Raw genomic sequence first — 140018 nt, 5'->3', positions numbered from 1 at the left:
ATAGGAATTGGCTGGGGAATATCTGGTAGAGGATCAAGGGTAGCCGTTTAAAGAATGGTCAGTTGATGAATGAAATGATTAATAAGAGCATTTATTGAGCTTGTATAGCATTCCAGGCACTATGGCTAAAGACTGCACATGGTTTGTCTCTCTGAATCCTCACAGCTTGTGAAGTACAGACAGGATCCAGTTCCTGTTTTGCAGATGAAGTAACTGAGGTTCAGAGAGGTTAGTGACTTGCACAAGATCACCCCACAAGGAAGTGACAGGGCCAAACTGGAGCCTGTCTCTGACTCTGGAACTCTGTCTTAACAGCTCTGCTATCTGATTTTGAGCTAGCTCAAGAGAATACAGAAAAGAAATGTGACCAAACCCAGATTGCTTCTCTAATCTACCCAGACATTTTGTGTTCACCATTTGCAACGGCAAAGCTCTGATTCTAGCAACCTGAAATTGGTGTTGGCTTCCCACTTACATCGAAAAAACCCAGTTCTGTTAAACACACTTTTTCTGGAAACATGATACCCTTTTTCTGTAGAGACCTCTTCTCCTTTTTACTTTCCTCTGTGCCGGGTGCATGAGTAATTTCCTAAAATTGGCTCCTTTCTCAGAAAGTCTCTCTCAAAACTGGGCAGAAAGACAGTTGTTGATTACTTTTCTTAGAGCTGATAGGTTTGATTCTCTTCTCTAAGTTTGATTTCCCCTTGGTGTAGCATAGTGGCTGAAAAGCACGCGGTCTAAAGCCGCAGACCTAAGTGAATCCTGCCCTACTTGCATCCCGGGGCAAGTACCTTAACTTTTTCGAGCCTGTTTGCACGCTTGTAAAATAAGGGTAACAGCCATACTCTATACTGCAGAGCAGTGTCAGTACTTAACCGTTGGATATTATTCTTATTTGTTCCAGTGAATGATTATGATTTTATAGAAATTAATGTTTATTTTATCCCCTGCAGCTATTGAAATATCTGAAGAAACTCTCCACCTTGCCTATTACAGTAGACATTCTTGCGGTAAGAACGGTGTAATTTTAGACGTTATATAGCTATATCCCCTCCCCTTCCCGACCAGAGAGGTTGTACAGTAAGAGCTTGGGCTTTAGAAGTGAAAGAAACCAGACACAAGGCCACATATTGTATGGTTTTATTTATATGAAATGTCCAGAATAGGCAAATCCATAGATAGAATGTTAGATTAGTGATTGCCGGGGGTGAGGGGAATTGGGAGGAACAGGTTTCTTTTTAGGGTGATGAAAATGTTCTGGAATTAGTGGTGATGGTTGTGTAGTATTGTGAGTATTCTGGAAACCACTGAACTGTACACTTTAAAATGGTTAAAATAGTGAATTTTATCTCAGTTTTTTTTTTCTAAAAATTAAAAGAACATTGACATCTAGTCCTGGATTCAAATCCAAGTTTGTGACTTTAGGCTGTTCCTTCTTCGTAAAATGGGGCAGGTCCTAACCTCACAGAGTTATCATATGATAAGTTTAATTCAGACACTGTACGCAGTGCTCTTAGCTCAGTGCCTAACACCTGCCATGATCACTCTTGTTATTATTGCTAAAGTTCTAGAAGTGTTTTAATTTAGTGTTTTCCTCTTCTGAATCTGGTGCACTTTGCTACTGTGTATCATAAGAGGTTTGGGGCACAGACACAAAGTAAGTTTGTACTGAGACTTGCAAGGTATGTTTTTGGAAGGAAGTATTGGTTTGTTGAAAAGTAGGAGGTCTTATTTCTTTAGAAAATTGTGAGCCTAGTTCTACAACCCTCTAACAATTCCTTTGTCAATTTTGTAGGAGACCGGGGTTGGGAAAACGGTAAATAGCTTGCGAAAACACGAGCATGTCGGAAGCTTTGCCAAGGACCTAGTGGCCCAGTGGAAGAAGCTGGTTCCTGTGGAACGGTAAGAAAAGTTCCTCAGTTCTGCCTCAATTATAAGAAATAATCCATGATCATTATAGAATACTAGAAAACATTTAAAAATAGAAATAAGAATTAAAATTTCTTAATTCAACCATCCAAAGATAAGCATTATTGACGTTTTGGAATGTTTCTTTCTAACCTGTTCTTAAAAGGCATTTTTACATAGTTGTGAATAAACTGATGTAAATTACAGCTCTTTTTTAATGTAACAAGTTAAATATTTCCCTGTGTTGAAAAGCTTTTTAAGTATTTTCACTTCCCGAGATGTTTGATCTTCTTTGTGTCCTGTAGTTAAACTCGTCATTTTCCACTTATTGAATATTTGGGCTTTCCCAGTTTTAAACCTTAGCTGAGTATCTTTGAGCAGAACCCATTTACCTTCTCCCCAAGACCTTGTTTCTAACTCTAAACTCTTCATCTCTTTCGGGAGTTCAGGTCCTGTGATGTTGTCCTCTGAACAAGGATTACCCTGAGATTTATATCTGCTTCATCTGCTTTTTCTTTTATTTTAGAAACACTGAGCCTGATGAACAGGACTTTGAGAAGAGCAATTCTCGAAAGCGCCCCAAGGATGCCCTTAAGGAGGGGGAGGGGGAGGGGGACTACCCAGGAAGCTGGAGAGCCTCCGGTAGCCAGTCGTGTAGTCCTGATAACAGGCAGAAAAAACACAGAAAACTCTCGGAGCTTGAGCGGCCTCACAAAGTATCTCACAGTCATGAGAGGAGAGACGAGAGAAAGAGGTACCACAGAGCTTCTCCAGTTTACTCTTCAGACCACGAATCTTCGGACTACGGCCATGTTCAGTCCCCACTGTCATCCGCCAGCCCTCATCAGATGTCTGTGGACCATTACAGATCCCTGGAGGAGGACCACGAGCCCTTTGTTTCACACCAGAAGCCTGGCAAAGGCCACAGTAATGCCTTTCAGGACAGACTGGGGGTCAGTCAAGAACGACACCTGGGTGAAGCCCAAGGGAAAGAGGTCGTGAGTCAGAGCAAGGAGCACAGATCTTCCCATAAAGAAAAACGTCCGGTGAATTCCAAAGGAGATGAGAAGTCATCTTTGAGCAGAGAAAAATCACACAAGGCCATCTCCAAAGAGGAAAACCGGCGGAGGCCACCCTCAGGGGACAGTACAAAGGAGAAAGCGCCCTCTAGTGGTGTCAAGAAAGAGAAGGAAAAAGAGGGCAGCACCAAGAAGCTTTTACCCCCCTTGGAGGTGGCATCAGACAACCACCTTAAAAAGCCAAAATACAGAGACCCAGAGAAAACCAAATCAGACAAAAACAAGCAGAGTCTAGAAAGCTTAGACATAGGCAAGGGGGCAGGAGACCTGTTGCCCAAGGCAAAAGAGAAGGTTTCTAACAACCTAAAGGCTCAAGAAGGAAAAGTAAAACCTTCTCATTTAGATAGAAAGTCAGTGGGCTCCTTCCTTAAAGCTGAGGAGGCAGATATGGATGATGAATTCGAGCAGCCCACCATGTCTTTTGAGTCATACCTCAGCTATGACCAGCCCCGGAAGAAAAAGAAAAAGATAGTGAAAACTTCAACCACGACTCCTGGAGAAAAAGGATTTAAAAAAAATGATTCAAAAAGCACTAGTAAAAACTTGGACTCAGTTCAGAAATTACCTAAGGTGAACGAAAACAAGTCAGAGAAGCTTCAGCCAGCTGGATCCCATTCAGCCAAGCTGAAAAAGGTAACCCCTGTGGCCCCTTCCCAGCCAGAGCACCTGGGCCGGCAGAGCTCCCGGGACGACCCCACCACTGTTTGTCTGGGCTGGCTTTCCCGTGGCCTGTTGAATTTCAGTTTGAAGTAATTTCCTCCCGGCCTGTCTGGCCACCAGGGTCAGTAGAACCCAAGAAAAGTATTTTCTGAGGCATCCCATTGTGCTGGGCCCATCTCTCCGTATCTCCTGACTTAGGTGGTGTCAGGCACAGCTGCCGCCCCTCCTGCAGGCTGGATATGCCTGTGAAGTTATCTGCCACGTCAACACTGCTGGGCGTCGACTGTGGGAAAGAGCTGTGCTTGTAGAAAGAGGCTCTCCAGTCACTGGTCTCTTCTCTACAGGTCCCCAGCGATGTGCTGCCAGTGTTACCAGACCTTCCATTACCTGTGATACAGGCCAATTACCGCCCACTTCCTTCCCTTGAATTGATATCTGCCTTCCAACCAAAGCGAAAAGGTAATTTTCTTTTGTCTTTTTTTAATGGAGAAAATGGTTTTAAAAATTCATTCATGGTCTGTCATCAGATTTTGGTGTATTTCCTAAGAGCACAGGTTCTGGAGTTGGATGGCTTGGGTTTGAATCCCAGCTCTGGCTTTTACTACAAGTTACATGAACTTGGGTACAACTTAATTTCCTTGGACTTCAGTTTCATATTCTGTGAATGGGAGTAATAATGGTATCTGCCTATGAGGTGGATTGAAAGTGATAATGCTGGTAAAGCTCTGAGCTCTGGGTTTTTACACATAGTGTTTGCTAAATCTTAGCTGCTGCTATTACCAGCAGCCTTTTACTCTGTACATTCCATAGGGGCTTAAAAAAAAGGCTAGGGACTTCCCTGGTGGTGCAGTGGTTAAGAATTCTCCTGCCAATGCAGGGGTCACAGGTTCGATCCCTGGTCCGGGAAGATCCCACATGCCGCGGAGCAACTAAGCCCGTGTGCCACAACTACTGAAACCCATGTGCCTAGAGCCCATGCTCCGCAACACGAGAAGCCACTGCAATGAGAAGCCTGCGCACCACAACGAAGAGTAGCCCCTGCTTGCTGCAACTAGAGAAAGCCCCCGCGCAGCAACAAAGGCCCAAACGCAGCCAAAAAATAAATAAATAAAGGCTAGTTTTAATAGCAAAAGAATTAGATGCTACATAGGTGTCCCTTAGCAAGAGACTAACAGATGGATCATGGTTCATCCACACAGTGGCATCCTATGCAGCCGTTGAAGAAAAGAAGTAGAAAATCTGTGCACTGATGTGGTTTCTAAAGTGTAAATGACAGAATGGTGATGGTATGTTATTGATTGGTTGAAAAGGAATAAAATAAATATTAGTTTATTTTTGCATAGACTCTCTGGAAGGACACAAGAAACTGGTAGCATTGGTTGTCTTTGAGAAAGGAAACTGGGAGTCCGGGGAATGGGGTGGAAGGAGAGTTTTCACTGTATTTCTCAGTGCCTTTTATAACTTACACTCCTGTTTTTCTTGCCCTACAGCACTTTCCTCATCCCAGGAAGAGGAAGAAGCTGGATTCACCGGACGAAGAATGAATTCCAAGATGCAGGTCTATTCTGGCTCCAAGTGTGCCTATCTCCCCAAAATGATGACCTTGCACGAGCAGTGCATCCGGGTGCTTAAAAACAACATTGACTGTAAGTCACATGCTTCTCTCTTGCTCTTCAGCACGCTGTTGTGGCCCTGGGACACCGGGTGACTTGGCCGCTACTCAGTGCTTTTCCCCTTTGATTCTCTGCAGCAATCTTTGAAGTGGGAGGCGTCCCATATTCTCTCCTTGAACCTGTTTTGGAGAGGTGTACACCTGATCAGTTATATCGCATAGAGGAGTACAATCACGTGAGTATCCTGTTTGGATGGGAAGAGGGCAGTGTGCTGGCTTGCATCTCCAGAAGTAGCTTTGTCTCTGAATCTGCCACGATGATGGTCAGGTGGTGGTCGGATCACTGTTCTGGGTTTGTCTGTGGGCCTTTAAACAGGCAGGTTTTTAGCACCTGCTCCTGGCATCTTAAGTAGGCCTCTTGGGCTAGAATCAAGATGGGATTGAAAGGTGGGAGAGGGGGACCATTTCCCACACCTCCCTTGAGCTTGCCTAGTTACAGAGGTCAAGGGAGAATTCTAGCAGCACAACGCTTGGGATCCAGGGCAGGGACAGAGCTATGTGTTGACACTCAGGTGTCTGGTGAATATAAGATTGGCTGGGTGTCTCCTAGAGACAACCAGATCTATCCCCAAATCCTCCTGATGCTGGAGATGCTCATCTGATTGCATTAGCTGTCTCTAATTCAAAGGATCTATGACATATCCTTCTTAAGTGGCCCCTGGCCATTGCAGTTCAGCGTAGTGATGGGGAAATGCCTGGATTTGACTTCATCGCAGTTCCTACCCTGCACTGATTTTCTAAAGGAAAAGACTGATCTTAAACTAATTTTTGTGTTGCCTTCTCTCCTAGCCCCACAACCCCCAAAAGCAGCTAGTATAGTGCCTCACACTTAACATTTTTTTTTTTTTTTTTGCGGTACGCGGGCCTCTCACTGTTGTGGCCTCTTCCGTTGCGGAGCACAGGCTCCGGACACGCAGGCTCAGCGGCCATGGCTCACGGGCCCAGCCGCTCCGCGGCATGTGGGATCTTCCCAGACCGGAGCACGAACCCGTGTCCCCTGCATCGGCAGGCAGGCTCCCAACCACTGCGCCACCAGGGAAGCCCACAATTAACATTTTTAAATTCAGTGATTTGGGTTTCTTTCCTAGAACTGTGGTATTTTAATATACTACCACTACTAAGAGGACCAAAATATCATTAGGAAGCTGGTCCCCCTGGGTGATTAAGGATGGAAAAGAGATGTGTAAGAGTACTTGCATGTAAATGATGTCCTGGTTCTGATTTTAGGTATTAATTGAAGAAACGGATCAATTATGGAAAGTTCATTGTCACCGAGACTTTAAGGATGAAAGGCCAGAGGAGTATGAGTCGTGGCGGGAGATGTACCTGCGGCTTCAGGATGCGCGAGAGCAGCGGCTGCGAGTCCTCACAAAGAACATCCGATCTGCGCATGCCAATAAGCCCAAAGGTAAGGGGGCAGCGTGGGTCTGGCAGAATAATGAGCCCTGTGCTCTGGTCAACAGCAGGGCCGTGGTGGGCTGAGCTACGGTATCGCCTCTGGCCCCCAGATCTCTCCTGCATTTGCAGAAGAGGGCAAAGGGTGAGGTGTTTCTTCTGCCACTATGCATGCTACCCTACAGAGGGGTTTCCAGGGTTGATAATCCCCTACCTTTAGCATCTTAGCTCAAGAAGGCAGGTATTAATCTCCATTTCTCCGCAGGCCGACAAGCAAAAATGGCCTTTGTCAACTCTGTGGCCAAGCCACCTCGTGATGTTCGGAGGAGGCAGGAGAAGTTTGGAACAGGAGGTGCAGCTGTGCCTGAGAAAATCAGGTAAGATCTCTGTCCCCTGTGGTTTCTGCCTGCTCAGGGAGAGAGAGCCCAAGAGCTTATCTTTCAGCCCTGAGAGGCAGCCCAGGGGCAAGAGCGATTCATTTTGGGGGTGAAAGCGTGGCAGTGCAGAGTGGGTTCTGCAGGCTGACCTTGACCATCTGGGCACTTGACCTCCCTGAACCTCAGTGTCCTTGACTGCACTGTGGGCGGGATAATGATTCCTGCCCTTAGGTGGGGTCGGAGGTGGGGTGGTGGTCAACACTAAATGGAGAACAGGGCCTGGCTTCTGGGACACATCCCCTAAGGCTTTCCCTTGCCCCATTTAAACAAAAAACATATTACTGTGATGACTAAATTATCTCCACGTTAGCATTGTCAAAATACAGATTTACACCTAAACAGTGAAAAGTTAGTTGAGATTATCATTCATCCCGAAGGCCTACCACAGTCACTTCCGAGCCATCACCAGAATCTAGGGTACTAGGTCCACTGGTCAAAGCCACAGAACTGAGTCCTCAGACCAGCCAGCTTCAGGCTGTTGGTGCCGGGGGGCAGATTTCTCCTGCTCTTGACTAGCAGCTTTGCTCTGTGTCACAGGATCAAGCCAGCGCCGTACCTCTCAGGAAGCAGCCGCTTGGGCAGTGGCGGCAGCAACAGCTTTAACGCCAGCCCCGAGGAGCCGGCCTACGACGGCCCGAGTACCAGCAGTGCGCACTCGGCACCCGTGGTCAGCAGCACTGTTTCCTGTGATCCTAGGAAACCGACTGTGAAGAGTAGGTAACTTGGAGCTCCTGCTCAGATATTTTAAAACTAGTATTTGAACCCCTCTAATGTCATTACTGCTGCATCACACTTTGTGTGTTAGATGTAGCGTATGTGATGCCTTGCACACAGCTGGTCTAAATGTCAGGGCCTCCTTCCCCTGCTTTGTTCGTAGCGCATATTTCACGTGTCATTTAAATTATCGTAGTGAATATTCATTTTGGTACTCTGCTTGCTTTTTATTTTTTTCAACCTAAACGTAAACCTGTTTCTCCAGGCAATAACATGGAGTTTCCAACTGTTATTATTAACAGCTAAATAATTTTATTGAAGTTTTATAACCTTATAACCCCACCTTCCAAGTATTTTTTTATATCTAGTTGGGTCTCTTTCGTATTTTACTAACTTTACTACTGTAGACTATCCCCAGTATTCTACAGCGGTGTCCTAACTTAAGAAAAGGATTATTCTGTATTTACTTCAGGGCCCACAGGGTGGGAGTCCTGACTTGCACTTTGGCTCGGTTCAGGTTAACCAGGCTAGAGGGCAGGCTAGTCGTTCTTAGGTGGTGTGTGCATTTAGCTCATCTCAGACCTGTTGCTACACTGGACAGACAGGTACGGGAGGGGGTGCTTTTGGCTGGTTTGGATATTGGTGAGGCAGAGTTAAATTATGGCTCAGAACGGCCTTTAGAGTCTGGCAAGGCTTGAACTCCAGTTCTGCCACTTACCGTACAGGGTCCGGCCTGAATCTTGGTGAAGTTGTGAGGATTAGAGGGGGTGATTATCAGGGGCCTGGCAGGTGCTGGCGAAGTGTTACCTTTGGGCTGCTGCTTTTCTATGGGGTTGGCAGATAACTGCTACTTGTATCCATTTGTCTGGCTGTGTAGAGCCAAGAGTAACAAGGCTCTGTTTGATTGTAAACCACTGGTGTCCACACTGCCATGGATCTGAAACAACTGCCTTATTTCTCTTTTCACAGAAATTGCCCCAATGATGGCCAAGACGATTAAAGCTTTCAAGAACAGATTCTCCCGACGATAAACTGAGGACTTAGCTTGGAAATGACTTAGCTTGGAAATGAAATTTGCGGGGAGGAATACGAGGACAGGGTGGGGGGGTTGGGGAATGGAACTTCCAGAGAAGACCAGGATCTTTCGCTTCGTGGAGGCTTTTGGTCTCCGAGTCCTGCACAGTCAGCAGGCGTCGTGCCTGTGCCTGTGTCCGCAGCTGCCGCCTCCCTGCCTGGCGAGCACTTCCGAGTTCTGAAGATGTGAAGCCTCACGCTCACTGAGGATTTTAAGGTCAATTGTACCTTTGTTGTTAATTACCTTCTTTGTAAACTATAAGACATAGTTTTAATTAATAAATATTGCCCCCAGATTGTATTTATATTACCCCCAGGTTTTTTTTTGTTTTTTGGGTTGTTTTTTTTTTTTTTTTTCCGGTCCTCTACCACACACTTACTTAGCCTTTTATTTTTAGGGTTCTTTGTTAGACAAAAGCCTATTGAAAGCCTTTCCCCTGTCCCAGTTCATCTCTCCTGAGCAGACTTTGGCCCATAGAGAGGACTGGGTGTCCCCAGAGCCTGTGTGGCACGTGCTGCACGTAGAAAGAGGAATGGGTCCTGGGCTGCCTGTCCTGGAGGGGGAGCCCCGGCGTGGTGACAGGAAGTGTTCAGGTCGGACACCCCCCACCTCTGAGACCCTCAATTGCTTTGAGGTCCTGTGCAGGTGCATCTCTTTCCTACTCATTCAGGGAATTATTTATTAAGGGAAGTTCTAGAGTCTTTCCCCCCATCCTTTTTGCCAGGTCCCACTGTTTTTGAGGCTCACTAGAGGGCACAGAACTCCAGTATTTTTACAATGTCCAGTTTCTAATTCAAAACTTTAGGGTTTTTTTCCTCCCCTGTTTTTCCTTCTCCCCACTGGCATGGGGCAACACCCAACCACATGGCAGGGCTTTCTGTAGGCCCCTGAATACAACTTTAGAGTTTTAAAATCCAGCACTGTAATCTCCTAGTCCCTGTGAATTGCTACTAGAAGTGAATGGTTTTAAAAGGTAATGCTGTGTTGGAAATTGGTTTTGTTTTTGCCTTTCTTTAAAAGGTAAGATCATGTGATTGAAAGAGCACAACAATTTGCTATGTTTTGTAGAGGACTTAGCAGCTTGAAACTCTCTACTTTTTAAATCTTTAAACCAGAACTTGGAGGTAAGGGCCAGTTTAAGGAAAGGGTCTGAGCTGTAGCATCAGGATGGGGGAGCCACAAGGGCATCCACCAGTCTTGGGAAGGGAGCATCTCACTTTCGAGTTGACATAGGGGGAAAAATCAGAACTAGGAGGACAGTGTCAGTGTCCTTCTTGGCCGTTAAAGGACACTAATCTAGTAGGAACCCACTTGGTTGTGACCCAGGTAGAAGTAGATACTATAAATTTGAGAAGCCCATCCTTAAGAAACCTGAGAAGCAGATTGAGGGCGTGGTTAGTGTGATAGCCCATGGAGCTTGGCAGTTACCAGTCCCTTTGACAGGCTCACTCAAAGCCCAGAATATGGAGCCCACTGTTTTTAACCATCCTGGAGACCTCAGTTAGGCTAACTCTGAAGATTGCAGAGCAATGCAGCAAGAAGTCTGTGCAGCAGAAGCATTGTTCAGTGTGCGTTGCTGTGCAGGGTACCTGAGGGACACAAGTATTGCTGTGTTTTAATTTGCTGTATTTTTGAATTGGGTAAAGCATTCTTTCTCTTGATTGTTTGTATTACCATTCCACCAGTCCCCCAGCCTGCTCCCCAAATGTGATATTAGAAAGCCTCTTATCTAAAACCAAATGAGCGTCTGGGTCAGGTGCCAGACACCTGTTGCCTAGAATAGCTTCCTCTAGGTGTCCACGCCTTGAATTTGTCTCTTACCTGTGTGTTCAAGTCTTTACCATTGAAACCAGTTTTTCATATTTGATACAGTTGTGTATGATTTAATTTCCTTTATTAGGAGTCTTTGGGCAGGGAGGGAAGAAAAGACACATCCCAACATCACTATCCATCTTTGGATCACCCCTGTTTGCATAGAGCCAGATCTTTCCCTCTCCCCCTCCAAGATTGTCTGCATCAGGGATGTGACTTGGTGAGAAGAGGGAAGAGGAAAAACTGAGTTTCTAAGCTACCGCCTCTCCTGGGTTATTGAAATGCCTGCAGAGCAGACACAGGATGATGTTGAACCTTTGGCCTCATTTGTGAAAACTTGTGCAATTTTTTTTTCTGTGCTACACTACATACAAATCACCGAATTGCAAATTAACTTAACCTTTGTGATCCTTGGTGTAACGAGCAGTTTCTTTGGGGCTTTTCCTTTCTTTCCGGGAAGTGGGAGGGAAAGGGGCAAGGTATTATCTTGCTCTTCATTTGTATTTTGGTCCCAAAATGTAAATACAATTTTCTATGTTACTTTTTTGTGGTAACTACCAAGATGAATATTTTAATTAGATAAGTTATATGAAAAGGAAGGAAAATTCCATGTCTAAATTAAAAAAAAACAAAAACACCATATACTGTTGTCTTTCTTCCTTTCTCCCTTATTGTGTCAGAGAATGGAAGTCGGTCACAATGTCTGGTTTCTGGGCTGTGAGGCAGAGATCTTAATCCCTGGGCTGGGCCATAAAGGATGCTGGATTTCTGTCTGTACTGTAGCACCGCAGGTCTGGGAAAAGGGGACTCAAAGGGAGAGAACCCTATGAGCAAAGCAAGGAAACTCAGATGAAAATGAGCACTTGGTGGGGACCATGCACTGTCCCTTACTGCACTTGGAACCCTGGGACTGACCTGTTACCCCGTTTTACAGTTAGAAGCTGAGGCTCTGAGGGGTGAAATGACAGCCAAAGCCATATAGCTAGTAAGTGGCAAAGGAAAGGATTTCAAACCCAGATTCTCTGACTGCAAAGTGTGTGCCACTCTACTTTTCAGTCACTTCCAGCGGGTGTGGAGGACCCAGATAGGTCTCCTCAGTCTTACATTGGCTTCCTAATGAGAGCACAGTGAGCACACAGGCAGAAAGGTCGTGGCAGCAAGGGCTTAATAAGAACCTGCTGTGTTGGCCCTGGCTGAGCTGCCAGAGTTGCAGCATTCGTGGGTGGAGCCAAGGGCTTGGTTTCAGCCCCTACATCCATCAAGAGCCTTGGTTCTCACATCAAACCTCAACATCGCATGGCAACACGGTTTTATGATGATCCCTTCTCTCCTAAAGAGGGTATTCTTGGTGTATGGTCTGGACTTACTTTTCCCAATTCTTTACTGGATCTAATTCTCACTGTTCCAAATTACTATGCATTGAAGTTAATGATGGAATGTGGTATCCGATGGATGATTCTACCCGGTGTCTGTAAGTTAGCCCTGTGTCCCTTATTCATTAATTCAACATTTGCTGAGCCAGGACCTGTATTAGACCCTGGGATATAGAGTAACATGCCGTCAAGTCTGACGCTCATGGTCAGGTAAGAGTAACTGAGCTCACTGGTTATATACCCACCATGTTCCAGGAACCATGGTCTCATATACATACATTATCTCGATTATCACAACGGCACTACTATAAGGTAGGTTGTCACGGCCCCCATTTAAAAACTGAGAAAGCTGAAGCACAGGGAAATTAAGAACTTGCCCAAGGTCACACAGTGGTGACCAGTGGTGCCGTGTGCTTTTGGTCTGACTCCCAAGCACATGTTCTCAGTCACATTTCCCATCTCACACGCAAACACATACCCAGTGTTAGGCTTCTGGAACAAAGCCAACCTCCAATGCAGAAAGATGCCCAGGCCAAGACCCTAATCATTTCTAGGAATGACTTCTCTGTGCTTCATGTAACTGATGTCCAGAAGTATCCTCTACCTGGCTCATCACCTTAACAGATGCCCCTCTCACAGGGTTTCTCCACTGAGGTTCCACATCCACTTGAGTGTCTCCCTGGTGATTTGGCTAACCTGATTATTTGGTGAAATAGGCAGTTTGTCCTCACAGGCCCCCATACTTCTGTGATGCCTACTGTCAACTCTTTTCAGAAACTTCTGAGGAAAGTTCAAGCCATCAAAGTTTTATATACCTATACCCATGTTTCGCAAGCAGAGAATCTCGGCTTGGGGCCCCAGAATGTGCATTAAAAAAAAAAAGAAGAATCCAAGCAATTCTTCTTATAACGCACATTAAAGTTTGAGAACTGCTCCAGAGAACTTTCCACAAGTAGTGTAAAAGCTTTTCACAGCTGGCCTGTGTGTCAGGGCTGGGAAGCTTGCATATTCAGTCACACAGCAAATACTGTGCTGTCCCCACTTTGTGTCACTGCATAAGACAGACATGGCCCCTGCCTTCATGGGGCTTTCATCTAGTAGGGGAGACAGTAATCAAGTAACTACACAAATCATTGTTTTCTTTTGGTTTTTTTGGCCACACCACGTGGCTTGTGGGATCCCAGTTACCCAACTAAGAATCGAACCTGGCCTCTCAGCAGTGAAAGCGTGGAGTTCCAACCACTGGACTGCCAGGGAATTCCCAGAATCACTGTTTACAGATTTCTGGCCCCACTGCAGAAATCTGAATTGGTCAGAGGTAGGATGTGGAAGTAGGTACTTTTCTTATAGGCCTCCCCCAATGAGTTTGATGAGCAGCCTGGTTTGGGAATGCCTCGTGCACTGGGAAAACAGCGCATGAGCTTTGGGATGAGACAGATTCAGGTTCAAATCCTGGCTCCACCACTGTTCAGCTTTGTGACACCTCTCTGAGCCTTAGTTTCCTCATCTATGAAATGGGAATAATGACACCTCACAGGAATTCTTGTAAGGATTCAATGAGAGAAGTGGAGCTCAATGAATTTTACTGTCCTTCCTTCATTCCCTCTAAATGTGGAATGAAAGGCAAAGTTTTGTTTTCTCTTGACAGGAATTAAAGCTTTAGGATCACAAGATAAGGACTATTCTGAGGTCAATGAGTCCTTCCTAATAATTGAAATCTTAGCCCCCGCTGCCCCAGATAGGATTAATTCAGCTTTTCTGTTTTTGGACTCCTATTTCAGGTCCCTTAAACCATAGCCCCTAACAACCACCAAAAAGGCAGACACTACCTAATTTCTTGTTATCTCAGGGGTCGCAAATACCAGGAGTTTGGTGTAGGACAGTGGGAAGTGGTGGGAACAGAAGGAAAAAGGGCTATTTACACAGCTCCACCTGATTGCTTCCAGGCAGAAGGCAGGGCCCAGTGTGGCCACATCATCGAGTTTTAAAGAAAAGACAGAAATCTAGACGTCTGTGTAAAATTTCCCAGTATTTAAAACCCAGAAAATCTATATAAAGTGGATAATTTTCCAGAAAAATACAACTTACCAAAATTGACCCGTATAGAAATGACAAATTTAAACAGACTAATTACCATAGAAAAAAATAGAGAAAGTAGTTGTAGAGTTTGCCCTATAAAAAAGCTCCAGGCCTAAGATTTCATAGGAGAATTCTTTCAACCTTAAAGATTAGATAATACCAATGCCACTTGAACTATTCCAAAGCAAAGAAAGAGAAGAGGTTAAGGAACCCTGGACTTGGTTATGGTGTAGCAACAATTCCCAAATCTCAGTGGCTCAACACAACCAAGATTTGTTTCTCACACTACATGTCCATTGAGGGTCTGTTGGAGCTCTGCTTTATGTCATCCTCACGCAGAGACCCAGGCTGAGGGAGGCCTTCTAAGATTTTCAAGGCAAGTTAAGAGTACTGCACTGGGGCTTCCCTGGTGGCACAGTGGTTGAGAGTCCGCCTGCCGATGCAGGGGACACGGGTTCGTGCTCCGGTCCGGGAAGATCCCACAGGCCGCAGAGCGGCTGGGCCCGTGCGCCATGGCCGCTGAGCCTGCGCGTCTGGAGCCTGTGCTCCGCGACGGGAGAGGCCACAGCGGTGAGAGGCCTGCGTACCGCAAAAAGAAAAAAAAAAAAAAGAATACTGCACTGGACCCTAAGCTATGTCCAGAGGTGACATCCATCATTTCCATCATACTTCATTGGCTGCACCTAAATTCAAGGGGACAGGGAAGTACAATCCATCCATGCACCTTGATGCAGAGAACTGGAAATATTTGCTAACTCCAAAGGCAATCACAGTAGCCTGGACTCTCAGGTACTCCACAAGGCCACCCAGCTTTGAATTCCACACTTCCAGGCTTCAGCAGGTCACTTAACCTCTCTGTGTCTCAGTGTTTTCCTCCCCAAATGAGGAAAATACACCAACCTTGTGGAGCTATCATATGATGATTTAATGAGTTAAACATGTAAAGTGCTTAAAATCGTGCCTGGAACATAAGAGCTCAAGACATGTCAGCCAGGACGTCAGTGATGAATTAGGTGAAGTACCCAACATGGAATGGGCATTTAGTAAAGGGTTTTTTTAAATTTCATTTATTTATTTATTTTATTTTGGCTGTGCTGGGTCTTCTTTTCTGTGCGTGGGCTTTATCTAGTTGTGGCGAGCGGGGGCCACTCTTCATCGCGGTGTGCGGGCCTCTCACTGTCGCGGCCTCTCCCATTGCGGAGCACAAGCTCCAGACGCGCAGGCTCAGTAGTTGTAGCTCACGAGCCCAGCTGCTCCGCGGCATGTGGGATCCTCCCAGACCAGGGCTCGAACCCGTGTCCCCTGCATAGGCAGGCAGACCCCCAACCACTGCGCCACCAGGGAAGCCCAGTAAAGGGTTTTTGTTATAACTGAAGCTCTGGGGAAAATGATTTGTCCAATGTAACCTACCTGGTATGTGTAGCATAACATGGTGGTTAACAGCCTGAGCTCTGGGGTCTCAGCTTTGCACCAGAGTAAGTACTTAATAAATGTTAATTAATATTTGGAGGTGGTTCAATATGGTTAGCCTCAGCACAGCCTCTGGAGGCCCACTGCCTGGCTTCAAATCCTGGTTCCACTACTAACCAGCTGTGTGTCCATGGGCAAGTTACTTAGCTTCTCTGTGCCCCAGTTTTCTCACCTATAAAATGAAAATAATAGGACACCTATAATTACGAAGATTAGAAAACAATATAAGTAAAGCTCTTGGGACAGTGTGTGGCACATTATTAGTGCCATATGGTTATTAGCTATTATTAGTACAATACTCTCGGTTTGCCACAAGGAAGCATTCGAAAGTGACAGAAAAATAGTTCATTTCTCCCAGCTTAACTGAGACAGGAGAGGAGGGAAGGTGGATACAAATTCAGCAGTCCTTTTGCTACAGAAATGTTTGCAGATGAACCTGGGAGTAGGAGAAAGAAAAAATCGGAAGCTTTTCCTACCTGCCCCAGGGTAGTCTTAGAAGTCGGTGAGAATTCCCATTTGTCCTCAGACATCCCTGCAACATAGGAGTGCAAGAGAAGAGACAGACACAGTAAGGAGAGGCAAAAGGCATTATCCGCAAATCAGAGCCAGGCTACCTTGCAAGAGCTGGTTTCTTCCAAATCCAACCCCCTTAGCAATTGCAATTTCCCACTGAACCAGACGGGGGTGCTGAGCTGACACTAAGTAATGGACACTATCTACCCTTTTCCAACCCACCAGATGTTGTTCCAAACCTTTCTCATACATTATTCATATCGCCCTCATAATAAAACCCTACAGAGTAGGTACTCTTATTATTCCCATTTTATATATGACAAGTCTGAGGCTTAGAGAGGCTAAGCAACTTGCCCAGCAGGCCATACTCAGTATTTGCGGGATTGAGGCAAGAGTACAAATGGTGGTGTACTTAAAAAGTTATAAATGGAGCTAACGAACAGTTAAATAAAATACAGCCTAGGCAATTCCCTGGTTGCCCAGTGGTTAGGACTATGTGCTTTCACTGCTGTGGGCCCGGGTTTGATCCCTGGTGGGGGAACTAAGATCCTGTAAGCCGCACAGCCTGGCCAAAAACAAACAAACAAGAAATACAGCTAGAATATTCTGCTACCTGGACAAAAGAACCTTCGCAGTGACCTGGAGGCCACCTTCAGATTTCTGAGCCTTTGGAGCTCTGCACTAGAAGGTGGTGGAATGGGAGAGAACAGGGCCCGAGCCCCACCTCTCTTCTCTTACCCCTAAAATGTTTCCCTGCAAGGGGCCTTGTGCACAGGCGTGCAGGTGTCTTAACCTGTACGCTCACGTTCTGTTCTAGAGTCTCTAAATTGAAAAGGTCCGTCAGGTATCCAGCACAATGAGTGACAGAAGAGCCCCAGCACTGCATTTCAGAACACTAGGGACCAAAAGAAGATCTTAAAAGCTTCCAGAAATGGAATGAGGGAAACCCACACAAAGAATCAGGAATCAGAATGGCATTGTGTTTCTCAAAGCTAGAAGACAACAGAGCAATAGCTTCAAAATTCTGAAGGATTCTATCCTCATCCAAATTACCAATTAAATACAAGAGAAATTTAAAGACATTTTCAGTGGTCACTTAATATGTACGGCAGTGTGGTAGCCACCTACAAGGGGGCCTCTAATGAGTTCTACCTCTTGGTATTCACACCCTTATGTTGTTCCCTCTCACACTGAATATGGCTGACCTATGGAACCGTGCAATATTTTAGAATCAACAATATGTGATTTCTACGGCTAGGCCATAAAAGACATTGTGGTTTCTACTTTGCTCTCTCTTTGATCACTTGCTCTGGTGAAAGCCAGCCACCATGTCACTAGGACACTCAAGAAGTCCTACGGAGCGGTCTATATGGTGAGGCCTCGTGCCAACAGCCTGCACCAACTTGCCAGCCATACGAGAGCACCATCTTGGAACTGGATTGTCCAGCTCCATCAAGCTTTCAGAAGACTTGAGGTTCGTGAGAGAGCCAAGACAGAACCCTCCAGCCCTCCAGCAAAGCCGCTCCTAAATTCTTGACTTGCAGAAATTGTGAGATGAATGCTGTTGTTTTAAGCGGTTAAATTTGGGAGTAGTTTGTTACACAACAAAAGGTAACCAGTATGGGTCTATTGCGGGGGGAAGAGCAGGGAGCCACAGTATTTTGTAGTTCTCCCAATTGAAAGGTGAAGTCTATCTCTCCACCCTTGAATTTGGATTTGGCCAATGAAACTCGTTTTGGCTGACGGGACATTCACAAAAATGATAGAGGTTGATGGTTAACAGGTGCTTGTGCAATTGGGTCTTCCCTCCTGTGCTCCTGGAACTCAGCAACTGCAACAATGTGTCTGAGTTCTGGTAGTCTGCAGGAGACTTGTGGCCATCACCTCAGCTGACGGTCCATATCAACAAGACTTGTGAGTGAGGCTATTCCAAACTAATCAGCCCACCCAACTTGCCCAGAAAAGAACTGACCAGGTGATTTACAGAAGCATGAGAAATACTAAATGCTGTTGTTGAAAGATTTTAAGTTTGGGGGTGATTTGTTACATGGTATAAGCTAATCGATACAACGTATTTACTTCATGTATACCTTTTTGTTTCAGGAAAACAAACTAGGCTCAAAACCTAGTAATTTCCCAAACTTATCTGATCTTGGGCAAGTTAATTCACCTCTTTCAGCCTCAATTTTCCTCACCTTCAAATTGGGGATAATATTGGGTAACACTCCCTATCTCTCAAAGATCATGTGACAAATAACTGAGATGAACTACATGTACTACGTAATGTGCTTAGCACCATGTCTGGCACACACTGCTCCATAAACCACTAAAGGATGACAATGATGCAAATGATAGGAAAGAAGCCAAAAGTGAGTAGAAGTCCTGGGTTAGTCCTGCAGTGGGATACAGTCTTCCCAAAGAAAGGCTACTGAGTGTATCATTCTATCAAACAAATATTCGCTAAGCGTTTAGCACTTGCCAGTCCCCTTCCCTGAAACTGTAATGTGAAGGCAGGAATAAGTCATAACATTGAGCTAGCTGAACCAGAACCAAGCTTGCCTTCTTCACAAAGAATTGAACTAGGACATCAAAATATTTCTGAATGGAACTTGAGCAGATGTTTATTTTCGTTTGCAGCCCCCAGTCTGGTCTGGATACTTCAGAGCCAGAGTGAAGGGTAGGGGCTATCCAAAGTACCTCTTAACTCTCTCAACTTCCTATCTCTCCCCGTCTCCACCAAGAAGTAAGAACACATTCTACCCCGAAACCAGAATCATTTCAACTCTAAATAGTGGCTTTCCACTCTTGATCTCAACCCAAAAGATGAAAAACATTTTAAATTGCACCTGAGTATACAAGAAGCTGAAACAAAAGTTCCATAAGTGGAGACTAAAATGTGTAATACATTCTGAATTTTCTATTTTATTCTATTTAATTTTTTAATGCCGGTCACAATCCTCTAAATGGATTTTAAGACATATCAATGGGTCACAACCAGCTGTTTGAAAGAACTGCTCTGAAACATCACATGGGGAGGGGACTTAAAGGTCATCTAGTCCAATCCTTTTATTTTACAGAGGGTAAACTGAGACTCAGAGAGGTTAAATCACTTGCCCAAGGCCACAAAGCTAGTAAGTGGCAGTACTTGGATTTCAACCAAGATCTGACTCAACTATTGAATTCTTACCATGTGTCAGCCACTATGCTGAGTTCTTGAAGAGCATTATTTCATTTAATACCCACTGTGATCCTATGAAACAGATATTACCATTCCCACTTTACAGACGAGGAACAAAAAGTCTCAGGATGGGGAACATGACTTATTCAGGGTGTCACACAGTCAATAACAGACCCAGGACTTGTCTCCAGATTCAGCTGTCCATAAATCCTGTGGTCTCGACCACTAAGCCCACTCTGAAGAAAGTGGTTATGAAAGTGGGTTTGTGAGCTCTAAGCGCCTAAGCGTGCACATGGGCGGCAGTGATAACGTTGTGCTCCCTACTCTTCGGGGCCTTATCACTGCGCCACCAGCTCCCAAAGAACGTTGGTGGTGGGCTACCCTGGTGGCGCAGTGGTTGAGAGTCCGCCTGCCGATACAGGGGACATGGGTTCGTGCCCCGGTCCGGGAGGATCCCACATGCCGCGGAGTGGCTGCGCCCGTGAGCCATGGCCGCTGAGCCTGCGCGTCCGGAGCCTGTGCTCCGCAACGGGAGAGGCCACAACAGTGAGAGGCCCGTGTACCGCAAAAAAAAAAAAAAAAAAAAAGTTGGTGGTAAACGAAAAGAGAACAGACTTTAGCCTAAGGAAGAGGAGGATTCGAAACCCAGCCCCACCATTTACTCGGAACACCAGTTTAACCTCTGCTTTTCAGTTTCCCCATCTGTGAAGCTGGGACTACAACAGCACCCGTCTCCAGGACTGAAAGAGCCAATCTTAATTTCCCGGCCCCCGGAAGCGCCTTAGCAAACATAGACCCTCTCCGAGCCCCGCCCTCTTCTCCCCACGCGCTTGCGCCGCACAGGGGCGCCTTTTACGACGCGGCGGTCGCGGCGCGCTTGGCGGCCGGAGCGAAACGAGCGAGCCGCGGGTGGCGGCGGCAGGGCACGGGGACGCGCGGGTGGCGGCGTCGCCATGTCGCATGGCCACAGTCACGGCGGGGGCGGCTGTCGCTGCGCCGCCGAACGTGAGGAGCCTCCCGAACAGCGCGGCCTGGCCTACGGCCTGTACCTGCGCATCGACCTGGAGCGGCTGCAGTGTCTCAACGAGAGCCGCGAGGGCAGCGGCCGCGGCGTCTTCAAGCCGTGGGAGGAGCGGACCGACCGCTCCAAGGTGGGCCTTCCGGGGCCTGGGTGGGCGGGCGGGGACCCGCGCGGGGCCTCAGGCCGCCCGTCTGCTCTGTCAGTCTCATTTCTGAAGTTAAAAATAACCACGGCCGGATTGCTAAGCGTTTTCCCGTGCCCGTCTCCTGCCACCCTTTTGAGAGGCGAACAGGGTCGAATCTCCCCATTTTGTAGGTAGAGGAGCCGAGGCCCAGAGACGGGAAAGGGCGCTTTGCTTTACACGGCCAACGTTCAGTTCCAGGGCTGCGGGGGGTAGTGAGGGAGGATGACCCATCAGGGCGTTTTCCCTACCGTTTGACCACTGGTCCTAGTGGCTGCCTGATTACTTATCACCTGATGAAGACCGAAGACCAGCCTAGGGAGATGAAGCACGTTATCCTGTCTAGAGTATTTACCATTGTGGGGCGTAGAGCCATTTGAAAGCTGTGGACCGCATAGGCCCAGATCTCTGCACACAATTTCCGGAGGCTAGTTGGTGCAGGAGGTTAATAAGTGCTGGAAGACTGAGGGCGGTTGACTGTCTGCATTGCACTCCAGCTGTAAAGCAGGGTGGAAGATGCCTGAAATCGTAGGCGCTCAGCAAATATTTGTTGCTTTCTCCTCTCTCCTCCTTCTCTCCTCCAGTTTGTTGAAAGTGATGCAGATGAAGAGCTTCTGTTTAATATTCCGTAAGTATTTCTTTGGTGCTTGCCTCAGGCTAAAGAGGCTGTACCCATTTGCCTTACCAGGATTCGTTCCATGGTTGTGTCAAGAGCACACCTCTGTTTCTGGAAATGGGGTAAATTACTGAGGTGGGTGTGAGTAGCTTTCTTGGTGCAAAAAAGATGTATTTGTTAAAAGATAACTGAGAAGTCAAGGTAAATTTTTTAGAACCGAAGAATGCCAGAGGCAGACATGATCTTAGAAATTATCTAGCACAAGTCTGACACATGAGCAAACTGAAGCCCAGTAAGGGGAAGGGCCTTGCCCAGGGTCACACAGCTCAGCAGAGATTGAACCCCAGGTTGACAACCCTCTTTTTTTGCATTCTGGCAGATTTACAGGCAATGTCAAGCTCAAAGGTATCATTATAATGGGAGAAGATGATGACTCACACCCCTCTGAGATGAGACTGTAAGTGGCGAGGGTCTAGGCCCTCAAGAAGCTCCTATCCCTTTTTCTCTTTTCTCTGGTAGCACTTTATTCCAGAATAGTCTAATTTTTTCTTTTTACTGGGTTAAATATCCCCTCCCCCTCTTAAAAAAAAGTCTTATGTTTGTTCTGCATTGAAATACACTTATCTGTCTCTTCCTGAATTAACGACATTTTTAGATTAAGTATCTTTAGCGCCAACAGCTTGTCTCTCTTCAAAGTATTTGCTGTGGCACCATTGGCATCCTGTAAATGCCAATTGTTGATGACTTTGCAGTTTTCTTAATAACCCAGCTGCAGATCTCAAATGATCTTCAAGGAGTCTACTTTGGGGTTAGCTTCAACATCTTCCCTTGCTGTTTCAGACAATTACAATCTTTCTGTGTGTTTTGTTGAGATGGAAGCAGTCCATCTGAGTTTACATGGCCTTTAGTTAGCAAAGTTCTATATACCTCTCGTAACATGGAATCTGTTCATACTAGAGCTAGTACTCCTTTTCTGACAAGTTGCCTTATTCCAGCGTAGCCTTTCTAGAGGAGGGGACACTGCTTTCTGAGGGCTGCAGAAGCAAATATCAGAAGAACTTTACATAAAAAGTTCTTCTGAAAAATTGATCAATTTAAATGAGAGATTTAAGAAATGGACACTATTTTTGAATGTTAGAAACATGAATTTGAAAGCAAATCCACATATTTAATCATTGTAAGAAAACAAAGTACGTTTGAGGTGATGCTTTCTGGGACTCGTTTACTTGTGAGATGGATTGACTGGACAAGACTAGACATCCATGTTGTGTTGTAGTTAAGAGGGGGCTCTGGGGTAAATACTCGGGTTCAAATAATGGCTGTACCGCTTGCTAGCTGCATGACTTGGGCGTTACTTCTCTGTATCCCAATGTTTCCATATGTAAAATGGCAGTAATAGTCTGAACCTCTTAAGATTGTGGAGAGAAATGAGCTATAACATGTAAAGAGCTTAGAATAAATCTGGAACGTAGTATGTGCCCCGTTTTGTTTTGTTTGTTGGTTGGTTTTGGGTAGGGGGGTTGGCTGCGCTGCACAGCTTGTGGGATCTTAGTTCCCCGAACAGGGATTGAACCTGGGCCCTCAACAGTGAAAGAGCAGAGTCCTAACCACTGGACCGCCAGGGAATTCCATAGTATGTGCCTGGTTTTGGAAAGGCAGGTGCAAATGCTTATAGAGCCCTCAGTTCTAAGCACTTTGCACTTTATCAAATCTAAGATGTCATTGATGATAAAATGCACCATTATTTTATGTACCGTTGATAAAGAAAAAAGCAGTATCTGTTCAGCTATGACATGTCACTAATACATTCAGAAAAGTTAACTTGAGACCTTAAATCAGTGAAATTTGAACACAAACTAGGTGTTAGATGATATTAAAGAATTACTGCTAATTGTTGTTCATTGTAAAATGGTATCATATTTTTTTTTTACGAAGTCCTTACTTTGTAGAGATATATACGGACATATTTATGAGTGAAATGATACGTTTGAGATTGCTTCAGAATATCAAGCACAAACAAAATGGGGGTGATAGGCAAAATTGGCATGATCCTGAATATTGAAGCTCAGTAATAAGTATATGGAGATTCATTATATTTTTCTCTTTACTCTTATGTATGTTTGAAATTTTCCATAGTAAAATTTTTTAACAAGTGTGTCTCTTAGAATTGATCAATTTAATATCCACATCAGCTGTATGGGATATGTACTATCACTATCCCCATTTTACACATGATGAAATAAGAGACAGATGAAATCACTTGCCCAAAATTACACAGCTGGTCAGTGACAGAACCAGGCTTTAAACCTAGGAAGTCTGGCTCCAGAGACACTGCTTTTAACCACAGTGCTACACTGCCTCTCATAATGCTGCTTATAAGTGTTCACTACTATTATTATTCTGTGCATCATTCTTAGAAACACGTTGAAGCAAACATTTGCTTTCCTATGTTACCTGCATTTTGCTGCAGCTAATATCTAGGCCCCTCCCATGTGGGTGTGTTAATAAGACACTAGAGATTGGGGGTGTGTGTGGCCCAGTCCTTTAGAATTTGTGAGTTACAGAGGAGACTGCTGTTTCTTAGATATGTCTTTGAAAATTTGTTTCTTCACTAGCAGTTTTACTTAACTTTCCAAAGCCCATTGTGAGTTGGCGGCCTTTTGTGCTTTCTTCAAAATGGAAATCCCCAAGTTGTATTTTTTTAAGACTTGTAAGATGACTCTGTATATAGGGTAATTTTGAACACAGAAAAATGCTTGCGTGTTGGGTTACCTGATCTTATCTCTTAACTGTGTTTAAGATGTTTCTGCCAAAGTATTTTTCCCCATGAGTAAAGCTGTTTTATTTAACATCCTCAGCTTGGTCTGAATGTGCTGAGTTGCTTATTTTCTCCATGCATTTGCTGCGTGTGACCCAGTTTGAGCTATCGCTTTGTGTATTGCTTCTCATGCGCTCTTAACCCACTCAAAGATGCCACTGGCTTATGTTGCAGTTCTCAGCTCTTGTTGGATTAAAGATATTTGTGTATAAATGCCAGTAAAATGCCGTTTCCAAAATTTGATCTCCTGTTGATAGAACCGAGGGCAGTTGAGGAGTCAGTAGGAAGTTCTGAGAACCTGAAAAATGTGATCATGCACATTTCTTGATTTTTCTCCCCTTTCCTTTCTCAGGTACAAGAACATTCCACAGATGAGCTTTGATGATACAGACAGGGAGCCAGATCAGACCTTTAGTCTGAACCGGGATCTTACAGGAGAACTAGAGTATGCTACAAAGTAAGCACTGGGCCTCTCTTCCACTCTTTGGCTTCTGAGAATGGCAGGCGCTCCCTCACTTGCAGTGAGCATCTGTGCATTAGCATTTAGTGGGCTTGCAATTGTTTTTGGCCCATCTCCTGCTTCCTTAGCATCAGAAACAAGTTAAAACAGTGGAGAGGCCTGATCCTAGGCTTGGTCAAATTTTGGCAGAGGTTCAGTGCAAGCCACAGACTTGTTAACCTGGAAGCAATTGACAGATTTGAATGAGCTCCTAGTATGGTCTTAGGAAAGATGTTTTCAGAATTCCTCTTTGCGTAGTGGGCTTACAGCAGCCAAGTTACATGTGACCACCTTACCTCTCTCATTTTCCTACTGAGCTTGCTTTCAGATCCCTGCGTGGTCGCACAGCATTTCTCATTCCTGTTCCTTGCGGGCAGGGGCAGTGTTGATTCATTTTTCTGTCCCTATTGCCTTGGACAAGATCTGGCAGATGTTCAGTAAATGTTCACTGTATTCATTGCTTGCCCAAAGGAGAAGAATGAGACGTAAGACCCCAAGATTGTTCTCTGACATTTGCCTGGGTTTTACCACAGGATGGAGCTGGAATTGACTTTTTTGACATGGGTAGTGAGCTTCTCACTGAACTCTTAATTGTTGTCTTCTCTCTCCACTCTTTCATCCTCCAGAATTTCTCGTTTTTCAAATGTCTATCATCTCTCAATTCATATTTCAAAAAACTTTGGAGCCGATACCACAAAGGTCTTTTATATTGGCCTGAGAGGAGAATGGACTGAGGTAAGATGGGGTTGGAAGTATTATTGCCCCTCTAATATGTGTACATATGTTTGTATATCTGCATGCTGTGGTGGTAGGAGCTTGAAGGAAAGGAAAAAGAGCAAGTGAGACATTGATTGCTCCCAGTCTGGTTTTTCTTGGTTTCATCACTGTAAACTGTCCGTCTCATTTGACAGGCTATAGGAATTTTAAGGGGGTTGAAATAATACAGCTGATATCAATGCAGTTTTTCACCTTAAAATTCTTTCCTTCATTTAACATTATTGGTAACCTTTCTTGTTCTGGGCACCAGAGATAGGGTGATAAACAAGATAGACAAGGTCTTCTTCTCATGGTGCCTCCATTATAGTGGAGGAATGAATCTTCTAAGTGATGGGGTGAATCATTGATTCGATCTTACCCAGGCTTCTCAGGATAAAAAGTATCAGAACGGGGAATAGATTAGATGATGACTTCTAGAAATGAACCTGAATAAGGACCACTCCGTTGAGTGGTCTAGGCAATGGCCGGCTGACCCAGCCTCTCAATTTTCTTGCAGCTTCGCCGACATGAGGTGACCATCTGCAATTATGAAGCATCGGCCAACCCAGCTGACCACAGGGTCCATCAGGTTACCCCACAGACACACTTTATTTCCTAAGGGCTGGCCAAGGCTCCCACAGAGGCGTTGTGTCAGTGAAGATGTACGACATACTGTTGGGAAAGACAGAGAGAGATGGGGCTCCAGAGAGAGTTGGCTGCCACAGCCTCTGCCAAGCTTTGTCTTTGGGGCTTGCTGCAGAAACCTGACCTACGGAAGACACCACACCCCCGGGAAGGGTCGTGTGGGTGCCGAGGGACAATCGTGGTTCTCTGGGGCCCTGCAGAAGTTGGGTCTTGGGGTGGTCAGCACCTGGCAGTCATGGATAATGCCTGCCTTCCCAGTTAATGTGGCCACGGGATCCCAAGTGTCTTGATGCTTTGTGGCAGGATTTTTGTGTGACTTGTTTTTTTTAAATGGAGACTCCTCCTGGGCTGCAGTAAACTTTGTGAAGCCTCAGCATTGTGTTCGTATTAACCACCAGGAGGGTGTCGAGCTAGAAGTCCTTGTCCCTGCGTGCTCCTTCTCCCTGTCACCTTTCACCATTCTTGTCAAGCTGCCCAGCTTGGAGTTGTCTGTCGTGCGCTAGTGTCCCATGGTTATAGTTAGAAGAGCAAGAATCTCCTGATAATGCGTAATAGCTTGAGAAGAAGTTCTTTTTTCCTGCTAACCAGGTAAGCAGTCTGAGGAGAGCATGGGCATCGTTTCTGTGTTTGTTGGGATCCTGGTCGGGGTAAGATTGGGACTTAGATAAGATTCCTCTTGGGACATCCTTAATATTTATTAGCTTCTAACTAGTGTTGTAAGCCCAGTTGCCAATTTGGAGATCTCAGTTCTTCTGTTCATGGATTTTTATTCACTGTGACTAATAAGCTTCCTAATAAATCCTTGCCAGACTTAATGTTTGTATAGTCTTTTGAGTTCTTGGTAGTACTCATGAAACCTTTACTGAGAACTGTATGAAACTTTGAAATCTGTTGTTGTTTTGGACCAGGTAGGTGATAAGTGCCACAGTTAAATCGACACTAGATGAGTATCTCCAGGAAAGGTCAGGTTTAATTCTGTACAGTAGGCTAAAAACGCTCCTACACCCACCCACCCACCCACCCACATTTTGTAAAGAAGAAGGTGAGGTTAAAAACCTTATATTCCATTTCTTAGGTAAGGAAGTAAGTTGTGAGGTGATGTTTACAAAAACAAGGGAGAACAGATTCTGGAGCTCATCAGAAGAAATGGTGAGGAAAGTGAAGTGAGCAGCCCCTAAGGTCTGAAGGTAGACCCAAGAAGTTGGACTTAAGATTTGCAAGTCAGTACGGCGATTGGACAGAATTTAAGTATCCTAAAAGGGGATTTAAAGTGGTCAGTATTCTCTCCTTTGCAGAAAATAGAAACACTTGGTAATGGAAATTAGTGTTGAATTTAATCCTACTGAGGGAATGCCTCTGAGGGATTGGCCCACACCGTTGCTAGCCTGTTTCTCCAGCTTATCCTGGGGAAAGCCTGCCACCACCAAGCCTTGCCCGAGCCTCAATTTCTAAAAATGCAGCCTGAAATCAACCAGAATGCAAATACAATTCTCGACGCACCAAGGGTCCTACTCACTCCTCCGCCACAGCCTTTTTATTTCAGTTGGGTTATTTGGAGATAAAGAAGGGCTATGTTTTAATTTGGAGTAGGGGGAAAATAGAAGTGTTAGAGCAGACTAACCATTAATCCCACTAGCACTAATCACTGGTAGCCTCTGAGACAAGGCCTCTGAATTTGAGCTTCACTTTGAAGAATTTGCTCAAAGTGCCACAGTGTCTTAGGTGATTGGGGTGCAGGAGGAATTGTTTATTCTTCCACAAGCAGACCCAGCAGGGATTCTGGGAGTGGGAGCAACTGTGTTGTCCTCATCCATTCACCCCTTTTCCAACCCTGGATCCTTGGCCTGCTCTGGTCCTCTGGACCTAAAAGTTTTCCTGCTCTGTGACGGGCTGAGCACTTAAGACCAAACTGCCTCTTAACCTGGGAAAAAGTGCTTTGTTGAGCTTCCAGATATACTGTTTCCTTTCAGTTCAAAAAAACCTAGTGTACATTAAGCTGGGCAGATGAGTCCTAAGCTGCTGAGGGATGACTCATTTCCTGTGTGCAGATGCCCACAGGCCCTGTCAGGGACATGGTCCTGCAACCCAGTTTGCCTCCCCTTCCAGCCTTTATGTGGACCCTGAGCCCCATTCCACTTTTTCCGATGCTGCAAGGAGCAAAGGGTGACTCGGTGACCAAATGAAACCCTCTTTGTTAACAACTGGAGCTCGCTGATGGTGGTATTTTGTGCACTGTCTGTGTGGTATTGCTTGCTGAGGGCAGAGCTAAGACAACACCTCCGATTCCTGACCAGTTGTCTCGGACACTGCTGATGCCAGTGTTCTTTTCTCCCAGGTCCTTTTTAGAGTCATCATGTCCTCAACGCTGTGATTTTACACTGTGTAGAGCATTTCCACACGGCCTCATTTGAGCCTAACAGCAAAGCTGTGAAGTAAGCTGGGTGGTTATTGTCACCGTTTTACAGCTCAGGAAGCAGGTGCAGGGGCAGCATCACAGTGTAATCCTGAGGTTGCTGTTTACTTCCCTCCCCTGAGCCTCAGTTTCCTCATCTTTCAAATAAGGTTGGAAGACTAGATGGTCTCAAAGTGTCTTTTCAGCTGAGTGTATGACTTTATCCATGACCCTGGAACAGGACGTGAGGGCCAGTGGTGGAAACCTAAGACCATAAATGGGTGGGAAGGTGGGAAACTCTGCTAGTGTGAGGAATGCTTCTCCTTCAGGACAGGTTTCCTCCAGGAGGCGCACGGGTGGTGGTAGCAAGTGGGAGCTACGGAGGCACTGTCTAGATTCGGCCGGAGACTCCGTGGCTTGGTTGTGGGGAGGGGCCCCACCGTACCCAACATGGCAGCTCCTATCTGAAGAAACCCCGACGCCCACTTCCGGGTTCCGTACCGCTGGCCAGGCTACTTCCGGCAGCGCGATGGCTGGGTTCCCGGGACTCGAACGGAAGTTCCGGCGGGGGCGGCAGAGGGGGAAGAGTGTGTGTCTGTGCGGGAGAGAGAGGAGAATCGCCCGAGAGGTCTCGAAACCCCCAGGAGTGGAGGTACCGTGGTCCGGGGCCAGCAGGCCCGGGGAGGGCACTGGCGGGGCATCGGCCCAACGCGAGGGTACTGGCGAGTGGGGAGGGGCAACCGCAGTTGTGAGGGATGGGGGTGGGGAGTGAGGTGCGAAGAGGCGCTGGCCGGTCTGGGGGACTTTGGGGGCAGAGAGGGAGAGGAAGATGGGGTCCCGGTGTGATGAGAGGGACTTCAGGGTCGGAAGTGGAGGATCCCGTTGTGGGGCGGGTGCTCTCCAGGGTCAAACGTAGAACGCCCCTTTGTGGGCAGAGGCGGGTCCGGGGTCAGGATAGAAATTGTCACTGTGGGGAGGGCGACTCTCGGTCAGAACAGAAGTTCCCATTGTGGGGAGTGGGAGACCATAGGTCAGGGTGGAAGTTTTTACTGTGGCGAGGAAGACCCCAGGTCAGGGGGAAAGGCACCACTCTGAGAGGAGGGGCCTGGGGTGAGGGGTGGAAGAATCTCTGTGGGGAAGGAAGGGAATCTCAGCTTAGGACAAAAGGTGCATTCCTGTGTGGGAAGAGGAACCCCAGGGTCAGAGGTGAGGGATTCTACTGTGTGGAGGGGCGCTCGGGGGAGAGGGGAGGGGGAAGCCAGTTGGTGGGGTGGGAGGGGTGGGCGCTGCTAGGAAGGGTCGGCACTTAGGGGCAGGTAGCAGAAGCTGCCGGGGAGTTTGGAGGATGCTAAGGACGGGAGGAGCCAGCCAGCTTGGCATTCTTTTGTGCGTTTGGGAGTCCCAGAGCATGGTCGAGCTGGGGGACCTATTTGGAGTCAGTGGGCAGCAGCAGGTGGCCTCATACAGGGGGGTGGGGGGCACTGTTTAGGAGGTGGGTGGTGGATCGGAGTTTGTGTGCCTTCTGGGGACATGGGCAGCTCCCAGGGGCTCTGAGAAGGGCTGAGCCAGAAGGCTGATGGGGGCTGGATGGGAGGGAAGTTGGAGAAAATGAGTGTGGGGTTGAGAGTAGGGGCTGGAAACATATTTCCCGGCAGTTTTCCTTCCCTTCATTTCCCAGTAGGGCCGGGAGTTGGGAAGGAGGGGACGCAAGGGCTCTAGAGAAGGGGGATGATTGGAGAGCAGGAAGAGGAGGCAGTTACCTGCCAACGAGTGTTAGGTGGGGAGAAGGCAGCAGGGGATGCCCTGGCTCCCCTGCCCCATGGCCCCAAAGCCCTGCCTCTGCCCACCTCCAGCAACCTCAGGCTGTGTGGGGGGCCAGAAGCAGGGCCACTAGGGTGGCTGCCCCTGCTTTTCAGCCCTGGAGTGAAGGCAAACTTCCTGCCCGCTTGCTCGGGCCCAGAACTTCTTGCCTGGCTTTTCTTTGTGTCCAGGATAGAACCTGGGGTGCGGTGGAGGGCTGATGGCCCGGGTGGGCCCTGGCTTTGAGGCTCTGCTTCTGTGTCAGGATTCTCTCCCCTTCCTGGCCTTGCTCCTGACCACTGTCCCGAATGTGCACAGGCCCCAGCCGTGGAGCCCTGCAGTGTATGTGTGGTAACACCATGTCTGTGCCCCTGCTCACCGATGCTGCCACTGTGTCTGGAGCTGAGCGGGAAACAGCTGCGGTAAGGGTCTTCTGCTACCCACGCAGCCCCCAGGGGGCCGGCTGGGGAACTGGCTGGAGGGGGCGTGGGGAAAATAGAGGTGGCAGTGAGGAGAGGGTGAGCAGCCTGCAGCCGGGAGGCAGGGGCTTAATCGCCTGTCTGGCTGCCACCTCAGTTCCCCTCCAGGTCCTTGGGGGTGAGGGAGGGGTGGCCAGAAGTTGGAGGACAGAGTGCGAGTGATAGCAGGACGGTGACTGCCCTCTTTCCCATCTGATCCTTTTCCAGGTTATTTTTTTACATGGCCTTGGAGACACAGGGTGAGTGAGCTGGGGAGGGGGTGTTCCTGGGGAAGTGGGGGAGGGCCCAGGGGGCGGGACCTTTGCCCTCCCTTCCTCCCTCTACACATCGGTGTCTTTTCTCTTTTCCCTCCTACAGGCACAGCTGGGCTGACGCCCTCTCTACTATCCGGCTCCCTCACGTCAAGTACATCTGTCCCCATGCGTGAGTGTCACCCCAGCAAGGGGAGGGACTGAAGATAGGGGGTGGTCCTGTGGTCCCAGGCCTGTTCTCTCCTGCCGGCTGCATCCTGGGGCCTGGGGCCCAGAGCAGTCACAGGTGCCATTTTCACCCTTCATCATTCCTGTGGAACCCTCAGGAATAGGGACCAGCCCCAGACCCAAGGCCTCCTAGACCTGAGACTCCTAGAACCAGCACCCCCTGTACCCCTTCCCCAAGTACTCACTGACTGAGCTGGAACCCCGCACACCGAGTGCTGGGCTGTGCTTCTCCATTGCTACTGCCGATGCCCCCAGCCACAGCCTCCAGCCCCACGTGGCAGGTTGCCTAGCAACACCTTAAACACAGGCCCTGCCTGCTGGGAGGGTTCCCCAGGGGTTGCCCTGCCCCCACCTGGGCTCTCTGCTGTGGCTTCCTCATCCCTCCGGAGCATGACGGCCCCTCTTGCTGTCCCTCCCCAGGCCTCGGATCCCTGTGACACTCAACATGAAGATGGTGATGCCCTCCTGGTGAGTCTGGAGAGGGGAATAGGAGCTTGAGGGAGCTGCCTGGGGCCGGCCCAGGTCTCCTAGTAGCTGCCCGCGTCTCTGCTCCGCCAGGTTTGACCTGATGGGGCTGAGCCCAGACGCCCCAGAGGACGAGGCCGGCATTAAGAGGGCAGCGGAGAACGGTAAGCCCCGCCCTCCCCAGCGTCCCCCCCCCTCCCCCCCGCCCAGGGAAGTGCCTGGCACCCCCCCCCCCCCCAGGGAAGTGCCTGGCAAGACCTCTGTCTGGCTCCCTTCCTTGGGTCCCTGTGGCAGCTTTCCCTCCACCCAGTCATGCCCCCTCCCCCCAGTCAGGGCCTTGATTGAGCATGAGATGAAGAATGGGATCCCTGCCAATCGGATCGTCCTGGGAGGCTTTTCACAGGTGAGGGGAGAGAGAGGGGGGTGGGCGGTGGGAGTTGAGCTGTGCCCTCATGAGCCCTCATTCTCTCCTTCCTCCAGGGTGGAGCCCTGTCCCTCTACACAGCCCTCACCTGCCCCCACCCTCTGGCTGGCATTGTGGCATTGAGCTGTTGGCTGCCTCTGCACCGGGCCTTCCCCCAGGTGAGTGTCTCCACTACCCCACTCCTACCCTCTGTCTCCTTGAGGCTGGGGGATTGCGCCCAAGCACTGGCTTTGCTCTCTGAGTCCCGTCTGGCCCACAGGCAGCCAACGGCAGTGCCAAGGACCTGACCATCCTTCAGTGTCATGGGGAGCTGGACCCCATGGTTCCCGTACGGTTTGGGGCCCTGACAGCCGAGAAGCTTCGGTCCGTTGTCACACCCGCCAGGGTCCAGTTCAAGACTTACCCCGGGGTCATGCACAGCTCCTGTCCTCAGGTCAGTGCTGAGGGGCTGCTTCCCACTCCCGCCCTTCTCCTTCCTCCCTCCAGCCAGGAGCCTCTCACAATACCCCCCCACCCCCACCCCCAGGAGATGGCAGCTGTGAAGGAGTTTCTTGAGAAGCTGCTGCCTCCTGTCTAACTACAGTTGCTGGCCCCCAGCGCGGTCCCCCAGCTCATGGGGGACTTGGCACGCGCGGCACCATCTTGGATCTGAGCCGGTCGAGCCCCTTTCTCACCCTCCTGGACCCTTCCTTTTCCCACAGGCCTCTGGGGTAGGCAGGCCAAGGCCTGGCCGGGCCTCCCTTCCTGACTTCAGCCACCTGTCTGCCGCAGGGGGTGGGCTGCTTTCTTATCCCATTTCCCTGGAGGGGGGGCCCCCCTGGCAGCAGTATTGGAGGGGCTGTAGGCAGCGGGAGAAAGGGGCCCAGCCGCTGACCCACTCACTCAGGACCTCATTCACTAGCCCCACTTTGGGCCCCTCCTGTGACCTCAGGGTTTGGCCCCTGGGGCCCTACCAGGCCCCACCTCCCACCCTCTCCCGCCAGCTGATTCTGCCCAGATAATCGTGTCTCTCCTGCCTCCACTCCAGCTGCTTCTCAATCATGAATGTGTCCGTGGCCCGGGCCCCCTTGCTGCTGTGGGCTCCCTGCCCCTGTGCAGGAGTGTGGGTGACGGGGCGGAGTCCTTCGAGGGGGCCTCCCCTCAGCCATTCTGACTTGGGGGCTGGGCCCTGCCTCCCCATTACCCTCCGCCCCCGCGGGCCTGGAGCCTGCAGGGCTGGACTGAGGCTCAAGGTCTCCCCCAGCTGCCTCACCCCACATTGTCCCCACTCTAGGGCCAGGGGGAGGTGGGGAGGAGTCGTGTCTTGTCTTCTGTCTCCATGTAGTTTTGGGTGTTTTTCTTGTTGTGTCTGGATTCCGATAAAATTAAAGCAATTGCTTCACCTCTTAGGCCTGGATGATTCTATCCAAGGGGTAGAGTGTGATCATGTGCAAGAATCTGCTCCAGTGTAAGAAAACTTTATTTTAAATACTTTGGGAAGCTCCTTTGTAGCAGTATAAATTAGTGCCTGGGAGGAGGGCGTTCTGCGTGTCTCAGGGCCCTGCTTCGCCCCACTTGCTCTTGGTGGTCCTCCTGGGTTCCTGGACCCTGTGGAATAGAGACCCCTGATACCTGGTCAGTGGTGCGCTTGGCCTCATGCCTGGTGGGCTGAGTGGGCACAGTTGGGGTCTGAGGTAGGGGAGGCTCTGAGGCCCCTGGGTTCCTCCCAGAGGCTGGAGAGCAGGCAGTTGTTTCTCTTCCTTTTCTGGTCCCTGGTAGGTGAGGGTCTCAGGCCTGCGCGCCAAAGCCTGAAGGATTCTGCTTCTGCCAGCGCCATAGATCTTCACCTGTGATGGGGCGAGGTCTGTGCTCAGGGTCCACGCTGGAGTGCAGGGCCCGCACCACCTTGGACAGCCCGGAGTGGACAGGCCCAGACCCCCGGCGGCCCTTTTCCTAGCCCCCGACTCTCTCCCAGGGGCCAGGCCAGCACCCAGGGTCAGGGGTTGGGCTAGCACTCACACATCCTATCCAGCCCTAAGGCTGCTGACCAGCCCAGCTCCTTGAGGGCCAGGCTGGGGTTGGCATAACAGGCAGCCACATCGCCTTCCCGCCGGGCCACCACCTTGTACGGGATCTGCAAGAGAGGGGGCGGTTGTAGCTTAGCTGAGCTGGCCCTGGCCTTATCTGCCAACTTGCTGACCAGGCCCTCAAGAAATGGAGGTCCAGAGCAGGGTCTCGCTCTCAGGCGTCAAGTCCTAAGGCAGGCTTGGGGAGACAGGGCGGTGCTGGGATGCCCGTCATGTAGGTTAGTAGGAGGGGCTGGGGGTGGGTCAGGGTGGGCTGCCAGCCTACCTTCTTCCCCGAGGCCTTCTCCATGGCCACGACCATCTGTAACACCGAATAGCCCGTGCCCGTGCCCAGGTTGTAGATCTGCCCAGAGAGGAGAACAGGGACCGTGCCGGGGGCTGGACTTACTACCCCTCTGGGCCCCATTGGTCCAGGCCTCCGTCTCCTTCCCCTCCCTTCCTTCTCTTCCTACCCGGCAGCCACACTGCTCCTTCAGCTTCCTCAAGGCCGCGATGTGGCCCTTGGCCAGATCCACGACATGGATGTAATCCCGGACGCCTGCAGAGGAGGAGGTGGTGGGGCGCTGGGTGCAGTACAGTCTCTGTCCCACCGCAGTCTCCCTCCCGGCTCCCACTCCTGGCTCCTCCTGGTTCTGGGCTCACCTGTGCCATCCTCTGTGTCATAGTCGTTGCCAAAGACATTCAGTGCCTCCCGTCGTCCAATCGCCACCTGGGGTGGAGGTCAGGTTAGCTTTTCCCAGGACCTTGGCACCAGCTGTAGCCCTCAAGCCTAGGGCCACCCCCTTCCTTTCCCTTCTCCCTTACCTGGGAGACATAGGGCATGAGGTTATTGGGGATGCCCTGGGGATCCTCGCCGATGCAGCCCGAGGCGTGGGCGCCTATGGGGTTGAAATATCGCAGCAGCACTGCATTCCAGGCCTGTGGGACGCAGGTCAGACGATGGGGGTTGGGGTGCAGGCTGCGTGTCCCAGCTGAATCCAGAGCCCACCCTGCTGGTTCTCTATCCCTAGAAAGGAGCAGGGTATCGGGCCCTCCCTGCAAGTGCTGTGACCTCGTGCAAGTCACTGCTGCTTCCTGAACCCCAGCCTCCTCCTTGGTGGAGGCTGATCAGGATCCCGTCCTCAGGCTCGCGGAGGGTGGGCTGTGAGGGGTCCGTGAGCAGAGCCACGGCTGAGTCAAAGGGGGCCCTCACCTTGTCTGCCTGGCACAGGTCCCGGATCATTTCCTCGATGAAGAACTTGGACTTGCCATAGGGGTTGGTACAGCCACCTGTGGGGTGAGCCTCATCCAGGGGCAGGTACTGGGGGTTCCCATACACGGTGGCCGAGCTGCTAAACACCAGGTTCTTCACCCCGTGGGCCCTCATGATCTGCCCGTGGAGGGGAGGCGTCAGTGGCCTCTGCCTCACACATTATTCCTGCCCCCTTACACCTCCCAGGTGGGTGGGGCTGAGCTATGGGCTCCCATTTACAGAAGGAGAGACCGAGGCTGAGAGGCAAAGACCTAGCAAAGATGACACAGCTTGGGCTCTGCCACCGTGTTTGGCACTGCGTACCCGGCCAGGGACCCTCACAGTGTCTGTGTCCTCGCCTCATGCCTCACCTCCAGAAGCTGGATGGTTCCTGTCAGGTTAACTCGGTAATAATCCAGAGGCTTCTGCACCGACTCGCCCACAGCCTTGAGCCCAGCAAAGTGGATGACTGCCGTGAAGCTGTGCTGCAGGGTTGCAAAGCTGGGGTCAGAGGTTGCTTACAGGCCTGGCCCTTGGCTATGCCCCCTTCCTGTCTGCCTGCCAAGCACCCACCTTCTTAAAAAGACGCTGTAGGGCTGCCTGGTCCAAGATGTCCATCTCCTCAAACTCCACAGAGTGGCCTGTCAGCTCCTGAACCCGCCGCAAGCTCTCAGGCATGGAGCCCCCTCCTGGTTGGGCACATAGAGGCCATCAAAGTCAGAGGAGATGGGGTGCTGGGTTCCCAAGGGACTGGCCAGACACCCATCTCTTGGAGGCAGAACGCAGGGTTTCCCTTCCATCCCCCTGGGAGCCCCAGCCCCCTCCGCCTGCTCACCACGAATGGCGTTATGGAAGTTGTCGACGACCACCGGCGAATAGCCCGCTTCCAGCAGCTCCAGCACGGTGTGGCTGCCGATGTAGCCAGCCCCACCTGTTACCAGCACCTTCTCCGCCATCGCGGCTGGCCCGGGACGGAGACTCAGAGGTGGCTGAGGCTGCCTGCTCAGGGCCTCCTTCGATCTGGACTCGCGTCAGAGGGAGGCAGTGGTGCGTCCTAGTTAATAGGGTGGGTCTGGAGTCAGCCCTGGTCCAAGACTGGATACCATCACTTTCTGGCCTTAGGCCTTGGAGACCACTTCTCTCTTGGCCTTAGTTTCCATCTCTATAACGTGGAGTTTATAACTGTCCAACTATCACGTGGTGTGAGGGTCAGATGAGGTGATTTTAAAGGACTGCCACATGGTACAGGTGGGGAGACTGATGGCACAAGCACCATAACTGACCGGGGGTTGGGAAGATGGAACCCTAGGCTCCACACTGCCTTCCCCGAGGTGTCTGGGGACTGGACAGTTCTGGACAAAAGGAAACAAGGCAGCAGCATTGGGACTCCAAGAGCCCAGGAAGGGGTTCTGTCTGCTCAGACTCGGACCTTCCCAGTCCCTCTGCCATCACTAGGTATACACTGGCTCCTTGGTTCAGTGACTAATACCTCCTGGGGTAAGCAGCCCCCTGACTCCCTCCCACAAAGGTCAACTGGGAGGAGGCAGGAAATATAGCAGATGGCCTCAGGGTGGGGTCTTTTGCCAGGCAGGCTGAGCCCAGCTCTGGGGTTACAGCACTGCACTCCTGGAGTGGGCCCCACCCCAGGTCAGCCAGGCTGGTTCCGCCTGTGCGGATGCCACTCCCGGCTTGGAGCTAAGGATCCCGCCTAATTCTAGGTGGCACTGAACAGGGTAGTGTAGACGTGGCCTTGGCCCCAGGCTCCACTGTCAGGTGTGCAACACCACCCTGAACAAACTCTACGGGCAGAGACGGTGGAGCGGAGGAGGGGGGCGGGGGAGGAAACTCAGACACTGAAGTCTTTCATTCCGGGCGGCCTGGCCCGCAGCCGCCTTCCTCCGAGCTGCGTCAATCCTCTTCTGGGCTCACCCAGCTCGACTGAACGCCCGCTGCGTGCCAGGCTCTGTATTGGGCACTTTTGCATTATTTTCCTGAATTCCCCCAATATCCTGATGAGGTAGGTGTTATTACTGGCACTTTACAAAAAAGGATACTAAGGTCAGAGAGGTGAAGTAATTGCCTTAAGTCACAAAGCTAGTGCTGGCCGGGCTAGAATCTGGATCTCCAGGATCAAAGCCCCGCCCCTCTCCCCAAGCAGTTCGCCCCCCGCCCCCACTGTTTCCCGCTGGACTCTGCTCCTGACGCTGAAGCCGCCCCCGCCGCCGACCCACCGAGCTCCACGCACTGTGCGGGCCCCCGGAAAGTGGTGGCGGAGGAGCTATGGGAGGCAGGAAGGCTGGTGAGGCCGGCCTCCCTCCGACTCGCAGAGTGGCCTCGGTCAGCTGTCGCCTCCTCAGTTTTCCCAGTCCGTAAAATGGAGAGGAGGGGGCGCAGGGCCGTGAGCTATCAAGTGCACTTGAGCCTCAGGCTGGGATTCGGGCGGTGGCTCGGAGGGGGCCGAACTAGGAGTGCCTCGGCCGGGAATGAATGAACCCTGGCCACCCCAGCCAAGGCAGCGGGAGCTGCGAGCAGCGAGGGTGGGTCCGCCCTGGCGGGACTCTGCCCAGAAAGCAGCCCAGACCCCCGAGACTCTCCCTCGCGCCCGGCGGACCACCCGGCCCCTCGCAAACCCGCCCAGACCCCCCATTCGCCTCCCGAACCTGCTCCGCACCACGCACCCCGCGCTGCCTCGAACGGCGCCGCCTCCCGAGCTCCGCGCCCAGTCCCTTTAAGAACCGACGGCCCGCCCTGGCCCCGCCTCCTCCACGCCCCCAAGAGACGTGTCAGCGGGGAGACCGCAGTACGGGGCGCCGGGAGGATCAAGGAAGCTACGTCTTCAGGACGCCTGCGCGGCACGTCCCGCAGAGGGCGGTACCGACCCGTGCCTGGGCGGTGGGCGGAGGAAGGCACGGCACGGCCCGGAGCCGCGCCCGCGAGCCCAGGCGCCAGCGCTTGTCCCGACCACGGGAGACAGGCGCCGCGCCCCAGGAGATGGGGCTTCTCAGGGACGCCCGGCAGCCGTCCCGCGGCGGGAGCCATAGCCAAGCGTGGGGCCGAAGACCGCGGCTCCACGCTCGCCCGCAGGTTTTCCACTGTTTTCGTAGCTGCCAAACTCTTTCTTTTTAGTAACCCTGGCATGAAGCAGATGGCTGCCTGGAACAGAGGCGAGAGGGACGGCGCCGAAGGACGGGAACGGGTAGGGGTCGCCCAGAAGCTGCCGTTCTGGAAAGTCTAGTTTAAAAATCCGCCAAAGGGAACTTCCCTGTCGGTCCTGTAAGACTCCGTGCTCCCGATGCAGGGGGCCCGCGGTTCGATCGGGGAACTAGATCCCGCATGCATGCTGCAACTAAGAAGTCCATATGCCGCACCTAAAGATCCCGAACGCAGCAACGAAGACCCGGCATAGATTAGATTAGATAGATAGACCCGGCGTAGATGGATTAGATTAAATAAATAAGATGGTTAGATTAGATAGATTTTTTTTTTTTTTAAATACCGCTAAGGGAGCCCTAAAACTAAAACAGGAATTACAGCGCCAATTGCGGTCAGCCTGGAACGGTTTGCACCCTGCCTACCATAATAGTACGTTAGAAAATGGTGTTCTGTTTTTGTTTAAAATAAAGGAAGGGCTAAGGAATGATGTGTATAAAGGCATGACAGACTGAATGATGAAACCCGAGCAAAGGAAGAAATGCACACGTGTGTCCCACAGCCTGAGTGCCCTGGGCCTGCCCGAGTCCAGCAAGGACGGCTGACAGGCAGGAGAGGCTGAGGTCCCGAGAGCTGAGTGCGCCCAGAGCTGCACCTGCCCAGGCCCAGAGGACCTTGTGCAACAGCCCAGGTCACAGAGCCACGAGCCTCAGAAACAACCTCCCCAGGGTGCTCTGGTCAGCGCTGTCATTACCATCGACCTTCCCAATTCTCAAGAAGGGAAACAAACAGGGAGAAAATTCAGAGATTAATAAACTGAAGTCTGTGTTTTCCTCTTAGAGGAAATGTTGAAAAGATGCTTTATTCTCTCTCCCCTATGTACACACATCTGTGCCACAGAACACTGGAATGGTTATGTCATTAAACCTTTAATTACATAAGCTGCTTTCAACAATCATGTACAAAGTGGAGATTTTCCAGAGGTGCTGGAGTTGGCAGGTGGCCACCACAGCTCAGCCCTCACCCCTTCACCAAATGCCCTCTGCCAGCTGAGGGAAAAATTCCTCCCTGCCCCTTTGCCCTACAAAGTCAGCGAGCGATGGCCCCAAGGATATGGCAGCATCAAGCTGTGGAGAGTGGCCAACTGGCAGGATTCACCCAGAGATGAGACTTGAGGATCAACCCAAGTCAGAGAATTGGGTTCCCAAGTGCCTTTAGGCATCCAACTCCTGGGCCTTTGGGTCCATGGTGAAGGGAGACCTCCAGCTGCCCAAGCCTCTTACTCATACTCAGGTCAGGCAGGGAGGGCCTGAGGCCAGGCAACTCCAGTCCACCTCCTTTCCGCCAGGAGAGATCTAGGTGCAGAGCTGGCAGTGAGGTGCCTACTCCTGTTGATTTCATTCCCATTTCCACATGCCCATCTGTGAGTCATCCACATGTCCTTATTCCCACACAGTCCCCAGGGCTTTGGGGGGCAAGGGGCTCACAGTTTACAGGTAGCCTGAGCCACTTTGGAGCTGGTTCTTCTGTTCAGGGCTTGACAGATAAAGGCCCCAGCTTCCAGGAGCTTCTGGAGGTTCACACCCTTTGAGAAACAAGTTAGAGGATGCAGTAAGTCACAACATGCCCTCAACACCCAGGGAAACATCAGACTGGACAGAAAACTGTGTAAGGGTGAAGACAACCAGGCCCTTGTTCCTCTGACGACGGAATACCAGTTGCCTGTGAGGTGGTGTCCTCGTGGCATGTGGGGTTCTCCAACTCCAGAGTCCAGCACAGGCCTGGCCCACCGTGGTCAAACACTGAATACTGAAGTAAGGACCGTGAGGCAAAGAGAAACAGGAGTAAAAACACCAACTAAGGGCTTCCCTGGTGGCACAGTGGATAAAAATCTGCCTGCCAGTGCAGGGGACACAGGTTCGATCCCTGGTCTGGGAAGATCCCACATGCCACGGAGCAACTAAGCCTGTGTGCCACAGCTACTGAGGCTGCGCTCTAGAGCCCGTGCTCCGCTACAAGAGAAGCCACCACAATGAGAAGCCCACGCACTGCAACGAAGAGTAGCCTCCGCTCTCCACAACTAGAGAAACCCTGCAACGTAACCTAACGCAGCCAAAAATAAATAAGTGAAAAATTAAAAAAAAAAAAAAAAAAAAACCTAAAAGGGCCACACTGAAAACCTCTTGGTAACAATAGCTACTTCCTGATGCGTACTATCTGCTTAGCTCTGGGCCAAGCACTCCGCATTTTCTTATCCTCATAATGACTCTGTGAGATAGGTGCTGTTATTATTCCCATTTCCTAGGCCCAGAGCTGTGAAGTAATCTGTCAGGTCACACAGCCTGTGAGTGACAGGACTAGGTTTTAAACCCAGTTCTGTCTAATCCAAAAGCACAGATGCTACCCTGCTTCCAACCCACACTGAGGGCCCTTACTGACTCCGGCAGAGCCCTGGGGGGCTAATTCTGCTGCCCTCATTTTTCAGAGAACAAAACAAAGGTCCAGAGGAAACTGACTCGCTTCAGGTCATGGCTTTACCCTTTCAGGGCTCTTTCCCTACACCCCCATGCCCCCTCAGACTGAACCGTCAGACTCACACTGAGGGCCTGCCTCCTCGTGGCCTCCATCTGCCACGCTCTGTTATCCCAAAACATATGACAGAACGGCCCTAATCCCTTGGCACCCTTCTCTTAACTGCACCAGCACCACCACAAAAACCCTGAACAAACCCAGCAGCTTCTGTCCTCCGGCTTCAGGCAGAGCTCTGGTCAGTTCAGGGCTGCCGCCACCGGGAGGCAGGTGACATTACCGTGTGAACGCCCAAGCCGGCCAGCATGTAGACCAGGTCCTCGGTGGCCAAGTTTCCCGATGCTCCGTGTGCATAGGGACAGCCTCCAAGTCCCGCCACGGAAGAGTCCACGACGCTCACTCCCATCTGCAAGCAAGGACGGTGAAGCATGGCTGTCACCGTGGGGACCAGAGCCCACAAAGCCGGTTCTTGCAAACCTACCACCTGCTGCCTGAAATTCTTTGGCTTATGATTCTGTCGACGTGAAAATCCCACTGAAAGAAACTGTTCCTCTTTTTAGTTCCTAAAACAGTGTGAGTCTTTTATGCTACACTGTTTCCTCTGCCAGGAATATCCACCCTCCTTCCTTTCATGGTCAACTCTTCACCTTCTCCTTCTCAGCCTAAAAGCCACCTCCTCAGAGGGGCCCTTCCCGATCACCGACCTAAACTAACCCTCTCCCACTGTTGAGGTTTCAGACCCCTGTTGCTTACCGTGTTCACTCCCCCCCGCCCCCACTCCCTCACCCCACATCAAGCCTCTAACCCCACAGGGGCCTATCCCATTTCTCTAGGTCAGTCACCCCACTTTCCTAATATGACTGTTTCACTTTCTCCTCTCTCCTTAAACCTCAACTCTGAGAAAACAGACCCAGAAGGTAATAGAATCATCTGGCTTAAAGACATGAGCCTCAAGGAGGTAACATGAGAACTAGAAAGAGGGGGAAAAATAAGGTGGCCCCGGATTGCTCTAGCTAACCTGAAGACAACCGGCTAGACTCAGACTATCACTACAGCAAGGCAGCCTGTGGTCAGACACTCGGAAATTTCCGTCTAAGGGGCTGCTGGGCCATGGGACCTTCATTCTGGGCCAGCCCGCAAGAAGCAAGCCTCAAAAGAAACCCAATCTGAGGTCTTAGTCCAATCTTTGGGGAACAGCGTTAAAGGTTCTCCCTCTGAGTGACCTCTGCCTCCCTCCCTACTTCCTGCCCGCTCTTGCTACACACGGGCACACGCGCGCGCACTCACAGCCCTGTGTGCTAGGGCGGGGCCGGGGCACCTGAGTCCTCCCTGACCCCACCTTAGTCTTACAATGCAGTGCTGCCTGGTCACCTTTCCGCTTCCCTTTTTCAACTGCTTAACTTTTTCGTGTCCTTCAAGCCTCCCCTGGCGAATCCTCCCTGACCTCCCCAGCTGGGACTGGGGCCTTGCTGAGCCCCAGGCTTCCTCCCTGTGTGGCATCTGTCACAGTGCATTAGGATTATCACCTGATTCTCGACTGTCTCTCCTAACAGACAGATGCAGGCACTTTCAGGGCAGGGTCACATGTTTGTGTCCGCCATGGCCAGCCGTGGCCTGGCACACAGGTGTGGGCCTTCAGCACAGTGAACGCTTGCTGAAAGAATAAATGAAACATAGCTGTCCTGCCACCATACCCTTCGGGAGGATGGACATGTGCCTCTACTCTGGGACATGCCCTGATTACCTGCAGGGCCATCAAGGTGTTGGCCAGGGCCTGGCCATAGGTGTCATGGCAGTGGACAGCCAGGGCAGCCACTGGCACCTCATGCATGACAGCGGACAGCATATCCTTCATGGTCCCAGGGGTGCCCACGCCAATGGTGTCTCCCAGAGAGATCTCATAGCAGCCCACTGAGTACATCTTCTTGGCAACCTGGGGAAACAAGCAGGCGCTGGGAGGACCCCAGATTCCTCAAGCCAGGGGTCCTTAGCCTACGCAGAACACCTCCACGTGTGAGACACTAAATTCCTATCAGACCACAGACTCCTTACAACTTTATGAGTGGGAATGACGATCCTCCTTCTACTTGTCAGGAGACTGGGACGTAAGGAGCAGAGCTGGCCACTGGGTGCGGGCCCTGGGGCCCCAACCCCTATGCTTTCCTCCCGTGCGTGCCTCAAACTCCATCCAGTCCTCCACTTAACCACCTTCACACACTGTGTCAGACCCAGGGACCAGAATCAGTAGAATTGATTCCTTTCGCGTAGCTCTATCCTTGGTAGGAAGATGTGTGAAATCATGGGTCTGGGGTGCTAGTTATATATTTTTAAGAGAAGTACATAACTATTAAAACTTTTAGAAGTGCATCTGTCAACCCCTAAAATCACTGCAAAACCAGAGCAGTATATGCCCCACCTGAGGAGACGCTGCTCCACACTGCTGTGCTGGAGAAGGGGGGGGAAGGCGGAGGTGGGGTCAGGGATGTGGTGATACTCAACGGTGGTCTGATGGATAAAGAAATCGGTGAGCCCCCTCCGCGGCTGCCCATGTGGACAGAATGACAAGGAGCCATGGCAGCCAGTGGGCGGCAGCGGGTGCAGCAGAAGCGGCAGGCTCGGGGGTGACGTGATGCTGAAGTAAAACCCCAGTTCCGCTGCTCACTAGCTATGGGACCTTGGCTACGGACCTAACTTTCCTGAGCTTCAGCTTCTGCTTCTGAAAAACAGTGACGAGCCTTTGCAGGATACAGGGAGGACTGGCGGCAACAGGAGGCTGAGATTCTGGACGACAGCAGCCACTCTCAATGAGCAGTTGCTACTGTTACCAATGCTCATTTCCGGGTGCTACCTGGTGTGTGGGAAGAGCAAGAGGGCTTTAGAGGTACGCCAGGTGGGGGTTGAGACCTGGTTTCACCATTTGCAACCTGCATGGCAAGTTAGTCTGTTTCCTCAACTGTAAAATGGAATAACAATAACACCAAATTTGCTGGGTGCTTTTGTGGACAAAATGACATAAGTTCTTGGGCTGTTCAAGTTCATTTCCCGCCCTGTGTTATTCTAAGAGGATGTCAATGGTCTCTCCAGCCACTACAAGGAAGCCCTCTGCAGAGGATTCTCACCTCACCTCACCTGTCCACTGACCAGACTGGAAACTGTGTCAGGGGCTTTCACCCTGGGGTAGAGGGCAGGGGCTTCGGAGACTCCATGCCAGGCTAGGAGGTGGCCCTCCAGGGGTGAGCACAGGGCTGTGCTCTCAGAGGGGCTTAATGAAGGAGCTGGGCAAAGAAATGAAATCCGTGACCCACCATGAAAGTGTGGCGAGAGCAACCTACGCACTCAGGGGCAGGCACGGGAGCCAACGCTCACGAAATCCCCCCACACGCACCTCAGCTACTTTAGCCGGGGAGATCTTCCCTTCGTAGGGGCATCCGAGCACACAGGAGACGTACCTGTGGGAAAACAGGGAGGATTGGTGTCAGTGCCCCCGGGCTCTTTGGCCAGCAGAGCTGGGGCAGGGTGGCTGCTTGACACACATCCCTGGTTAGCCTGCACCCAAACCTGAAGCCAGGCGGGAGGCCAAGGGCCTGGCTGAGAGGCTAACTCAATGCCGGCGAGCGGGCGAAGGCAGTGCTGCTCAGTGCCAGGAGCGGGCAGTGCAGCGCCACAGCGGGGAGGGCAAGAAACTAACAGGCCTGTAGTTCAGGAAGCAGGCGACACACAGAGAGGCAGCCAGAGACCAACCAAGGGGGAGGAGAAGCTAAAGAGGGCACTATGGGCAGCCAGCGGAGCCGCACGGAGTGAGGCCACGCTTGGGAGAGGACTAAGGACGGGTGAAAGCAAAGCGGGAACGAAAAAGCTGGGCCAGCTGAGGGCCAAGGGACCGGCTGCTCCGACTGAGTGGCCAGAGGGTTCAAACACTCATTTATTCAACTGATATATACCGAGCTGCCCACGGTGTGCCAGGCACTGGGGAAGCGCAGTGAGCAAGACTGAAAAGATCCCCACCGCCACAGAGCTTAAGGTTTCAGGTAGGGAGACAGCGATAAAAGAGTGATCTAGGGCTTCCCTGGTGGCGCAGTGGTTGGGAGTTCGCCTGCCGATGCAGGGGACACGGGTTTGTGCCCCAGTCCAGGAAGATCCCACATGCCGCAGAGCGGCTGGGCCCGTGAGCCATGGCCGCTGAGCCTGCGCGTCCGGAGCCTGTGCTCCACAACGGGAGAGGCCGCAGCGGTGAGAGGCCCGCATACAGCAAGCAAACAAACAAACAAAAAGTCTAATAAGGGAAGGACATAATCTCAAAAAGTGACGTGCTATGAAGGAAAGACAAGGGAAGTGTGACAGGAGCAACCAGAGGAGGCCAGCAACAGTAGGATGGCCCAGAAGACCTCTGTGAGGACGCGAAGCTGGAGCTGAGATGGGAGGAGAGCCGTGTTCCGGGCAGAGAGAAGAACCAGCGTAGAGTCCCTGAGACCGAAGAGTAGGTGTGTTCAAGACACAGAACAAAGGACAAAACAGCTGAGGTATGGGCAGCAAGGGGCAAAGAAGTACAACATGAGGTTGGAGAGGAGGCCACCGGCCTGATCGTGGGGTCTTGCGAGTTACGGTGAGGAGTCTGGATCTTGGGTGTAGCCAGCTTCTATGTCCACCCACCCCATTCAGACTGAGGCTCCATTAAAACCTTTTAGAGTCTTACAAAGTACTCTGCGTATTATGAGGCATAATAAGTGTCTGCTGGATAAATACATTTCAGACTCAAACATCTCAGTGTATTTTTCCATCTTAATCCTTCTTCTTACTCTCCAATCACTGCTGAGCACAGAAAAGCTAAAGAAATACTGAGGAAAGAGCACAGGCTTGGGAGTCAGGAAGACCTGACATGCCCTTGCTTCCCCATCCATCTATCCGCCCGTCGGTTCCTGAGCACCTACTATGTGCTAGGCCCAGAGCTGGGAGAGGGAGTACAGCAGGGACTGAGGTGGGCTCTGCCCTCACGGAGAGCAGAGTCTAGTGGGCGATGGGAGGCAGAGGAGAATTTAACAAGCAGGTAAGTGCTTTGTTAGAGGATGTTCAGGGGACTCTGGGAGCCCAGAGGAGGGACACCAACTCCACCTAAGGGAAGAGAAAGCTTCGTGGAGAAACTGGCATCCATGAGAGGACCTGAAGATGAGCAGGAGTTAGCCCTGACAAGTAGGATGTAGGAGGAAGAGTGTCCTGAGTCTACAGAAAGCACGTGCAAAGGCCCAGAGGCAGGAGAGAACTGGGCCATGTGACAAATGGGAAGAAAGTCCAGCTGGCTGGACTGCGGTGTGCTGAGGAAGCGGGGCCAGAAGAGGGATGTGAGCTGCAGAGAGTGACAGGGGCTGAAGAACGCAGGGGCTTGTAAACCACGTTGAAAAGCCTGGAGTTGAGTCACTGACAGGGTTTAACCAGGGAGTGATGTGATCAGATGTGTACTCCTGAAACAGCGTTCTGGCTGCAGTTTGCTGTGTGACCTTACAGCAGACTCTTCATCCTTCCTGAGCCTCAGTTTTGTCATCTGGAAGCGGGGACAGACGCCTCCTTGCTGGGCGAGTGTGAGGCTACAATTAGATAATACATGGACAACGCCTGTCACTACTGCTATTAAAGACGTGATGTCGGAGACGTCTTAGAGGCCGAAGGGATTCCTCAGGGATGTGTGAAGAGTTGGTGGTGGAGCCAGGATTAAACTGACCTCCACAAACCCTGTTTAGTGTCTGTCCTGCTAGATTCCTCTGGTGAACTGACCCAAAAATCAGGTTTGGAGAAAGCACTTGCCAGGATTTCTTCTGACCAAATTTACTTGGGAAAAGATGTCTGGGTGTGGAGCTTGGGCTGCCTGCACCCAGGATAAGGAGTCTGTGAGGCATGGTCACTGGAGTTAAAGCCTGGCCCTATTCCAGAATGGTACTGAGGAAATAAAGAGAGGCAGCACCAATGTGGTCAGACTCACCCCCGCACAGGGATACTGGCTGCCCGAGCTGCCTTCAAGATTTCGTCAAACCGCTGCACACTCTCATCTATGGAGCAGTTGATGTTCTTCTTGCTGAAGAGCTCGGAGGCAGCTCCAAAGACAGCCACTTCCTTGGCTCCAGCAGCAACCTGCCAACGGCCAGGTGAATTCCTTTCAGCATTTTTCTCTTCAAGGAATACCCACACAGAGTGGCAAAAACCTTTGTCTAATGGTGAATTTTATGATATATGAATATTATAAGTTGATTTGTGTCCTTCCCAAAGACATGTTGAAATGCTGACCCCCAGTACCTCAGAACATGACCTTGTTTGGCAATAGGGTCATTGTAGATGTAATAGCTAAGGTGAAGTCATATTAGTCCCTCTTCCCTTATACGATTGCGCCCATGTGAAGACAGACACAGAGGAAAGGCCAGCGAGGGGGAAGCAGATACTGGAGTGACGCACCTAAAAGCGGAGGAACACTGAGGATTGCCAATCATCACCAGAAACTAGGAGAGAGGCGTGGAAAGATTCTCTCTCAGAGACCTCAGAGGAACCAACCTGGGCTTCCCTGGTGGCGCAGTGGTTAAGAATACACCTGCCAACGCAGGGGACACGGGTTCGAGCCCTGGTCCGGGAAGATCCCACATGCCGCGGAGCAACTAAGCCCGTGAACCACAACTACTGAGCCTGCACTTTAGAGCCCCCGAGCCACAACTACTGAGCCCACACACCTAGAGCCCGTGAGCCAAAACTACTGAGCCCGCATGCCTAGAGCCCATGGTCTGCAACAAGAGAAGCCATCATAATGAGAAGCCTGCGCACCAGAACGGAGAGTAGCCCCTGCTCGCTGCAACTAGAGAAAGCCCACGCACAGCAACAAAGACCCAACGCAACCAAAAATAAATACATAAATAAATTTAAAAAAAAAAGAAGAAGGAACCAACCCTACTGACACCTTGATTTAGGACTTCTAGCCTCCAGAACTGTGAGAGAATACACTTCTATTGTTTTAAGCCACCTAGATTTTTCATATTTTATAATGGCAGCCCTAGGAAATTAATACAGTGAGTTATATCTCAATAAAAAAGAAGCCTTGGCCTTCCCCAAGGACCAACACTGCTGCTGCCGTCACCACCCTGGAAGTCACTCTTTTTATTTTGCGGTACGCGGGCTTCTCACTGTTGTGGCCTCTCCCGTTGCAGAGCACAGGCTCCGGACGCGCAGGCTCAGCGGCCATGGCTCACGGGCCCAGCCGCTCCGCGGCATGTGGGATCGTCCCGGACTGGGGCACGAACCCGTGTCCCCTGCATCGGCAGGCAGACTCTCAACCACTGCGCCACCAGGGAGGCCCTGGAAGTCACTCTTAAAAGAAGCTTTTTGCCTAAATTCGGAATCAACATCTCCAATGACGTTCTCATGTAAAATTATAAGAAAGTTGACAGATACTAGCAACCACCTTTAACTCTTGTGGAGAGCTCGATCACCTTTTTTTAAAGAGGAGATGGGCAACAACAAGAGCTAACGTTTATTAAGCACTTATCTTCTACCAGGCTCTTACTAAGCAACTCATGTGCATCCTATCTTCTGAAATCCTCACAATGTTAGGTACCATCATTAACCTTATTTTATAGGCAGAACCTGAGGCTCAGAGAGGTTTAGCAGCTTGTCAAGATCAGAGAGCTGGGAGTGGCAGTGCCAGGACTGCCCCCAGGTCTGTCTGACGGTGCCCATCACTGCTGGAGACAAGTCATTCAGACAGACATCCTGGGACAGGGACTGAGCCCAGGGACAAGACAGAGGCCAATGCCATCAATCTCATTTCAGGGGCCCCCACCAAAAACAGATCTCTTACCGCTGCCTGGAAGCCTTTGAAATTTGGGGTCAGCACTGGGTAGCTGATGCCGGGAAATTTCTGGATGCCCTTCATGACTTCAGCGTGGTCAGCCATCTGAGAGCCAAAGGAGACACTGCCAAGTCACCACCAAGGGCAGGCAGAGTTCAGGTAGAGAAAAACGTTTTAGCACAAAATCTCTGTTCTCCAGGACCCTTGCAGAATGAGTCCTTTCGCAGAGCTGAGTCTCCCCAATGCTCTTACTATTTGTTTGACTGCTCATGAGCGAGAAGGCTCCTTGGCATGGGTGAGATCCCCAGTCTCTCCATACGGCTAACACTGTCAACTCTACATAAGGAGCAACAGCAGCAATGGTACTTGTAGCCATTTGCTGAGAATGTGCTCCGAGCCCGGCACCGTGCTCAGTGCCATCTAACTCAGTTGGAACAGGATCTTTCTTCCCACTTGACTATCTCTGTGAAGCAGGAGTCGCCAGTCTTTCCCCTTCACAAACGCAGAAGCCACACCTCTAGACAGGCCTAGAGATTCTAGACTTCTTAGAGCCAGAAGAGACCTGAGAGGTCATCTTGAAGCTGGAGAGGGGAAGGCCTCACCAAGCTCACCACGCAAGTCGGGGCAGGGCCAAGACTGAATCCAAGCCACCTGCCTCCCGGGGCATGCTCTTTTGCTGCACATGCTACTATGAAGCACAGAGAGCTCTCAAAGCCAGAGACCTGGAAACTTACGTTCCTGACTTCTACTGACTTCCAGGGCAAGTGCAAAACTTTACATCCCTCTCATCTGAGACATGCCTGAGGGCTGGGGCTCACCTGGGGAACCCATTTGGGAGACACAAAGCTGGTGGCTTCTATAACAGGAAGTCCTGCTTCGGAAAGCATGTCTATCAGTTTGATTTTCATTGGAGTAGGTATAATATTCTGTAATGCAGAGAAAAACCAGAAGAGACAGGTTGGCAAAGTCAGTAATAAAATGGTCTCAGAATGCAGCCTGTTAGTTCAAAGCTTTTACTACAGCAAGCACTTCACTATCTCAACTTTCAAACACTAACATGAATTCACATGTAATCCTGGCCAACAGGTGCAGAACAAGGCTTGTCTTCGAATTCTACAGATAGCATTTTGCAGTGGAAGCAGTTTCTCACTTGAAAATGAGTTAATACTGACATGGAGACAATATTTTCCTGTCATATAGGCTTTTAAACTAAATTTTTGTTGCTTTATGACCCCATCATAAACAAAGTGCCATGGCCTGAAAGGGCAGAGATGACTAACCTTCTGGGTCCTATGAGATGTGGCCTCCAAAGGGTCACACCCTCCCCCTTCTGTCTCTCAGCTGGCACAGGATCTCATCCTCACATGATCAGCCTACTGCTTCTCTGTCCCTCACCATGTCTAGCTGCTCACCAGACTCTGTGGACTCCTATATCCAAATCTACCATCATTATCCCATGTATGTTACGGCATGGTCACAGTCACTCTACCAATTCCTCCCACACAGGAATCCTTCTAAAACACAGTCTCCATTATCTCACTCTCCTGCTCAAAAGCCTTCCATGGCTCCCTAGTACTTACAGGATTTAGGTCAAAAATCCTAAAAACTCCAAGTCCTTCTCGCCAGGCCCTTCCACCCCCAATTTCTCTCCCACTGCTTTAATTTAATCTATTCCACAAGTAATTTTTGAGAGCCTTCTATGTTCCAAGGATTGTGCTAGGAGCTACAGATACAGCGGTGAGCAGAACAGACATGATCCTGTCCTCAGAGAGCTTACAGCTTATTGTTTCCAACCAACACTCACTATTAAAGGTAGGCTGATCATGCTTTAAAAAAAATTTTTTTAAAGAGGTTTTCTTATTGAAAAAATAATACATGATTATTTCAGAAAAACATGCCAAAAACAAAAGAAAACCACCCTTAAAACCTCCCAGAGATAACACTCTTAATACCCTGACAGGTAACTTTCTAGATCTGTGCAGTCCAGTACATTAGACATGAGCCATACGTGGTTATTTAAATTTTAATTAATTAAAATTACATTAAAAAATTCAATTCCCAGCCACACTAGTCACATTTCAAGTGCCCAACAGCCACAAGTGTCTAGTGGCTACTGTACGGGACAGCTCAAGCCTAGGACACTTCTGTCTTCACAGAAGTTCTACTGGACAGCACTGCTCTATGATCCTTTTCTAGGCAGATGCTCCCACACATATATAAACTTTTTTGTTTCTTACACACGAAGTATAAGATTAAATATATATATATAGACACTATCTTATAATCTGATTACATCTTAATATACTCCTATATTATTAATGGCTTCACAATATTCCATTTTATGAAGTCATTAATGTATTTGAGTTATCTTTCCTCCTACTGAACATTTAGGTTGTTTCCAGCTGTTCTGCTGTTACAACAGGGTTTTAAGGAACATCTGCAAGGCTAAATCTTTGCATGTGACTTTCATGACTTCCTTTGGACAAATCCCCTTATGTGCAATTGCTGGATCAAAGGCACGCCCTCACCTTCCCTCTGCACTCCTGCAGCACTCACCGTCCACCCCCCCCCGCCACACCCACAGGGCCTTAAGGTGGACCCAGGGTCACAACACTTGTGGCTGAACTGTCACAGGTGCCTGCCTGGCCTCCCCGACCCAGCTCTAAGTTGGGTATAGTTCTGTACCCAACACATGGAACTCTCGAAGCCTGCAAAAACTTTTTTGGTTGATTTCCATCCTTACCTTTTCATTTTGTAGTCCGTCTCTGGGACCAACTTCCACAATTTTCACTTGCTTTGGGAAAGTACCCACAGATGAGGTGCTAACCTTGGGTTTAAAAGAGGAAACAAAAAGTAACAGGAGGAAATTGTCACAATTCTCCAGGGGGGCAAATCTGAAAGAATGTATCCATCTTCACTGATACTGAGACAAGAAGCAATATTTCTCACCCCTTAATTCACATTTGCTCTGTTTTAGAATCAAGAACAACAAAAAAAATTCACTTAGAAACAGGAACAGAATAAGACAGCAGTCCCCAACCTTGTTGGCACCAGGGACTGGTTTCGTGGAAGACAATTTTTCCACGGACTGTGTGTGTGGGGGAGGGGATGGTTTCGGGACGATTCAAGCACATTACATTTATTGTGCGCTTTATTTCTATTATTACATTGTAATATATACTGAAATAATTATGCAACTCATCATAATGCAGAATCAGTGGGATCCCTGAGCTTGTTATCCTGCAACTAGATGGTCCCATCTGGGGGCGATGGGAGACAATGACACTTGAAGTGTGTGGCTTATGTCCAGTCTACTCCATAAGATGCAGTTTGTCACTTGCCACTCACTGATAGGGTTTTGATATGAGTCTGCAAGCAACTGATTTATTATGGTCTCTGCGCAGTCAAACCTCTCTGCTAATGATAATCTGTATTTGCAGCTGCTCCCCAGCGCTAGCATCACCGCCTCAGCTCCACATCAGATCATCAGGCATTAGATTCTCACAAGGAGCGAGCAACCTAGATCCCTCACATGTGCAGTTCACAGTAGAGCTCGCGCTCCTGTAAGAATCTAATGCTGCCGCTGATCTGACAGGAGGCGGAGCTCAGGCGGTAATGGGAGTGATTCGGAGCGGCAGATGAAGCTTCGCTCACTTGCCCACCGCTCACCTCCTGCTGTGCGGCCTGGTTCCTAACAGGCCACAGACCGATGCTGGTCCATGGCCCGAGGGTTGGGGACCTCTGGAGTAAGTGATTCATGCTCCCAGTACAGGGCCATTTCCAACTCTCCTTTAGTCCAGACCCATTTCCAACCACCTGACAGTTGAGCATTTAGGTTTTTACTTTTTTAAATTATTTTTTTTAAATATTTATTTAGTTGGTTGCGCTGGGTCTTAGTTGTGGCTCACCGGCTCCTTAGTTACGGCATATGGGCTCCTTAGTTGCGGCATGCATGTGGGATCTAGTTCCCTGACCAAGGATCGAACCCGGGCCACCTTGCATTGGGAGCGTGGCGTCTTAACCACTGCACCACCAGGGAAGTCCCTAGGTTTTTTTCAAACAAACCCATTTGCACTCTCAAACACAGATGTCCCTAAACAGAACTTTAATTACTCCTAAAGCCCAGTCCGACTTGAGTCTTCCTATCTCAGTAAGAAGCATCACATACACCCTGTTGCCTAAGCCAGAAACCTGACTCATTCCTTCCCCACTCACCATAGCCTATAAGATTCTTATCATCTGACTCCTGCCAATCTCCGAGAACTCATTACTGGTTCCTACTGTTCTGCACTCACCCCTCAGATGGGTCACTATACTCCAGACCCACCAGCCTTTCTCCCATAGCAGGGCCTCAGGGCTTACAGTTCCTCTGCCCAGGATGCTCCTCACCTGGCCCTTCCCACATCTGGCTCCCTCTCATCTTTCAGTCATAGATAGGCCCCTCTGACTACCCTTTGTAAAGCTGCCAATCCCCTCACCCTCATTATTTTCTATTTCAGGACTATAATTACTTCCTTGAGAGCACTGCAAATAATACCTGCTCAATGATTCCTCCAGTAGAATGTATGCTCTATGAGCGACTTTGTCGTAACCTCCACTTCCTCTCACGTTTGACACTGTGCTTGGCACAAAGGAGGCACTCATTAAATAGTTATTAAAACAACAAATAAATGCATGAAGGGCATACCTGCCCCAGAGGAGGGCAATTACTGAGTGTGGTGAGAAGCAGTCTTGGACTTTGTGGGGTTGTGGGGATGGACGGGGCTCTGTTCTCTTATAATCATAGGCTGGGTGATGACAAGGAGAGTGAGTCTGAGAGGAGATAAAACCTTCAGCAGTTGAAGACATTAAAAAAAGGCCCCGAGTCTCCTCTGTGTAAAGTCTGTCCTATATAAAGTCCTCTATAGGAAATCTCCCCCTCCCGACCACCACCAAGTAATACAAGGCTTTTTTGCCCTCTTTCCTCTATTCTTCTTAGTACTACTCAATACTGTTTAAATTAATTACATTTTACCAGATTCGCTCTGGATAAACATATTGCAATGGGGCAAGGGGAGAGGGGTACTGGGAATCTGACAAGGATCCCAAATTCCTGAAACCCTTAAGGAAGGAAATATTCCCAGCTATGAATCAGCTGGAACTTAAACAACTCACCTGAATTGGCTTTGGTTTTAGCCAGTAAAGCTTCCTAGAGACTAAGGTGATGAGCCACTGAATTTCAGGGTGTCAATAGGCTAGGTTGGAAGGTCCCTGCAAGTTGAATATCCCTCCAAAAGGTATGTTCAGCCTCTGCTGGTACATTACCCTAAAAGGATCGCACTGGAATGTAAGCTCCATGAGGCAGGGACTTTGTTTTATTCATTGTTATGTTTCCAAGGCCTTGCTACCTAATATGGGCTCAATAAATAACCAGTGAATGTTGTTGAAAGAATGTAAAACCTGTTTCCAAGTTCCTTTTGTGAGAACAGAATAAACTCAATTCTACTTCCTTCCCCATAACAACTCTTCATGCTAACAACAAAACAAGCATTTACTATTATTGAAGCATTTACTATTTGCCAGGCACTTAAAAGAGCCTTTTACATATTAACCCATACTATCCTCTCAACAACCTTATTAGGTAGGAACTATTATAATCCCCATTTTACTGTGAGAAATCTGAAGTCCAAGGAGATTAAGTAATTTTCCCAAGGTCACATGGTTAGCTAGTCACTGAGCTCATATCTGAACCAAGCAGTGTGGATCTAGAGCCTATGCTCTTAACCCCTAGGCCATGTTGCCTCTGCCACCCTTCGGTCCCCCCCGTCTTCTCTCGCCTTGGTTAAACACCCAATTCATTCCCTCTGTAAAGTTCTGCATAGAAATAATCCCCTCTAACCACACAAATCCTGGGCCACAGCCTCCTGAGCTATGGTACCTTTATCAACAGCTAAAACTGACTAAAGCCCAGTGCTAACTTCCAGACATCAGCACCTCATTTAGTCCCTACATGACAGGAACTATCACTATTCCAATTCCATAGAGGAGGAAACAGCCTCAGAAAACCCCAAATCACACAGGTAGGAAGTGAGGAAGTTTGGATTTAACCGTCTGGTTCTGACATCAAGTCCGTGCAAGTTACCCCATGGAGGGAGGGACTACTACCAGCATTTCATTACACCAGGAATTTTTTCAAATCACATTTGCATCCACCATCTCATTTAATTTTCTTAACTTTTCAAGCTGGACTTACTGGATTTATTTGCGATGAGCAATCGGTGGGGGAAGGTGGTCTAGTAGACACTGAAGTGGTTTTCTGAGAGGGGCCCCTACTGCCAAGGCAGTGTAATTTTTACCAGTTTAAACTCCTCCTAAACTCTAAGGCAACAACTGAGCAATCACTTACTAAGAGCTAGAACAATGTTAAATGCTTTACTTACGTTTTCCTTAATCTCCAAACCAACCCTGAGGTAATGTTTTCTCACGTCATAGATCAAGAAAACCAGGGTTTAGAGACCTGTCACTCAACCGCAAAAGTGGCTTCAGAACCACTGGGACATCTCAGCTCGAGCTTTACCCAACACAATGTATTCAACCCTTTATACAATTAGGTTCTCCTACACTTTCCTTCCACTCACTGAGCATGGGCGAGAGATGGAAACACCAGGATCAAACTGGCCCAAAGTACAATTCCAAGGGAATCACAACTGGCCACACGCGATCTAAGTCCTGCTCAGCACGCTGGGATAGCTCGCCAAGCGTCCCCAAATGCAACAAGAGCTGGAAATGGAGACGGACGGAGGGGGATGACCTGGGTTTCTCCACTCGAACTGGCAGGGTAATCATGATTTTTTTAATGAGGGACTTGGGGAAGTCTGAAGCTCAGTTACAGGGAGACACATGCCAGGGTCACCAGAAAGAGCCTTGGCCAGGGAATGAGGACGCCTGGGATGGCGACCCAGGTCTCCACAACCCGGGCGAGTCGCTCCCCATCTCTGGGCCTCAGTTTCCCCACGCCCCTCAAGGGATTTGGACGAGTCAGAGAGGGTCCAAGATTCCAAAGCCCTCCCAACCCTCCTGGCGTGATGAGCTGTCCGGCTTCTCCTCTCAGAGAGCAGCCGCTATGGGCCAAGCCCCCGACCTGACCATCACGGTGCCTTCAGGACCGCCCCTGGGCGGGCCGGGGCACTTACAGCCCGGAGGGACGCCGAGCCCACCAGTCTCCACAGGAGCGCCTTCTTCACTGTCGCCATCTTCACCCAGCTTCCCCGGCGGCAACCCAGCGGAGCCCCACGTGACCACGACAGCCAGGTGGGCGGGGCCCCGCCTGTGGGGCGGGGCCTCTGGAGCGCCGTGGTGACGCCCTACGCTGGCTCTGTGCCCTGTCTGTCTACGTTTTTATTTCTTCTGGTCAGTGCTTCCCTAGCCGTTGTTTATGCGCGCCCTTTGTGTGCCAGACGAAGTGAGGCGCTAGGACTATAAAGATGAACAAAAATTAACCAAAGTCTCTGACTTAATGGGTTTGTAGTCTGGGAGATGTGGGAAGACAGATATTAACAGTCACACGAATAGTTGTAGGATTACCTTCCGCATTAATAAGATGAAGCATTACTATTCGCCACGCACTGTTCTGAGTTATTTGCATGTATTAACTCATTCATCACGATCTTCAGGACTTAAATGCAGGCAGTCGACTCCAGAGAGAGAAGCATCCTTTGATTGAAGAATGAGTAAAATTTACCCAGGTAAAGAGGATACAAGAAAAACTTTCCCGACAGAGCATAGCATATGCAGAGGACCCGAGGCAAAGAAATTGAACGCCCAGAGCAGTGTTTTTCAAAATGTGTGTTGTACCTCATTGGTAATAATATCAATTTAGTGGGTACTTTTTCAAAGAAATAGAATAGAAAATATCAGAGTACATTGTAAGTAGTAAAGCTAAGTACTGTACTGCTTTACAAAACTTTTGTTTGTTAATGCATAACAAACTAGGTTGCACTATAAAATAAAATTCTTTCTGTAAGCTGCAATTAGAAATGTTTGAAAACATTGTTTTAGAGAGATGAAAAGAAGGCCACAATGACTGGAGAGCCGGCAGGGAGTTAGAAGGAGTCTTCTTACTAAGATGGGAGAGATTGACAGGGACTGTACCATAGGGCTTTGGAGAACACGTTAATAACAGCTATCCTAATAGCAATGCTTTTGAAGGATTTTAAGCAGGAAGATACGATCAAATTTGCATTTTGTAAGTAGTTACTGGGTGGGTGGATATCCTACTAGTAAGTGCACTGACTGGCATTCTCAGGAGAGGCAGAGAAGGCACTATCCCTGTTTTCAAGGGACTCAGATTTTAGCTAGGGAGAGAACAAGACATGATAAGTGTTTTGTTATGCTTCCACAGCACCAAAAATTTTCTCCATCATAACAGAGCACTACTGACAGAATCCTCAAGCCTGCAGCTAGAGGGCTGAACTTGACCCCGAAATACTAGCATGACATTTAAAAATAAATATGACATTTGAGACTTGTACACTGAAAAGTACAAACCATTGCTGAAATTAAAGAAGACATAAGTAAATGAAAAGATATCCATGTTCATGAATTGGAAGATTTAATGTTGTTAGGATGTTAATACTACCCAAAAGTGATCCACAGTTTCACTGCAATCCTTATTTAAATCCCAGTGATGGTTTTGGCAGAAGTAGAAAAAAAAAAATCCTACATTTCATAAGGGATCTCAAGGACCTTGAAGAGCCAACATGTTCTTTAAAAAAAGAACCAAGTTGGGGCTTCCCTGGTGGCGCAGTGGTTGAGAGTCCGCCTGCCGATGCAGGGGACACGGGTTTGTGCCCCGATCCGGGAAGATCCCACATGCCGCGGAGCGGCTAGGCCCGTGAGCCATGGCCGCTGAGCCTGCGCGTCCGGAGCCTGTGCTCTGCAACGGGAGAGGCCACAACAGTGAGAGGCCCGCGTACCGAAAAAAAAAAAAAAATCCAGAAATTAGCCCTTGCATATATGATCAAATAATTTTCAATAAGAATGCCAAGACCATTCAGTGGGGAAAGAACAGTCTTTTCAACAAATGGTGCTGGGAAAATTGGATATCCACGTGCAAAAGAATGAAGTTGGATCCTTACCTGATGCCACATACAAAAATTAACTCAAAATGGATCAAAGACTTTAACTGGTTGTTCACTGTGGTGCCCACAATACCAGGTACATGGCTGGCACTAAGTAAATATTTACTGTAAGAGTAATACTAGCAAATGTATGAGAGTCGGCCTAGGGTCACCTGCAGTTGGAATCTTATTTTAATTCAAAATGTGAGAAAAAGAACAACTGGAAAACTCCAAGTAAGTAGAATGAAGGCCAAAATAAAAGGTAGAAAATTAAATGATATAGGGAAATGAGTTACAATTGAGAGGGAATCATCCAATTAAAAAAAAAAGAAAACTGGCTTTTTGAGACTAATAAAATTGACAACATTGTATAAGCACATTGATCACACACAAAAAAGCCATGAATAAAACAAGAGGACAGAATTAAAGACACTGCACTGTTTAATATACAAATTTATGGACAATAAATCTGAAAACTTCGTTGAAATGAATTTCCTGGAATATTGTAACTTTAAAAAGTGGTTTGAAAATAAAAGAATCTCCCCACATCCACTAGGATGGCTATAGTCAAAAAGACAGAAAATAAGTGTTGGTGAGGTTGTGGAGAAATTGGAATCTTTATACATGACTATATAAATGGTGACTATAAATGGTGCATCTGCTGTGGAAAACAGTTCGGTGATTCCTCAAAAAGCTAAACTTAAAATTACCATACGATCCAGCAATTCCACTCCTAGGTATATACCCAAGAAAGCTGAAAAGGAGGAACTCAAAGAAATAACTTATTCATCAATGTTCATAGCAGCATTTCTCATATCCCAAAGGTGTAAACATTTCAGGTGTTCATCAGCTTGTGAATGGATAAACAAGATGTGATATATATGTACGATGGAATATTAGCCTTCAAAAATCCATTTGATCCAGTAATCCCACTCTATATACTCAAGAGAAATAAAAACATATGTCCACAAAAAACTTGTACACGGATGTTCATAGCAGCCTATTCCTAATTAGCTGGAAAGTGTAAGCAACCCAAATGTCCATTAAGTGATGAATAAGTAAATAAAATGTGGTGGTGTGCCCATACAATGGAATATTATTCAGCCATAAAAAGAAATAAAGTACCGATATGTGTTACGACATGCATCGACCTTGAAAAAATTATACTAACTGAAAGAAGGCAGACACAAAAGACCACATATTGTATGCCTCCACTTGTGTGAGGTACCTAGAACGGGCAAATTCACAGAGATAGGAAGTAGATTCGTGGTTAGCTAGGGCTGGGAGGGTGTTGAGGGGAGATGAGAGTGACTGCTAAAAGGTACGGGGTTTCTTTTGGGGATGATAAAAATATTCTAAAATGGATTGTGTCAATGATTGACAACACTGTGAATATACTAAAAGCCACTGAATTGTACATTTTAAATGAGCGAATTGTATAATGTGAATTATATCTCAATAAAGCTGTTTTTTACATGGCAAAAACATAATTAATAAATAAATTGAGGGAAAGTCCCTGAGATGACTGATGGTAGAGTCCATTGGGCCTCAGAGGCCCAGTCCCACCTTTCCACCTGCTTGAGGTTGACCGGCTGGGTCTATGGCCCAAGAAAGTCCCCCCAAGTGCGGTGTCTTGGGCCTGGAAAAGGTCTCCTCAGCTGCACCACACGTCCCCTGGTGGTCACTGTGGCAGGATTGCCTACCTTCAGAAAATTCTCAGCCCATTAGCAGACTATGGGAGTCACTTTTATCAGTTTTCTAAGGTAAGCACAGTGAAAAAATCCTTTGATGGCAGATGGGAGGACACGGACTCCCAAAGTCCCTGGTTGAAAAGTCCAGACATGCCTTGGGCCACAATTTTGTAAGGGGTTCAATCCACTCTTCACTGCAAACTATCCAGTCCTGGCCTGGTGATCCCAGCACTGAATTATTTGAGACATTTGAATTGAAGGCAAACCCAAGGAGTTCAACTTACTCCTCTCCACTGAGATAAATCCTCCATAGTAGACTTACTAAGGATATTTGATATAATCTGGAAAGCTTAAGAGTTGGGGACACACCTTGAGCCTCCATTTTGTAAGGGGGTCCATCCACGTGGTTGCACAGCAAACCATCCTGGCCTGTGACCCTCCACTGAGCTATTCCACTGAAAGAAACAACACACCTCAGATCTCGATTTTGTGAGAAGTCAGATCTACTAATCTCCATTGTAACCATTCTGGAATCTGGAATCCTGTCCTACAGTGTGGATTTACTCCAGACTTTAAGATGCAATCTAGAAGTCTTAGAGTTGGAGACATATTCAGGGACTTGAGTTTGTAAGGAGTTGGATCTCCCTGTCTCCAATGGAACTATCCTGGAATCAAGGCCAACAGCGCGGATTTACTCAACACGTTACATGCAGTCCTGAAGACAGAGTTGGGACCATTCTTTGGGATGAAATTTATAAGGATTTGGATCTACTCTTCTCATTAGAATCATCCTGGAATCAAGCCCCGAAGCATTCCAGACGTTCAGTATCTACTGGAAAATTTACGAGTTGAGGACACACCTGGGGCCGTGATTTTGCCAGGAGTTGGATCTATTTGAGGATCCACCCAACAGGATTTACTGGGAAACTTCCATACAATCAGGGAGACTGGGGTGCCAAAGCGTCCAAAAGGTCTGAGATGCTGCCTGGAGCCATCTTGTTGCCCCGCCATCTCCTTCCGGTGGGAAATGGCGGTTGGAAACTTAGAGAAGTTGGAACTTCAGCTGTTGAGTCTCTCGCACAACTTTTGCTAATTTTGTTTTAGGTATTTTATATCTTTTGTTAAAGTAAATGGAATTGTTTCATCGTTTTCTAGTTTCTGGACTGTAGGTATGCAATTGCTTTTTATTGATGGATCCAAAAACCTGCTAACGTATCTTATTAATTCTAATAACTTTTTTTTGGCTATGCCCTGAGGCTTGCTGGATCTCAGTTCCCCGACCAGGGATTGAGCCAGGCCCCGCCAGCGAAAGCCCCGAGTCCTAACAACTAGACCACCAGGGAATTCCCCTAATTCTAATACTTTATTTGTATATATTCTTTGAAGTTTTCTATGTGAATAATCCCATCATCCAAGAACAATGACTGCGTGGTTTCATCCTTTCTGATTCTTACGCCCCTGATTTTTTTCCTTGTTTTACTGCATTGATTAGGACCTCCCAAACAACATTGAATAGTAACAGTGATGCTTGGCGCCCCATCTCGCTTCCGGTTGGAAGAGCTTTTTTCTAAACATCATGTCTTTAAGTATTATGTTTGCGGTAGATTGCTAGTGTTACCAAAAGCAAGTCGTGTGCCCGATGCACAGTGAGGCCAAACAATACCTAAACATCAGCGTTTGGAACAGAGAAAGGTTTATTGCAGGGCCATCCAAGGAGACGGCTGGCTCATGCCTTAAAAACCCTGAACTCCCTGAAAGCTTTCAGCAAAGCCCTTTTATGGGAAAGGTGAGGGAGGGGCGTGGTTAGCTGTTGCAAACTTCTGGGGTCAGATCCTTTGTTCTTGAGGTCAGGTCACGATGTTCCTATAAACCTCCACTAAAACAAACGTTAGCAAATACCAATCAGAAACTTGAACGGAGAGACCGAAGCTGGTGAAGCTGTCACCTTAATGGCAGTGTCCTTATACTTCGGTTGCTGAGGCCTCCATGGACTGCGGCCCATGGAGACTGCTGCCACCATTAGGTCAAGGGCTGGGCCCAGCCAGTGGGCCGCGTGGCAAGGGCTCTGGAGTTCTGCAGGACACAGACCTCAGCCAGCCCCCCGGGCCTCCCAGCTCACCCGCCAGCCTGAGGCCGGGAGGGAGAAGGCCGATCCTCCTCTCGCTGCGCTCTCTCCCGTGATCACTGCCAGGCTGACCGTTGGCGGAGCAGAATCTCCAACTGCTGCACAACAACGGTCTCGCGCTAATGGTCGTGCGCCAGTGGGCGCTTGCCAACAGTTACGCCCCCGTCCGCCCCCATTACAGTGGCAGATACACCTGCAGGTCAGGCTCTCGAGGCCGACTGGGCACAGGCCTGTGCTGCCTCCTCGCCTTCTCCCCGGCCGCCTGCTTCACCCTCCTGTTGTAGCCATCCCTGCGGGGAGCTGAGGAGGAGTCACGGATGGCCAGGCCAGGCTGGGGGCAGTGGCGGTGCGCGGGGCAGTGCATGACAGGGCGAGCTGGCTCCGTCGGATGTGGTGCACGAAGCTGTGGCTCCTGTCCAGCCCCCCGCCAGGCTTGCAGCAAGGCCCCAGCCTGGGACGCGGCACTGCTTCCTTCTGGAGTCACGGTGCCCGGAGCTGCCGCTGCCTCAACGGCCCCAATGGCCACCCTTCTGCCCCATATTCTTTTCCATTATGGTTTATTACAGGATACTGATATAGTTCCCTGTGCTATACAGTAGGACCTTGTTGTTTATCCATTCTATGTATAATAGTTTGCATCTGCTAATCCCAAACTCCCAGCCCATCCCTCCCCACCCTCCCTCCCTCTTGGCAACCACAAGTCTGTTCTATATGTCTGTGAGTCTGTTTCTGTTTTGTAGATAAGTTCGTGTCATATTTTAGATTCTACATATAAGTGATGTCATATGGTATTTGTCTTTCTCTGTCTGACTCACTTCACTTAGTATGATAATCTCTAGGTCCATCCATGTTGCCACAAATGGCATGATTTCATTCTTTTTACGGCTGAGCAGTAGTCCATTGTGGATATAAATATAGATACATGTATCTATACATATATATATATCTCACATCTTTTTTTATTTTTTGGCTCGAACAGGGATCGAACCCAGGCCCTTGGCAGTGACAGGGCAGAGTCCTAACCACTGGACCACCAGGGAATTCCCAACTATACACACCACATCTTCTTTATCCATTCATCTGTCGACGGACATTCAGGCTGTTTCTGTGTCTTGGCTATTGTAAATAGTGCTGCTATGAACACTGGGGTGCATGGATCTTTTTATAGTTTTTTTCCAGATATATGCCCAGGAGTGGGATTGCTGGATCATATGGCAGCTCTATTTTTAGTTTTTTGAGGAACCTCCATACTGTCTTCCATAGTGGCTGTGCCAGTTTACATTCCCACCAACACTGCAGGAGGGTTCCTTTTTCTCCACACCATCTCCAGCATTTATTTGTAGACTTTAATGAGATGGCCATTCTGACCGGTGTGAGGTGGTACCTCATTGTAGTTTTGATTTGCACTTCTCTAATAATTAGCAATGATGAGCATTTTTTCATGTGCCTTTTGGTCATCTGTATATCTTCTTTGGAGAAATGTCTATTTAGGTCTTCTGCCCATTTTTGACTGGGTTAGTACTGCAGTATTTATTTTAAAAATTTGCATATAAATGGACTTGCACAGTTCAAACCCATATTGTTCAAGAATCAACTACATATATATACACTTCCATGTTTTAGCTATTGTGAATAATGCTGCTATGAACATGGGTCTACAAATAATCTCTTTGAGATTCTGTTTTCAGTGCTTTTGGGTATATATCCAAAAAGTGGAATTGCTGGACCATGTGGTAGTTTTGTGTTTAATTTTTTCAGAAACTGCTATACCGTTTTCTGCAACCACCTGCACCATTTTACATTCCCACCAGTAATGCACAACAGTTCCAATTTCTCCATATTTTTGCCAACACTTGTTATTTTCTGGCTTTTGTTTTTTGATAATAGCCATCCTAATGATATGAAGTGGTATCTCACTGTGGTTTTAATTTGCATTGCCCTAGTGCTTAATAATTTTGAATATCTTTCATGTCTTATTGGCCATTTGTATATCTTCTTTGGAAGAATGTCTATTCAAGTCCTTTGCCCATTTTTGCTGAGGTTGTTTTTTTTTTTTTTGAGTCACCTCAAAAGAATGGTACTAGAAGTGAGGAGTAGAAGAACCAAAGCAATTACTTTCTTTGTTCTGCATTAAAGAGACTTGGCAAGTTACCCCCCTTCTACTTTTTTATAAAACATAAGGCTATAAGCAATCCATATAGAAACTGGAAGAAAAAAGCTACAACATGCTTTTTGGTAGAAAATAATTTGATGTACAAATTTATTTATTTGATTGTATTAAAGAAAGCAGGGCAGAATCACATTCATTTTCTTCATAGTATCACTGTAAATAAACTGAATTTCAGAGCTCTTAGTTTGCTTTGGAAACTTCTAAAAAGCTGATTATTAGCAGCCTAGGAAGCATTTTCCTTCCCCTCCAGGATCTCCTGCTCCTGGGGGTAGGTGGGAGTAACTGGTCACATTTGATGCTAAATAAATAGCATGCGGTGGATTTTGCCAGATCCTTTTCAGCTCCTCCCATAGGCAACGGGATGACTTGGCTTATTCTTGATCTGAAGTCATTTGAGTAAACAAGCAGGTTATGAAACACAGAATGGAGTGAAGTTTCCATCGTAGATAATTCCCAAAGTTAGGATGAGCTTAACTGCTCAATCCCTTCTGCTGATCAGAGAGAGAGATGCTAGCAATCGATCTCAGATCTTTGATCCTGTGAGACATCAGCGTAACGCAATTCCTTCCTTTTATTAAAATGCGTTGGAAAAGAGATGTGTGAGTAGACAAGAGTAGTTTATTACAGTGATGGTACTATAAGAGGAAAATCAAAGTGTAGGCAGTGTCCCTTTCTTGTTGAACTCCAATGATCACTCCACTCCTGTCAGCTTTACAGCCCACGCAAACTCAGTCGGAAGAGCAGAGGGTGGTAACTGGGGCAGGTACACGAGGAGACCTTTACCTGGATTTGGGGACCACTTCAGATACTTTTCGATTCCCAGCATTGTTACCTGCAGAAAGCAAAAGGGAATGGAAAAAACATTAATGCACTGATGGGCACAGAATGTGGCCTGAACATGGTGAGAAACAACTATGCTGGGCCATGGCAGGGAAGACAGTCCAAAAGGGGAATAAATATGGGAGAAACCTGGGGAAGGAAGGAAGAATTAGAGAAGGCTTGCCAATTCCTTTACAAAAAGTTACATCTCTGACAAGACTGACTGAGGCTCTTTACCTCTGTAGTCGAAGTAGTTATGGGGGATTTAAGGCTTAAGATTCCATCTTCTGGCCAGTGTAGGAAAATGGCATAAACAGCTGATCCTTTTAAGGTATACCTGGGAAGAAAGAAACATCACTGTCAAAGATACCTGGCTTATTACCCGGCCACATGACCTTATACGTTCCCCTTTCAATTATCCACCAATTCCAAGACCTTCAGTCTGTCACTGCTACAAGGAAGCACTAATAACTCGATACCAATTAAGGTCTGTGGGAAGAAAGCAGCCCTGGAAGATTCTTTCTGGTGATATCTTCCATTTTCTCTCTCTACGGGGTTCTAAGTTTTCTTTAAAAAATTTGTAACTCTTATACTAGTTACCTCACACTGAAGCCATTTGCCTCATCATTCAAATCATTCTTTGACTCCAAATCCATATGAAAAGTCAAGGATATAACAAGGGCAAGGTGTGCAACGAAGACAAATTTGGGTTTTTGTTTTTAATTTAAAAAAATTTTTTTATTTTTTAATTTTTGGCCACCCAACACAGCTTGCGGGATCTTAGTTCCCCGACCGGGGATCGAACCCTGGCCCATGGCAGTGAAAGCGCAGAGTCCTAACCTCTGGACCGCCAGGGAATTCCCAAGACAAGCTTGTTGTTCTGAGATTTCACCATGCTTAAAGAAGAGGGTGAAAATCACTACATAGAAACTCATCCAAAACAGAAGGATGAACGTGTTTCCCCTGACCCAGAGACCCCTGCTCTCTGGTATAACACTTACAGAGGTCTTTCACTGAGCAGTTAGTTTGTGCCTGGCACTCTGATGATACTTTACATATGTTATCTCATTTAACCCTCACACTCTAGGAAGTTACGTATCATCACCCCATCTTGCCGTTGAAAAACACTGAAGCGCAAGATCAAATAACTAGATCCACAATCCAAGTATGAATCATGACTCCTCCATTTAGTAGCTCTGTAATTCTAGGCAAGTGCTGTTCCTGCCCTGAGTCTGCTTTCTCACTTGCAACCTGATAATGATAGTATCAACTTGGTGGGATGGTTGAGGGGATGAAATTAGGGGAAAGAATTTAGAACGAAGCCTGCATTTGTGAATGTCGTGCAAATATTAGCTATTAGTATTTTTAGGAGGTGGGGTAACATTGTCAAGCAAATTCACTGACACTTTGTAGCTCTTTCTTTTTTCACCAAGCCTTCGGCCTCCCTTACTAGTCAAAGATACCCTGGGGCCTAAAACATAAACCTGGGCACAAATTTAAGAGCAAAAGGACCGCTTTTGCATTTCCTCAAGATGACTCCCAGCCTGGCTTGTACCACTGTGGACCCAAGGAGATGCCAGCTCAGGATGGGGCCACATCCCATTCCTGCACGTAACAGAAGACTAGACTCACCACACAGAGGTCGTGTTTTTTTCAGATTGTACCCTCCATGGTTTGGAGGCATAGATAGCCTCCCCATTGATGCTCAGCCACTTCCCAACAGCAAGAAGCCTTTCTTGGAAGATGGGAACAATCAGTCCATCTTTAGTTGGTCCAATGTTGAGAAGATAGTTGCCTCCCAAACTTACTGTCTGAATCAGTTCCTGGAGAGAACAGAAACAAGGAAATCCCAGCTCTGAATGTCAAGACTGGAGAAATGCTTAGAGCACACAGATGAAGGGAAGAAAAAGAATCTAGGCTACATTCTCCCTCTGTTTTGTGAATAGACTTTACCCTTTGGAAAATACTATATATTTTTGTCATTATAAAAGCAGGATAGGCTTATATGAGAAAATTTTAAAATCCTGCTACAAGGTGGAGAAATATATTAACTCGAATTCCAGGGAGTAATCACAGGCACTTCCCTGTGAACCGGCACCTGCTGTGGTGCCATATGCAGCGGGAAGGGTCGCGTGTCAGAAGCACGGACTGTGAGCAGGGAACTGAAAACAAAGCACTTGGCCATGAAGGAATCCCATGGAGCCATCCAGAGAGAAAACAGGGATCAGAGAGGAGAGATTTAGAGCAGGTGCTGTGGAGACTCTGGGGAGGTAGAAAAGATCTGATGAATTTCAGGACACTTTGTATGTGGTGGGCTATATAAGTGTGTATGTTGCCCCTTCAGGAAAACATGCTGTAAAGAGATATGTTCTTTAAGATTTTTGGAGGGAGACGCGTGTGTGTTTAGTGTGACCTCAAACGGTAGCACTTCAAGGCAGCCCAGAAAAATTAAGGCTACATACAGAATATTTTAAAAAGGAGGTTTTGTTACAGTACCCCAAAGACACCACACCATTAACTTTTTTTTTTTTTTGGTGGTACGTGAGCCTCTCACTGTTGTGGCCTCTCCCGTTGCGGAGCACTGGCTCCGTACGCGCAGGCTCAGCGGCCATGGCTCACGGGCCCAGCCGCTCCGTGGCATGTGGGATCTTCCCGGACCGGGGCACGAACCCGTGTCCCCTGCATCGGCAGGTGGACTCTCAACCACTGCGCCACCAGGGAAGCCCCACACCATTAACTTTTGATGTTTCCTTTTGGTGTTTTTCCTATGCAGTTAAGTCTATATAGTTGTGATACTACACCAACCCTCTAAGCATTAATCCATATTACATTAAGAAACATTTTAATGGTTAAGGAGATTCCCTAAATCTACGTAATTATTCCTTTATGGTTGCAAGAAATTGAAACAACCCAAATGACAAACTGAAAATAATCCTGGAAAGAACATCTCTGCACAAAACACTTCTTAATTATACCTAGTTCCTCAGGACAGGTTTTATGAGTGTGTTCAATAACCCTAAAGAGATCTATTAGCCTGCACTTCCATCCACAGTGCTTCCACCACTCTTAGTCAGGAGGTAGTTAACAAATCACAACCTCACAGGTACTCTTACCGAAATGATTCGAGATTCACTTGCGATGTCAGCCATTGCCATGTTGCGACGATAGCCCCAGGACAGCTTGTCTATTGAGGTGCACATCTCCCACTTGTGATCTGGCAAGGTCTCTGGCTTGAATTTATCTTGACAGTTGTAGTATCCTCCATGGCGACAGGAACAGTTCTGACCCCATCGGTCATTTACTACGACAACATCCTAAAGGGGGAAGGAGTACCGGGGTCATCGGGGGTAAAATCACTTAGCTTCCTTACGTAACACAGTTTGATATATTAGGTGCTTACTTGGAAGCAAGAAGCAGACTTAGTCGAGAGCAGTGTTTCTTTTTTTCTTTAATTTTATTTTACTTTTGGCTGTGTTGGATCTTCATTGCTGTGCCCGGGCTTTCTCTAGTTGCAAAGAGCGGGGACTACTCTTCGTTGTGGTGCGCAGGCTCTAGGCGTGCGGGATTCAGTAGCTGTGGCACGCAGGCTCAGTAGTTGTGGCTCACGGGCTCTAGAGCACAGGCTCAATAGTTGTGGCGCGCGGGCTTAGCTGCTCTGCGGCATGTTAAGATCTTCCTGGGCCAGGGATCGAACCATGTCCCCTGCATTGGCAGGCGGATTCTTAACCACTGTGCCACCAGGGAAGCCCAAGAGCAGTGTTTCTTAACTGGGGGCCATTTTGCCCTGGACAAGACTTTTAGCAAAATCTAGAGACAGTTTTTTTGGTTGTCACAACTGTGGGTGGTGCTACTGCCACCTAGTGGGTGGAGACCAGGGATGCTTCTAAACATCTCACAACATACAGGATAGTCCCCTCACAACAAAGAAATATCCAGCCCCGAATGTCAATAGTACTGAGGCTGAGAAACCCTGGCCTAGCAATGTGTAATGTCAGAGCTGGAATGGCCTGTTTAAATAATCTAGTAAACCACTTATTCTATCAGAGGAGAAATGGAGAGGAGGAGACTTGCCCGAGGTCACATCCCCAGGCAGTTTCAGAAAGCTGGGCCTATGAATCAGGTATTTGAACCCAGCCCAGGATGCTTTCCACTATACAACCCTGACTTTCTTTACTTAGGTAAGAAAAAAATCAAACATTCTTTTCCTTCCCTCAAGGTTTTGCTGAACTTTGAGAAATCCTTACATGGAATAACCTAATGTAAATGTTTACTACTACTATAAGGGACTTCCCTGGCCATCCAGTGGTTAACAAGCCACCTTCCAATGCAGGGGATGCAGGTTCGATCCCTGGTCAGGGAACTAAGATCCCACATGCTGTGGGTCAACTAAGCCCGTGTGCCCTAGAGCTCGCGCGCCACAACTAGAGAGCCTGTGTGCCACAACTACTGAGCCCGCGCACCACAACTAAGACCTGACGCAGCCAAATAAATAAATAAATAAGTGTTTTAAAAAAAATACTACTATGAGGCTCATACTGGGTTATCTAGGGTAAAAAAACACAGTTCTTGCCCTTAGAAATCCAGCAGACTAGCTGAGGAGACAGATATGTGAAAAATTATAATGTGATATCACAGCAGAGTTAGGGATGAACATAAACAGGGAAGACCGATCCAGGAGTGTTTCTTGCTTCTTCCAGGAAAGAATATAAATTGCCAGGAGGCAGATTTAGTTTACATTGCACCAATACTTACTATGCGCCTAACTGGGCCAAGTACTGTTCGTGGGGTTGGGGACACAGCAGTGAACAGACCCAAACGCTTGCCCTCCCAAAGCTGACACTTTAGTGAGGGAGACAGATAGTAAAGAGGCAAATGATATCTGAAATATGTTAGGCCAGTATCAATATCTTAGTGGTAAGAGAAAGATAAAGCAAAGAAAGACATACAGTGTGACAGGGGCATGCTGCAATTTTAGATAGGGTGACGGGGAAGGTGACCTCCCAGGGAAGACCTGCAGAGAGCTCAGGAGTGAGCCACGTGGGAACTAGAGAGAATGGAGAATAAGGAGAAGGGACTATTTCTCCTAAAAGTACTTTCCTAACATGAGTATATCTCCAAAACAACCCTCCTTCCCAATGCGTGAGAAAGCATTCAGAACAAGAGTGGGTAGAACAGGGTCTGTGGTGTCCCACCCAAGGATCCACAACGGAGCCACCGCAGCCTGAGGACCCTCGAGGAAGAAGCACAATACTGTACCACTAGAGGTCCCCACACATCTTGCAAGTCCCAGAAAACCAATCTGAATTTGCTTCAATTTGTCACATAGGATCCTTCCTTTTTTCTTTCTCTCCATTTTCTGAATTTAGTAATATTTACCCAATGAGATCCTTAGAGGTTTATGAATCTCCCAAGAAAGCTCAGTTCAAACTGGTCTTACACTTAGATTTTTCTTTAAAATCCACAACAAATCTAGAATATGTAAAATTTTTGAAATTTTCTATAGTGAAGTTTAAGATGTCTGCTGCTTTGTAAGTGTATTGAAATACAAACTTTAAATGGGTAGCTATCGTGCAGCGTGACAGTGTTGATTATGGGGGAGAGGACAAGGTAGGCAAAGTTCCCTCAGGAATTTGGAGGGACTCCCCTGGTGGCACAGTGGTTAAGAATCCGCCTGCCAATGCAGGGGACAGAGGTTTGAGCCCTGGTCCGGGAAAATTCTACATGCCATCCACGGCAACTAAGGCCGTGCGCCACAACTACAGAGCCTGTCTTCTAGAGCCCGTGAGCCACAACTACTGAGCCCGTGAGCCACAGCTACTGAGCCCATGTGCCACAACTACTGAAGCCCACACGCCTAGAGCCCGTGCTCCACAACAAGAGAAGCCACCGCAATGAGAAGCCCGTGCACCGCAACCAAGAGTAGCCCCTGCTTGCCTCAATTAGAGAAAGCTGGGGCTGGCAATGAAGACCCAACACAGCCAAAAAAATAAAATAATTAATTAAAAAAAAAAGAATTTGGAATATAAGGAAAATGAAATTTCCCCTTAAGAGTTAAACTACATAATCAACATAGAGTAGGTGAAGTCATAGATATTTACATTTTGTTCTTATCATTTAATTTTACATGTTTTATATATTAATTTTTGGGGTGGTTTTCTCATTTATAATGTCTGTTTACTTAATAGTTTATTTTCTCTATGGTGGTCTGGGACTTCTACATACTATTTCTAGCCTACTTAAATTTAAGAAGATTTAAAACTATCTTGTAAAAATCAAGAATTAAAGGAGAAGAAGAAAGATTATACTCCAAGTAAGGGGCCAAAAAAGAATTAATGGAGAAACCTTTAACATCCACTAAGTTCCCTGATCCCTACCACACCCATGTTGATATTACTATTTACTACTGTTGCTGTGGTCATTATTGTTATTACTCTGGATCTTGGTTCCTCACATTTTCTTTTATCATAACAGAAAAATAAGAGATAAGTCATATAATCATGTACCTTAACTGGGCTATCATTGTAGAGCCAAGCAAGAAAATTTGTAGAGTTCCAATAAGTATCAGGACATTCCCACTCTCCATCAGACCAAATCAAGTCAGGTTTGTACCTGAGAGACAAGCAATGAGAACAATGTTTATTATCTGAATTCATTCATAGTAAAGTCTTACGGATCTATCTTTGCAACAAATATTTAAAAATTAATTTTCTCCTATTTGGAAAGTACCAAAGGACTACCGCAATGCAGAGAAGGTGGAAAACTAAAGAGACAAAAATGACAACACAGACACACACACAAACCCCTTAGCTAACACAACCACTGTTCCATACACAGCACTTTGGTGTATTTCTTCCTAATCTTTTTCTTTTTAATGTCTTAACTTAAAAAGTAGAGTTGTAATCAGTGTGTATACAATTTGGTTTCCTTCCGGCAACTAATTCCAATGAAAAGAGTGGTGCTCCAGAGCTATAGGATTAATGTTGCTGCTTTTAAGATGTATGAAGAGCTTGAACTGTTCCGCCAAATGCATTTTTGGGGACAACTACCCAAAACTTTGACTATAAAAATCTATTGAATTCACTTGAGCCACAGTTGCATCTTTCACATATTATTACTCTGAACCCTATGAGGTGTGAGTGTGTGTGTGTATTTATAACTATAAGGTAAGCAGTATTATTCCCACTTTAGAAAGCTAGAACCTAATGCTCAGTAGGGTACTTTGCTTTAGGTGACAAAGCCGGTAAGTAACAGGAGCTGGAACCCACATGCAAGTCTGCCTGATGCCTTATCGTGTGCTGTACTTCGTAACTACTTAGGATAGCAGCTTGGTTCCAGGAAAATGACTGCCTGTCTGAGAGGTGAGAGAAGCACTGCTGGTCTGTGTACCACTGTGTACGAGAAACTGTGCTAGGCACTTTATACTCATTACCTCATTCATTCTCACGACAACCCTGTGATGTATAAACAGATAAAGAAACTGAGTTCTAGAGAGATGAAGTCGTTTTGTCAAGGCTATACAGTCAGTAAGAAAAAAGAACTAGATTTCTGACTTAAAGCCTATGCTGATCTCTTACAACTGTACTATTTCCTTGGAGAAGTCATCTGGATGCAAGGAGTTTTTTTTGTCTTCTGGTCTACAATGAGGTCCAGGCAGAGATGGCTGCCTCTTAATCTTTAAAGGTCCACCGTCCTCTAGGAGGCCCCAGAAGCAAGAAGGGCAAACTCAGAATAAAACGTGGTGAAGACTAGGGACAAATGCCAAAGTGAAAGTCATCATTTTAAGAATAATGGTAATAACAACACCATTATTCTGTACCAGGCATAGTGACAAATACTTTTCACATACTATGCTGAGCCCTACACAGAAGGCATTATTATCCCCACTTCACAGAGTAAGAATCTGAGGCTCAGAAGGGTGACCTGTTTAAGGCCTGTAAGTAACTAGAGCCAGGATTCAAATACAAATCTGCCAGATGCCAAATCCTCTTCAGGGTCCGTTAGACCATGTTGCCCTTCTTCAAGGTCCAGACAAAGAAAATAGCATGTAAGGAGGGAACTGAAGTTTTGACTTACTACCATCCTCAGTTTTGTTTGTTTCAATTTATAGAGGCAATATGACCATATTATGAAAGTTCTAAAAAGTAGGAAGAAAAATATTTTGTCTTAACACAACCACTACTTTTACTATTTTGATGTCCTACCCCTTTTCCCCTTCCCCTCAACTTAACAGTATCCTATAAGAAGCTCAGGTGTCATTGCTGAAGGTCATAAGGCCAAAAAAATGTCTGTTTTGTACCTGCTGACAAGGTCATATAGCTCTGGCATTGTTTTTGCACGGACAAAATGCTGTGTTTTGAAGCCATTTTTCTTATCACGTAGGTAGAGAGGATGGAACCATTCTAACAGTGAGTGATAGAGTCCATAGCGTATGTTCCTTAAACAGAAAAACAGGACAGCAACTGTCATTAAGCAAAGAAAAAATAATTTATTTTAAGAAAAATCAGTTGCAGCATTTTTACATCTCAGTGAAACTTATCCATAGGGCATGCAGAGGGGCAGGATCCACAACCATTTCCTTAAATTATCTCATCATTCACTTAAGCAAAATGATTGGGCTTACTATGCTTTTGATAATACACATAACAAATTATTTTCATGCATAAATATCTTAACACCAAATGTCATTTAAACCATCTTTTGTCTTTTAAGTCAATTATCTCAATAACATGTAGTCCTATTAAAAAATGTTTTCTGTCAATCGTAAGAACACATACAGAAGAGATACTAGAAAATAGAGACAAGTATAAAGAATAACTAAAATCTTATCACTTAAATAATCATTAGTAACATTTTCTGTGTAGCTGAATTAATTAATATAGGCTTATTGTTTCATATAAGATTTATTAATAGTTCTTAACGTGAGCAGAAGCAAGAAGAACTACAATCCTGCAGCCTGTGGAACAAAAACCACATTCACAGAGACAGACAAGATGAAAAGGCAGAGGGCTAGGTACCAGATGAAGGAACAGGACAAAACCCCAGAAAAACAACTAAATGAAGTGGAGATAGGAAACCTTCCAGAAAAAGAATTCAGAATAATGACAGTGAAGATGATCCAGGACCTCGGAAAAGGAATGGAGGCAAAGATCAAGAAGATGGAAGAAATGTTTAATAAAGACCTAGAAGAATTAAAGAACAAACAAACAGAGATGAACAATATAATAACTGAAATGAAAAATACACTAGAAGGAATCAATAGCAGAATAAATGAGGCAGAAGAATGGATAAGTGACCTGGAAGATAGAATGGTGGAATTCAATGCCGCGGAACAGAATAAAGAAAAGAGGATGAAAAGAAATGAAGACAGCCTAAGAGACCTCTGGGCCAACATTAAATGCAACAACATTCACATTATAGGGGTCCCAGAAGGAGAAGAGAGAGAGAAAGGACCTGAGAAAATATTTCAAGAGATTACAGTTGAAAACTTCCCTAACATGGGAAAGGAAATACCCACCCAAGTACAGGAAGCGCAGAGTCCCAGGCAGGATAAACCCAAGGAGAAACACGTGGAGACACATAGTAATCAAACTGACAAAAATTAAAGACAAAGAAAAATTATTGAAAGCAATAAGGGAAAAACGACAAACAACATACAAGGGAACTCCCAGAAGGTTAACAGCTGATTTCTCAGCACAAACTCTACAAGCCAGAAGGGAGTGGCATGATACATTTAAAGTGATGAAAGGGAAGAATCTACAACCAAGATTACTCTACGCAGCAAGGATCTCATTCAGACTCTATGGAGAAATCAAAAGCTTTACAGACAAGCAAAAGCTGAGAGAATTCAGCACCACCAAACCAGCTCTACAACAAATGCTAAAGGAACTTCTCTAAGTGGGAAACACGAGATAAGAAAAGGACCTACAAAAATAAACCCAAAACAATTAAGAAAATGGTCATAGGTACATACATATTGATAATTACCTTAAACGTGAATGGATTAAATACTCCAACCAAAAGACACAGGCTTGCTGAATGGATACAAAAACAAGACCCATATATATACTGTCTACAAGAGACCCACTTCAGACCTAGGGACACATACAGACTGAAAGTGAGGGGATGGAAAAAGATATTCCATGCAAATGGAAATCAAAAGAAAGCCAGAGCAGCAATACTCGTATAAGATAAAATAGACTTTAAGAATATTACAAGAGACAAGGAAGGACACTACATAATGATCAAGGGCTCAATCCAAGAAGAAGATATAACAATTATAACTATATATGCACCCAACATAGGAGTACCTCAATACATAAGGCAACTGCTAACAGCTATAAAAGAGGAAATCGACAGTAATACAATAATAGTGGGGGACTTTAATACCTCACTTACATCAATGGACAGATCATCCAAACAGAAAATTAATAAGGAAACACAAGCTTTAAACGACACAATAGACCAGATAGATTTAATTGATATTTATAGGACATTCCATCCAAAAACAGCATATTATTACACTTTCTTCTCAAGTGCACACGGAACATTCTCCAGGATAGATCACATCTTGGGTCATAAATCAAGCCTCAGTAAATTTAAGAAAATTGAAATCATACCATCTTTTCTGACCAGAAAGCTATGAGATTAGAAATAAATTACAGGGAAAAATACGTAAAAAACACAAACACCTGGAGGCTAAACAATACGTTACTAAATAACCAAGAGATCACTGAAGAAATCAAAGAGGAAATCAAAAAATACCTAGAGACAAATGACAACGAAAACATGATCCAAAACCTATGGGATGCAGTAAAAGCAGTTCTAAGAGGGAAGTTTATAGCAATACAAGCCTACCTCAAGAAACAAGAAAAATCTCAAATAAGCAATATAACTTTACACCTAAAGGAACTACAGAAAGAAGAACAAACAAAACCCAAAGTTAGCAGAAGGAAAGAAATCATAAAGATCAGAGCAGAAATAAATGAAATAGAAACAAAGAAAACAATAGCAAAGATCAGTAAAACTAAAAGCTGGTTCTTTGAGAAGATAAACTAAATTGATAAGCCAGACTCATCAAGAAAAAGAGGGAGAGGACTCAAATCAATAAAATTAGAAAGGAAAAAGGAGAAGTTACAACAGACATTGCAGAAATACAAAGCATCCTAAGAGACTACTACAAGCAACTCTATGCCCATAAAATGGACAACCTGGAAGAAATGGACAAATTCTTAGAAAGGTATAACCTTCCAAGACTGAACCAGGAAGAAATAGAAAATATGAACAGACCAATCACAAGTAATGAAATTGAAACTGTGATTAAAAATCTTCCAACAGGGCTTCCCTGGTGGTGCGGTGGTTGAGAGTCTGCCTGCCGATGCAGGGGACACAGGTCCGTGCCCCGGTCCGGGAAGATCCCACATGCCGCAGAGTGGCTGGGCCCGTGAGTCATGGCTGCTGAGCCTGCGCGTCCGGAGCCTGTGCTCCGCAACGGGAGAGGCCACAACAGTGAGAGGCCCACATATTGCAAAAAAAAAAAAAAATCTTCCAACAAACGAAAGTCCAGGACCAGATGGCTTCATAGGTGAATTCTATCAAACATTTAGAGAAGAGCTAACACCCATCCTTCTCAACCTGTTCCAAAAAATCGCAGAGGAAGGAACACTCCCAAACTCATTCTATGAGGCCACCATCACCCTGATACCAAAACCAGACAAAGATACTAAAAAAAAAGAAAATTACAGACCAATATCACTGATGAATATAGAGGCAAAAATCCTCAACAAAATACTAGCAAACAGAATCCAACAACACATTAAAAGGATCATACACCATGATCAAGTGGGATTTATCCCAGGGATGCAAGCATTCTTCAATATACGCAAATCAATCAATGTGATACACCATATTAACAAACTGAAGAATAAAAACCATACGATCATCTCAACAGATGCAGAAAAAGCTTTTGACAAAATTCAACACCCATTTATGATAAAAAAACTATCCAGAATGTGGGCATAAAGGGAACCTACCTCAACATAATAAAGGCCATATACGACAAACCCACAGCAAACATGATTCTCAACGGTGAAAAACTGAAAGCATTTCCTCTAAGATCAAGAACAAGACACGGATGCCCATTCTCGCCACTCTTATTCAACAAAGTTTTGGAAGTCCTAGCCACGACAGTCAGAGAAGAAAAAGAAGTATAAGGAATACAGGGCTTCCCTGGTGGTGCAGTGGTTGAGAGTCCACCTGCCGATGCAGGGGATATGGGTTCGTGCCCCGGTCCGGGAAGATCCCACATGCCGCGGAGCAGCTAGGCCCGTGAGCCATGGCCGCTGAGCCTGCGTGTCCAGAGCCTGTGCTCCGCAACGGGAGAGGCCACAACAGTGAGAGGCCCGCGTACGGCAAAAAAAAAAAAAAAAAAAAGGAATACAAATTGGAAAGGAAGTAAAACTGTCACTGTTTGCAGATGACATGATACTATACATAGAGAATCCTAAAGATGCCACCAGAAAACTACCAGAGCTAATCAATGAACTTGGTAAAGTTGTAGTATACAAAATTAATGCACAGAAATCTCTTGCATTCTTATCACTAATGATGAAAAATGTGAAAGAGAAATTAAGGAAACACTCCCATTTACCATTGCAACAAAAAGAATAAAATACCTAGGAATAAACCTACCTAGGGAGACAAAAGACCTGTATGCAGAAAACTATAAGACACTGTTGAAAGAAATTAAAGATGATACCAACAGATGGAGAGATATACCATGTTCTTGGATTGGAATAATCAATATTGTGAAAATGACTATACTACCCAAAGTAATCTACAGATTCAATGCAATCCCTATCAAATTCCCAATGGCATTTTTTACAGGACTAGAACAAAAAATCCTAAAATCTGTAGGGAGACACAAAAGACCCCGAATAGCCAAAGCGGTCTTGAGGGAAAAAAACGGAGCTGGAGGAATCAGACTCCCTGACTTCAGACTATACTACAAAGCTACAGTAATCAAGATAGTATGGTACTGGCATGTAAAACAGAAATATAGGTCAACGGAACAGGATAGAAAGCCCAGGGATAAACCCACGCACCTATGGTCAACTAAACTACGACAAAGGAGGCAAGGATATACAATGGAGAAAAGACAGTCTCTTCAGTAAGTGGTGCTGGGAAAACTGGACAGCTACATGTAAAAGAATGAAATTAGAACACTCCCTAACACCATACACAAAAATGAACTCAAAATGGATTAGAGACCTAAATGTAAGACTGGACACTATAAAACTCTTAGAGGAAAACATAGGAGGAACACTCTTTGACATATATCACAGCAAGATCTTTTTCGATCCACCTCCTAGAGTAATGGAAATAAAAACAAAAATAAACAAATGGGACCTAATGAAACTTAAAAGCTTTTGCAAAGCAAAGGAAACTACAAACAAGACAAAAAGACAACCCTCAGAATGGGAGAAAATATTTGCAAACGAATCAATGGACAAAGGACTAATCTCCAAAATACATAAACAGCTCACGCAACTCAATATTAAAAAAACAAACAACCCAATCCAAAAATGGGCAGAAGACCTACATAGACATTTCTCCAAAGAAGACATAGAGATGGCCAAGAAGCACATGAAAAGCTGCTCAACATCACTAATTATTAGAGAAATGCAAATCAAAACTACAATGAGGTATCACCTCACACCAGTTAGAATGGGCATCATCAGAAAATCTACAAACAACAAATGCTGGAGAGGGTGTGGAGAAAAAGGAACTCTCCTGCACTCTTGGCGAGAATGTAAATTGATATAGCCACTATGGAGAACAGTATAGAGGTTCCTTAAAAAACTAAAAATAGAATTACCATATGACCCAGCAATCCCACCACTGGGCATATACCCAGAGAAAACCATAATTCAAAAAGACACACGCACCCCAATGTTCATTGCAGCACTATTTACAATACCCAGGTCATGGAAGCAACCTAAATGCCCATCGACAGACGAATGGATAAAGAAGATGTGGTACATATATACAGTGGAATATTACTCAGCCATAAAAAGGAACGAAACTGGGTAATTTGCAGAGACATGGATGGATCTAGAGACTGTCATACAGAGTGAGGTATGTCAGAAAGAGAAAACAGATATCGTATATTAACGCATATATGTGGAACCTAGAAAAATGGTACAGATGAACCGGTTTGCAGGGCAGAAATAGAGACACAGATGTACAGAACAAACGTATGGACACCAAGGGGGTAAAGTGGCGGGTAGGTAGTGCAATGAATTGGGAGATTGGGATTGACATATATACACTAATATGTATAAAATGGATAACTAATGAGAACGTGCCGTATAAAAAAATAAAATTCTAAAAAAAAAAAAAATAGTTCTTAACGTTCCCCAAATGAAATACGGTTAAAGTGACCTATTTTCATATACAATAAAGCTTGTTTTGAGTTAAGAATAGTGAGTGTTTTGGAAATGCTATAATATAAGTACGAAGTAAATGTAATATTGCAATGGCACAGATAAGACAGAAACAATTGAAGTTAAGTATTTCATCACGTGATTCAGGGACTAAATAAAGAAGGTAAAAATCAAGGATCTTAGAGTCCAGATCTAATCAACACCTCAGAGTCTTACAGCAGGACTATTAGCAGAGCACAGCATTGGGAAACTGAATATTTAACCGGTGACATAAGTCAGCAAATGCTTTCTCAATGGACCAGATAATATTTGAGGCTTTGCAGGCCTTGCGATCTCTATCCCAACTCTGCAATTGTAGCTTGAAAGCAGCCAGAGACAATGCATAAATGAATGGGCACAACTGTGTTCCAGTCAAACTTTACTTATACTAACAGGCAGCTGGTCTACCCCTTAAATAGGACATCAAGTTTGCCAAATCACAACAGAGCTGAGATTGGGCATGACACAAATACCACTTTTCCTCCTTAGAGGCAAACGTCCCCAGAAATATAGGACCCAAAACCAAAATACCTGTGTTCAAATCCCACCTCTGCCACTTCCCAGCATTTTGATCTTGGGATGTTACTTTTTATTAAGTGGCAAATATTAGAAAACATTAATTAGAATCAACAGGGTGGCTCCTTATCTCACTTTTTGCCCTTTTCAGTTCTCTCTTGATCTACTATTCATCTAAACCTTCCCTGAATGCCTGCAAAGCTCTGTGTTGACAGCTAAGGAGGACAGAAAGATGAGAGGCCCAACCCTGGCCCCCATCAGATACTGGAAAAGGCCTGGGGTTGGTCGCCTTTCCAGAAAAAATCCTTTGCAGAATGCAAATGAAGCACTGGGGTCTACGCTGGGTATCCTTCACCTAAGCAGACAGGGCTGTGAACTTCTCTGATGGTGTCACCTTTGGTCATATGAAAACTGCCAAGCATCAAACACTGCTAAGGCCAGAAGCCCTTCAAGGTACTGGTTAAATGCAAACTTAGAAAACACACAAGAGTAGAGAAGGCACGGCACATTGGATGGCTAGATCAAAAGTGACGATGGAGCAATCATCTGTGGACACACACCTACTTCGGACGGCTGTTCCCAACTCACCGACCAAATCACGATGGGGCCCCAGGTCCTCAGAGTTCCAGTTCCAAGACACAGGACTTGGCCAGTTTGTGAAGCCTTCGTGATGCTTTGTTGTCAGGACTACATACCTGTGGACATTGAAACCATATGAACAAAGGAAGTGAGCAGTGGGCCACCGGCACGGACTTACCTGGTATGCCTGGGGTTTTTAAAATGGTTGGGAGAACTTGACTACAGGAAATGTATGGTTGAACCTTGAACAACGTGGGGGTGAGGGGTGCCAACCCCCTGTGCAGAAGAAAATCCATGTATAACTTTTGACTCCCCGAAAACTTAACTGCTAATAGCCTACTCTTGACTGGAAGCCTTAGCAATAACATAAATGATTGATGAATGCCCATTCTGGGGGACTTCCCTGGCAGTCCGGTGGTTAAGACTCTGCGCTTCCAATGCAGGGGGCACAGGTTTGATCCCTGGTCGGGGAACTAAGATCCTGCATGCTATGCAGTGTGGACAAAAACAAACAAACAAAAAACCCCACCCATTTTGTAGGTTATATGTATTATGTACTGTATTAATACAATAATGTAAGCTAGAGAAAAGAAAATGTTTTTAAGAAAATCATAAAATACATTTATACTACTGTATTTATTGATACTGTAAGTTTACATTGTCTGTTTACAAGAGGAACCACCTGTCAGTACCTACATCAATATTATCTTACATGATACAAAACACTGCAGCTGTTAAAATTATTACTAAAACTAGATATAAAAAGTGAAAAGCTAATGTGAAAAAGAAATTCATATTTATTTGCAGGTATAACAATTTGTGCATTGATAATAAAGAAGCAGCAATATGATTGCTTTACAGTAGCCTAGCGTAATCAATATGATTGCTTCATGATAGCCTAGCCGATACACTAATGAATGAATCATTATAAAATTTTTATGGCATATGGTATTATAACCCTACTCATAACACAGTATTGGAAACATTGTTACATGAAAAAAAAACACACTTGCCTGTGATGATAGGCTGATACACAGTTTATCCAATTATGAGGGGGTAGAGGGGAGGGCATACTGTATGGTAATGTAATTCTTTGAAAGCAAAGTTTTAAAACAGTAAGAAAACTGATACATTGGTAATTTTTTATTGTGTCACTTACCATATGCTTATGTAAGGACTGGCTATTCACCTCCATACCAATCTTGCATATGATGTTCTATGTGATGAATACTCAGGCAATGACGACGACGACGATGACACAAAAACGTTTCATACAGTTCTTGCCGTCCAGTTCTTGGGTTTTCACATGAAGACACACACACACAGCAGATACGTTTATTAACTGTATGGCATAATGATTATTCACCGTTCATTAAGTGGAAGTGGATCATCATAAAGGTCTTCATGGTGAGTAGGTTGAAGAGGAAGAGGAGGGGTGGGTCTTGCTGTCTCAGGGTGGCAGAGGCAGAAGAGGTGGACGGGGAGGCAGGAGAGGCAGGAATGCAGTGTAACGTTATGGAAATACATCGCAATTTCTGTCTGCCTTTTCTGCTTTTACATTTCTTAAAAATACTTCTACATGATACCAATCCTTCTTCCACTATTTGCTTTTTTCGTTTGTTTGTTTTTATTTTTTGGCTGCACTGCTTGACATGTGGGATCTTAGTTCTCAGACCAGGGATCAAACCTGTGCTCCCTGCATTGGAGGGGTAACCACGTGACCACCAGGGAAGTCCTCACTGTTTGCCCTAGTTTCAGTGCTCATATCATAGAAGGGTCCACGTGGTAAAAGAAGTCAAAAGCTGTCTTGAGTAATCAGAATCCTTCTGCCAGATTGTCTAACGTCAATCTGTCTTCTGGCACTGCTTCTTCTACATCTCCTTCCTCTGCACTTGTTCAGAAGCACTCATCTCCATCAAGCTGTCCTCTGTTAATTCCTCAGGTGTGATGTTTATTAGCTCCTGAATTTCTCCAAGATCCACATCTTGAAACCCTTCACCCTGCATCTTTTTTTTTTTTTTTTTTGGCTGCATTCGGTCTTTGTTGCTGTGCATAGGCTTTCTCTAGTTGCGGTGAGCGGGTGCTACTCTTTGTTGCGGCGCGCAGGCTTCTCATCGCGGTGGTTTCTCTTGTTGTAGAGCACAGGCTCCAGGTGTGAGGGCTTCAGTAGTTGTGGCACGTGGCCTTAGTTGCTCCACAGCATGTGGGATCTTCCCAGACCAGGGCTCGATCCCGTGTCCCCTGCTTTGGCAGGCGGATTCTTAACCAATGCGCCACCAGGGAAGCCCTCCCCACTCCCCATCTTTTTTGCCGTATCCACATCTCTTTCATGATTCCCTTGACTGGCTCTGTTATAAATCCTGTGAAGTCATGCAAAATATCTGGACACAGTTTTCTCCGGCAGGAATTTATTGTTTGGGGCTTGACGGCTTTCACAGCTTTTTCTATAACAACAATGGTATCTTCAGTGCTGTAATCCTTCCAGACTTTCATGATGTTATCTATATTGGGGTTCTCTTCCACAGCATTGACAATCCTTTTCATAGAGTACCATGTGTAATGAGCCTTAAAGGTCCTTATGACCCCCAAAGATCTAGAGGTTGAATTAGAGATGTTGTGTCTGGGGGCAAGTAGACCACTTTGATGCTTTTGGTGTTGAACTCTTGGGGTTCTAGGTTGCCAGGGGCATTTTCCAATATTAAAAGAACTTTAAAAGGCAGTCCCTGGGCTTCCCTGGTGGTGCAGTGGTTGAGAGTCCACCTGCCGATGCAAGGGACACGGGTTCGTGCCCCGGTCCGGGAAGATCCCACATGCCGCAGAGCGGCTGGGCCCGTGAGCTATGGCCGCTGAGCCTGCGCGTCTGGAGCCTGTGCTCCACAATGGGAGAGGCCACAACAGTGAGAGGCCCGTGTACTGCAAAAAAAAAAAATTAAGCTGTTTGTTTTACCAAGCCCATATGAATTGCCTCTCATTCACAGAGGTGACAAAAGGCCAAAAGAAAAGGGGAGAAAAGGCAAGTGTTGAAATAACAAGCAAATCACTCACCATTTCATTTACTTTTATGGCAGAAAAACAGCTGGTGCTCACATGTGACAATTTAATCACTGGCTGATGGGGAGAGCTCAAGACTTTAAGGTCTAGACAGTATTTCAGACTCTGTGGATCACAGTCCTCTCTGTGGCATACTCTTCTTCTACTTTTTTTTAAAAAATTAATTAATTTATTTATTTTTGGCTGTGTTGGGTCTTCATTGCTGCACGCAGGCTTTCTCTAGTTGCGGTGAGCGGGGGCTACTCTTCGTTGTGGTGCGCGGGCTTCTCATCGCGGTGGTTTCTCTTGTTGCGGAGCATGGGCTCTAGGCACGCGGGCTTCAGTAGTTGTAGCACGCGGACTCAGTAGTTGTGGCTCGCAGGCTCTAGAGCACAGGCTCAGTAGTTGTGGTGCACAGGCTTAGTTGCTCTGTGGCATGTGGGATCTTCCCGGACCAGGGCTCGAACCCATGTCCCCTGCATTGGCAGGCGGATTCTTAACCACTGCGCCACCAGGGAAGCCCCTCTTCTTCTACTTTTTAAAAACAACCCCTTAAAATGTAAAAATCCTTCTCATCTCAAGAAACTCACCAAAATGGGCAGAGGACCAATCCCTCTGGCCATGGTTGCAGACCTCTGGTGTGGTGGAAAGAACCTTCACCTTAGAGTCATGGGATTTGGAGTCTAGGACATTAGTTCCCTTTTTCTGTCTGGGCCAGTCATCTTTCCATAGCAAGGGCATCTTGTCCTGGACAAAGGATGTCTCCCAGATTTTAACTTCTTCATTTGAAAATTATGGATTTCTAAGGCTTCTGGAAGACAGTGAACTCCTCCTTCGTTTGTTCAAGGCTTATATTCCCATACACTTAACTGCAAACACTAAACATCAGTTGTAATTTCTATTTAGTACAAGAGAACTTAAAGTCCAAGAGAAACTAAAACCTGAAAGACAGGTGAGGAGACAAAGTAAGGGTGGAAGACTGCCCTAAGCCAGGATCCGGGAAACCTACCTGCCTTCATTCTTACTCTCCTCCAACCCACTTCCTGCCCAGCAGCCTCAGAGTCATCATTCCTTGACTTAATACCTGCAACATCCTGTCTTCAAGGATGATTCCTTCAGGACTAGCCCCAGCCTTCAACAACCTTGTGAGTCCTTGCCTCTCTCTTCCCAGCCCCAGTGCTCTGCACTTTCAGTTTTCTGAACCATTCACAAGCAAGTTGCAACAGTTCTCAAAACGATTCTGACATTTCTTGAGCACTCTCTATGTGCAAGGCATTGAGAAGAGCAGCTGAAAGAGAATCTGTATTGTTGCCCAAATACACTGCACACCAGAACTCCCTTCCCTTCGGGACATATTAAAGCTGAAAGGAGGAACACAATCCCTGTCTACAACCATGGAAGGAGGCTGTAGGGAGGTAAAATGCCTTGTTCAAGTTTGCACCTGAACTAGGATCAGACTCCATACCACCGGCTTAAAATCCTGGAATCCTGATTGCCTTGTTGACCCGGAAGGGACATTAGGTATCACTTAGCTCAGTCTTCTCAATATTCAGGTGCAGACACTGTGGGCTTTGCAGTCCATCACCAACCGGAAACCTTTATTTCCTTCTAATCCTCAACCAGACGCACCTTCTTAGGATCAGGCGTGCCATATTCAATTCTGCATCCTTCAAGAGGCAAAACAGAGTACCCCCGGTATCTTAAGTCAGACGGACACCTGTGTGACCCGGCAAGTCGCCTAGCCTTCCCCCGCTCGGTTTTCACCTGCCTAAGCCCCCTTCCGGCGCTCGGGTCAGCCCGAGCCGGGGAAGGGGAGCCCCGCCCGCCCCGCGCGGCGGCACTCACTTCGCCCCGGCGGCCTCGAACAGGTTGGCCCAGCTGTCCGGGTGGAAGAAGCGCGCAGTGAATCTTGGCCCGAAGTCGCCATAGGTGAAATTGGGCGGGTAGTTCTCCTTCATGAAACTCTCGTACTGTGGCAGCTTTTCGCCCTTCCAATGCCACCAGAACCACTCACTGCCCCAGGCCGGCACCGAAAACACGCCCCAGTGCACAAACACTCCAAATTTGGCCTCGTCGAACCAGGCCGGCAGCGGCCGGGAGTCCAGACTCGGCCAGTCTGCGGTGTAGCGACGCGGAGGGTCGGTGCAGCGCGGAGGGTGGGTGCAGCGCGGAGCCCGCACCGCGCCGACCACCAGCAGCAGCAACAGCTTCGCGCCCACCACCCGCAACTTCATCTCGGGATTTGGCACAGCAGTCTTGGAGCCCCACCGCCGCCACTGAACGCGCAAGTGCGGGCGTGGCCCCGCCCACCCTAACTAATGATTGGCTCGGAAGGAAAAGGGGTGGGTCAACCCAGGCTGCTTGGTTACCGAGCGTCTTCCCCTCCTGGTGGGCGGTCCCTACCACCACTGGCTCTCAAAGGGAGAAAGGTGCGAGGAGGATGGGGGTGTGACCGCTGACTGAAAACTTTAGAATTCGCTGTCGGTGAAATCGAGGGGGTGTGGAAGGCCCGGTGTGTGCAGAGAACTGGGACTGGTCCATTTTGCCGTTGGCAGCTGTGGGGGACTTTTTGAGCTGTAGTATGGAAGAACAAGTCAGGAGGCAGGAATACCAGATGGACGGGCATTGTAACAGCCCTGGCAGAAATGACGGGGCAGAAGGACGATGGGAAGAAGCATTATAAGGGGAGAGGTGGGAGGAAAGTGGGCGCTGAAAGAGGAAGAACAGGTGTGACCATTTTGCCTGTCTAATAAATATTTTTTGAACTTGCTTTGGGAATTTTGAGGCAATTCAAAGAGCTTAACATCTAGTTGGAAAAACAAGACCCATGCACAGGCTACCACGAAGGAATATTTATAGAGTAACAGCGTGAGAAATTTGAGAGCCTCAGGCCCAAGGAGTGCCTTGTGTGAACCTTGTCTGGCAGGGGGGGTCACCAAATTCCTCTACAGTTGGTAGAGGCTGTGCCTGCGCAAACAGGCGGTGAGGCTGTCAGGTGTGGGAAGTCTAATGACTGCCCCGTGGCACAGCTGGTACCTACATATCAGTGAGAACTGCTGCAGGTAAGAGTTGGAAGGAACTTTGGAGACCCTCTTTACCCTTATCCCCTTCTTTATCCTCTTTACACTATCCCCTTCTTTACCCTTACCATTTTATGGAAGGAAACTGAGACCCAGAGAGGGGATTGGAGTTGCCCAAGATCATGCAACTAGTTTGGATCAGAGGTGGGACCAGAACCCAGGTATCCAGATGCAGAATCTATGTCTCTCAAATGCTGCTTCTCTCTTGCACCCCAGGAGGTGCAAGAGAACCTGACAAAAGCTGTGTCGACGGAAGCAAGCACTTCCTCATTCTAGGACTGATAAAGAAACACAGTGGCTGTTGCTGAATGAACAGTCATTTTCTTTATTTTCCGTTACTTCCTCTGCAAGATTATATTGTAATATTGTCCACAACAGCAAGCCCAGACACCTAACACAAGCAAACAAACAAAACAACAACAACAAAAAGCATTCGTACACATCTTGTAGTGATCAGGGTAATGGTCTTTGATGTTACAGAACTCATCTTGGGGGAGATAAAATAGGACACCATGACCTTCATTTCTCCTTAGCCTCATAACCAAAATGTAAATCTGTAGGGGCAGGTGAGAGGCATCGCAATAGCGTGGAAAAACTGGAAGTTGAGAAACCTAGGTTTCTTGCATTGGACACCACCTTGTTGGGTCTCCTTGGGCAAGTCTTGTCCACTCTCTGGTCCCATTTCCTCATCTAAACAATGAGAGCAGTTCTCTGTGACACCTGAGGTCCCCTTTCTCCCTTGCTCTCCCCCTCCATAAACTCTAAGCAGAAATAGAGTGTGATTGTGAAAGGAGAGAGGAGGAAAGTGTGGAAGTGCATTTAATTCAATGATTTTTAAACTCTAGTTTAAAACTCTAGTTTTATTCATTAAACAGATGTTTACTGAGTATCAATTTATGCCAGGCACTTGGGCATTTTCTTTGCTGAAATGAGATAGGACCCCACCAATGAATAAAGAAAGGCATGCCCTAAATTTATGGAGCCACATATCCACCTTTAAAAAATCATCCAATTTCTTTGCCTTACAAAAATTTGGGTTAAAATAAAATTCGATTTTCCAAAATGTAATCTAAAGCTTTTCAGAAGCAGCTCAGTGCCACAGATGTTGATCAGCCCCTTTAAGACTCTATGCTGGGTCTTCACGTAACACTGGGAACTGAGAGATAAACATGGAGCTCATCTTGTGGGGGAAGACAAGCCAGTGACTCCCACTTAACACACAGTCCATGAGATGTGCTGTAAGAGAGGGTTGAAATTTGTCCCTGGGGGCTGTACTGGGTTGAAGCATGTCCCCCAAAACTTCATGTCTGCTTGAATCCTGTGAATGTTACCTTCTTTGGAAGTAGAGTCTTTGGAGATGTAATTTGTTAAATTAAGATGAGGTCATACTGGATTACAGTGTGCCTTAATCCAATGATTGGTGTCCTTAAAAGAAGACACCAAGAGAAAAGACCTAAATGTAAGATGGGAAACCATAAAACTCCTAGAAGAAAACATAGGCAGAACACTCTCTGACATAAATCGTAGCAATATTTTTTTGAATTTGTCTCCTAAGGCAAAGGAAATAAAAGCAAAAATAAATGGGATCTAATTAAACTTAAAAGCTTTTGCACAGCAAAGGAAACCATCAACAAAATGAAAAGAAAACCTACTGAATGGGAGAAAATATTTACAAATGATATGATTGATAAGGGGTTAATATCCAAAATATATAAACAGCTCATACAACTCAATATAAAAAAAGGAAAACAACCTGATTAAAAATGGTCAGAAGACCTGAATAGACATTTTTCCAGAGAAGACATACATATGGCCATCAGGCACATGAAAAGATGCTCAACATTGCTACTTATTAGAGAAAGGCAAATCAAAACCACAATGAGATATTGCCTCACACCAGTCAGGATGACCATCATCAAAAAGAACACAAACAACAAATGTTGGCAAAGGATGTGGAGAGAAAGGAACCCTTGTACGGTGATGGTGGGAATGTAAATTGGTGCAGCCACTATGGAAAACAGTACGGAGGTTCCTCAGAAAACCAAAAATAGAGCTACCATATGATACAGCAATTCCACTCCTGGGCATATATCCAAAGAAAATGAAAACACTAATTCGAAAAGATACATGAATCCCAATGTTCATAGCAGCATTACTTATAACAGCCAAGAGATGGAAGCAATGTAAGTGCCCATCAAGGGATGAATGGATAAAGAGGATGTGATATACATACATATATACATATATACATATATATATATATGAAATGGAATACTACTCAGTCATTAAAAAAGAATAAATTCCTGCCATGTACAACAATATGGATGGACCTGGAGGGTATTATGCTAAGTGAAATAAGTCAGACAGAGAAACACAAATAGTGTATGTTATCATTTATATGTGGACTCTAAAAAAATAAAACAAATGAATGAACATAACAAAACAAAAACAGACTCACAGATATAGAGAACAAACTAGTGGTTACCGGTGGGAAGAGAGAAGGGGGAGGGGCAAGATAGGGGTGGGTGTTAAGAGGTACAAACTACTATGCATAAAATAAATAAGCTACAAGGATATATTGTACATCACAGGGAATATAGCCAATATTTATAGTAAGTAAATGGAGTATAATCTATAAAAATGTTGAATCACTATGTTGTTGTTGTTGTTGTTTTTTGCGGTACGCGGGCCTCTCACTGCTGTGGCCTCTCCCGTTGCGGAGCACAGGCTCCGGACGCGCAGGCTCAGCGGCCATGGCTCACGGGCCCAGCCGCTCCGCAGCATGTGGGATCTTCCCAGACCGGGGCATGAACCCCTTGTCGCCTGCATTGGTAGGCGGACTCTCAACCACTGCGCCACCAGGGAAGCCCGAATCACTATATTTTATACCTGAAACTAATATAACATTGTAAATCAGCTATACCTCAATTAAAAAAAAAGAAAGACACCTGGAGATAAAGGGTGGGGAAAGGCCATGTGAAGACAGAGGCAGAGGTAGGAGTTATGTTGCCACAAGCCAAGGAACACCAGGAGCTGCCAGAAGTTGGAAAAAGCAAGGAAGGATCCTCCCCATGCAACTTTGGTGAGAGCATGGCCTTGCTGACACCTTGATTTTCTAGAGTCCAGACCTGTGAAAGAATAAATTTCTGTTGTTATAAGCCACTCAGTTTGTGGAAAACTGATGCAGGAAGTTTAATACAGGGCATAAAATGAAGTATGTTGAGAAATAATGATGAGTTATTATCTTAAGTTCGCAGCAATCTGATGTTACAAAAGTCTAATATTATTACTGGACCTATTAAGTCATATTATCACTTATACTTTATACATATTTATCACTTAGACTTATTATTATTGAAGTCATTATTATTTATAGACTTATTTATTATTACTATCCTAATCGAGCAGAATTTGACTGAACTAGGCCAAGAGGTTAGTGGTAAAGAGGCTTAGGAGTCAAACAGAACTGGATTGAAAACCCCAGCTTTGGGTACGTGTTAGCAGTGTGACCTCAGGCAAGTGATTTTGCCTCTCAGAGATTTCCTCACCTGTAAAATAAGGATACCAAACCCTCTTCATCAGGTTACTGTGAAGACTAAGTGAGATCCCTCATTTAAAACCACGTAGCCCAGAGCCTGGCACATAGTAAAACCTCAGTAAAAGCCAGTTGACTCTTATGACCAGAGCACACAGTAGTCATACCTTACCTAATGTTACCTCAGTTAACCTCTCTCCCGCGACCCTGACGGTTTCCTTCATTGTACCACCAGTAATCATCTTTCTTTTTTTATTGGCTCTCTTCCCACCAGCATGTAGAATGTGAGCCCCGTCAGACAGGGGCAGAGTCTCATTTACGGCTGGACGCCCAGGACCTAGCACAGAGCCTGGCGCATATTTGTGAGGTGGGTGGATGAATGAATGAACAGTGAACACCTTGTCTTGTAAGTATTAAATGAAGACACGTTTAATCAATATCTTTCCTTTTATTCCATCTGTAGCTCCAAATAATTGCGTTAGGATTCCTCTGCAGTCCTCCGCACCATCAACAGTTTCTCTTGCCTACTGCTTTAAGCCCCTTTGGTAGGAACCTAGCCTCCCTGATATGTAAGATATGGGTGTCCTGGGATCTCCAAAAGTATGGGGCTGAATCCTTGCTGGAGATGATGGACTGTGGGATGTCAGAACCACACCTGGCACATAGTAAGGGAATTTCCCCCTCCTCCCACTTGCTCTGTTTATTATTCATTATAGGGCATGAGGGTGGAGGAGACAAAGGGGCTGAATTGAGGGATGACAGGGAACAATTCGGGGATTTATAAAATCCCTGTGAATATCTTCCTTTTTTTTGGAGTTGGGTTAGCCTGGGACACTGCCTGCTTCCAGTGGTACCATCAAATAGGTCTTCACAAAACCAATCTGCATCTCAAGCGATCCCAGTCTCCTCTGTATTCCCCACATACCTAGGAGGACACAGTGGTTGTGAGTGGGGATTATCAGGGTGTCAGAGAGGGCCGGTGTCATAATGATAAGATGCCCTGAACTGGAGGCTTGTCAGTTATCTCTGCAAGAGGTGGATCAACATCCTAGGTCCTCATTGCATTGCAGTTCTTGGTCCTCTGTGGGAAAGGGTGACCTGCAGGTAGGGCCTTTCATAGCTCTAGAACCAAGGTGGACCCAACAATTAAACAGGAAGAAGGGCTAGCCAGCCATCCTGAGATCCCAGGAGAGTGATCCATTCTTCCCAGATTTCCTCCAGGCCCTTTACTGCTGAGCCTGAAGGCTCCGCTTGGCTCCCGTGGTCTCTAGAGAATGCAGGCACTAAGCCGTCTTGTTGGGAAGGTTGTCCTGACCTGCAATGAGCCTGTCCCAGGCCTCCTGCCTCCTGCCCACCTTGCCGCCCCTCACAGGGCCTGGCTACCCAACAGACTGTGTGCAGACAGGCGTGGCCAGGTTGCCCTCCAGGGGTCAGTGCCAACACTCAGTGAAAAGGGGTAAGTGTCCAGGCCTTTGGGGCTGGTTCAAGTAAGATGAGAGGATCAAAGACACTCTCCTCCAGGGATTGAAATGATTTCTGACTTGGCTTATTTAAAATTGTGAAAGTGACCTCGTTAGTGATCAGAGCAGTACAGCTCTCTGGAATCTGGCCCTGGAGTGATTTTCACATCAGCCTCTGTCTCAGTGACTGAGGACCTCGGGAACTCTTCTTTTCCTTCAGGCCCGAGGCCCCTCAGGCACTTCTTCCAGTGGGCCAAGCGGTGGTGGGCAGAGGAGCGGATCTCCCCACTCCGCAGGGCGTAGATGATGGGGTTGACCATGGAGTTGACAAGGCAGAGCAAGGAGCAGAAGGCAAAGACCTTCTTGACCTGTTTGCTTAGAGTGGTGGCCAGGCTGTAGACCATGAGGGTCAGTACCGGGACCCAGCATATGAAGAGCACAGCCAGCAGCACCCCCAAGGTCTTGGCCAACCACACATCCAGCCTCATCCGGGTCATTCCGAGCACTTGCCTGTCCCGGTGCTCAGCCAAGCTGGCTGCGTGCTGACGGGCCTTCCAGAGGACACGTGCGTAGGTATAGATGACGCCAGAGAAGAGGACAGCAATGAACAGGAGCCAGCTCAGCAGGTAGTCATTGGGAATCAGGGGGAAGAGCTCAGAGCAGGGCCTGGGACAGCAAGTCCATCCCATGAGAGGCAGAGAGGAAACCAATGCTGAGAGGACCCACATGATGCCCAGGGTCACCAGTGCCCTCCCACGGGTGAGTAGGGCTTTGTATGTAGGTGGGTAGCGCAGACAGAGGTAGCGGTCAATGGCAGTCAGCAGCAGGCTGCCTACAGAGGCCGTGAAGGTCATAGTCACGCTGCCAATCTTCAGCAGGAAGACAGCTTTGGAATCAACGCCATGGAAGACGTGGAAATTTACAAAGTTGAAGGCAAAGACCACACTGGCCAGAAAGTCAGCCCCAGCCAAGCTGCCAATGAACAGGTACGAGGGCTTCCTGCGGAGCCGGTGTGAGGACAGGATCAGGTAGAGCACCACCAGATTCTCCAGGGCGCTTAGTATGCCCAGAGAGGTGCACAGCACCGCGATAGCTATCTTTTGGGAACTGCTCAGGATCATGTAATCCTTCATGGGGTTGAAATCCAAGCCATCAGTGGAGCCATTGGCTGCCTGTATCTTCCAGCATATCTCCATGGGTTGGGTCCCTCGGCTTCTGCCGGGCTTACCAAGAAGCCTTTGCTGTAGTACAATGAGAAGAAGAAATGAGTTCTTTTTCAATCAGTGCAATAATGACCTCATACAATCACCGACTCTAACCAAACACTTTACTTGTGTGATGGATCATATGTTGAAACAGTGATTTATATTGGTTTCTCTCTATTTTACCCTTTCTTCATCCTAGTGGGGTGCTAGGTCTGTACTGGTTGCCTTAGGAGAGGCATGTGGGAACTCAAGAAGCAGAAGTGACCTGCAAACCATATGATCTCACTTACATGTGGAACTGAAAAACAAAAACAACTAATTCATAGATACAGAGAAGAGCTTTGTGGTTGCCAGATGCAGGGGTTGGGGTCGGGGGGTGAAATGGGTAAAGGTAGTCAAAGGTACAAGCTTCCAATTATAAAATAAGTAAGTCTTGGGAATGTACGTACAACATGGTGACTATAGTTACTAATACTGTATTTGAAAGTTGCTAAGAGAATAGATCTTAAAAGTTCTCATCATAAGAAAATAAATTTGCAGCTATGTGTGGTAACGAATGTTAATGACTTACTGTGGTGATCATTTCACAGTGTATACAAATATCAAATCATTATGTTGTATACCTGAAACTAGTATAATGTTACATGTCAATTATACCTCAATAAAATAAAATAAGAAATAAAATAAAAGTGACCTGCCTTTTTTGGTCTTTTTTAAAAAACCGGAAAACTACATCTAAGACTTCCCTTTGAAAGTAAGGAAATCTCCAAGGGTCAAAAACCGAGAGGAAATCAAAACCAAGAAGAAATGGAATCCAGAGTGATCTGGTGGAGGGTTTTTTGCATTGATGTTTTATTTTGTTTTGTTTGCCAGTTTTGGTAAGTAAGATGCTGAAGTTTTAACAACTGTTTAGGGATGGGAAACAAGACTTGGGTTTCACACCAGTAGATTTGCCAGATAAACTATAGGAGTCCAGATAAATTTGAATGTCAGGTAATGAATCATTCTTAGTATAAGAATGTCCTAAATATTGAGAAAAACAAACAGGGCACCCAAATATTGTATGGGACATTATTAGAAAGCAAACTCTGAGTTTCTCTAGAGGGATATACTCTTGTATCCAGGTCACACAAGATTTCCACATATAAAGGCCCATGGAATTTGAGCTCACAATGCAAACTTACAAAATGCACAAGGAAACATGAACAAGAGTTAGCAGAAATGTCAGACAGTAGAATTAGACTTCCAAGAATTCATACAATTCTTGGGTTTATGTTATAGAATATGTTTATAAGCTTTTGTTTGTTTTTTTGTTTTGGCTGCACGGCATGTGGAATCTTAGTTCTGACCAGGGATTGAACCCACACCCCCCCCTGCATTGGAAGCACGGAGCCTTAACCACTGGACCACCAGGGAAGTCCGAATATGTTTAATATGATTAAACAATAAGGTATCAAAACCATGATTACCTAATGAGAGACTAGGCAGAATTGAAAAAGAATCAAGTAGAGTTTCTGGAAGTGAAAAATGAAGTCATTGAAAACAGTAACCCTTAAGGGTAGGTTAAAGGGCAGAAGAGAATAGCTGAAAAGCTTTGATCTAGAAGGTGGATCTGAAGAAACTTCTCAAAATGCAGCACAAGGAGATAGAGAGATGGGAAATATGAAAGAGAGGTTAAGAGACAGGAAGAATTGAAAGAGAAGGTTTAAAATATATCTGACTGGAGTTTCAGAAGGGAAGAATAAAATTGGTGGTGGGCATTGAGGAGGCCATATTCAAAGAGATGCTAGTGGAAAATTGCCCAGAATTCTCCTGGACATGACTCTTCAGATTCAGAAATCACAGTGAACTTCGAGCATAATTTTTTTTTTAAACTGAAGTATAGTTGATTTACAACGTTGTGTTAGTTTCAGGTGTACAGCAAAGTGATTCAGTTTATATATATATATATATATATATATATATACTTTTTCAGATTCTTTTCCATTATAGGTTATTACAAGATACTGAATATAGTTCCCTGTGCTATACAGTAGGACTTTGTTATTTATCTATTTTATATATAGTCGTGCGTTGAACAGAATTTTAAAAACAAACCAATGGGAATTCCCTGGTTGTCCAGTGGTTAGGACTTGGCGCTTGCACTGCCAGGGCCGGAGTTCGATGCCTGGTCGGGGAGCAAAGATCCCACAAGCCACACAGCAGGGCCAAAAACAAAACCAACCAACCAGCAAAAACCAAACAAACAGAAAAAGAATTCCACATTCACATATAGCATAATACAACTTCAGAATACCAAAGACAAAGAAAAAATTTAAAACAATCAGAGAGAAAAGGCAAAGGAATCACAATTAAATTTAAAAGCAGATTTTCCAATAACAGTAATAATAGCCAGAAGATAGAGGGAAAAAAGCTACACTATCACTCAAAATAAAGAAATACAAGTAGAATTGTCCACTAACAGACTCTCACTGAAGGAAGTCTAAAGCATATGCCATTAGAAGAAGGAAATTCTTCACAGAGGGAAGAACAGAAAGGCAACCAGGAATTGTGAACAAATAAATTGATAAATGTATGAGTAAATAAAAAAATACATATAAAGCAACAATAATAATGATGACTGAGACTGATTTGGAGGGTATAAAAACAAAGTGGAAGTAAAATTGTGAATGACAGTAACACAAGGCAAGAGAGATGAATAGAGTTGAAGCTTTATTTAGGAAGTGAGTAAAGGTATTGATCTAATTTAGGATTTTAAAAATCAGGCATAATCTCTTACTTGGTTTACTACAATAGCTTCCTAACTGACTCCCTGCTTTTAACCAGGCCTGTCTAATTTCAGTACAACAGCCAAGGTGATCCTTTTCAAATATGTCGTCACTCCTCTGTCCCAAACCCCACACAGCACCCATTCCATTCAGTGTAAAAGCTAAAGTACTAACAGTGGCCTAGAAGGCTGTGTGTGTTCTGGCCCCATTGACTCTCTGACCTCCCTACTAACCATGCTTCCCTTGGTCAACTAGCTTTAGCCACACTGGCTTACTAATGGGTACTCCCCCCCGCCCCCCCCACGGGGCCTTTGCAGTAGTTGTTCCCTCTTCCAGAACACTCTTTTCTATGCATGGGTCAATCTCACCTTCTTCAAGTTGTGGCTCAAATTTTGCCTTTTCAAAGACATCTACCCTATCATCGTATTTAAAACTGTAGCTCACCCCACCCTCCTGCTCATCTGGTCCCCCTTACTCTGCTCTATATTTTATTTTTTCCATATCACTAATCACCTTCTAACATATAATTTACCCTACATAATCTTTATTGTTTATTATCTGTTCCACTAGAATTTAAGTTCCATAAGGTCAAGGAACTGACTATTTTGTTCACTGATATAAGGCTTTAGAATAGTTTTTGGTACATAGTAGATACTCAACAAATACTTGTGAAATTGAATAGTCAGTGATTTTTAGCATTCCTCTCTCAGAAGTTAGCAAATTAAGCAGACAATATACTAATTAATATGATATATAAGATTTGAACATGCAATTAATAAGTTTGATCTAATAGTCATATATGGAACTCAGCACCCAATAATTAAAGAATACTCATTGTTTTCAAGCAAATGTGGACATTTACCAAAACTGGTCTTGTCTTAGGTGAAAAGTAAATTGCAACAAACTTTAAATTATCTGTAACATACAAACCATGTTCTCTGACCACAGTGCAATTTATTTAGATATCAAGAACTTAAAAAATGTAACTAACAAACTTCACAGGTTTGAAGCTCTTGAATAATTCCTGAACCAAAAAATCATAAAGGAAATGAGAAAATTCTTAGAATTATAACATAGTAAAATGAGTGGGATGCATCTGAGTAGTACTGAAAGGGAAATTTATAGGCCTACGTGCTCATATTAGAAAAGAAAAAAGACTCATGAGCTAAACATCCAACTCATGAAATTAGAAAAAGAGCAACAGCAAAAATACAAAGAAGGCAGAAGGCAGAAATAATAAGAGCAGAAATTGATGACATGGTAAAACAACAGAGAATAAGAAGCCCTGACAAAGACCGAAACTAGTTCTTTGAAAAGATCATAAAACAGACAAACCTCAGGCAAGATTACTTAAGATGAAGGAGAGAACCTACAAATAAGAAAAATATCAGGCATGAAAGAGAAATGGTCAATAATCCTTTAAAAAGATGTTTAACCTCAATAGCATCCACAGAAAGGCAAGTTTCACTCCCATCAGATCAGCAAAAAGATGAATCTGACAATATCGAGTACTGGAGAGGATGTGGAGTGCAAACGGTCAGCACTGTGACGGGGGTGTAAGTTGGGGCAAACACTGTGGAGAGCAGTTTGGCAAAATCTAGTGAAGTTGAAGATGAGCCACTGCCCTGAGATGCACCAATTCCGCTCCTGAAAATGTGCCCAAGGAGACATGTACAATCAACATTTTTGAAATAGCAAAAGAAAACCACCATCACCACCACCACCAAAAGTCCATCAATTGCAAAATGCATAGATAAATTATAGTACATCCATACACAGAAATAAATGAAACAGTAAAAATGAACTAGAACTATATGTGTCAACAGGGATAAATGTTAACATCACACCATTGAGCCAAAAGTCCAGTCCCTTAGGGGAATGTAGAGGATTTATAGAGTAGATAAAGAGAAGAGAACTCGCGGACAGTGGCAGAGGAACTAGAGAAGCAGGAGCGAGTGCAGGTTTTTTCCCCGGACTAGACTAGAAAGCAATGTCTTGCTTGAGGCAAAGGGAAAAAATGTGTTCCTCTATGTAGACATTTCCCTGTATTCTTTTTTTTTTTTTTTTTTTTTTGCGGTACGCGGGCCTCTCACTGTTGTGGCCTCTCCCGTTGCAGAGAACAGGCTCTGGACGCGCAGGCTCAGCGGCCATGGCTCACGGGCCTAGCCGCTCCGCGGCATGTGGGATCCTCCCGGACCGGGACATGAACCCGTGTCCCCTGCATCGGCAGGCGGACTCTCAACCACTGCGCCCCCAGGGAAGCCCCTCCCTGTATTCTTTACTGGCTTTTTTTCCCCCCTCAAAACATTAAACACTAAAACACTAAAAAGTAGTTACTTTTGAAAAATGGAAGAGTAGGTCATTAAAACTCACAACAGCATTTTATAAGGTAAATATTTTATTTACACTCAAAACAGAATTTATTATAATTTTTTGGCACCCATTTAAATTTTGTGCCCATGGTGAGGGCCTCGCTCTCCTCACCCTACTTCTGGTCTTGCTAGAGGTTATCAGGGAGTGGGAGTTGGGACAAGCGAGGTCTGTGGTTCCCGAGCAGTGGTTTCCTGGTGTGTCTGGGTGAGAAGACCTTCGCTGCATTTTCAAGTCCCTCCTCACAGTAACCTCCAGGGTGGGTGTGCTTATGCTCATTTTAGAGCGGAAGAAGGTTTAGGAATGATAAGCTGTTTGGGCTCCCTGTACTCCCTCAATTTCCTTACCTATAAAATGGCGATAATGATGGTAACCCACCATTATAGATAATTCACGTTATAAGGATTAAGTGAATTAATACATAAAATATATTTAGAAGAGAGCTCGACACTTCACTGAACTGTTCTTAATTTGGAACCTGCTCAGGATGACCTAGTTATTTAAGAGTTGAGAACTGGGGTTCAATTCCAGTTCTGTCTATACCTGCACCATAAATGTGGTTAGTCTGAACGGAGATATGCCATGAGTGTAAAATACACACCAGATTTCAAAGACAGTATGGAAAAAAGAAGGTAACATAGCTCATTAGTAATGTTTTTATATTAATTACCAGTCGAAATGATATATTGGGCTAAATAAAAACATTTATTTCACCCGTTTCTTTTTTGGGGGGGGCGTTTCTTTTTATTTATTTATTTACTTATTTATTTTAACATCTTTATTAGGGTATAATTGCTTTACAATGGTGTGTTAGTTTCTGCTTTATAACAAAGTGAATCAGCTCTACATATACATATATCCCCATATCTCCTCCCTCTTCCGTCTCCCTCCAACCCTCCCTATCCCACTATTTTTTAATTTTTTATTGTGGGTACTAGAACATTTTAAATGACAAGGGGCTCATGGGACAGCGCTAGCCCACCCCAACGTGCTGTACTGTCTGGTGACAGCAAGGCAAGGTCAGAAGTATTCCTTTGCATCTGCTGTAGGCAGCCCCAGTTGGGCTCAACTGGTTGCCTCACCATTCCTCAGATAGTTCTGCTTTCTTGCACCCTTGCCCCAGGGGTTCCTCTCCCTGGCTCATCTTTTTTCTGGACTTGTCTTTCTCCCAGTGAAAGCTTCCACGACCACGCAGTCACACACCAAGTTCCTAGACTTACTCTGTATACATCATAACCAGTTCTGATTAGTCTTTTCTCCAACCAGGTTGATAACTGCACCAACCAACATTTGTATGCAATTTAACTTCTACAAAATATTTTTTCAGCCACAATCTAAAGTAATCCACACAATCTCTGATATAGGAATTGTGGTTATTGTTATTTCATAGATAATGGAAGCTCAGAGATGTTAAACTACTTGGAGGAGGATGCACAGCTCGTCAAGGTCAGGAACTGAGCCTTCATTATTTCTGGGTCTTCTGTGCCTTGCACAATGCCTGCTACCTAGTCGGTGCTAAAAAACTGCTTAACGGGGAATTCCAGTGGTTAGGACTCTGCGTTTTCACTACCGAGGGCCCAGGTTCGATCCCTGGTTGGGGAACTAAGATCCCACAAGCCGCAGCGGGGCCAAAACAAACAAACAAACAAAAACTGCTTAATGAATGAAACCCATGTGGATGGAACGCGACTGTTGCCAATGTGTAGATCCCAAGTAAGAGTGTTAGGGGGAGGGGAGCACACAGGGTAGGTTCAAATCCTAGCCTGGTGACCTTGTTCAAGGTACCTAATGCCTCTGTTTTCCCATTTCTCATGTGTAAAATGGGTTTTTGTGAGGATTTCAGTAAATTAATATAACATATGGAAGTGCTTATTATTGTTATTATTAGGAGCATCTTCAAATGGGATAATTCAACCTGCTTAGTGAGGTTGTTGACAGTAATGTGCCTGGAGCATTATATGAGCTTAATAAGTGGCAGCTCTTATAATCCAGTGTTTTTTAAATTTTAAGACAGCAGAATGCTTTTTACCATCAATGGAACACCTATTCATAAATCAAGTAAAAATCTGAATTCATGTCACCTATTGTCCTCTCTTCCAGGCAGCCCAGATTCCTCTGTGGAGCCCTCAGGCTCCAAGGAACAGATTGAAAACCTCTCTCCTAATCCACCTCTGTCATTTTACCATCAAGGAAACAGTCTAAGGGTGGGGATGTAATTTTCTAAGTTCACCCAACAAATCAGCAGCAGAGCTGGAACACATCCCCCAAACCACAATCAAAACCCTCGTGCTGTAAGCATAGAAGTGACCCTATTTCAAAAAGCTGAAAAGGAGTGTTTCCCTGAGATGGATGCCCTTTGCTGAATGTTGCCAAGGCCACCCCAGAGTGAGACAGGAAATGGTGCTAGCCGAGTTCTCAGCCCTGGACATGAATAAGAGACAGTGTAAGCCTTTCTCAGCTCCCATATCCACCCTCCCACTTCTGGAAGCTTCCTCCCTGCACCCCTGCAGCCCCAGTCCCATCCCCCTCCAACTCTCTTGCCATATTTCCCTTAGAAAACAGCCCCCCACCATCAGAGAATGGCTTACCCCACGCAGAGTCTAGCCTAGAAGAGGGATGCCGGGGTGGTGGTGGCTGGTATTTGTGCCTCACCCAGGCCTGGCGTGGCCACCAACCTATGGTTATTGTGCAAATTAAGTAAGGCCAGGAAATGCAGGCATTTGGATGGAGGTCCTAACAAGAAAACATCCGACAACAGGATGCACAGAGCAACAGGAAACCCAGCTCCCTGTCTGCCTTCCCTCTGAGCAGATAGAAATCCCTTTTGGAGTCAGAGCTTCTGGCTTCTAGATGAACCTTCCTCCCGGGCAAGGACTGGTCTGAATGCCCGGCGCAGAGAGAGACTCAGTGCTTGCTGTGCTACACAACTGTTCCAGTTCCACCTCTGCATGGCTTGTCATGTGACTTTGGGCAAGTCCCTTCAGCTTTCTGATCCCCTCTTCTCATTGTGAAATGACAATGACAAGACCTGTCTGATTCTCCTTGGGAGAACCAAACTGGCTGGCAATCTCCCCCATGGCTCTTTAACCAGGTCCATGGGGAGGCTGTGATGGGGTACCACTCCTTTCAAAGTGTAGGTAAGACTTCATGTCAGTGCGTTTGTTAGGAGGAAAGGGTTCATTTTTTTTTTTTTTTAATCAGCGTGTCAGTGGAGTTTCAAATATTAGGAACCACTGATGCATGTGAAAACATTTTGTGACTTGACATCGTACAAATGTAGTATTAAAAGAGAAGCAAACAACCAAGTGCTTTTCCCACCTAAGAAAAATGCCAGACCCCCAAACTACATGACACTCTTTCCCCAGAGAACATGCCCATGCTGCAGTGGGTGTCCAGGACCTGGAGCCCTGACTCCTGCTGAGTGTCTGCGAAGCGCACATTGAGTGCCGGGAAGCTGCTCAGGAAAAGGTGCGCCTGGGGGTTTTACTGACCTGAACTGAAAGTGTGAAGTGAAAGCATGCCATGGTCACAGCAGGCCCCTCTGTACTGCTGTGTTGAAAGCCCAAAGGCACTGGGGACCATGTGTGAGTAAGAAGGAGCTGGCCCTTTGATTGTGGCCGCTACAAGTGCAGTGAGAAGCTGAGACTGGAGGCCGGGAGCCAACATATTTATTTCTTACTGGGAGTGGGGAGGCCTGGGTTCCAGTCCCTGTTCTGCCACTGAGTGACTTTGGGCAGGTCCTTTCTCCTGTCTGGGTCTTTCTTTTCTCATCTTTAAAGCAAGTGGGTTGCTTAGGTCTCCTCTGGGAAACTCACAATGTTGGATCACAATGTCACAGGCTTGGCAACAAAACCTCCTTGAATTCAACCAGCCCTGGATTCAAATTCAGCTCTGTACCTTGTGGGCTGTGTGATCTTGGGCAAGTTACTTCACCTCTCTGAGCCTCTGTTTCATTCATCTGTAAACTAGGAGGAATACTACCCATATCACCCTGTTGTGCAATCAAGTGATAGAAATTTATGAAATGAATGGTGGCTTACAGTATATGTCTAATGAATGGCCGGACATACTCAGTAGAATTAGTTTATAGGATTCTTATAGGATTCTGTGCTGGTCTTGTCCAACTGTCATCTGAGAACTTAGGCATATAGAAAGCTTTTCACTCATCCTCAATGGACGCTTTACTACCATGAAGTCCAGACCATCACATTAAAAAAACAAAACCAAAAAAAACCTGTTTGACCTGCATGAATGATCCATTAGTAATAGACCAAGTTGAGGCTCTTGACTTGCTTCCCAGCAGGGCTCTTGGTGCTGTGTTCAGCCATAGGAAGGGTGTCATGGGGCCTTCCTTCCATCTTTCTTCCCCTAGCTCCCCTCCGTGCTTGGTAGCACTTGGTTGCAGTTGCAAGAAAGTTTTCTGGAGTTTTGGGCTGTGGGCTATATTCCTTTGCCCAAATCTTATTTAGTTTTTCAGGCCCTATATCAAAAGCCACCTCCTCCAGGAAGCATTCTCTGGTTTCTCCTTACCTGTCTACGAGGATGAAACTCATTGAGTCCTAATGCATGGATCACTGTCTACCTTCCATTATTTGTGTCTTTTCCTCATATTGCTCCCTGGACTGTGAGCTTCTAATTTGGAGAATCTGGGTCAAGGATTGGTGGCATCTTTGTGTTCTACTCGCCCTCACACCAAAAAGAGCCCACAGTAGATTCTTGGTGGAGATCTTTTGATGAAGGGCCTGAGCTAAGCTAAGCAGCCCTATGGAGATGGAACTCAGCCCACATAAGCAAGGCAATTTGATGGCCCCCAAGCCACCACTCCCCATTCCCAAGTCATGGCAGACATTGTCCATCTGTCCCAGTCCTCCCGCGCCCTAAGCCTCACTGTGAGCTTCTCACTATAGTGTCCCTGGTCCACAGATCCAGACTTCCGGAAAGAGGCGGGAACACAAGCAGCAGGTTGAAAGCAGAGAGTTAACTAGAAGGTTGGCAAATGTCCAGGATCCTTAACCTTATAAACAGAGCACCAGGATAGTCATTCCTAAAATGAATTTGGCAGGGGAGGTGGGCCAGCATGTGGAAGAAGGAACTTAAAATTTCTCCAGTGATATGAGTCGCAGGAGAAGGTTATCGATGCGAGGCGAGTATAGAAATTGCCTTAGAGGAGAGATGCAAAGGGCTGCCAAAGGGGTTATTTCCCAAGCTGATTTCTCTAGTACTTTCCTCCTGGATTTCCAGCCCTTGGGCACAGGGCCTGGCAAAAAGTAGGCTCTTAAATATCTTCAAATCAACTTATTGAATAAATGAATGAACAAATGTCGATTAGGAAAAAAGCAGGTTTCTTCAGACAAACTTTCGTGTTTCCTTTTCCCTCAGCTGCCAGGAAGCTCAGAGCTAAATGCAGTACAAGCCAGCAGTGCTGGGTCATTCAAGGTTGGTTCCTCATTCACTTATTGCTCCTTTTAGTAGTTTCTAGTGTTTTTCTTTTTCTTTTTTCAAAATTAAATATATATATATATATATTTGGCTGTTTCGGATCTTAGTTTTGGCACTCGGGATCTCGTTGTGGCTTGCGGCATGTGGACTCTTTAGTTGCGACGTGTGGGGTCTAGTTCCCTGACAAGGAATCGAACACGGGCCCCTTGCATTGGGAGCGTGCAGTCTTAGCCACTGGACCACCAGAGAAGTCTCTCTAGTGCTTCACTTTTATTTCCACTGCCCTAATTCATAACATAGGCCACCTCCAGTCCTTTTAGGAAAGCATTTGTATTTTAAAGAATTGGGGCAAAAGATCATCATTGAGGTCTCCTCTACAATTCCTTTCTCAAATGTCTATTGGTCGTCAAAGAAACCCAGTCCCCATGAATCTGCCTTGTGGGGCTGAAGGATTTTGTCCCAAGTCTGCTGTCTACTCACCATTCATCATTCCTGCCCAGGGGTCTGTGGGGTCACCACCTGCTGTCTGGACACTCATTCTCCCTGGACCTTCCTTCTTCATTAATCTGTATCATCTCCAGCCTCTCTCCCAGGAGGAATTGAGCTAAATGATGCCTGAATCCTCTTTCCACTGTAGCGAAGGTTAAATGCCACATCTTCGGAATGAAGCATTGCAGGGTTCAAATCCCAGCTCTGCCACTGATGGGCTGTGTGACCTAGGGGCAAGTTACTCAAACTCTCTGAGCCTCAGTTTCTTCACCTGTAACTGGGGAAATTAATACCTGAATTCTTTTTTTCTTTTAACTGTTCACAAGTTTACTTCTGAGTTGCAAAAATATTTTCCCCGTAATACCAGCATTCTTGATGTGCAGATGAAATAATTATTTAAAACAAGCAGTAGCTTGGCCGCCTAATTGAACGACAGAGCGTGTGTGCAATGTAGTAGAAAGAAAAGCGTCCCAAGTTAAGAAGCAGATACTCAGGGTTTGAACCTGGCTCTGGCACTGGTTAATTCTATGCAGAAGTCACTTACTCTCTGTTGCCTCCATACTGCCATCTGAAAAGAAGATTGGAGGATAGTGGTGATGGGCACTTGGCATTGCACTAGCACTTTCTCTTCAGTATCTCATTTAAACCTGATATTATTATTTTCAATATTTCATAAATGAGGAAATTGGGGTACAGGGTTGCTAAGAGACTGGCTGGGGGCGTCAGGAACCTGTGCTCTTGTTCATTCCTCTGAAGACCCAGGGTCCCATCCTATTGCTTTACATTCTTTACCTCCAAGCCATTACACGGTAAATTAACAAACCTGAAATCTGCCCACAGGACAGTTTTGTTGAGTCTTTTCAAATATCTTCTTCTTCTTTTCAACTACCTTATACTCTAGCAACTTCCCTTTCAGAGAATAGACTCATAAGGCCCACATTCAGATCATACTTGACAGTTTGCACAGCAGGGAAGGGCTCATGGCTATTATATGAAGCAGGTAGCATTCCTTGAGCAAATGGGTTTAGAGAACGCAAGTCACTTGCCCCCAGTTCACAGCAAGTGGCAGGCCAAGCCAGACTTGAGCCTTTATGTTATGACAAAGTCAAGTTGATAAAGGGACAGGATCTAATTCATGACACTGCCCAGGTGACACCAGACACAGGCAATCTTTTGTCTTTAGCCCCAGGGTCAAATCACATCTCTTTTCTCTTTTTGTCTTTTTCCTCTTCACTTAGTCATGCCTCCATTGCTACTATTAGCTGGCATAGATTTTAGTCCTGTCCCCATCAGCCTGGTGAAGTCTTGATCCACATGGATTTGCCAGTCAGGCTGATTTCCAGTCCTGGCTCAGTCAAGTATTAGCTTTGTGCCCTTGGATAAAGTCACTTACTTCATTCACTTCTTTTCCTCAGTTTCCTCATCTGTAAAACGGGAATAACATATAGTACACATTTCATCGGTGGTGAAGCACGAGGACTAGTTGGGATAGCATCATGGTCAGTATAGTGCCTGGTACACAGTTAGCCCGCCACTGATGGCAGATTATATATGTATATATAATACGTACACATATTGTAGCTTTCTCCTCAAAAAATTTTTTTTTTTTTTTTTTTTTTTTTGCTATGCCACGTGGCATGCAGGTTCTTGGTTCCCTGACCGGGGATGGAACCCGCTCCCTCTGCAGTGGAAGCGCAGAGTCTTAACCACTGGGCTGCCAGGGAAGTCCCTCTCCTCACTTTCTCAAGTTCTTTGTTAGTTGGCAACAAATGAGAGTGACAATGCCATGTCTGCTATGCCTTTGGGCTGGTGTGAGGGCAGGGGCGTGGTCAAGGAGGAAGGCAGGAGAGAGGGGGTGAGCAGAGGGAGAAGATCCTGTTTCCAGGACTTCTGTATGGTTTTGTTTTGTTTTGTTTTTGTTTTGCGGTATGCGGGCCTCTCACTGTTGTGGCCTCTCCCGCTGCGGAGCACAGGCTCCGGACGCGCAGGCTCAGCAGCCATGGCTCACGGGCCCAGCCGCTCCGCGGCATGTGGGATCTTCCCAGACCAGGGCACGAACCCGAACCCGTGTCCCCTGCATCGGCAGGCGGACTCTCAACCACTGCGCCACCAAGGAAGTCCATCCAGTCAGGACTTTTGGAGCTGAGTGAACAGGAAGCTGACAATATGCCTGGGAGCCTGATGGATTATTAACCAGGCTGCGGTAAAGAAGTCAGTACCTGACAGCCTGCAATCATGAGGAGAGCCCTGGGCCAAGGAGATAGGAGTCTGGATTCCAGTTCCAATTTTGGGTAGAACTGATGCCTGGGAAACTCAGGCAGAACGGTGCCCTTCTCAGAATGTCCATCTGCACCAGATGAGATCTCAAAACCCTTCCAACCTGGTTCTTCCATTTTGTGAGTTGTGCAATTAACTGCACACAACTGGGGCGGGCTGGGCCGGGGCCGGGGCAGGGCAGAGGCGGGGAGTGGGTGCGGGGATTTGTCAGGTGGGAAAAGAGCTATAACAGTGAGAACGCCTGGAGCAGCAGTTCTCAAACTTCGTGGGCTCAGCACCTCTTTACCATCTCAAAAGTTACCCAGATCCTGAAGGGCTTTCCTTGCAGGTTACATCTTTCAACACCTACTGGGTAGAAACCAAAACTGACAACTTAGAAACAATATTTAATAAAGCTGTTACATGTTAATAGAAATAACATGTTTTTAATGAAAATAACTTTGGGGGGCAGATATCTTTATTGCCAGGCAGCTGGATTCTCATCTGCATCTCCATTCAGTCTGTTATAATGTGTCGTTGTGGTTAAAGCGTATGAGGAAAATGAATTTTTCACTGTCTCCCGTGCTTCCTTTGTGGCAGGCACTACAGGAGGCATTTTACTTGCACTCTCTCCTTTATCCTGCAAACTGCCCTCGCAGATAGAAATGCTTCATTCTCACTATCTTAGAGATCAGGAAAGTGAGGTTCAGCTGAATGGATTTGCCCAGGGTCACACAGCTTGTAGGTGGCGGAATCAGAACCCAAAGCCAGGCTGCTCTGCTACGGCTGGTGCCAGACCCAATCCATGGAAGGCAGGCCAGCCTGGATGGAGGGGGACGGGGGTCTTTCTCACACTCTGGGCAACAGTCTCTTCCCTGGTCTCCTTTTCCTCCTTTCCTCCTTGGACCATTTCCTCTAACCAGGGCCTCCAGCACCACCATTAGCTGCCAGGGCATTGACAGGTCAGCTCCAAGAGATCCGGGGTTCATTGTCTGTTTTGTTCCCTGCTGCGTCTCAGGGGCCTAGAACGCTGCCTGGCCCATGGCAGCTGCTCGAGGAATATTTGTCCAGTGAATTGGTTGAAGGAGTTCTGTGACACTTGTGAAAATCCTCAGGGAGGGCTACCTTCTTCAAGATTCTCAAAGTAGACACAACTGCTCGATTTATGGGGGAAAAGACGGACTGATAGGATATACATCAGCAGGAAGGGCACGCCTGGCTTCACATGTCAAAAGTGACTCTCAAAGCTTCTGTGGCAAGAGGACATAGGGAAAGCCTTTTAGAGCCTGACCTGCCCGCCTTGAATATATGGGCGAGAGGGGGATCGCAGGGTAGGGGGGACTGTACCTTAATGACAGTGGCTTGCTGTGTGCCAAGCACTGGGCTTTGCATGTAAACTCAGTTACTCCTCACAACGAGGAGGGGAAGGTGGTGCTATTCTCATGTCCCTCTTTTACAGACGAGGAGATAGAAGCACAGGGGAATGAAGTGACTTGCCCAAGGTCATACAGAGGGTAAAGCCCAATTTGAACCCAGGCCCAGGCCCATCACCCTCAGTCAGATCCTGAAGCTTTCTCCTGGGGACCTCTATCCTTTGTGGGGGGGCGGTTCTTGAAATACTGTAAGTACACAGGCTTCCCTCTTTCCTGCTTTAGCAGATCCCAGGGTTCAGAGTCTCAGGATGGGCACCTTGACATGCTGTCTGAAGACATGTGTCTTGGTTCTGCCCCTACAGGGAGCATCTCTACGATTCAGGGCTTCACTCTGATTCTGTGCTGGTTATCTTCATCTTGATAATAGGAACTAAAGGCCTATCTTCCTCTTTCTTTTTTGTTTTTTTAATAAATTTATTTATTTTTGGCTGCGTTGGGTCTTTGTTGATGTGAGCAGGCTTTCTCTAGTTGAGGCGAGCGGGGGCTACTCTTTGTTGCGATGAGCAGGCTTCTCATTGTGGTGGCTTCTCTTGTTGTGGAGCACGGGCTCTAGGTGCGTGGGCTTCAGTAGTTGCAGCACGCGGGCTCAGTAGTTGTGGCGCACGGGCTTAGCTGCTCCGCGGCATGTGGGATCTTCCCAGACCAGGGATCAAACCTGCATCCCCTGCACTGGCAGGCGGATTCTTAACCACTGCGCCACCAGGGAAGTCCCTATCCTCCTCTTTCAAAGAAAACCTATTACAGAAAATTTTAGGAACTCAATCATTAAAGTGTAAATGCCCGATAAGAGTCTCTGGCTTCCCCTCACCCTGGGGGTACTTGCTGCTGGTGGAAGCTTGGTCAGGAGTCAATGGGAAGCATGGCGGGGGGAGCAGGTGGGTTTAGGAGCATTGTTAAAACTGTTAAAATTACACCTAGAAGCGGCTAGTCAGCCCCCTCCGCCCATGAAGTGCTCTCTGTAAGACAAGCAAAGCGTTGTAATGGGGTAGGGGGAGGGGGGGCAGAGAGGCCATTAATGGATGCTGAGGACTTTTCATGGTGGCTCCTCTGTATAGCAAAAAGTAGGAAAAGGTTAACCGCATGGTGGGTATTCTGAATCCCTTGTGGTTTCCTTTCAGGCTGCTCTGCCTCTTCCTGGCTTGGCCAGATCCCAGAGGGTGGGGTCCCTCCCTAATCCTGATTCTGGTTGTTTCTAGGGTTGCAGCAGCGGGGGTGGCGGTTCCAATTTGGGCTGGTCCCTGAGCAGAGGCGGGAGTGGTGGGGTGATGATGCGCAGAGCCCTGGAGGCTCAGCTCTTGAAACACACCAGTGCTCACGACAAAGACAGAAAGTGACACTGAATGAGCACTTACTGTATGCTGTGGGCCAGACTCCATGCTGCGCCCTTTACACATTAACTCATATATTCCACACGACAAGCCAATGAGGGAAGTGGTATGACTCCCATTGTATAATTGAGGGAACTGGCATCAGTAAAGAGGCTGAGGCGTAGGGCTGCAGGCCGCTAAGATGTGAGTGTGACAGAGTGGCTGGAGGGTCACAGGGACAGCTGGACCGCGGCTGATGCTAAATGAAACCTAGTGTGGGCACTCAGGCCATGGACAGATAAGGAGAGGCCAGACATCTGTGGAGCTGACCCTCATGCAAGTTCCACGATAGGCTTTTGTGATAGAATGAATTCACGTGTGTTTGGGGATCTGGCTGGCTTCTGGCCTCCGTGGCCGTGAAGAGGAAAGCACATTACCATTTCTGGCCTAGGATTTGGGATCAGATCCAGCAATACTGACTCCTTCAGTATACCCACTTGCAGGGTAACCTGGATTTCTATCTCCTGCTTCTGTGAAGAGAGGTGGTGAACAGGTAAGGATCAGCTCAGAATAAGAAGGGAATAGTTAGGGGTTTAAGAGGCAGGCTTGAGTCACAGTTGTGAGTTCTGATTCTGCCCCCTTATTAAATCTGTGGGCTCTTGGGTGAATTACCTCACTATCCTGAGCCTCAGTGTCCTCATCTGTAAAATGGGGACAATGAAATTATCTCCCCTCAGGGCTCTTGCGAGGGGAGAACGGGGCGGGCGGCAGGTAGAAGACACATAACACAGTGCCTGGCTGGCACTTAACAGATCCTCATAAACGTTAGCTATTATGTTTATTGTTTTCGTGTGCATTTTCTCTGCCAGATTACTTAAGGATCGTATCCAAAATTTAAAGAGTAAAATAAAATAGAATGAGATGGTTGGACTAGACCATCTCTCATCTCTCCTGACTCAGGAACTATTTCACAGTAAAATATAATTTTACAAACCCCCATGAGAATTATTTGGGCTATATCATAATTTTCTATGGTCCATGAAAAAGGAAGTGTTTTTAAGTCAAATGTACTATTTTTTAAAATTAATTAATTAATTTATTTTTGGCTGGGTTGGGTCTTTGTTGTGGCGAGCGGGGGCTACTCTGCGTTGGGTTACGCGGGCTTCTTGTTGCTGTGGCTTTTCTCGTTGCGGAGCACGGGCTGTAGGTGCGTGGGCTCAGTAGTTGCGGCTCACAGGCTGAGTCGTTCCGTGGCATGTGGGATCTTCCCGGACCAGGGCATCAACCTGTGTCCCCTGCATTGGTAGGCATGTTCTTAACCACTGTGCCACCAGGGAAGCCCCCTAAATCAAATGTACTATTTTTAATAAGTGTATTATTTCCAAAATTTCCCTAACATTTATTTTATTTAAATTATATGCATAATATATAAAAACAAATTTTGACTTCTCCCCACTTTACAGTGGCATATGTGCTTGATTTGCTTTAAATTCATGACAGAAGAAAATGCATGGTTGCTGAACAAATTTTAAAGTGATGTTTATGGGGGGACCAAATAGACATTAAAATAGAATGAAATGGGGAATCTCCTGGTGGTCCAGGTTCAATCGCTGGTTGGGGAACTAAGATCCCGCAAGCCCTGCGAGATCACTTTCATAAGCTGGGGGTTTGCATTCTTGCATTTGATGCTTAAAAGTCTGATTTGTAGGCCTTCCCTGGTGGCACAGTGGTTAAGAATCCGCCTGCCGATGCAGGGGATGTGGGTTTGAGCCCTGGTCTGGGAAGATTCCACATGCCGCGGAGCAACAAAGCCCATGCACCACAACTACTGAGCCCACGTGCCCAACTACTGAAGCCTGTGCGCCTAGAGTCTGTGATCTGCAACAAAGAGAAGCTACCACAATGAGAAGCCCATGCACCACAATGAAGGGTAGCCCCTGCTCGCCTCAACTAGAGAAAGCCCACGTGCAGCAATGAAGACCCAACACAGCCATAAATAAATAAATTTTTAAAAAATCTGATTTGTACTTTAAAAGGGAATGTTATGTTTGTTGTATGGTAAGATAAAATAGCTCTCAGGTCCCTATTTGCAAGCACCTCTCTGCATATGCCTTGCAGGTATAGATTACCTTTATGCCCAACACAGGGAAAGAAAGAGTACATATTATTTTCTCTTTTTCTTTTTTCTTTTTTGCGGTATGCGGGCCTCTCACTGTTGTGGCCTCTCCCGCTGCAGAGCACAGGCTCCGGACGCGCAGGCTCCTGGGCCCAGCCGCTCTGCGGCACGTGGGATCGTCCCGGACCGGGGAACGAACCCATGTCCCCCGCATCGGCAGGTGGACCCTCAACCACTGCATCACCAGGGAAGCCCTATTTTCTCTTTTTAACATTTTGTAACTCACAAGAATTTTTATGACAAGGTATATAAGGAATTTGATCAGATAAATGCAAATGATAAATCTTGAGACTTATCTGCGGAGGAGTCATCATCCTTCTCCTGTTTCCTTGTGTGTTCGACCTCAGAGTTCACTTTGATTCCTTTCTTTAATCATTGCTTCATTCAAGGTATAAATTAAACAACATAAGATTAAGAATAAGACCAATGTAAAACCTTGCATCAGCCAAAGCCACTCCAGTGGCCAAATGATGAACAGCCTGGTTGGGGGTCATGAGGTTATTGTTTGTTTGATCACCACTAACTGCTGCTTTTGATTCTTCCATTTATTTTATTAAAAAAAATTTTTTTTGGCTGCGCCATGTGGCTTGCAGGATCTTAGTTCCCCAACCAGGGATCGAGCCCAGGACCCTGGCAGTGAGAGTGCCAAGTCTTAACCACTGGACCACCAGGAAATTCCTGATTCCCGTGTATCTTAAGAAGCTCTCACCCTGAGAAAAATATCTTTTAAATGGAAAAATAATTATCCACTAATTTTTCAAAAACTGAAAACATTCTAATAATGTGAACCTTCTGGAACACCTTCTTCCCTGTTGGGAAGAGCTGGTGGAAAGTAGTGGAAAGACAGACCCAGGCTTGACTCTTGTCTTTGCCATTTACCTGCTGTGTCTGAGCCTTGGTGGCCTCATCTGTCCAATAAGTATTATGTGACAACTTAGAGAAGGTCCATGAGGCACCTCACTCCCCCGTGGTCCTCAGCAGGCTCCCATCTCCTGCTTTTGGCTCCATCAGATTCCCCAGGATCCAGGCAGATACACGGAGACACATAAAAGATGGACTCATTGAACTCTGACAGAGGCAACACTGTGAATGCAGCTGTGATTCTCAAAGAGGAACTCTGGAGTGGCCGCAACCCCCAGAGAGGAAGGCAGGGGGGCTTTGGTGGGAGGGGCTGCTTCTGACTCACTGGGTGAGCAGATCAGGGGCCTCCCCTGTGCAGGTGGGAGCAGGTGGGGGAGGAGAAGAGAAGCAGCAAAACCCACAGGACGCCCAACCCACCAATGTTGTCTCTTCTGCCCGAGGTCCCACAAACATCCTCCCCATTTGGATGGGATACCCACAGCTTTCCTTCCCATGCCTGGGTCTAATGACACTCCCCACCTGACCTACCCCACTGATCTGCCCTGGTCTGCTATTTTCTTTCCTTTGGGGTCTTCGCTGCATGGGGGTGGGGGCAGGACACACCCCATGCTCTGTGGACCCTATCTCTCCAGGATATGGTGGGAATAGGGAATAATGGTCTTGTTCTTTTCTGCTGGAAGAGGGCTGACCCTGGAGCCTGCATTGCACCTTACTGCTTAGGAGGCACTTTCCACAACTGTTTTCCAGTTTGATTCTCACCACAATGTACCATGGTTCTGGATTCAGACAGACCTGGGTTTGGGTCTTGGCTTTGCATGTGACCAGCTGTGTGAACTTGAGCAAGGTCTTAAGCCCGCGTCAGCTTCAGTTTCTCACCTCTTAAATGTGGTTAGTGACAGCATCTCTCCCACAGGCTGCTGTGAGGATTGAAAGAGGTAAGTCTTCAGGGCTAGCAGAGCTCCAGCATATGGTGCTAGAAAGCTCAGTAAATGTTAACTTCAGAAAATAAACAAGCACCCCTTTGAGACAGGTAGGTAATGCTACCATAGCTTCATATTTAGAGTTGAAGAGACTGAGGTTGAGAAAAGTGATGTGGCTCAGCCAGGGCCACCTGACTAATTGGTGAGGGGGACTTGGGTCTTCCACAGGATTCGGTGATTGACAGCACAAGCTTTGGAACCCGCAGAGCAGGACCCAACGCTGGCTCCTCTCCGTCGGCCATGTGACCTTGAGCGAGTACCCATTGCCTTTGAGCCTTGGTTTTCCTCCTCTGTAGGGTAGGACAGCCTGTCTCCCTTCAGAGTGCCCTTGGTGTCTCCCGGCTCAGAGACTTTGCGCAGGGGTGGGGTGGAAAGCAGAAGCTGTTGGAAAACAGCCCTTCTTCCTGTCCTTTGTGAAAAACCTAAGAAGGTTAAGCTGGTGTCCCAGGTGGGTGGGGAGAGAAGAGCCAGCATCTGTGATCGAAAGCCGAGGAGAGAGGAAAGATGGCCCCACACAGGGAGGGGACCAGAGGTCGTGGGTCCTTGAGTGTTGGGGACCTGGGCTCTGGCCTGGAAGTGCCTTGGGGAGATGGTGGGACCTCTGGGGAAAGTTGCCAGGTGGCATACCCTGAGGGTGAACCCAAGACACAGGGGATTCGAGACTTGGCAAAGAATCCGGGCTCCAGGCTGGACTTCAGAGGATCCAACCCATTTGGACAAGGGGCATTCACCAAAGGAGGAGCCTGGGTGGCTTCTCTCACTCTGTGCTCTGCAGGTGACCCTGAGAATTGATGTGTGATGCTTGAAGGCGGGGGTGGGGGCGGGGGAAGCTCCGTACACACTGAGGTTCAGTTACTGACCAGTTCAGGAGGATGGGGGCTCAGAGTCTTATTGAATGTGCTTTAATAAGAATGAATAGGGACTTCCCCGGGGGCGCAGTGGTTAAGAATCCGCCTGCCAACGCAGGGAACACGGGTTCGAGCCCTGGTCCGGGAAGATCCCACATGCCACGGAGCAACTAAACTAGACCCATGCACCACAACTACTGAAGCCCGCGTGCCTAGAGCCCGTGCTCCGCAACAAGAGAAGCCACCGCAACGAGAAGCCCGCGCACCACACGAAGAGTAGGCCCAGCTCAACACAACTAGAGAAAGCCCACACGCAACAAGGAAGACTCAATGCAGCCAAAAAAAAAAAAAAGAGCGAATTAAAGAACATTTTATGCACATCTGAGAGCATGAGGTAAGATTAATAGATGCAACAAGATGAGGAGGGAAGAAAAGAGACTGGCGCTGAGGGCTCTGCTCAGCTGAGCCGGGCTGCCATTTTCCCACCTTAACCTGACCTTAACGAGCCAAAGGATAAAGGACATGCTTCATTGATAGAAATTGATGCTTGGCCCCAGGGCAGGTTAGGGGCCGTCTCGAGGTAAGCCAGAAGGCGGATGCAGAGCTGGGGCCAGTGTTGTCGGGTGCCACCTCCCAGGCATCCCCAGATTCCTCCCCAGCCCCTCCCCCACCTCAGTCCTGGTCTTTATGCCCTGAAGGTGTCTACATGCCACCCATTCCAGGGAGAAACAGCGCGCAGCCTCATTTATCCTCATCTCTAATCCAGGGCCAGAGCAGGTGGAGTCAAGATCAGAATCTCCACCTCAGCCACCTGCTGAGCCACAGGTACCCATCCTAGTGCTGGCATCATCCTGTCGACGCTCCCACGAGCCTGTGACTGATGGTCCCGGGCCTAAATTTCTCAGAAGAGGAAGCTGAGTGGGAGAGAAGTGGAGTGATTTGTCTGAGGCCATAGGGCTACTAGAGGCTGCGCTGGGGTTCGCACCTGGGCACTGACCCCAGAACACACTTGTCAACACTACTGTTCGCTGAGTGGAACCTCCAGGGAAGTGGACCCCTAGCCTCCTGGGTCTAGTGTGGACTAGACTTCACTACGTTACCGAGCTGCCTCAACCGGGCAAGCTGCATCTCTCTGTGCCTCAGTTTCCCCACCTGTAAAACAAAGGCCGGGACTCATCAGATGGTCTTTTCCAGCCTTAGTCTTTTAGGGTTTTTTTCCTGGCCCACCATCTGCTGTTTAGGCCTGTACCTTGTAAGGCAGGAGGGCCTAGTGGTTGAAGAGTGGGCCATGGAGCCAGAATGCCTAAGTTCAAGACCAGAGCTCTCATTTAATGCCCATATGACTTCAGGTAAGTGGCTGAGCCCCCATCTGTAAAGTGGGGAATGGTTTAGACCATCGTGAGGATTAAATAAACATGAAAGGCCCTTAGAGCAGCACCTGGCACACAGCGAGGCTCTCCGCGGGCTGTGATCATCACCTTGTGTCCTGACTTTGGCGGACATGAATGCTGAGAGCTGATTCTTGTCCTGTCCCAGGGTGAGGGCTGCACCAGCCCTGAACCTTCCAGGGGTTGGTCCTCAAAAACCTCAGGAGTCCTCTACAACATCAATCCCCTGGCCCCAGGCAGTCCCACCCAGCTTCCTACAACCCTGGAGGGAAGGGATAAGGTAAGAACACAGGTTTTATGGAATGAGGAAGAAGCCCAAAATAAGACAACAGAAAAAGCTACTCACGGTTGTCCCTGGCTGAGCTCCCTGACCCAGCTGGACGTTGAGGGGTCCTGGCAGCTGTGTGTCTAAGGCCCAGCCCTGGGTCCCAGTCAGAGCTCCTGTGGGGCTGCTGCCTTCAAACCAGCGTTCTCTTGCTTTTGCTTTCTCACAGATGAGTGAGTGTGGGCAGCTCTGGCCTTCCGTCCCTGTCACCACTTCCCCTCTGGGTACCCAGTGTCACAACGTCCTTGCCCTTACAGTTGAATTGTTTCTCATGGGGATCTCTGGCCAGGGCATAGGCCCTGGAGTCATGGGATTTGGGATCCAACCCAGCCTAGCTGTTATGATCCTGAGCAATTCACTCAACCTCCCTAAACCTTAGTTTCTTCATCTATAAAATGGGGATAATGCACCCATTTTTTTTTTTTTTTTACACAGATCACCTAAAAGGACATTCCATTCTAATGCTCTTCCCCACCAGACTAGAGCTTTGAAATCCAAATGCCTACAGGCACCAGGCATAAATGGGTGAAGGATGCTGGTAGGGGGCAATAAGGAGTGGCGGGGACTGCAGGGGAAACGGGGAACACATCTCTCAGCTCCAGGCAAGCCTTGCTACTTGGGAGTGCAGTCCCGATTGCTAGATGTTCCAAGCATTTGGAAGATGTACCACATTTTTCAACAGATACTAGAAAACCTGACTTTTATGTAGTGGCTTCCAATTTTAGAATGTTGACCACAAAGTCAAATCTTCTAAAAATGCTAAGTGGGTCAAATCAAACACCATTTTCAGTTTATGTTTGCTGGACCATGGGCTCCCTGAGGGCAGGGAGTGTGTAGCCAATGCCCAGTCCGACACCTGATACAGTTCAAACTATTCTCACACCTGTTATGAGCTAGAATATTTAATGAGAATCTACTTCTCCTTAGGGATACAAAGATGAGTACAATAAAGTTCTCACCCCCTAGGGTAATGGCCTTTAATTATGTCATCAGATCTTTTCACCTAATGCCCCCCACCCCCATACACACACACACCAGACCCCAAGGGATAGATCTGGGCCAGTAATTCTCAAGAAGGGAGATTTTGCCCTCGAGGTGGAGTTACTAGATTCAGCGAGTAAAAATCTAGGATGGTAATATTTGAGACATACATATACTAAATTATTTGTTGTTTATCTGAAATTGATATTTAGCTGGCCATTCTATATTTTATCTAGCAACTCCACCCAGAGGGGACCTCTGGCAATATCTGAAGATGTCACACCGGGAGGGGATCCTACTGACATCTAGTAGGTGGAAGCCAAGAATGCCGCCAAACATCCTACCGTGCGCAGGACACAGGAATTATTCAGCTCACAATGTCAATAACACGGAGGTGGAGAAATGGCTCTAGAACCAGCCCAGGTCCCTTCTGAGCAAACCCCACTCTGGGAGGCCTTTCATTTGATGACAAGTGTTTTGGGGAGCCCTCTTGTGCCTTTCCTAAGAGCAAGTAATTGACGGTAAGGATGGGAAGAGACCCTGGGATGCTAAGAAAGAGGAAAAAGGAGACAGGAGGTAGCTGGGGTGTGGGGGCCACCTGCAACCTACATCAAACTTCTGTCTGGACCGGAATTGGAGAACGCCAAGGTTGAGCTGGCAAAGATCCAGCAGATGCTTCCATGACACTGACTCCCAGACCCCTGGTTTTGAGGAAACCCCATCATGAAGAAGAAAGGGGAGGTTGACCCCAAAGCCTGCTCTCCATCGCAGCCCAGAGAGTGGAATGGCAGGCTGAATGCATGAATGAGGGATAAATGAATGAAGAAAAGAAGGGAGCTACTTAAAGGCTAAGGTGGAAAGAACACTGGGAATCTGGGTTCTAGTGTGGTTCTGCCACTGCCTGGCTGTGTTACTTCCTTTGTCTGGCCTCGATTTCCCCACTTCTAAAATGATAGGTGCTTCTATAACTTGCCCGTGTATCAGAATCACCCGAAGGGCTTGTTAAAACACAGATTGCTGGCCCACCCCGCCCCAAGTTTCTGACTAAAGTATTCTGGGGTGTGGCCTGGGAGTCTGAATTCCTAACAAGTTCCCAGGTGATGCTGTTGGTCCTTGGACACACCTTGGGCAGCACTGGACAACGTGATGGATAAGGGCCCGTCTTGCTCAGTCGGTCCAGATCTCCAAGTCCTCTGGCTACCGTGGGCAGGGCTGAGGGGGCCCACACAGGAAGTCTGTTCTGCTTTTCCCCGGGGAGGGCTAGGTGCACCTGCAGGGGAGGGTCCAGGAGTCGGTTTTTTCAGTTCCTAGTGGACAGCTTCCCCTGGTCCTTGTTCTGTGAGACACTGCCATCTACTGGATGCATCTGCCCATAGCTGGGTCCAGATCACTGCCATATTCGGGGCCTGATTGAAGGAGGAACCTTCCTGGGTCGTGTCTTTCCTACCAGGCTTCGGGGAAACCGCCTTGGTAACTTCCAGGCCATCTGACTCTTTCAGAGGACTCAGCTTCCAGTATACAGGGCACCTGAATTAACCTGGGAAAATAAAAATAAAATGCTCTGGCAAGCTTGTGGAATAACATATTTTCACCAAACTGTTGCTATTTTCTGCTTAAAAAAACCCTGACGTACAATTATCTTAATCTACTAAAGGCAGATATTGGTGGTGATACTTACACGGAAAAGGATTTGTGTATCTTTGCAAGTTTTTACTACTAGCACCCTTTTAGGTGGTTGCATAATGCATGCTTAAGTCATGGTTATTCACTCACCAAACTGGGCAAAAAAAACAAAAAAAAACCCAATAGCAATGATGGAAAGACTGTGATGAGACACTCTTGTACATTTAGTGGGAATATAAGCTGAAAGTAAGTGGAACTAGGTTCTCCAGTGTGGTGGGTGGTTTGAGTGCAGTCTCTGGAATTGGACTAGCCTTAGGTTTACATTCTGGTTTGGGGAGAATCTACAGTTACTCAGTCAAAGCACTTTCTTTTTTTTTTGTCTCAATTTCTTCAACCAGGAATGAGGAACCAGGTCCCGGTCAACGTTTCTCAAACTTTAACTTCATCAGACTCTCCAGGAGAACTTATTAAAGTACAGAGATGCTGTACAGATGGCCAATAGGCACATGAAAGATGCTCATCATTGCTAATTATTAGAGAAATGCAAATCAAAACTACAATGAGGTACCACCTCACACTTGTCAGAATGGCCATCATTAAGAAGTTTACAAATAACAAATGCTGGAGCTGGTGTGGAGAAAAGGGAACCCTCCTACACTGTTGGTGGGAATGTAAGTTGGAGCAGCCATTATGGAAAACAGTAAGGAGGTTCCTCAAAAACTAAAAATAGAGTTACCATATGATCCAGCAATCCCACTCCTGGGCATATATCCAGACAAAACTATAATTAAAAAAGATACATGTACCCCTATGTTCATAGCAGCACTATTGACAATAGCCAAGACACGGAAACAACCTAAATGCCCATCAACAGAGGAATGGATAAAGAAGATGTGGTACACAGATACAGTGGAATACTACTCAGCCATAAAAAAGAACAAAATAATGACATTTGCAGCAACGTGGATGCAACTAGAGATTATCATACTAAGTGAAGTAAGTCAGAAAGAAAAAGACAAATACCGAATGATATCACTTATATATAGAATCTAAAATATGACACAAAGGAACCTATCTGCAAAGCAGAAACAGACTCACAGACATAGAGAACAGACTTGTGGTTGCCAAGGGGGAGGGAGGGTGGGGAGGGATGGACTGGGAGTTTGGGGTTAGTAGATGCAAACTATTACATATAGAATGGATGGACAACAGTGTCCTACTGCACAGGGAACTATATTCAATGTCCTGGGATAAGCCATAGTAGAAAAGAATACAAAAAAGAATGTATATATCTTTATACACACACACACACACACACACACAACTGAGTCACTTTGCCGTACAGCAGAAATTAACACAACATTGTAAATCAACTATACTTCAGCTGAGAGAGCCCTTGCCATGTCTCAGGAGGTTGACACAAAGGAGGTTGTGCCTCTCGGCTCTGCTGATTGTTCCTTGAAGGAATGAGCTCAAGTGGCCAAACCATATGACTTTTCAAGAGATACCCCAAATCTGGAATTCCTTGATTTTTTAATCAAACATGTGTTTAAACAAAAAACACATCTTCAGCCCGGATCTATCCTGCGGGCCTCCAGTTTGCAACCTCTGCCTAAGGACCCTTCTGGCTCTGCATTTCCATGTTGTCCCATCCTCTCCCTCTCCAGCCCTCCCAGTGGGGATAGCTGGTAATTTCTCATAGATGAATGCACACACATCCCCTCCCCAAGGGTACCTATTCTTCCCTTTTCCAAGGTATTGCCTTTGTATGTCAAAAGAAGGGGACGTGTGACTCCGCATCCACTCACAGCTACCTCTGAAATGCATCAGACCACACCTTTGCTATTTGTTGGGCCTTTTTTTCTGATTATGAAATTAAACAGAAGTCACAGACAATGTCCACATATGTGCAAGTTAAAAAAAAGAGTGAAGCAGAATAAGACGTGTGGCGTACTACTATTTTTGTAGATTAGAAAACACCTACACACAGAAAACAATACAACATATTTTACAAGGATACATTTAAAGTCAAGGTTATTTGGTGACCAAAGAGGTACCGCATAGAGGTTACCTGTGGTGGAGAGGGAGGCGCAGAGGGGAGCGCAGGAGGAAGGGGGATAAAAGACATTCAGTACATCAATGAATCAGTTACCTGCGAGGAGGGTACCCTAGACTGGAGGGGGCTACTTAAGACAGTAAACTCACCCAAGGGGCCCCCCTAAAGGTGCAATAATTCTCATTGCAGACATTTGGGAAATTTAAAATATATGTGAGGGAGAAGACAAAAACGCCTGCCTCCGATCCCTCTGCAGGGAACCAGAGAGCCACTGCTAGCCGCAAGTCCAGGCCAGAGGTGCTGAGGGCCTCAGCATGCCTGTGGGGGCCTTGGGGACGGAGGAGAGAGGACGGCTAAAAAGATGAATTAGAGGGTGGATCAACAGAACCCGAATTTGGAGCCAAACTTTGAGCTCTGGTGCCCAGGCGAAGCATGTGGGTATTTCCATCGGCTCTTTGCCCTGGGGGGCAGAGCCCAGCCAGCAGGGAAACAATCAGCTCTATAAATAACAGCGTTGGCAGGGGCTGAGGGCAGATCTGAGCCTGCTAGGCTCAGGGACCTGAGAGAGTTTAATAGTAGCCTCGTCTCTCACCACTGGGCTCAGACAGCAGTGCAAGTGCAGGCAGATAACCTCTGGGCTCCCGATCAGGACCTGTGGCAGGCGTCTTCAGTAGCAGAGTACTGGATTTGGATTTTCCAACTGGGTCTGGCCATGAGAAGCAATGCAGTGCGGTGGTTAAGCATCTGGGCTCTGAAGCAGATGGACCTGGGCGTCCATTCCCAGTTCTGCCACTGAACAGCTGTGTGACCTTGATCAAGTTACTTAATTTCCTTGAACTTCAGTTTTCCTTTGTACTAATACTCCCTAGCAACTAAATGCAAAAAAATGGAAAGCACCATATAAATATCAGGGACAACTGTAAACACAAGATTAATGAGACAGATATAGATGCCATCACTAAGACTCTCTCCCCGACCAAACTGTAGACAGGTTCCTCGGAGTCCCCTTTTCAACTAGGCTTTGATGTTGGTCCCTGTCCTGCCTTAGGCCTGCCCAGCCCAGTCTTAGCAAAGAAGACTGCTAAGTCATCCTCCCCTCCCACCATTGATATCTTTCAAATTCCTCATCCCCCAACTTTGTTTTGTTTTTTGGCCGCGTGGCATGCAGCAGCTTAGTTCCCTGACCAGGGACCTGCAGCGGAAGTGCGGAGTTTTAACCACTGGACCACCAGGAAAGTTCCCTCATCCCCCAACTTTGATGTCTCAGTCCTTGGCCTGCCTTTAACAAGAATCCCCCTACCCTCAATATCTCTTCTTAGTAACTTTCAACCCACTGGCACCCTCACCCTGCGCCTTGGCTTTAAATCCCCAGCTGCCTTTGCTGTATTTGGAGTTGAGCCCCATCTCTCTTCCCTATTGCAATATTCCTATGGCAGTATTCCTGAACAAAGTTTTCCTTATCATTTTAACAATAGTCAGGATAATTTTTCTTCAATGTCCCCAATCAGAACAAAAAATTTAAAAGTTAACCCAAGAGAAAACCATCGTCGGGCAGTAAATCCTACATTCCCATCGTAAACTTCATACTATCCCAGTACCTGGCACAAATGCCCAACCCACGATGGGTGCTCAACAAGTATGTGTTGAATGAGAAAATGGGGAGTGTCCCCAGGGAGGGAAAAATAATGGGAGCCATAGTGCTTAAGAGCTGAGTTCTATCTGTTCCCTTAGCTCAGGGGTGGGATGCTTTGTAGAGCACCAGGGGTCAAGAGATCTGTGTCCGGTCCCCAGGGCTGTCCTAGCTCTCGCTATGAGCCCCAGTCCCCTCATCTGTGAAATGAACAGGCTGGTTTAGTAAAAGTTAAAAAAAATTTTTTTTTTACTGTAATCCATGAAAAATTCATTTTACATTATGACCCAGTACATTTCTAACATTTACACTCGTTCATAAAAAAGAATGAAATAATGCCATTTGCAGCAACATGGATGGTCCTAGAGATGTCATGCTGAGTGAAGTAAGTCAGACAGAGAAAGACAAATACCATATTATATCGTTTATATGTGGGATCTAAAAAAAATGTTACAGATGAACCTATTTACAAAACAGAAATGGAGTCACAGATGTAGAAAACAAACTTATGGTTACCAGGGGGGAAAGTGGGGGAAGGGATAAATTGGGAGATTGGGATCGACATATACACACTACTATATATAAAATAGATAACTAATAAGGACCTAGTGAACATCACAGGGAACTCCTTTTTTTTTTATGGAATAACTTTCATTTATTGAGCTTTTTTAAAAAACATCTTTATTGGAGTATAGTTGCTTTACAATGGTGTGTTAGTTTCTGCTGTATAACAAAGTGAATCAGCTATACGTATACATATATCCCCATATCTCCTCCCTCTTGCGTCTCCCTCCCACCCTCCCTATCCCACCCCTCTAGGCGGTCACAAAGCACCGAGCTGATCTCCCTGTGCCATGCGGCTGCTTCCCACTAGCTATCTATTTTACGTTTGGTAGTGTGTATATGTCCATGCCACTCTCTCACTCCGTCAGCACAGGGAACTCTTCACAATACTCTGTAATGACCTACATGGGAAGAGAATCTAAAAAATAGTGGATATATGTGTATGCGTAACTGATGCACTTTGCTGTACAGCAGAAAGTAACACAACATTGTAAATCAACTATACTCCGATAAAAATTAATTTAAAAAGAAAGATGAACATCCAGGACACAATACGACATTGACCCAGCTGTCCTTCCTCCCCCTCCCCCATATCCTTTAGTTTTGTGGGTCTTTCCAAAGGAAATAAAAGTGAATCATGCAAGACCATCTTAAATTGATTTCATCACTTCTCTCAGGACTTTTGTTTCCTGCTCTGGCGAAGAGCATATGAATTATGAGCTGTGTGGAGCTGAGGCTATGCCAACGTCAGGTGAGGTTGTTGAACACGCATAGTGTGCTCTTCCTCTCCGAATTGCTTGAGACACAGAGCCAAGTGATTACCATATCAATATTTCCTTCACACGCTCTGTGATGGAGTTTGCTGGTCAAAACGTCATTATTTCTTTGTTGGACAGTTTGAGATTTGATATCTAAGTCTTTGAGATATTCCAAGTTTTCCATTAGCTTTTGTGGCAAGCATTAGTGAAAAAGGAAAATTGTACTTAAATAGCAATTTAATTACTTAAATAACCAACTATCTAAAAATAATAATAATAACATTTACATGCTATGAATAAAATTACAGCATCAATTTCATGTAACAGTAATAATCCTCCTTATTCTCTTCAAATCTACTCTGTTTTATTCTTTAAAATGTTATTTGTAGCCAAAAACATAATTTTTAATCACCCACAAACTGAAATTTGCAAACACTTGTTAGAGGGCCTCCTGTCCGGGTCTGGAATTCTGACCCGCCTGCATATCACTGCCTCTGCGTCTTTGGTTATGCTGTCATCCCAGCCTGTACTGTCCTCTCCCTCCTGCTTCTCTGTCTGATCTTGACTCCTTCCTCCAGGCCTAACCAAATCCTTTCCCCTATGGATCTTCCCTGCTAGGTCACAAATCCCACTTCTCAATCTGTTTTTGGTTTTGTTTTTTTCTTGAATGGTTACATCTGTCAAATAGCTGGTAGGTATTTATTTGCCTACTTCTGTGTCTAGAACTGTGCTTGGGTCTATGGAGGAGTCCAAAAGGCACATGTGATCAGCAAGACATAGGGAACAGGGAACAGGAGAATGCAGCCTGAGTGGGGTGGGGGCGGTTTGAGTAGCGGGCGATGTCCTGGAGGAGTGGGGAGGGCACAGAACCCTCTTTTCACTTCCCAATTCAGAGAAATGCAGAGAGGGCAAAGAGAGTTAAGGCTGAGGACAAAATGAGCCCAAAGGCAGGGGAGGAGCAGGAAGGACCATTCTTTAAACAAAGAGGAGGCAGCATCCAAGGCCTCCATGCAGGGTCAAGGGAAGTGGGTCAGAGGGAGGCCCTTCCTGATGCCTGACTGGCTGGGCCCGGTGATTAAGCAATCTTAGGGTCAGCAAAGGTGGTTTCCACTCTGGGCAGATTCCAAAGTGTCCAACTGGCTGGACACTCCTGACTCAGAGTTGGCTCAAGAAGCTGTCGATAGGTTTATCTTGAACCTTCCGAGAAAAGAAAGTTGACTGAACTATTTCACGGTTTTTAATCGTAGACTGAATAGCAATAAAGATTCTCTCCTCGACCAAATTCTACTCAGCCTCCCCTGAACTCTTCAATCAGGCTTCAACTTTTGGACTTTCATGTTCATCTCTGCGCTGTCCAATTTTAGCAAGAATTCTGCGAGGTAGGTTTAGTTAGAATCCCCCATCCTCCAGGTCTGATCTCCCTCCTTATCTAATTGGGTTCCTCAGCCTCCACCAGCCCCAGGTGATGTCTGATCGCCCTGGCCGGCCTTCAGCAGGAATCCTGTTAGGGCAGTTTAGCCAGAATCCCACCCCTCACACCTCTTACTCCTGATGTTGCCTCTTAGTAATTTTCCATCCACTCACGCCCACCCCGCCCCTTGGCTAGAAATCCCCACGTGCCGTGCTGTTTTCAGAGCTGAGTCCGATCTCTCTCCCGCTGCAAAAAACCATTGCAGTGGTCTCTACACTCATCATAATGCTCCCCTGCCCCCAGCCCTTGAATAAAGCCTTTCTTACCATCCTTAACAAGTGTCGTGAATAATTTTCCAATAGCTTTCAGGACCCACGAGAGGACATAGGAGACAGTCCACAAGCAAGGGGTTGTGGGGAATACCTGAATGGTTGAGGAAGCAATGGTGGAGGCAGGACTGGATTGGGGTTCAAGTTCTAGCTCTGCTTCATCCTGGCTGTGTGATCTTGAACAAGTCTGAGCCTTAGATGCTTCTCCTGTAAAATTAGAGGATGGGGTGGACCGCCCAGCTCTGACTTTCAGTAGGTACTTAGTAAACATCCATTGGATAAATGAAAGGAAAATAAAAACAACCTCCAGGAATTGAACCCTCACCGTGCACAGTTCTAGACACATAAGCAGACAAATAAATACCTACCAGCTAATTGACAGATATAACCATTCGAGAAAACAAAACCAAAAACAGATTGAGGGGACTTGCCTGGTGGTGCAGTGATTAACAATCCACCTGCCAATGCAGGGGACACGGGTTCGAGCCCTGGTCCGGGAAGAGCCCACATGCCGCGGAGCAACTAAGCCCGTGCGCCACAACTACTGAGCCTGCGCTCTAGAGCCGGCGAGCCACAACTACTGAGCTCCCGTGCCACAACTACTGAAGCCCACACGCCTAGAGCCTGTGCTCCACAACAAGAGAGGCCACCGCAATGAGAAGCCCGTGCACCGCAACAAAGAGTAGCCCCCGCTCACTGCAACTAGAGAAAGCCCGCGCACAGCAACCAAGACCCAATGCAGCCAATAAATAAATAAATTTAAAAAAACCCAAAAACCAACAGATTGAGAAGTGGGACTTGTGACCTAGCAGGGAAGATCTATAGGGGAAAGGATTTGGGTAGGCCTGGAAGGAGTCAAGGCATAGAACTAAACTTTTCAACAAACACTTTTTCATTGGTGAGAAAATCTTCACAAGTCTTAGCAATAAAGATCATATATCCATATTACATTACATATGGAAATATAACATAGTCTTTCCTAGGAAGGAGTTAGAAGGAGGTCCAAGTGATTTGGCTGAGTTGAGGTCTACCATCCTTAGTGCCCTGGATTAAAATCTTCAAAGGGTCTTATAGGCCAGGAGGCAAATCTTCTCCTTTACTTCACGATTTCCTGTCCTCCTGCTTCGATTTATGTTTCTTCAAAGCACTTATCAAGGACTTCCCTGGTGGCGCAGTGGCTAAAAATCTGCGGGCCAATGCAGGGGACACGGGTTCGATCCCTGGTCCGGGAAGATCCCACATGCTGCAGAGCAACTAAGCCCGTGTGCCACAGCTACTGAGCCTGCACTCCAGAGCCTGTGTGCCACAACTACTGAAGCCTGCAAACCCTAGGGCTTGTGTGCCGCAACCACTGAGCCAGTGTGCTGCAACTACCGAAACCCGAGCACCTAGAGCCCATGCTCCGCAACAAGGGAAGCCACCGCAATGAGAAGCCCGCGCACCGCAACGAAGAGTAGCCCCCACTTGCTGCAACTAGAGAAAGCCCGCATGCAGCAACGAAGACCCAACACAGCCAAAACAAACAAACTTATCATCTGACACCCACTATATATTTTTTGAAATATCACCAAACACTTTATTTAAAAGGCTGACATTTACAATTACTCACTCATTCATTTATTCCAACGTTCAAAGTGATGTTGAATGCCTACTCAGTTCTTGAAGAGTTCTTCATTTATTCCTTCTACATTGCTCTTCTTTATGTGCAACCAAGTTTCTGACCTATATTTTACTTCTTCTTGAATAACTTCTTTCAAAATTTCCTGCAGAGAAAATCTGCTAGCAATTAATTCCCTCAGTTCTTGTTTGTCTGAGAGTCTTCATTTCTCATTTACTTTCGAAGGATAATTTTGCTGGATAGAATTCTAGGTTCATGGGCTTTTTTCTCTCAACACACTAAATTATTCACTCCACTCTCTTCTTGCTTTCCTGGTTTTGGATGAGAGGTCTGGTGTAATTATTATCTTTGTTCCTCTATAGATAAGGTATTCTTTCTATCACACTATCCCCAACTTCCTGACACCTTTCAAGATTTTCTCTTTGTCTTTGGTTTTCTGCATTTTGAATATGATATGTCTAGCTGTGCATTTGGGGGTATTTACTTCATTGGATAAGATTTCTGTGCTTCTTGGATCTGTGGTTCAGTGTTTGTTATTAATTTTGGAAAGTTACCAGCCATTAATATTTCAAATATTTCTTCTACTCCATTCTTTCTTTCTTCTCCTTCTGGTAGTCCAAGTAAGCATATCTTATAACTTTTGATATTCTCTCATTGTTCTTGGATACTCTGATTTGCTTTTTTCTCTTTGCATTTTAATCCAGTTCAGCATTATGGTGTGAAAGCCAGAAACTTGTATTTATCCAAAGGTCCCTTCTATAAATCTCTATATTTCACTTATTTGTTCATTTGTCTGTTTCTCTTCCCTAAAATATAAACTCCACGAGGGCAGGGATCTATGTCTATTTTGGTCACTTCTACATCTCCAATGCCTAGAATGGTGTTTGGTACATATTAGGTGTTCAATTAATATTTATTGAATGAACAAATGAGTGAATGAAGTAGCTGAACCTCAGAAAGGTTAAATAAAATGACTTACCCAATGTTATCCAGCCAGCAAGGGGCAGAGCTGAAATTCAAATCCATGGAGTCAACCCATTTAACTTTTATGTCATAACTGTCTCTTTTATTCAATGAATGTTTATAGAGATCCTAATTCCCATTGGGCCCTGTTCTAGGTGCTGGGGTTACAGCTGGGGTTACATCTAAGAGGATACACTGTCAAAATGAGTTGTTGTTGGAAGAAATCTTCACTTTATTTTTTATTTTATTGAAGTATAGTTGGTTTACAATGTTGTTAGTTTCAGGTGTACAGCCAAGTGATTCAGTTATGTATATAGATAGATAGATAGATAGATGATAGATATAGATATACATATACTCTTTTACAGATTCTTTTCCCTTATAGGCGATTACAAAATATTGAGTACAGTTCCCTGTGCTATAGAGTAGGTCCTTGTTGGTTATCTATTTTATTTATAGTGGTGTGTATATGTTAACTCCAACCTCCTAATTGATCCCTCCTCCACCCCTTTCCCCTTTGGTAGCCATAAATTTGTTTTCTATGTCAGTGGGTCTATTTCTGTTTTGTAAATAAGTTCATTTATATCTTTTTTTTTTTTTTTTTTAGATTCCACATGTAAGTGATGTCATATAATATTTGTCTTTCTCTGTCTGGCTTACTTCACTTAGTATGATAATCTCTAGGTCTATCCATGTTGCCATAAATGGCATTATTTCACTATTTTTAATGACTGAGTAGTATTCCATTGCATATATGTACCACATCTTCTTTATCCATTCGTCTCTCGATGGACATTTAGGTTGCTTCCATGTCTTGGCTATTGTAAATAGTGCTGATGTGAACATTGAGGTGCATGTATCTTTTCGAATTTATCTTTAGATGAAGGTTTTCTGATACGGGAACTCAAGGACAATCTCCATTCCACGCTGTCTTAGGAAACCTCCCTGGATTTCCATTGCCCCCACCCCCAACCCCTTTTCCCAGACCTGGGGTCAAGTTCTGAACTCCCATAGCTTTCAGGCTGCTGAACAACAGAAAGAGCATTGGACTTGGTGTGAGAATTCTTGGGTTCAAGCCCTGGTCCACTGGCTACTAGCTGAATGATTCTGGGCAAGTCAGTTTGCCCAAGTCAGCTAAACCTCAGGCTCCTCATTTATGGAAGGGAAATGCTGTAACTGCTAATGTTATTAAATGCTCTGTACCTCCTGGGCTTTGAGCCCTTTAAACACACCACTTCCCTTAATCCTCACAACCACCCAGTGAGATAGAGATTATCATCTCCATTTTCCCAGTGAGGAACCTGACCCAGAGACATTAAGATACTTGCCCAAGGCTGTGCATCATTTGAGTGGCAGGGCTGGGATTCAAAACCAGGCTGTCCAACTCCAGAGCTTGTGCTCTTAACATTGTATTGACCCAGTGGGGTGGGGCGGAACTCAAGGACAGCTTGTGAAAGTAAGTGAAAGGGCTTCTCTAAGTGAAAGTAGTGCTGTGTGCAAAACGTGAAGAAACTTATTTATAGTTCTTTGTAGCTCCCTCAGAACACTTGGCTTGCTCTGCTGTACAGTGTACACAGTTGCTCTCATTTCTCACTCCTGTTGTCAAAATGCCTTAAAGGCAAGATCCATGTCTCATTCATCGCTGCACCCGCAAAGGATCCAATCCAGCTCCAAGGACTGAATTGGAGCTCAGGAAAAAAGAGTGGATGGAGTGGATTCCTTGTTTAAGCTGAAGGGCTAAGGCAATTATATCTGCTCATTACAGTGTAATGAAAACAAGAACACTTTTCAAAAACACATAAAAAAAAATCTCAGTGTTCCTGAAACACTTCTAAACCACGCTTTCTATCCTGGGCTTTAAAACTCAACGTATCATTTTCTCACTGAGAGTTTGCAGATGCGGTCTCAACAGAAGGGGAAGAAAGAGAAGCAGAGAGTTTTTATGGCTCCAGCAGACTTTCCTGGACACATTCCTCAGGGTAGGAAGAGGACCTTCCCCGTTCACAAGCAGCAGAATCTGACTGGGGAGGAGGTGGGGGAGAAGTTATTTGAACGCAGAACTCTCTCAGGCCCAGAGGTTCTGTGGAAACCTGTTTTTTCAAAGTTCTCTTGTGTGTGACCTGATCCAGAAACTCTGGGGAACTTCGAGAGATTTGATGTTATGAGCTGCCCATGAAGTTAGGTCCAAAAGCTTCCCTCAAGCTGAGGTTCTTCTTATAGAAGTCGTGAGAACTGGGACTTCCCTGGTGGCGCAGTGGATAAGACTCTGCGCTCTCAATGCAGGGGGCCTGGTTCGATCCCTGGTCAGGGAACTAGATCCCACATGCATGCTGCAACTAAGAGTTCCCATGCCACAACTAAGGAGCCTGCCTTCTGCAACTAAGATGTGGTGCAACCAAATAAATAAATATTAAAAAAAAAAAAAAGAGGGCTTCCCTGGTGGCTCAGTGGTTAAGAATCCGCCTGCCAATGCAGGGGACATGGGTTTGAGCCCTGGTCTGGGAAGATCCCACATGCCGCGGAGCAACTAAGCCCGTGTGCCACAACTGCTGAGCCTGTGCTATAGAGCCCGCAAGCCACAACTACTGAGCCCATGTGCCTAGAGCCTGTGCTCTGCAACAAGAGAAGCCACCACAATAGGCCCGTGCATGGCAACGAAGAGTGGCCCCTGCTCGCCACAACTAGAGAAAGCCCGTGTGCAGCAACGAAGACCCAACGCAGCCAAAAAAATAAATAAAAAATAATTTTAAAAGAAAAGTAAAAAAAAAGAAAAGAAAAGAAGAAGTCTGGAGAGCCTATACCATTTCCAGTGTAGCAAGAAGAGAAATTCTTCAACATGTTTGTGTTAGTGGGCTTGTCACTCATTTTCCGCAGTGAGTAGCGAACTTCCTTAACAAGTTGACACTGAACCAAAATAGGATTCATTTGACGAGTGCTAAATGCAGGTGAAAGAGCTCATTCTTCTGCTCATGAACAGTCATCTGAGACTTTTGGCAATTGTAAATTTAAGCTCTAAATTATAACCAATAACATTTTACATTCACCTGAGCTATTGAAACAGCCAAGTGTGCATGGATAGTACAACAGCTAAAAACAACAGCTTTGGAATCAGACAGGCTGGGTTTGAATCTCAACCCCATCATTTTGTAGCTGTGGGGCCATAGGTAAACAGTTTAATCTGTTTAAACCTCAATGCCTTCCAGTACAAACTAGGTCTAATCATAGTTAAAGATTTCCAGGGTTATTGTCAGGATTAAATGAGTATATGTACATATACGTGGCTTAGTATATTAAATCCTCAGTAAATGTTAGCTCTTCTGGTAGGCAGCCCCTAAAATGGCTCCCAGTAACCCCTGCATCCTGGTACAGTCAGCCCTCTGTATCCATGGGTTCTGCATCCCTAGATTCAGCCAACCACAGATTGAAAATATTGCAGGGGGAAAAAATTCCAGAAAGTTTCAAAAAGGAAAACTTAAATTTGCCACAAGCAGGCAACAATTTACATAGCATTTACATTGTGCTTACACTATTTACATAAGATTTACATTGTATTAGGTGTTATAAGTAATCTAGAGGCGATTTAAAGTTATGGGAGGGTGTGCCTCGGTTATAAGCCACTACTATGCCATTTTATACAAGGAAGTTGAACATCCACAGATTTTGGTATCTGAGGGGGTCCTGGGACCAACCCCCTGCATATACTGAGAGAAAACTGTATTTACATCCTTTCCTCCTCTTGACTGTGGGCTGGACTCAGTGACTAGCTTCCAATAAACAGAATATAGCAAAAGTGGTGAGATGTTAGGGACCCTGAGTAGCCAAAACAATCATGGAAGAACAAAGTTGGATATCTCACACTTTCTGATTTCAATACTTACTACAAAGCTACAGTAATCAAAACAATGGGAAACTGGCATAAACACAGACATACAGATCCATGGAATAGAACAGAGAGCCTAGAAATAAACCCTCACATATATGGTCACATGATTTCCAACAAGGGTGCCAAGACCATTCAGTGGAGAGAGGACAGTCTTTTCAACAAATGTGCTAGGAAAACTGAATATCCACAAGCAAAAGTATGAAGTTGGACTCTCATTTTATACCATATACATAAAATAACCCCAAAATGCATCAAAGACCTAAACATAAGAGCTAAAACTCTTAAGGAAACATGCAACAAGAGCTTCACCATGTCAGATTTGGCAAAGACGTGTTGGATTATGACACCAAAGACACAGACAACAGAAGAAAAAATAAGCAAACTGGACTTCATGAAAACTAAAAATTTTGTGCCTCAAAGGACACTATCAACAGAGTGAAATGGCAACCTATCGAATGGGAGAAAATATTTGCCCATCATATATCTGATACGAGATTAATATCCAGAATATATAAAGAACTCCTAAAAATCAACAGTGACAAAATGACCCAATTCAGAAATGGGCAAAGAAGTTGAATAGGTACTTCTCCAGAGAAGATATACAGATTGCCAATAAGCATATGAAAAAGATGGTCTACCTCACAGATCATTAGGGAATTGCAAGACAAAACCACAATGAGATACCCTTTCACAACCATTAGGATGGTTAATATAAAACAAAAACAAAAAAACCCGGAAAATAACGAGTGTTGGCAACGGTGTGGAGAAATTGGCACACTCGTGTAGTGCTGATGAGAGTATAAAACTGTGCAGCTGCTATGGAAAACAGAACAGTGGTTCCTGAAAATTCTTTAAATATAATTACCATACGGTTCATCAATTCCACTTGTGGCTATAAAACAATAGTTGAAAGCAGGGACTTGAACAGATAGCTGTTACACCCATGCTCATAGTAGCATTATTCACAATAGCCAAAAGGTAGAAATAACCCAAATGTCCATCTACAGGAGAATGGATAGAGAAAATGTGGTTTATCCTTACCAGTGGAATATTACTGTCTTAAAAAAGAATGGAAATTCTAATACATATTACCACATGGATGAACCTTGATGATGTTATGCTAAGTGAAATAAGCTGGACACAGAGGGAAAATATATGATTCCACTTCAACGAGGTACCGAGAGTCGTCAAAATCATAGAGACAGAAACCTGAATGGCGGTTATCAGGGGCTGGGGGGAGGGGAACATGGGGAGTTAGTGTTTAATGAGAACAGAGTTTCAGTTCGGGAAGATGAAAAAGTTCTGTAGATGGGTAGTGGTGATGGTCTCACACCAGTGTGAATGCATTTAATGCCACTGAACTGTACACCTAAAAGTGGTTAAGTTGGTCAATTTTATGTTATGTATATTTTACCACAATACGAAAACAGTGGTGGGATGTTACTTCTGAGATTAGGTTTAAAAAAGACTGTGACTTCCATCTTGCTTGCTCTCCCACTTCAACTCACCCTGAAGGAAAATATTGCCGTACGGTGTGCTGTCCTGCGGAGAAGCTCCCGTGGCAAGGAAACGAAGTTTTCAGCCAACAGCCAGGAAGAACCTGAGGCCTGTGGACAGCTAGGTGAGTGACTTTGGAAGTGGATCCTTCCCCACATCCAGCATTGAAATGACGGGCTGACTCCTCATCGCGGTCATGGGAAGACCCTGAGCTTCTTTCTTATTTATTGAATAAGAGAAAAAAATGAAAGCTCAAAATCAAATGACAAAAAGAATTGTTAAGAATGAAATACATGAAGAGGTGATTATCATCCTATCTCAAAATGAATGAACACAGGAATGAAAACCGGACTATCTAAATAAACCTAATTTTGCCAGTCATAGGAGTTCCAGGACTGTCTGCTCATACGGGTTGCTTTGCGTGGCAAGAACACACGGGCACTTCCGGCATCCAGTGCTGGTACAAGACAACCCTCAACATCGACTCTTAATGATTAACACTGTTCAGGCCCCAGGGAAATGCTTTCCACATCTCTTGCCCCGTGATCTTGAAACATAGGGCAATTGCATCCAAATGACATGAAGGTTTGTGGTTGATTTTGTCGTTATGAATGTAAATTTGACAAGGTACTAAGATAGGACATCTTTTATTTAAATGATTTTTAGTTTTTCCCATTTAAATAATTAGACAAACGATATGTGGGTCTCCATCTGCACCCTTGCCCCAGACCCCATATGTCAGGGATAGGTCTCAGTATCATAGTATGTTGAAAAAGAAGATCCATGCTATAAAGAAGTATCTTTATTTTACTTTTTTACTTCTTCTTCTTTTTTTTTTTTTTTACTGTGGTAAAATTCACATACCTTAAAATTTACCAACTTAACCATTTTTAGGTGTGTAGTTCAGTGATTAAGTCCATTCATATTGTTGTGCTACCATCAGCATCTCCAGCACATTTTCATCTTGCAAAGCTGAAACTCTATGTGCACTTTCTGTTTGTTTGTTTTTATTGAAGTATAGTTCACAAGATCATGTGAAACTCTATACTCATTAAACAATAATTCCCCATTCTCCCTCTTCCCAGCCCCTGGTAAGCACCATTATACTTTCTGTCTCTATGAGTTTGACTACTCAAGGAACTTCATATAAGTGGAATCATACAGTATTTATCTTTCGGTGATTAGCTTATTTCACTTAGCATAATATCTTCAAGTTTCAACCATGTTGTGGCATCTGTCAAAATTTCCTGCCCTTTTAAGGTGGAATAGTGTTATCGTATGTATATGCCACACTTTGCTTACCCATTCACACATCAATAGACACGTGAGTTGCTTCCATGTTTTAGCTATTTTGAATAATGTTGCTGTGAACAGGGGTGTAAAAAATAATCTGTTTTTGGCCGTGCCGCGGGCACGTGGGATCTTAGCTCCCTGACCAGGGATCGAACCTGCACCCGGTGCAGTGGAAGCGAGGAGTCTTAACCACTGGACCGCCAGTGAAGTTCCTGAGACCCCACTTTAAATTCTTTTGGGTATGTACCCAGAAGTGGAATTGATGAACCGTATGGTAATTATATTTTTAATTATTTTAGGAGCCATCATACTCTTTTCCACAGTGGCCGTGCCAATTTGCATTCCTACCAGCAACGCACAAGGGTTTCAATATCTCTGCATCCTCACCAACACTTATTATTTTTTGCTTTTCTGTTTTTGTTTTTATAATAGCCATCCTAATGTTTGTGAAGAGGTATCTCATTGTGGTTTTGTCTTGCAATTCCCTAATGATTTGTGATGTAGACCATCTTTTTCATATACTTATTGGCAATCTGTATATCTTCTCTGGAGAAATATCTATTCAACTTCTTTGTCCATTTTTGAATTGGGTCATTTTGTCGTCGTTGGTTTCTAGGAGTTTTTTATATATTCTGGATATTAATCTCGTATCAGATATATGATGTGCAAATATTTTCTCCCATTCGATAGGTTGCCATTTCACTCTGTTGATAGTGTCCTTTGAGGCACAAAAGTTTTTAGTTTTCGTGAAGTCCAATTTGCTCAGCTTTTCTTTTGTTGTCTGTGTCTTTGGTGTCATAATCCAACACATCACTGACAAATCTAAATCTTGTGTCATGTTTCCTTAAGAGTTTTAGTTCTTATGTTTAGGTCTTTGATGCATTTGGGTTTTTTTTTTTTTTTTTTCTTTTTGCGGTACGCGGGCCTCTCACTGTTGTAGCCTCTCCCGTTGCGGAGCACAGCCTCCGGACGCGCAGGCTCAGCGGCCAGGGCTCACGGGCCCAGCCGCTCTGCGGCATGTGGGATCTTCCCGGACCGGGGCACGAACCCGCGTCCCCTGCATTGGCAGGCGGACCCTCAACCACTGCGCCACCAGGGAAGCTCTGGGGTTATTTTTTTGTATATGGGATAAAATGAGAGTCCAGGGACTTCCCTGGTGGCACAGTGGTTAAGAATCCGCCTGCCAGTGAAGAGGACACAGGTTTGAGCCCTGGTCCGGGAAGATCCCACATGCCGCGGAACAACTAAGCCTGTGTGCCACAACTACTGAGACTGTGCTCTAGAGCCCCTGAGCCACAACTGCTGAAGCCTGCGCACCTAGAGCCGGGGCTCTGCAACAAGAGAAGCCACCACAATGAGAAGCCCATGCACTGCAACGAAGAGTAGCCCCGCTTACTGCAACTAGAGAAAGCCCACGCACAGCAAAGAAGACCCAACTCAGTCAAAAATAAATAAATAAATAAATAAATAACCTTGAGGATATTAAAAAAAAAAAAAAGAAAGAGTGGGATTCTTTAAAAAAAAAAATGAGAGTCCAACTTCATACTTCTGCTTGTGGATATTCAGTTTTCCTAGCACATTTGTTGAAAAGACTGTCCTCTCTCCACTGAACGGTCTTGGCACCCTTGTTGGAAATCACGTGACCATATATCTGAGGGTTTATTTCTAGGCTCTTTATTCCATTCCATGGATCTGTGTGTCTATGTTTATGCCAGTTTCCCATTGTTTTGATTACTGTAGCTTTGCAGTAAGTATTGAGATCAGAAAGTGTGAGACTCCAACTTTCTTCTTCTGTTTTCAAGCTTCTTTTGGCTGTTCAGGGTCCCTTGGGACCCATATGAATTTTAGGATGGATTTTTCTGTCTGAAAACAAATGTCATTGGGTTACTGATAGGGATTGCACTGAGTGTATAGATCACTGAGTAGTACTGACATCTTAACAATATTAAGTCTTCCAATCCGTGAACACTGGTGACTTTCCACTTATTTATGTCTTCTTTAATTTCTTCTAGCATTTAAAAATTTTTTATTTTAGTTTTTATTGAACAAGACTTTCACCTCCTTGGTTAAATTAATTACTAAGTATTTTATTCTTTTTGATACTATTATAAATAGAGTTGTTTTCTTAATTTCCTTTTCATATTGTTCATTGTTAGTTTATAGAAATGCAACTGATTTGGGGGTGTTGACTTTTTATTATGCTACTTTGTCAAATTTGTTTATTAGTTCTAATTGATTTTGGTGGAATTTTAGGGTTTTCTACACATAAAATCATAGCATCTGCAAACAGATAATTTTACTTCTTTTCCAATATGGATGACTTTTATTTCTTTTTCTTGCTTAATTGCACTGTATAGGACTTCGGGACTATGTTTAATAGAAATGGCAAAACTGAGCATCCTTGCCTTTTCCTGTTCTTAGAGGAAAAGCTTTCACTCTTTCACCATTGAGCATGATGTCTGCTGTGGGTTTTTCATACATGACTTTTATTATGTTGAGGTAGTTTCTTTCTATTCCTAGTTTTTTGAGTGTTTTATTTTGTCAAATGCTTTTTCTGCATTAGTTGAAATGATCATGTGGTTTTTACCTTCAAGTGGTGTATTACATTGATCAATTTTCTGTATGTTGAACCATTCTTGCATATCAGGAATGAATTCCATTTGGTCATGGTGTATATAATCCCTTTACTATGCTGTTGAATTCGGTTTGATAGTATTTTGTTGAGAGTTTTTGTATTAATATTCATAAGGGATATTGGTCTGTAGTTTTCTTTTTCTTTTTTTTTCTTTGCGGTACACGGGCCTCTCACTGTTGTGGCCTCTCCCGTTGCGGAGCACAGGCTCTGGACACGCAGGCCCAGCGGCCATGGCTCACGGGCCTAGCCGCTCCGCGGCATGTGGGATCTTCCCAGACCGGGGCACGAACCCGCCGTCCCCTGCATCGGCAAGCGGAGTCTCAACCACTGCGCCACCAGGGAAGCCCTGTAGTTTTCTTTTCTTGTCGTGTCTTTGTTGGCTTTGGTAGCAGAGTGTTATAAAATGAGTTAGGAAATGTTCCCTCCTCTTCAATTTTTGGGAAAATTTTGAGAAGGATTGGTGTTAGTTCTTCTTAAATGTTGGTAGAATCCACCAGTGAAGCCATTAGGCCAAAGCTTTTTCTTTGTCAGATTTTGATTACTGATTTAATCTCCTTACTAATTATAGGTCCAGTCAGATTTTCCATTGCTTTTCGACGCAGTCTTGGTAGGCTATATATTTCTAGAAATGCTTCCATCTCATCTAGGTTTTACCCAATTTGTTGGAGTACAGTTGTTCATAGTACTCTCATAATCTTTTTATTTTGGTAGAATTGGTAGTAATGTCTCAACTTTCATTCCAGATTTTGAGTAATTTGAATCCTCTCTTTTTTTCTTAGTCACTATCGCTAATTTGTCAATTTTGTTGAATTTCTTTTTAAAGAACCAACTTTTGTTGATTTTCTCTGTTGTTTTTCTATTCTCTATTTTATTTATCTCTGTTTGAATCTTTATTATTGCCTTTCTTCTGCTACCTTTGAGCTTAGTTTGCTCTTTCTCTAGTTCCTTAAGTAGTAAAGCTAGATTGTTGATTTGAGATATTTCTTGTTTTTAGTGTTTATACATACACATTTCTCCCTTAGCACTGTTTTTGCTGCATTGCAAAAGTTTCGGGATGTTGTGCTCTCATTTTCATTTGGTTTTAAGTAGTTTCTAATTTCCCTTGTGACATATTTGACCCACTGATTGTTTAAGAGTGTGTTGTTTAATTTCCACAATTTTGTGATTTTTCCACTTTTCCTTCTGTTATTACTTCTGACTGCATCCTGTTGTGGTCAGAGAAGATACTTTAAATGATATCCATATTTTAAAATATATTTAGACTTAATTTGTGACCTAAAATATGGTTTATACTGGAGAATGTCCCATGTGCATTTGAGAAGAATGTGTGTGCTGTTGTTCTTGGGTAGAGTGTCCTGTATATGTGTTAGATCTGGTTGGTTTATTGTGTTGTTCAAGTCCTCTATTTCTTTACTTATATTCCATCTGGTTGTTCTATCTTTTAATGAGAATGGCATATTGAAGTCTCCAACTATTGTTGTAGAAATATCCATTTCTCCCTTCAGTTCTATCAATTTTTGCTTCATACATTTGATTGTCTGTTATTAGGTACATAAACTTATTCTTTTAAATCTGTTCAGGTTGATAGTTCTTTTCCAGTCAAAACACCCATTTTCATGGGGAAGTGACCTTTTTGCTTACTCGTAGGCAGGACTGACATTTAGCCAATGGCCCTACTGGCTGTCTAATTTTGATTGGTCAAATGTCTGATTGGATGTTGTCTGTGCTACACCAGTTGTTATTTTATATTACCATCCTTTCTTTTGGGTAATAGAATTCTGCGGTCACTTTACATTTTAAACTCAATTTTTTTTTTGAGACTGTCAAGAGAATTTAAATATTTTATTATATAAAGTTATACCCAAAATTGTGCTTCATTTTTTCACTATATACTTTAACTGAAGGACATTTGTAAAAGTAGTACACTTCAGAAATCCTGGAAGAAATTCCACTAGCTATAGGCTATTTAAATACTGCTTACAGAAAGTATTAAAAAAAACAACAACAGAGGAGTACAAATGAACTTATTTACAAAACAGAAGTAGAGTAACAGATGTAGAAAACAAACTTATGGTTACCAGGGGATAAGGGCGGTGGCGGGGGGGGGGGATAAACTGGGAGATTGGGACTGACATGTACATCCTACTATACATAAAACAGATAACTAATAAGAACCTGCTGTATCGCACAGGGAACCCTACTCAATACTCTGTAATGGCCTATATGGGAAAAGAATCTTAAAAAAGAAAAGGAGTGCATGTGTATAACTGATTCACCTTGCTGTATACCCGAAACCAACAAAACATTGTAAATAAACTACACTCCAACAAAAAATTTTTTTAAAGTATTAAAGGAAAGCCAGCACCATATAAACAGCATACACTTAAATCAAAGAGATGAATGCTTAACATACAGAGTAATTTTTTTATTCACGGATAAACTAAAGGTCCACTTCAAGATGTTTCTCTTGTATACTTCATTTGTTTTGTTAGCAAGCAAAACCCTGAAAGAGACGGCTTCATCTAGTCCTCAGACTCGGATCTATCTTCATCTTGACTAATCTGGAAGTAACGAAGTTCATAAGTCTCCTTGTCAGATGCAACCACACGGAGCCAATCACGAAGATTGTTCTTTTGAAGGTATTTCTTGGTAAGGTATTTCAAACACCTTTTAGAGAACCTTCTCAGAAACAACTGTGATTTTATTCTTGAAGCGTTCAATGTGAACGACGTTCCCAAGATTTCCAGTTTTTCCATTCACTTTAACCTTCTCCCGTAGAAACTGTTCCTATTTTAAAACAGAAAAAATGCCACACTAGGGAAGAAAACCCTAGATATTCACTAGGGAAGGTATCAAAATTTCCAGAATCAAAAGCTCCATCTTCTACTGGATGAGTAAGGTCCAAATTAAACTTCCAGGTTGACTTCTTAGGCTTCTTGTCTTTCTTCACCGCCATCTTGCACGCCGGCAGCGCGATCCTAAACTCAGTTTTAACTCAGTAATTAAAACTGGTCAGTCCTGGTTATAATCAGAACTCTGAACTTGGTTGAGAGTTGATGCTCTCTTCTTCCTTATTTCTCCTTCTGCAGCTTGCTAACTATATAGCTTTTGACATCTCTGAGATTTCAGTCACAGAAGAAGAGGTGTAAAGGAGAGCAGGAAAGTTCCTTCTGGATCAGAGCTCTTGTCAGATGGCTTCATGTTTTCCCGGCATGATGAATATCAAAAGCTGCCTCTTTTGCTCTTGGGGGCACTTTTGGGGGTCCTTCAGGAGCTCCTGTTCGTGAGTTCACCTGGTTGTAATTTCTTTGCAGTGGGCTGTGCTCCTCCTTAGGCTGGCTCCTGCAGAAGCGCCCTCAGCTTCTGCCTCTTAGCAGTACGCTCTCACTGCAGGAATACCCTTGTGGGCAGGATCCCTCTGAAAATAACCCCACGTATGGGACACTATATTTATAGTCTAGTTTTTCTTTGCTCCCTTTCTAACTGGCATTAAGAATATATGTGCAAGTTTACTAGGCCGATGATAGCCTGGACTCAGAAGAGTGGCTACCTTCCATTCCAGAGCAAGCTGTATTCTGAGCATTTTCTAGAAGTACAGACCCTGAAGACTAGGT

At 46.0% G+C, this 140018-nt stretch overlaps 7 protein-coding genes across 21 annotated transcripts in view; 3 read left to right on the top strand and 4 right to left on the bottom strand.

Moving 5' to 3' along the window:
- Positions 1-11392, top strand: part of ELOA (elongin A) — a 15383-nt gene extending 3991 nt beyond the window's left edge. The window contains exons 2-11 of one of the 2 annotated variants that reach the window (XM_022551877.2): positions 954-1010; positions 1796-1902; positions 2435-3620; positions 3992-4106; positions 5138-5293; positions 5398-5495; positions 6547-6727; positions 6980-7091; positions 7689-7864; positions 8835-11392. In XM_022551877.2, the coding sequence (XP_022407585.1) occupies positions 954-1010; positions 1796-1902; positions 2435-3620; positions 3992-4106; positions 5138-5293; positions 5398-5495; positions 6547-6727; positions 6980-7091; positions 7689-7864; positions 8835-8896 (2250 nt within the window). In that variant the 3' untranslated portion in view covers positions 8897-11392. Of the gene's footprint in view, positions 1-953; positions 1011-1795; positions 1903-2434; positions 3621-3991; positions 4107-5137; positions 5294-5397; positions 5496-6546; positions 6728-6979; positions 7092-7688; positions 7869-8834 lie in introns of both variants that reach the window. The other variant, XM_022551878.3, reaches the window with a different exon arrangement.
- An 8885-nt stretch (positions 11393-20277) lies between these two features.
- On the top strand, positions 20278-26884 carry PITHD1 (PITH domain containing 1). The gene is made up of 6 exons (XM_022552044.3): positions 20278-20516; positions 21152-21195; positions 21563-21640; positions 24354-24458; positions 25127-25235; positions 25774-26884. Exons 1-6 carry the CDS (start codon positions 20319-20321, stop codon positions 25873-25875), a joined length of 636 nt encoding a protein of 211 aa, XP_022407752.1. The 5' UTR covers positions 20278-20318; the 3' UTR covers positions 25876-26884.
- A 1923-nt stretch (positions 26885-28807) lies between these two features.
- On the top strand, positions 28808-33328 carry LYPLA2 (lysophospholipase 2). Of its 3 annotated transcripts, XM_089899199.1 has the most exons (11): positions 28808-28939; positions 29786-29792; positions 30412-30515; positions 30780-30811; positions 30930-30995; positions 31472-31519; positions 31610-31680; positions 31846-31919; positions 31997-32098; positions 32200-32373; positions 32467-33328. In XM_089899199.1, exons 1-11 carry the CDS (start codon positions 28823-28825, stop codon positions 32515-32517), a joined length of 846 nt encoding a protein of 281 aa, XP_089755325.1. In that variant the 5' UTR covers positions 28808-28822; the 3' UTR covers positions 32518-33328. The 3 variants fall into 3 exon arrangements, with proteins under 3 accessions (XP_089755325.1, XP_022407488.1, XP_089755319.1); XM_022551780.3 differs by lacking the exon at positions 29786-29792 and having other exon boundaries at positions 28815-28945; XM_089899193.1 differs by lacking the exons at positions 29786-29792; positions 31846-31919 and having other exon boundaries at positions 28815-28945.
- On the bottom strand, positions 33040-37973 carry GALE (UDP-galactose-4-epimerase). 3 transcript variants are annotated; one of them, XM_089899161.1, is made up of 11 exons: positions 37916-37973; positions 36073-36291; positions 35811-35926; positions 35609-35722; positions 35199-35375; positions 34811-34924; positions 34649-34715; positions 34459-34544; positions 34272-34349; positions 33939-34053; positions 33040-33766 (listed from the first exon to the last, which is right to left on the bottom strand). In XM_089899161.1, exons 2-11 carry the CDS (start codon positions 36191-36193, stop codon positions 33708-33710), a joined length of 1047 nt encoding a protein of 348 aa, XP_089755287.1. In that variant the 5' UTR covers positions 36194-36291; positions 37916-37973; the 3' UTR covers positions 33040-33707. The 3 variants fall into 3 exon arrangements, with proteins under 3 accessions (XP_089755287.1, XP_022407482.1, XP_089755292.1); XM_022551774.2 differs by having other exon boundaries at positions 37898-37963; XM_089899166.1 differs by lacking the exon at positions 35199-35375 and having other exon boundaries at positions 37898-37965.
- A 1120-nt stretch (positions 37974-39093) lies between these two features.
- On the bottom strand, positions 39094-56006 carry HMGCL (3-hydroxy-3-methylglutaryl-CoA lyase). 6 transcript variants are annotated; one of them, XM_089899184.1, is made up of 10 exons: positions 53890-55857; positions 53273-53351; positions 51479-51562; positions 49554-49661; positions 48745-48840; positions 46888-47036; positions 44302-44365; positions 42661-42849; positions 41197-41322; positions 39100-39972 (listed from the first exon to the last, which is right to left on the bottom strand). In XM_089899184.1, exons 4-10 carry the CDS (start codon positions 49641-49643, stop codon positions 39871-39873), a joined length of 816 nt encoding a protein of 271 aa, XP_089755310.1. In that variant the 5' UTR covers positions 49644-49661; positions 51479-51562; positions 53273-53351; positions 53890-55857; the 3' UTR covers positions 39100-39870. The 6 variants fall into 6 exon arrangements, with proteins under 6 accessions (XP_022407483.1, XP_022407487.1, XP_089755310.1 ...); XM_022551775.3 differs by lacking the exons at positions 53273-53351; positions 53890-55857 and adding an exon at positions 55908-56006 and having other exon boundaries at positions 39094-39972; XM_030763871.2 differs by having other exon boundaries at positions 53273-55857.
- A 7872-nt stretch (positions 56007-63878) lies between these two features.
- Positions 63879-85514, bottom strand: FUCA1 (alpha-L-fucosidase 1). Of its 3 annotated transcripts, none has more exons than XM_089899076.1 (8): positions 85089-85512; positions 80223-80329; positions 72935-73097; positions 71142-71247; positions 67752-67952; positions 66271-66461; positions 64876-64975; positions 63879-64651 (listed from the first exon to the last, which is right to left on the bottom strand). In XM_089899076.1, the coding sequence occupies exons 1-8, from the start codon at positions 85475-85477 to the stop codon at positions 64511-64513; spliced, it is 1398 nt and encodes a 465-aa protein (XP_089755202.1). In that variant the 5' UTR covers positions 85478-85512; the 3' UTR covers positions 63879-64510. The 3 variants fall into 3 exon arrangements, with proteins under 3 accessions (XP_089755202.1, XP_022407679.1, XP_089755207.1); XM_022551971.3 differs by having other exon boundaries at positions 72935-73072; positions 80195-80329; positions 85089-85511; XM_089899081.1 differs by lacking the exon at positions 64876-64975 and having other exon boundaries at positions 64562-64651; positions 72935-73072; positions 80195-80329; positions 85089-85514.
- Positions 85515-88844: 3330 nt separating this feature from the next.
- On the bottom strand, positions 88845-115288 carry CNR2 (cannabinoid receptor 2). 3 transcript variants are annotated; one of them, XM_022552152.3, is made up of 2 exons: positions 111641-111755; positions 88845-92559 (listed from the first exon to the last, which is right to left on the bottom strand). In XM_022552152.3, the coding sequence occupies exon 2, from the start codon at positions 92512-92514 to the stop codon at positions 91432-91434; it is 1083 nt and encodes a 360-aa protein (XP_022407860.1). In that variant the 5' UTR covers positions 92515-92559; positions 111641-111755; the 3' UTR covers positions 88845-91431. The 3 variants fall into 3 exon arrangements, with proteins under 3 accessions (XP_022407860.1, XP_022407854.1, XP_022407858.1); XM_022552146.2 differs by lacking the exon at positions 111641-111755 and adding an exon at positions 103581-109287; XM_022552150.3 differs by lacking the exon at positions 111641-111755 and adding an exon at positions 115185-115288 and having other exon boundaries at positions 88846-92559.
- Positions 115289-140018: the final 24730 nt, after the last annotated feature.

This window comes from Delphinapterus leucas, chromosome 1, assembly GCF_059928025.1.
Source record: "Delphinapterus leucas isolate spDelLeu-1000000601 "Yukka" chromosome 1, BTC_Dleu_Yukka2, whole genome shotgun sequence".
NCBI classification, from domain to species: domain Eukaryota; kingdom Metazoa; phylum Chordata; class Mammalia; order Artiodactyla; family Monodontidae; genus Delphinapterus; species Delphinapterus leucas.
This window is presented reverse-complemented; position numbering and strand designations above follow the sequence as displayed.

Excerpts from the sequence above, each read along its gene's own strand:
- GALE (XM_089899161.1), bottom strand. The coding sequence starts at position 36,193 with ATGGCGGAGAAGGTGCTGGTAACAGGTGGGGCTGGCTACATCGGCAGC. Across the intron at positions 34,350-34,458 it reads AGGAGCAGTGTGGCTGCCGG|ATCTACAACCTGGGCACGGG; the intron begins GTAGGAAGAGAA and ends CTCTCTGGGCAG. Across the intron at positions 34,054-34,271 it reads AGAAGGCCTCGGGGAAGAAG|ATCCCGTACAAGGTGGTGGC; the intron begins GTAGGCTGGCAG and ends CCTCTCTTGCAG.
- PITHD1 (XM_022552044.3), top strand. The coding sequence starts at position 20,319 with ATGTCGCATGGCCACAGTCACGGCGGGGGCGGCTGTCGCTGCGCCGCC. Across the intron at positions 21,641-24,353 it reads CACCCCTCTGAGATGAGACT|GTACAAGAACATTCCACAGA; the intron begins GTAAGTGGCGAG and ends TTCCTTTCTCAG. Across the intron at positions 25,236-25,773 it reads TGAGAGGAGAATGGACTGAG|CTTCGCCGACATGAGGTGAC; the intron begins GTAAGATGGGGT and ends ATTTTCTTGCAG.
- LYPLA2 (XM_089899199.1), top strand. The coding sequence starts at position 28,823 with ATGGCTGGGTTCCCGGGACTCGAACGGAAGTTCCGGCGGGGGCGGCAG. Across the intron at positions 30,516-30,779 it reads CTGAGCGGGAAACAGCTGCG|GTTATTTTTTTACATGGCCT; the intron begins GTAAGGGTCTTC and ends ATCCTTTTCCAG. Across the intron at positions 31,920-31,996 it reads TCCTGGGAGGCTTTTCACAG|GGTGGAGCCCTGTCCCTCTA; the intron begins GTGAGGGGAGAG and ends TCCTTCCTCCAG.
- HMGCL (XM_022551775.3), bottom strand. The coding sequence starts at position 55,967 with ATGGCGACAGTGAAGAAGGCGCTCCTGTGGAGACTGGTGGGCTCGGCG. Across the intron at positions 48,841-49,553 it reads CTCCCAAATGGGTTCCCCAG|ATGGCTGACCACGCTGAAGT; the intron begins GTGAGCCCCAGC and ends TTTGGCTCTCAG. Across the intron at positions 41,323-42,660 it reads ACACCTTGATGGCCCTGCAG|ATGGGAGTGAGCGTCGTGGA; the intron begins GTAATCAGGGCA and ends CCTTGCTTGCAG.
- FUCA1 (XM_022551971.3), bottom strand. The coding sequence starts at position 85,477 with ATGAAGTTGCGGGTGGTGGGCGCGAAGCTGTTGCTGCTGCTGGTGGTC. Across the intron at positions 80,330-85,088 it reads TTCGAGGCCGCCGGGGCGAA|GTATGTAGTCCTGACAACAA; the intron begins GTGAGTGCCGCC and ends CAATGTCCACAG. Across the intron at positions 67,953-71,141 it reads ACAATGATAGCCCAGTTAAG|GATGTTGTCGTAGTAAATGA; the intron begins GTACATGATTAT and ends TTCCCCCTTTAG.